The sequence below is a fragment of the Hylobates moloch genome, unplaced genomic scaffold (assembly GCF_009828535.3).
Source record: "Hylobates moloch isolate HMO894 unplaced genomic scaffold, HMol_V3 SCAFFOLD_1, whole genome shotgun sequence".
In the NCBI taxonomy this organism is placed as follows: Eukaryota; Metazoa; Chordata; class Mammalia; order Primates; family Hylobatidae; genus Hylobates; species Hylobates moloch.
In genome coordinates, this window is record NW_026652276.1 from 40,697,595 (window position 1) to 40,819,490 (window position 121,896).

At 38.5% G+C, this 121,896-nt stretch overlaps 2 protein-coding genes and 1 pseudogene across 5 annotated transcripts; 2 read left to right on the forward strand and 1 right to left on the reverse strand.

Annotated features, from left to right (window-relative positions):
• Positions 1–5,824: 5,824 nt before the first annotated feature.
• On the reverse strand, positions 5,825–34,656 carry STRADB (STE20 related adaptor beta). 3 transcript variants are annotated; one of them, XM_032754982.2, is made up of 12 exons: positions 34,437–34,656; positions 31,523–31,629; positions 26,911–26,991; positions 15,753–15,852; positions 13,887–14,008; positions 12,211–12,319; positions 11,220–11,343; positions 8,887–9,058; positions 8,486–8,590; positions 8,074–8,318; positions 7,145–7,187; positions 5,825–6,642 (listed from the first exon to the last, which is right to left on the reverse strand). In XM_032754982.2, exons 2-12 carry the CDS (start codon positions 31,532–31,534, stop codon positions 6,499–6,501), a joined length of 1,257 nt encoding a protein of 418 aa, XP_032610873.1. In that variant the 5' UTR covers positions 31,535–31,629; positions 34,437–34,656; the 3' UTR covers positions 5,825–6,498. The 3 variants fall into 3 exon arrangements, 2 of the variants coding, with proteins under 2 accessions (XP_032610873.1, XP_058295732.1); XR_009213724.1 differs by having other exon boundaries at positions 6,537–6,642; positions 7,145–7,954; XM_058439749.1 differs by lacking the exon at positions 7,145–7,187 and having other exon boundaries at positions 6,546–6,642.
• On the forward strand, positions 34,077–110,665 carry TRAK2 (trafficking kinesin protein 2). 2 transcript variants are annotated; one of them, XM_032754963.2, is made up of 16 exons: positions 34,077–34,117; positions 65,243–65,532; positions 78,581–78,775; positions 86,311–86,387; positions 87,980–88,096; positions 89,120–89,329; positions 89,857–89,935; positions 91,989–92,119; positions 92,550–92,624; positions 94,364–94,501; positions 97,417–97,496; positions 97,791–97,994; positions 99,276–99,574; positions 100,799–101,065; positions 103,082–103,187; positions 106,660–110,665. In XM_032754963.2, the coding sequence occupies exons 2-16, from the start codon at positions 65,442–65,444 to the stop codon at positions 107,333–107,335; spliced, it is 2,745 nt and encodes a 914-aa protein (XP_032610854.1). In that variant the 5' UTR covers positions 34,077–34,117; positions 65,243–65,441; the 3' UTR covers positions 107,336–110,665. The 2 variants fall into 2 exon arrangements, with proteins under 2 accessions (XP_032610854.1, XP_032610853.1); XM_032754962.2 differs by lacking the exon at positions 34,077–34,117 and adding an exon at positions 34,786–35,024.
• On the forward strand, positions 72,059–75,822 carry LOC116810453 (SCY1-like protein 2; annotated as a pseudogene).
• Positions 110,666–121,896: the final 11,231 nt, after the last annotated feature.

A 121,896-nucleotide genomic window follows, 5' to 3' on the forward strand; every position in this document is an offset into this window, starting at 1 on the left:
AGCAAAAAGGGATGTTGAAGCAACCCAGAGATTAGCAAGAGTGGGAAGTGCTACCACAACTCAGATGGAAAGGACAGCAGGAGGAACTGGTGCTACCAGAGTCTTGAAGCTAGAGACAAAGATGATACCGCCACTGCCAGGGACACTCGAAGCAGAAGGGGAGTGGGGCAAAGGGTGAGAAATACCATGTTTCTCCTCTCTCGTCCTGCTCTCTGATCTTCTGCTGCCTCCCTGGAAACCAGAGTTTGTGGGTACATGGGAAACGTAGATCCCAGTGAAGCAGAACAGAGAGAGAGTGGAGAAATGAACTTGAGAGCTAATAGGCAATTGGCCAACAGTACTTATGAGGGAAACCATTGATTTGGCTTGCAGTAAAGGATGAAATATTTACTAGGTAGAAATCCCAAATCTCTGCCTCATTAAATTTTTAATGGCAATATTGTGACAAGCAAAGAATTTAAAACTTCTTACCATGGAAATCTCTTACATTTTCTTTTCAAAAGTCTTTTTTTTCTAAATTCAAATACTTTAATTCAAGAAAGAATTCAATAAATATTAAACATCTACAAAATGCCAGACACTTTTACTACACAGCAATATACCAGTGAATAAGACAATATTCTCAGGAAGTCCACAGTCCTTCGGGAACATAAACACAGAAGTAATTAGAGTTGTGTAAGTGCTTTTTGGGGAAGGTACTATAGAAGCTCATAGGAGGGCATTTTAGCTAAAGTGACTGCTAGTTGGGTCCTTTGAAAAGCAGACACCAAGATGAAATTAGACGTGTGGTGGTCATGGCCCCTACTAATGTGTCCATGTCCTAATCCCAGGAACCTGTGAATGTTACCTTATGTGATGAGAGATTTTTGCAACTGTGATTAAACCAAAGGTGTTGAGATGGGGGGAATTATCCCAAATTATCTGGGTGGGCACAATATAATCACACAAGTCAGAGAAGGAGATGGGACCACAGAAGCAGAAGTTGGAGCAGTGCTGTGCCATGAAGGAAGGAAGTAGGAAGCCTCTAAAATCTGGGAAGGCGACAGATTCTCCCCTAGAGACTCCGGAAGGAGCGTAGCGCTGCCAATCCATTTTAAACTTCTGACCTCCAGAACTGTCAGATAATAAATGTGCGTTGTTTTAAGCCACTGAGTTTGTGGTAATTTGTCACAGCCGTGATAGGAAATTAATACTACCTGCAACAGATATTTTGAGGGGAAAAGTCTGGGAGGGAAAAATAGGGAGGTAGTAGAAGATAGCTGGGAGAGCTGTCCAAGATGTAAGTCTGACCAATGTGGAAGAGAGGGAGGAAGACAAGAAGGCAGAATAGGAAATGTCTTAGACTGCAGTGTCATTCTAAGTAAGTTTCAGTCGGGCTGATGGGGAGTGCTCCAGCTGAAGCCATTAATCACAGAAGGCCTTTGTCTCCCAGGAATGGGCCTGACTTGCAATCCCTGCTGCCAGGGGTAGGGATAGGATGAGGCAGGTATGGTAGGTAGGATAATGTTCCCCTAAAGATGCCTACATCCTAAGGCCCAGAACCTGTTAATATGTTAGGTTACATGGCTAAAGGGAACTACGATTGCAGACAGAATTAAGGTTGCTTATCAGCTGACTTTAGACAGGGAAGCTATCCCAGATTATCTCACTATGCCCAGTGTAATCACAGGGGTCTTTAAAAAGTAGAAGATAGAATCAAAGAGAGAACCAGAGAGATGGCAGAATGAGGATTCAGCCCCAAATTGCTGACTTTGAAGATGGACAAACAGGGCCATGAGCCAAGGAACGTGAATAGTCTCTAAAAAACTGGAAAGGCCAGGGAAACAGATTCCCATCTGGAGCCTCCAGAAGGAATGGAGCACTGCCAAAACCTTGGTTTTAGCTCAATAAGACTGATTTCAAACTTCTGGACCAGAACTTCAAAATAATAAATTTGTGTTGCTTAAGCCACTAAGTTTGTGGCAATTTGTTACAGCAGCCATTGGAAATACAGCAAGCAAGGAGCCTAAGGCACAAAGTTTAAGAAAGCACTCACAGGGTGAAGTCATCACTCATGGTGATACTCATGGTGATGGTTGATTTTGTGTGTCAACTCTACTGGGCAACAGGTGCCCAGATACTTGGTCAAACATTATTCTGAATGCCTGTAGTCCCAGCACTTTGGGAGTCCGAGGTCAGGAGTTCTAGACCAGCCTGACCAACATGGTGAAACCCCATCTCTACTAAAAATACAAAAATTAGCTGGGTGTGGTGATGGGAGCCTGTAATCCCAGCTACTTGGGAGGCTGAGGCAGGAGAATCACTTGAACCCGGGAGGTGGAGGTTACAGTGAGCTGAGATCCTGCCACTGCACTCCAGCCGGGGCGACAGAGCAAGACTCCACCTCAAACAAACAAAAAATAACATTATTCTGAGTGTCTCTGTGAGGATGTGTATTAGGGTTCTCCAGAGGGACAGAACTAATGAATATATGAAATGGAGTTTATTAGGGAGAATTGGCTCACACTATCACAAGGTGAAGTCCTGCAGTAGGCCATCTGCAAGCTGAGGAAGAAAGAAGCCAGCAGTTGCTCCGTCCAAGTCCAAAAGCCTCAAAAGCAGCAAAGCCAACAGTGCAACCCTCAGTCTGTGGCTGAAGGCCCAAAAGTCCCCAGGAGGCCCTTGTGCAACTCCCAGAGTCTGAAGGCCGAAGAACCTAGAGTCTGATGTCCAAGGGCAGGAGGAGTGGAAGGAAGCATCCAGCATGGAAGAAAGATGAAATCCACAAGGCTCAGCAAGGTTATCCCTCTTCTGGCCGCCATCTTCTAGCCGTTTGGCAGCTGACTGCATGGTGCCCACCCACATTGAGGGTGGGTCTTCCTCTCCCAGTCCACTGACTCAAACGTCAATCTCCTCTGGCAACACCCTCATAGACACACCCAGAAACAATACTTTACCACAAGGGTCCCCAAACCCCGCTGTAGACCCATACGGGTCAGTGGCCTGTTGGCAACCCAGCGTCACAGCAGATGAGCAGCCGGGTGGGTGAACGTTACCGCCTGAGCTCTGCCTCCTGTCAGATTGTGTCCGGAATTGGTGGGTTCTTGGTCTCACTGACTTCAAGAATGAAGCTGCAGACCCTCGCGGTAAGTGTTACAGTTCTAAAGGCAGCGTGTCCGGAGTTTGTTCCTTCTGATGTTCGGATATATTCAGAGTTTCTTCCTTCTGGTGGGTTCGTGGTCTTGCTGGCTTCAGGAGTGAAGCTGCAGACCTTTGCGGTGCGTGTTACAGCTCATAAAAGCAGTGTGGACCCAAAGAGTGAGCAGTAGCAAGATTTATTGCAAAGAGTGAAAGAACAAAGCTTCCACAGTGTGGAAGGGGACCCGAGCGGGTTGCCGCTGCTGGCTCGGGCAGCCTGCTTTTATTCTCTTACCTAGCCCCACCCACGTCCTGCTGATTGGTAGAGCCCAGTGGTCTGTTTTGACAGGGCGCTGATTGGTGTGTTCACACACCTTGAGCTAGATACAGAGTGCCGATTGGTGTGTTTACAATCCGTGAGCTAGACATAAAGGTTCCCCACATCTCCACCAGAGCAGCTAGATACAGAGTGTCGATTGGTGCACTCGAGCTAGACACAGGGTGCTGACTGGTGTGTTTACAATCTGTGAGCTAGACATAAAGGTTCCCCACATCTCCACCAGACTCAGGAGCCCAGCTGGCTTCACCCAGTGGAGCCTGCACCAGGGCTGCAGGCGGAGCTGCCTGCCAGTCCCTTGCCGTGCACTCGCACTCCTCAGCTCTTGGGTGGTCGATGGGACTGGGTGCCGTGGAGCAGGGGGCGGCGTTCGTCGGGGAGGCTCGAGCGGCACAGGAGCCCATGGAGGGGTGGGAGGCGCAGGCATGGTGGGCTGCAGGTCCCGAGCCCTGCCCCGCAGGAAGGCAGCCAAGGCCCGGCGAGAAATCCAGCACAGCGCCAGTGGGCTGGCACTGCTGGGGGACCCAGTACACCCTCCGCAGCCACGGGCCTGGGTGCTAAGTCCCTTATTGCCCGGGGCCGGCAGGGCCGGCCGGGTGCTCTGAGTGCAGGGCCCGCTGAGCCCACACCCACCCGGCACTCCAGCCGACCCGCAAGCGCCGCATGCAGCCCCGGCTCCCACTTGCGTCTCTCCCTCCACACATCCCCGCAAGCTGAGGGAGCCGGCTCCCGCCTTGGCCAGCCCAGAAAGGGGCCCCACAGTGCAGTGGTGGGCTGAAGGGCTCCCCAAGTGCTGCCAAAGTGGGAGCCCAGGCAGAGGAGGCACTGAGAGCAAGTGAGGGCTGTGAGGACTGCCAGCACGCTATCACCTCTCAAGATCAGTAGCCACATTAAATTCTCATAGGAGCACCAACCCTATTGTGAACTGCACACACAAGTGATCTAGGTTGTGCCGCTCCTTATGAGAATCTAATGCCTGATCTGAGATGGAACAGTTTCATCCTGAAACCATCCCCCACCCCATGGAAAAACTGTATACCACAAAACTGGTGCCAAAAAGTTGGCACCACTGCATTATCAGCTATCTAGACATCCTTCAATCCAATCAAGTTGACACTTAATATTAACCATCACAGGGTGTTTCTGGATCAGACTAACATTTAAATCGGTCAACTAAGTAAGCAGATTGCACTAATATGAGTGGACCTCATCCAATCAACTGAAGACCTGAATAGAAGAGAAAGGCTAAACTTCCCCAAAGTAAAAGAGAATTCCTCCTGCCTGAATGCATTTGAACTGGGACATCGGCTTTTTCCTGCCTTTGGACTCAAACTGAAACACTGACTCTTCCTGGGTCTTGAGTCTGACAGCCTTTGGATGAGAACTACACCATCAGCTCTTCTGGATATCCAGGTTGCTAACTGACCTGGCAGATCTTTGGACTTGTCAGCCTCCACAATCGCATGAACCAATTCCTTATAATAAATCTGTTTATATATGTATGTATATAAAATATAGATATATTATATATGCGCATTCATTCTATTAGCTATTTCTCTGGAGTACCCTAATACACCCCATAGTAGGAGATCTGAGAAGCACCATTTCATGCCCTCTATGGTCCAATTTTTAAACTACACACATTCAGGAGAACCTCCACACAGATTTGAAAGAACCTCTAAGGTCTCTGTGGGCCTCTCTTACGGAAGGAAAATTTAGAAGGGGGAGGTTAGTAGGATGAACTATAGCCCTTACCACTAGAGTTGCTCTTAGGGCCTCAGTGGTCTTCATCTTCTCCCTTTTCCACTGTCCATTTTAAATTCTTTCACTTTGGTGGGTCTTGGTGGCTTAACGGATGGAGTAACCCAAACCTTCATTCTTGAGGGGGTCCAGTCAATAAACATGAAGATAATTGTGCTTGAAATCGCCTATGGATTTGTATATTATTTGTCTTTTTAATTTTTTAGTCCTGAGGTAATCATTTTAAAATAACTTTTAATGTAATATAAATAAGACTGTATAAATTAAGAAAATCAGCTGAAGTAGGTCCCACTTTACCACACCTCCAAACTATGTATTCTTTATGAGACATGGCAGAGTCTCTTTTCTAATTAGGAAATATTAAGACCTCTATGCCCTCATATGTTGTATCTCCTACAGGAGCAATAACCATACAAAAGGCCAGAATGCCTTCTGCCTCCATTTAATCAAATACTCAGTTGATTATAGATTATGTAAATAAATCTGCTTGAGAAAGGGCTTTTCTTGGCAAAACAAATCAGAATCTGTATTTTAGCTCTGTCAAACCATGCAAGGAAAATAAATAAAAGCTCTGTCAAACCACGCAAGGAAAATAAATAAAAGCATAAACTCAATTCAGTAAATCTTTATTGAGCTCCCACGGGGTACATGAATTTAGGATCTATAATTTACATAAGTAGGAAAGTGTTACTTTAGCCTCCTTTTTAAAAAAAAGCAAATTACAATTTCTGTATATATTTCAAGTGAATCATTTAATGTGAGTGAGGCTCAGTTAGATGTTACCATAAGTATTAACAGAAGAAAAAGGGAAAGCACAAACATTTTCCCTCTACCAGAAAAGGGTCTGATGTAAGATAAACGAGCCTGTTGGTTTAACAATAGCTCATTAAAAAGGCCAGAGAATCTGGGAGAAGAAGACGTACTTGGAAGTACTGTCCTCTGGGGGCCCATTCCCAAAGGACAGCAAAATACTGAAAAAAATTAACTGGCTCAAAAATTATACTGAAAGATAAAAAGAGTTAGTCACAGCTTAGAAAAAAATTCCAGAATAAATGACACTAACTAGATTAGTAATTCTGATGTTTCCTTGTCATAGTACTCTGTGCGAAACAGAGGGACTACAAACTGGTGCCCCTTTGAACAGAGTGGTTTTAAATAATAGATTCTCCAGTGCACCAACTGTATTTTCAAGTATAATTCTGGTATTTGTACCTAGAAATACAGAAGAAAAAGCAGCAAGGAGAAAGTGTCAAGTATATAGGACATAAAATGATTTGGCAGCCCTAGAATTCCCAGTATGAGTCTTTTTCATCAGGAAAATCACATTCTGGCTCAGTCCAAGGTAACACTGGAGGCAATGATATTGATGGCTTGTTATAAGCAGGAGGCAACAGTGAAAGTATTGAATCCTGGCTTTCTTCTTTCATCTGTTAAAGAAACTCAAAATAAGGCTGTTGATATATCATTTCAATACATCAGCTTTGTTAGCAATAAATAACTTTTAAAGAATTTATGTTAAATGTGTTTAAAATTGTTTTCAGGTATTTCCCCTAAAACTGCCTTTGATTCTGGTCATCTGAAAACAGGAAGAAGAGCCAAATAAACTGACTTCTTATCAGAATTACTTTGCCCTTTCATCATTTCTAGCCAACATAGAAAATGTCTCTAAATTAATCAAAATATACACCAAGCATCAGTAACACGTGATGATAGTCCATTTTATTTTTACTCATTCTGTTTTGAAGAATGAAAGTATTTTAGAAAGTCTATAATTGAACTACCAAAAGTTTTCTTGTTTTTAACTTTATTTTGTAACAAAGTTATTAGTAAGAACCTTGGTAACCAAAGTATCTCATCAAGCCAACAAAATAAAGTGACTTTTTAATAGTAATTAAAAACATCGAGACAACAGATGATAGATCAGCTCACCTGTTTGAAGAAAACATGGGACAATAAACTGCTTGCTGATGGCCTGAAATTTTTAAGAAAGTTATAAAAAAAACCTTTATATTAGAATGTAGCTTTCAGGTGTAAAAATATGTTAGAAATTAGGTTTAGAGCTATAAAGCCCAATACGAAAAAAATTAAAAAGAATGTATGTCAGAAGCCCAATTCTTAGCTACAACCTTAACTAAAGGAAATAATTGTAGAAGTATCCTTCAATTAATCCATACTCAACATTTACTGGACACAGTATTTACTGACAGTAACTTAGTAGGGTAACAGCAATTTACATTTTATACTACTTAGAGTCTTAACGTAAATGTGCTAATTAATGTCTAGAAAGAGTAACTGATTTTTACTCTTGATTTTTCTTGTAAAAATCAGTTAGAAAATGGTACAGCTGAGACTGGAGCCCAACTCTTCTGATTTTTTTTTTTCTTTTGAGATGGAGTCTTGCTCTGTCACCTAGGTTACAGTGCAGTGATGTGATCTCGGCTCACTGCAACCTCTGCTTACTGGGTTCAAGTGATTCTCCTCCCTCAGCCTCCCGAGTAGCTGGGACTACAGGTGAATACCACCAAACCCGGCTAATTTTTGTATTTTTAGTAGAGACGGGGTTTCACCATGTTGGCCAGGCTGGTCTTGAACTCCTGACCTCAGGCGATCCACCCGCCTCAGCCTCCCAAAGTTCTGGGATTACAGGCGTGAGCCACTGCACCCAGCCTCTTCTGATTTTGAATCCAGTATTCTTCTCATTTGCTTGTTCCCACTAATTGTTCTTAGCATTGATATTTTCTAGAGTAGACAATATTTTGATCAAAAGATTAGTATTCTCCTGGAAGGGCAATGGTACAAAGCTTCTATAAAATGTAAAACATGTACATTTTGTGCTATTTAGAAGAGATCAATATTACCTTTTCTCAGGATCTTGTTGCAAACAGAGCTGTACCAAGCTAAAGAAGGCAGGAGAGAAGGTTTTTGAGGATGGTGTGTGTAATCGGTCACTATTTACTGTGTGAGTTCCACTGGAGACAAGCACACTTTCTCCAATCCCAGAGTCTACACCTGACCGGGAATTTTTCATTCTGGATTCTGATTGAGGGAAAATACTGATATCCAATGGGCTATAAGGAGGACCTTTCAGTTTCTGTAACAGCATCTAAAAGAAACAGAACTTTCCTTCAACACTTTTCAGGCAAAATATTAAAACAGTAACAACAATATAAAGTTCCTAAGAGTCTATAGCAAACATGTTTAACAGAAATTATCTAGAATGTAAGCAATCTTATGAAAGGCAAGTAGCTCAGGGATTTTAGCAGCACTTACCTGAGTTCGATGCATGTCCTGGAAAGGCACCTGCCCACTGGCTAATTCACATGCTGTAATCCCAACACTGTAAATATCTGATTTCACATTATACCCATGTAAATCCTGTAGGACACAATTAATTTGAAGTCTTTTAGTGCAAATAAATTAACCAAAAGTTATACACATGTGCTTTTTTGATAAAGAATGGTGAACAATAATGGAAAAGAAACCCATAAGTGACAAATCAAGACACACTTCATATATGGTATTTAATTTCCTAACATAATTTTGACAAGGAAGAGAAATAAAGTCTTGCAGAAGGCCATTCACCAATCCAAATATAAAGACACAGCTGTACTTTGGTCAAACTCTGAAGACACTTGAGACACAGACAACCCAATGCAACGGCCACACCTGACCTGTCTCAGTAGTTCTGGACTCAGCCACGGCTGCACTGATGTGCTGAACTGTGGGAAATCATACACAGCCCTATGCCTCTGTCCATGCTTAACCAAACTATGCAGATGGGACAGGCCAGAGAGGGTCACTAGGCCATCACCAGAAATGAGGATATGGCTGGCTTTAATACTCCTAGAACAAAAAGAAACAATCCTAAGTAATAGGAAACTGGCCAACGAAGAAAGAATAAAAATCTGGCAGGAACAAATCCATATATTCTCTTGGAAATTAAATATCCTTTATAAAACAGCAGTATAAACTGCAAAACTACTGCAAAACTGCTGTTTACAGAGGAAACGTTCAGGGAATAGGAATTCTTTCAGCTACTTACTACAGCACCAACACAAGTAAAGATATAATTGAAAGCTACGTGTTAAGAACTGATGGCCGGCCACGGTGGCTCACACCTGTAATCCCAGCACTTTGGGAGGCTGAAGCGGGCAGATCATGAGGTCAGGAGATCGAGGCCATCCTGGATAACATGGTGAAATCCCGTCTCTACTAAAAATACAAAAAATTAGCCAGGCGTGGTGGCAGGTGCCTGTAGTCCCAGCTACTTGGGAGGCCGAGGCAGGAGAATGGCATGAACCCAGGAGGTGGAGCTTGCAGTGAGCCGAGATCGCACCACTGCACGCCAGCCTGGGGGACAGAGCGAGACTCTGTCTCAAAAAAAAAACAAAAAAAACTGATAATATTTTTTCAAACAAGGAATGGAATCAAATAATTAATTTCACTTTTTTTTTTTTTTTTTGAGACAGAGTCTCACTCTGTGGCCCAGGCTGGAGTGCAGTGGCGTGATCTTGGCTCACTGCAACCTTCACCTCCTGGGTTCAAGTGATTCTCCTGCCTCAGCCTCCTGAGTAGCTGGGACTGCAGGTGTGTGCCACCATACCTGGCTAATTTTTTTTTTTTTTTGTATTTTTAGTAGAGACAGGGTTTCACCATCTTGGCCAGGCTAGTCTCAAACTCCTGACCTCAAGTGATCTGCCTGCCTCGGCCTCTCAAAGTGCTGGGATTACAGGCATGAGCCACCATGCTTGGCCAATTTCACTATTTTTGAATGCTGTTGCAAAACACCTAATAAGTTATCTAAAATCAGTATTTGAAATATAAGGTTATAAAGCTAAATGTAATACTATCCAATAAAAGTCTCTCATACATCATTTATAAAAATATATCTTATACATTTCCTTTAATTGTCAGATAAATTATAAGAGCCTTGTTTTTCGATCCCAAACACTGAATTTGGAAACTTAACAGAGGAGGATGGCCAGTCATCTGGTGACATATAATGAAACCTCAGTTAAACTGAATATAGTGTGTTGGAAATCCTTGGTTAACTAGAATTTTGCTAAAAAAAAAAGTAAGACAAAAAGCTTTAAGGAGATTGAAACAAGCAATAGGAAAGCAAGCTTATTTAAAAGTAACTTAATTAAAAAGTAAGACAAAATCACAGTATATCTTAGAATAGCACTGTTTTTAACATTCAGTCAATCACTTTTGCATATACACTTTGGTAACAAGAGAAGTGATATTTAGTACAATCTCAAGGTACGGCAAAATAAGAAATCAAAGAAAAGTTTAATTCCAATTTATGTATAAGAGGGAAAGCAGATAATGAAGCTCTTCATTTGCTTAAACAAAAACAAAACGAAAAACACCCAGCTAACTAGGATCCCATTTCCTACAGCCCATCTCCTGAACATCCTCATTAGATTGAGACTGTAAGCTCCATGAGGGCAGGCACTCCATCCCAGCCCCAAGAACTGCTTGGCACAGAGGATGTGGTCTGAACATGTTTGGTGAATGGACATAAAATGTAAGCAATCCACTGCACCTAATGGTCCCTTCCTCCCTCAATTTTCACTTACAAGTTTCCTATCCCCTTTTTCTTTTTTTTTTTTTGAGACAGAGTCTTGCTCTGTCGCCCAGGCTGGAGTGCAATGGCACTATCTTGGCTCACTGGAAGTTCTGCCTCCTGGGTTCATGCCATTCTCCTGCCTCAGCCTCCCGAGTAGCTGGGACTACAGGCGCCTGCCACCACGCCCAGCTAAATTTTTTTGTATTTTTAGTAGAGACAGAAGGTTTCACCGTGTTAGCCAGGATGGTCTCAATCTCCTGACCTCGTGATCCACCCGCCTCGGCCTCCCAAAGTGCTGGGATTACAGGCATGAGCCACCACGCCCAGCCCCATCCCCTTTTTCTAACATTCAACTGCTCCTTCCTAAAACCTCCTTCAAAGAGTTCTTCCATTAAAATTATTTCATTTAATAAAATACAAATAAGTAAATACCTGTGAATACAGCCATTTTGGTGCAGATAGTTCAACCCTCTCACTGCTCCAAAGAGAATGTTTCTTATTAAAGTTTCACTCATTCCTTCAGGAAAATAGGTCCTCAAGAGTTGACTTGCTGAACCTGAAAGAAACCCCTAAAATCCTTAGATGAACATTGAAAGTGGTTTTGCTTCCAGCTGTATTTTAATGTTCTTTTCAACCATAAACACAAACATATCTGTTACTTTTTGGAGTCTAACCCAAACAACACTTTCCCACACAAACATGATTTTCTTTCAAGAATCTTTAAACAATTTTTTGTAATGACACTCTAGAGATTAGGAAAGAGAACTGATTTGTCAATATGATTGAATAAAAATACATTCTGTGTGTGGAGATATATATATATATATATATTTTCTTAAATCCAGAAGCAATTCACAAAAGCTGTCCTAAAAATCAAAGCTCTAGAATCCATTCACTATTTATTCAACACAATTATTGAACACTACTTTGTGCTAAGTACTACGTGAGCACCTGGGGACACCACAAATAAAAAATATATAAATGATCCTGGCCCTCAAGAAGCACAAGTCCAGTGAGGGACATGGACACACACAAAGATGTTTCTAATACAGTGAAATAGTTTACAATGCAGTGAAACAGGGACAGGGATGGGGTGCAAAGGGGGAAAAACAACTTCTTCCTGCAGAATAACAGTAGGTCTCCATTAAAAGAGGGGAAGGAAGCTGAAGGGAAGACACAGCTTGTGCAAAGGCACGGAATTCTTGGAAAAGCAGTGGTGGTTCACTGATCATCATACCAATTCTTACTTTTTTCTGCAGACTAACATTCAACATGTACCAGATATAGAAATATAATATGAAATCTAAAATCAGTCATTAGACTTATAAATTAAATGTGGCAAATCATAAATCTAAAATCCCAACTTATCTGTATAATTATAACATCTAGGCTAAATTAATTGATTTAAAACCAGCATTCTTACCATAGGCCATAAATGGAGAAATAACCCAAAGCCAGCTGCCAACAGTGAAAACTGTCCAATAAGTTGTAATATTGGGATGCCGGAAAAAGTGGGATAGAATCACGGCTTTCTAGGATAAATACACAAGAGACAAGACATTTAAAAACAACCCTTTTTTCCTTACGATGAAAATGGCAGTCATGGCAGCTAATACTCAAGGGCGCTTATTAGTGAAAGCACTGTTCTTAGTGCTTTTATCTATTTAAATCTCACAACCACTCCATGAAGTATGTGATATTATGATTCCCATTTTTCAGAAGACAACACTTAAAAATGAGTTAGAAAACCTGTCCAAAAGCATGCAATTAATAAAAAGAAGTGGAAGTAGAATGTGAACTTAGTTTCCTTCTAGGGTCATACTCTTAATAACTGTACTATGTTCGTATTATAAAAACATTTAAAAATACATAAAAATCCCTCTATCGCTACCCCACAGAGAGCCACTGTTAACATTTTAGTATAGTTTCTCCTAGTCTTTTTTTGTTTGTGTAATATACATGTGCACATATAAATATTTTAAGAATTGGGGCCGGGCGCGGTGGCTCACACCTGTAATCCTAGCACTTTGGGAGGCCGAGGCGGGCAGATCACGAGGTCAGGAGATCAAGACCATCCTAGCTAACACGGTGAAACCCCATCTCTACTAAAAATACAAAAAGTTAGCAAGGCATGGTGGCGGGCGCCTGTATTTCCAGCTACTAGGGAGGCTGAAGCAGGACAATGGTGTGAACTCAGGAGGCGGAGCTTGCAGTGAGCCAAGATCGCGCCACTACACTCCAGCCTGGGTGACAGAGCGAGACTCGTCTCAAAAAAAAAAAAAAAAAGAATTGGAACAATATCCAAATAAAATCCTTTCCCCCTTTATATCAAAAATGATTAGTGACAATAAAAATGGTATTATAAGATACCTGAAATGCAATTCTGTCAAAATTTGTCATTCAGAAATTAATTTTGCTTAACTGATTGAAAAGGAAACTGTTTTTTATTTCTTCCATTTCCTTATGTGACTATTTAGGATGGGACTGACTAGCGGTATTGTAATACTCCAGACTAGCATTTTGAATATGATATTCATTTGAAGGAGCAGCAGTTACCAAAGTTTGAATATATTTGTTCTTTCATATAGTGAATCTGGCTTCCAAGTATTCTTTCCAATTCTGTAACTGCATGTTAATTAGAAGAAATCTGTATTTCCCTAACAGAAGAACTATTAGTTTGGGGGAGAAAATTCTTACAGATGTAATCTCCTCAAATAAACATTATATTAAATACAATCACCCCTTAGTATCCATGGAGCATTGGTTCCAGGACTGCATCCCCTGACCGCCTCCTACACACCACCCCACGAATGTACTAAAATCTAAGAATGCTCAAAGTCCTTTGTATAAAATGGCATAATATTCGCATATAAGCTATGCACATCCTCCTATATACTTTAAATCATTTCTAGGTTACTTATAATGCCTAATACAATGTAAATGCTATGTAAATAGTTATGCTGTGTTTTATTTGTACTATTTTTTATTGTATTATTTATTTTAAAATATATATTTTCTATTCACAATTGGTTGAATCTGCAGATGTGGAACCAGTGGATACAGAGGCCCAACTATGTATCATTTTCTTCATATTGTTACCTGTAAAGCTTTCAGGCGTTCTTCATTGCAGTTTTCCAGATTTGTAATTTTTATAGTTACCAGTGTTCCCGTGGGAGTATGCCGTGCAAGATGGACAGAAGTCAAGTTGTCAAATCCTCTTCCTGTAATCAGACATAAAACTCATGTTAGTAACCAAAGAAGAAAAAAAAATTGACAACTCAGACATCATCAAAATTGAAAAGTCTTGCTCTTCAAAAAGTACTGTTAAGAAAATGAAAAGGCACACTACTGATTCAAAGTATTAATAATACTTATCAAGCAATCCAATTAAAAAACAGGCAGAGGATTAAACAGGCAATCCACAAAATAAGATATAGGAACAGCCAATATGCATATGAAAAGATGCTCAAGATAGAGAAATGCAAATTAAAACAGTGACACAGCATTATATATCTATTATAATGACTAAAATTGTGACTTGATAAACCAATCACGATATACTCACACAATGGAATGCTACTCAGCAATCCCCTGTCCCCACTCCCAGTCCCTGGCAACCACCGATCTGATTTTTGTCACATAAATGGTATCAAAAAGAACACAGTCGTCAGCTTCTTTTGTGTTTAGCTTCTTTCACTTGGCATATGCTTCTGAGACTCATCCACGTTGTTGTATGTATCAGCAATTAATTTCTATTGCTGAGCAATAACAATTGTATGCTATACCACAATTTATCCACTTATAATGCTGATGGTTATTAGGGTGTTTTCAGTTTTTGGTGACTATAAAGCTGCCAAAAACATTCCCACACAGGTTTTTAAGTAGACATATGTTTTCATTTATCTTTGGCAAATATCTGCGAGTGAGATTGGTGGGTCATGTGGTAAATGTATGCTTAACATTATAAAAAGTTGCCAAATTGTTTTCAAAAGTGGCTGAATCATTTCATATTCCCACAAACAATGTATAGGAGCTGTCACTGCCTGACATACTCACCAGCATTTGGTATCGTCAGCTTTTTAAATGTAAAACACCTAAAGTGGCACCTGCTAGCAGCCACCTAATAAATGTCAGTTACCTCCCTCTCTCCATGGTCACCAAATTTTGTCAGTTTTATTTTTGAAATGAAGTTAATCTCAAATTCATCTCCTCCCCTCAGTGTCAGCATCACTGACTTAGTTTGAGCCCTGTCCTGTCGCCCTGGATGTATGCAGTGACTCCCTCATATGCCCTGCATTCTCAGCCAGGGCACACACCAGAATTACTGAGGGAACTACTGCAAAATGCCTCTGCCTTGGCCCCACTCCCCAGAATTTGTCTTCATCTTCCCAGAGATGATGTCAATTCCAAGTGTTCCACCATGCTTTGTTTCCCTAGAACCTAACACAATCACTGGTGTGTAGTGTTTAATAGATATTTCTAAATATTCAGAGCAAATGTTTCATGTATGTAAAGTTATAAACAATAACCCATCCTATTCCACACTTAACTGAAAAAGCTTTCTACTACAAATGATATTTTAGATAAATTTTTAAACTAAGAAGCAATTTAAAGGACTGTGACTGAAAAGATTTAGATGACTTGATTTTACTTAATACCCAGTAAAAATTATACCCATAAAATAGATGCTTCCCACAATAAACACACAAATAAAAAGTATTTAGTGTCTTCCTCATCTAAATGTACTTCAATGGAAAAGTAAATGTTCTAGATAGTAATCTTGAAAAAATCTGAGTCATTATTTTAAGATAGACATAAATTAACTGAATCCACTTGACTGACACAATTAGCATCTAGTTTTATGCTGGAGGTAACAACAGAAAAACACTTGCCTACAAAATAATCTTTTTGTCATCAATTTAATTTCTAGCACTGAAAGGTCAATTAGAAATTCAGGATTATTACCTATTTCTACTTGGAGCTCGTAGTGAGAAACGTTGGTGGAACATAGTACTTCACTGGCTCTAGTGGATGGAGGTGACCAGGAAAGGGTTGGCTCATTGACCTGCGTTTGTTTTTAAAGATAAAAACAAAATAGATGAAATTCTTGGTCCCCCTGCCCCAGTATAAAACACTGGTGTTATATTTTCAAACCCAGAGGTGCTCATTAGGAAGGTACTGCAAGGTGGCTTAAGACACTGTTTTAAGATCTAAAATGAATTTACCAGTTGCTCATTGATGTTAGTTAGAAAGCTGTTAGCCTATGGAGAGGGCAGGAAAAGCAGATTTACAGATAGCAAGGAATACTTCCCAGTGTAATTTCCAGTAAAATGTTTAGGAGTTGTGAAGAATGTTAATTCTTCAGGATAGCTGACAATTGTACCAAGCGAAGAGCTGCAGGGACCTGTGAGGGATATTCTATGCTTATGCTCTTGCTTCAAGCTAGAACCATATTTTGCACAAGATACATGCTCTGCTAGTGAAGATGTTAACAGTCAAGGAACAGTTTCCAGACTGCAGCCTATTAAAATTGCTGATGAAGTTTTTTGCAAGAGGAATCAGATGGGAGGTCAGAAAGAAAAATAAAAGGAGATAGACCTCCTAAGTGAATGACCAAGTACTGACAGGTCTCATGGTGTGCTTTGGAGTGAGAGGCAGGTTTGTACCTGAATACAGTGACAGTGAAATAACATGGATGTATGAAAAAGAAGCATAAACTACTGGCTTCATATGATAGCCATGAGGGTCTCCCAATGGATGTAAGTACTCCAAAGGACACTTAGGAGCCTCTACAGACAGGTGGCAGGGGAAGGAAGAAAGGGGAAAAATAACATTACTATGTGCTAGGAATTGTGTTAACTCCTTTTCACATTCTTGGCTCTTTTTAATGAAGAGACAGAGATGGAGTTTGAAACAGTGACAGGATTAAATGTTCCCTGAACTTTAAGAGAGCAGGAAAAAAGGAATTATAAACGCATGGCTAAAGATGAATAAGGGTGACTATTGTTCAAGAGGAATGAAAGAATGTAAAAAGAAATTCTACTATACGATTGGAAATAATCCTGATGAGAAAACAAATCAAAATAAAGCAATTTAGTTTCTCTTTTTTTCTGCCTCTTTACAATCTGATGGAAGCAATTCAGTTCCTTTAAAACAGGTAGTCTTCAGATAAACTCGGATTTAAAGACCACATAAAAGAGACAGAAAGAACATTTAACAGCTTTAAAATTTTTTAAGTGATATCAACCTGTAAGCCTGTCAGGAAGGCTAGAGACGTAATGAACTAAGGCTTATAGTTCACAGGCTTGGAAAAAACGGCATAATGTTACTGGGTGATGGACTAAAATCACAACTAATCGGCCTCTATTTTGCTTCCATCTATTCCATTAGGGAATTAGTCTTATTTAAACTAGAAGGGACACATGTTGTAAATAAGTATTCAAAGCTCTAAACAGGTTGTTTTAAGTAGGTTCAAACCTCCAGGCCCAGGGCAATTATACTACCAAGTTTGCAACTATGGTAGAACTCAGATGAAAAACCAGAATAAAAGTAGCAAACAATGACCCAATTTTCAAAAAGAGAGAAAACTACAAAGGGGCAAGCTTGATGCTGCTGCCCAGCAAAGTCAGAGATCAAATTATTCGGTAGGTGAATTATGGGCACTTTAAAAAGCCACATGGTCATCACAACAAGACAACTCAGATTTACTAAGAGTAAATCATCCCAAACTAACCTCACTTCTCTTTTTCATTTGACCAGTTAGATGATAGAAAGCAAAAATTATGGCAAAGTCCTTGCCTTTGCTCTGTTAAACTTTTTAATGACTTCCTGAAAATGAAAAAGGCTGGCTTGAAAAAAGAAAAAGTATGCATCATGCATTGCTGGGCATAGCTAATTACCAAAAAAAAAAAAGAAAGAAAAAAAAGAAAAATAAAAGGCAGGACTCACAATCATCCTGAACAGCTAGAAGAATGGGCCCAGATCAGGAAAATTTTACAAGGATAAATGCAAAACCTTACAATTAAGTTAAAAAAAAAAAAGCAATAGCCTAAATACAAAATTAAGGATACCAGGTTTATGACTTGGAGGTTTCAGTCAATAGCATAATAGAGAAGGTTAAATAAAAGCACAATATTGAGCTACATTTACAGAAGCAAAATTGAGCAGACTGGAAGAGACAAGAGTTTCACTGTATTCTGAAATGATTAGTTAGTATCTGGAGCACCATGGATAATTGAGACACCACAATTTAAGAGGGAATTATAAAATGGTGATTGTAAAATGGTGATGCCTAGAGAAGGCCAACCAAGTTGGTAAAGGTTCCAGCAACAATGAAGGAGTTGGAAATATTTAATCTGGAAAAGAAAACATTAAGAATATAGTTGCCATTTGCAAGTGACCAAACTAATATAGAAGGGTGAACAATTGTTCAGCGAGGAGAGCTGAGATCAACAGATGGAAGCTCCAGGAAGCAGATTTCAGTTCCGCATAAGAAATATGGAGTAACCGGTGCCATCCAAGTGTGGCTCAGGCATTAAGCTGCCTCTTTCCATTATCCTCTCTCCATTGATATATTTGGAGGTTGGACGACCACCATTGACAGTAGTTGAGCTACAAGGAGGTACAAGAACTGGAAGTGAAGAGGGAATGGTCAGCAATTGGAAGGCTAGAAAAAGAAAAGTTTTGATGCCCACAAATGTCTGCTTGCAGTGAAAGGAAGTACTGTGATAAGAATTTCAAGTACTTTGACAGCTGCCATTAGTTCTCCATTATACATTAAACTGCTTCTAATTATGATTTGGTTTCCCATGTAACTTTTCTATAAGAGTGGATTGATGATACAATGTAAGGGCACCATTTCCTCTAGCACTGGGAGACTGGGTTTATAATGAGCTTGATTAATGTGGATCTGATACTGAAATATGGATCCACTCTAGGTTTGCTGACTAAATCCAGTTTATGATCCTAAGAGGCTGAGGAACAGACCCTACAGCATAGTTCAATAATCAAGCCAATGAATAGCACTCCGAAGTGTTTTCAGAGAGATCCTGCCAGAATTTTACTTGTGGTGAAACATACCTTTCTGTATGTTTCTATTTTTCTATGATGACTATTTTTCTATGATGGAGCTCTTTTTATTTAAATTTCTACAATGAACTCTCGGAGATATTGTAGAGAACACTCCCTGCATAAGTTGAAAATTAGACTAGATGGCCTCTCATGAATCACCGTAATGCTAAAATTGCATTATTTTAAAAAGCAGCATCTCAGCTCAAACATTACTGCCTTTCATTTGCAAAGGTTAACTATAGAAAATGAATTTTCCTACAGATAGAGGGGTTTCCAAAGTTATAGGAGACATATATCACCTGGAAAACCAGACTGTCCTCCAAACATGATATTTTAACATAAAATTTAATCCTATCTATAAAGTCCAGGCCAATGGAGAACAAGTTGTCCAAAGAAAAGACAACAGATGGTGTTTTACAGCATGACTCAGAGAGTGCACAAGGAAGTTTTTCTAGTCATCAGGCACCAGTTTCCAGCTGGTGTCAACTTACATTGTACAACTTTTCCAATTCATTTTTCCATGAGAGACTTCAGATTATGCTTCTGCTTCTCTCACTGAAGATTTTAGTCTAACTCTACTAACAGAGAGAGATGTGACATTTCAATCCTTAAATTATAAAAAGGCTCCAACCTGAAGATTTGAAGGATTCAGGTGGCAGCTCTGAACGTTTGCTTAGTTCTAGGCCTCTCTCTCGGTAACAGCATGGAGACAAGAATCACTTTACTTTCTGCCTCACCCAAAGGGAATTACTTGAATTAAAACTCAGACTGGGAGGGAGGTGGATAAAGATGGCTGAATGCAACCCTCCAGCAATCTTCCCCCACCCTTCAGGAACACCAAATTGAACAACTATCCAAACAAGAAGGCACCTTCGTAAGAATAAAAAATCAGGTGAGCTATCACAGTACCTGGTTTTAACTTCCTATCACTGAAAGAGGCACTGAAAAGGGTAGGAAAGACAGTCTTGAATAGCTGATGCCTCCCCTCCCGCATTCCCCGGGGAGGGATAGTGCAGGGATTGTGGGACTTTGCACTGGAACTCAGTGTTGCCTGTCACAGCAGAGAGCAACACAGTAAAGAATTCAGCCAGCGCCCAAGGAGGGAGCATTTAGATCAGCCTTAGCCAGAAGGGAATCACCCATCCCAGCAGTTGGAACCTGAATTCCAGCAAGCCTTGTCTGCCACCATAGGCTGAAGCCCTCTGGGGTCCTAAATAAACTTGAAAGGTAGTCTAGGCCACAAGGACTTCAATTCCAGGGCAATTCCTGGTGCTGTGCTGGGCTTGGAGCCAGTGGACTTGGGGGGCCCATGACCTAGTGAGACACCAGCCAGGGCGGCCAAGGGAGTGCTTCTGTCACTCCTATTCCAACCCCAGACAGTGCAGCTTGTAGCTCCAGGAGATTATTTCCTTTCCCTTGAGAAGGGGAGAGGAAAGGGAAGAATAAAGACGACTTTGTCTTGCAACTTGGATACCAGCTCAGCCACAGTAGAACTGGACACCAGGCAGAGTCCTGAGGCCCCCATTCCAAGCCCTAGCTCCTGGACAACATTTCTAGACACACTCTGGGCCAGAAGGAAAACTGCTCCCATGAAGGGAAGGACCTAGTTCTGGCAGGATCGAACACCTGCTGACTAAGACCTTGCACCTTGAATAAACATCAACAGTACCCAGGCAGTACTTGCTGTGGGCCTTGGGTGAAACTCAGGGCCATGCTTGCTTCAGGTGTAAACCAGCACATTCCCAACTGTGGTGGCCACAGGTAGAGGCCCCTTCTGCTTGAGTAGAGGAGAGGGGACAGTAAAGGGGGCTTGGTCTTGCAGCTTGGGTACCAGCTCAGCCACAGTAGGCTAGAGCACCAAGCAGACTCCTGGGGTCCCTGATTCTAGGCCTTGGCTCCTGGATAGCACTTCTGGACTGGCCCTGGGCTAAAGGGTAGCCCACTGCCCTGAAGGGAGAAACCCAGACCTGGCAATATTCACCACAAGCTGACAAAGAGCCCTCGGGCCTTGAGTGAACGCTGGCAATAGCCAGGCAGGACTCTGCTATGGGCCTGGGACAATGGTGGCCATGAGGAGAGACTCCTTCTGCCTGAGGAAAGGAGAGGGAAGAATGGGAAGGACTTTGTCCTGTGGTTTGGGTGCCAGCTCAGCTGCAGTAGAATAGAGCACAAAGTAGATTCCTAAGGTTCCTGACCCATGGCCCTGGCTCCCAGAAGGCATTTCTGGACCCACCCAGGGCCAGGTGGGGAGCTCACTGCCCTGAAGAGAAGGACATAGCCTGGCTGGATTCAACACTTGGTGACTGAAGAGCCCTTGGTATCCTTGAGTGAACATCCAGCTGGGCAGTGGTGGCTGCAGGCCTGGGGCAAGACTCAGTGCTGTGCTGAGCTTCAGGTCTGACCCAGTGCAGTCCTAGTGGTGGTGGCAACAGGGGTAATTGTGTCACCCCTCGCCCAGCTCCAGGCAGCTCAGCATGGAGAGAGAAACTGTTTGGGGGAAAAGTAAGGGAAGAAAACGAGATTCCTTGCCTAGTAATCTAGGTAATTCTCTCAGACCTTACCCAAGACCACCAAGATGGTACCTCTGTGAGTCTGCAAGAGTCACAGTTTTGCTGGGCTTGAAGTCGTCCCTAATGCAGATAGAGTTACAGTGACCAAAGCCTTAGATCACAATACTCAATTCCCTGTAAATACTTGCAAGCCTTCCCAAGAAGGATGGGTACAAATAAGTTCAGCCTTCAAAGACTATGATAAATACCTAACTCTTCAATGCCCAGACATTAGTGAACATCCACAAGCATCAAGAACATCTAGGAAAATATGATTTCACCAAATGAGCAAAGTAAGGTACCAGTGACGAATCCCAAAGTGACAGAGATACGTGACCTTCCAGACAGAGAATTTGAAATAGCTGTTTTGAGGAAGTTCAACAAATTTCAAGATAACACAGAGAAGGAATTCAGAATCCCATCAGATAAATTTAACAGAGATAGAAATAATTTTTTAAAAATCAAGCAAATTCTAATTCAACTGACATACTGAAGAATGCATTAGTCTCTGAATAGCAAAATTGATCAAGCAGAAGAAAGAAGTAGTGAGACTGAAGACAGGCTATTTGAAAATACAGAGAAGACAAAAGAAAAAAGAATATGAAAGAATGAAGCACACCTATAAGATCTAGAAAACAGCCTCAAAAGGGCATATCTAAGAGTTATTGGCATTGAAGAGGAGGTAGAGAAAGAAATCAGAATAGAAAGTTTATTCAAAGGGATAATGAGAACTTTCCAAGCCTAGAGAAAGATATCAATATCCAAGTATCCAAGATATCAATATTCAGTATCCAAGAAGGTTATGGAACACGCAGCAGATTTAACCCAAAAAAGACATTTAACAATCAAACTTCCCAAGGTCAAGGATAAAGAAAGGATACTAAAAGAAGTAAGAAAAAAGAAAGAACATATAAAGGGGCTCCAATACATCTTGCAGCAGACTTATCAGTGGAAACCTTACAGGCCAGGAGAGAGTAGCATAACATATTTAAAGTGCTGAAGGAAAAACTTTTTTTTTTTTTTTTTTGAGACAGAGTCTCACTCTGTCACCCAGGCTGGAGTGCAATGGTGCAATCCTGGCTCACTGCAACCTCCACCTCCCAAGTTCAAGCAATTCTCCTGACTCAGCCTCCCAAGTAGGCGGGATTATATGCGTGTGCCACCACACCCAGCTAATTTTTTGTATTTTTAGTAGAGATGGAGTTTCACTATGTTAGCCAGGACGGTCTTAATCTCCTGACCTTGTGATCCGCCCACCCTGGCCTCCCAGAGTGCTGGGATTACAGGTGTGAGCCACCGCATCCAGTGAAAAACTTTCATAGTTTATCCAGTGAAAATATCCTTCAAACATGGAAGGAGAAATAAAGACTTTTCCAGACAAACAAAAGCTGAGGGATTTCATCAATGCCAGACCTCTCCTACAAGAAATGCTAAAGGGAGTTTTTCAATCTGAAAGAAAAGGATGTTAACAAGAAGTAAGAAATTATCTGAAGGTACAAAACTCACTGGTAATAATAAATACACAGATAAAAACAGACTATTATAACATTGTAATTGTGGTGTGTAAACTACTCATATCTTGAGTAGAAAGATTAAAAGATGAACAAATGATAACTACAATGCCTTTTCAAAATAGTATAAGAAGATATAAATAGAAACCACAAAAAGTTAAAAAACAGGAGGAATGAAGTTAAAGTGTACAGTTTTTATTAGTTCTCTTTGCCTGTTTGTTTTTGCAATCAGTGTCAAGTTGTCAGTTTAAAATAACATGTTATAAGATGTTATTTGCAAGCCTCATGGTAACCTCAAATCATAAAATCTACAACACATACACACACAAAAAAATTAAAAACAAGAAACTAAAACATACTGCCAGAGAAAATAAACTTCACAAAAAGGAAGAACACAGGAAGGAAGGAAGAGAATACAAAACAAATAACAAGAGCCAGCAGTTAAGTCCTTATTAATAATAACACTGAATGTCAATGGATTAAACTCTCCAATGAATAGACATAGAGTAGCTGAATCAATTAAAAAAAAGATTCAATTATCTGTTGCCTACAAGAACCACACTTCACCTATAAAGACACACACAGACTGAAAATAAATAGTGGAAGAAAAACATTCCATATAAATGGAAACTGAAAAAGAACAGAAGTTGATATACATGTATATCAGGCAAAATAAATTTCAAGGCAAAACTTGAAAAAAAAAAAAAGAGACATGGAAGGTCATTATATAATCCTAAGCAAAAAGAACAAAACTGAAGGAATCACATTACCTGACTTCAAAATTATACTACAGAGCTATTATAACCAAAACAGCATTGTACTTGTATACAAACAGACACACAGACCAATGGAACAGAACAGAGAACTCAGAAATAAATCCATACTACAGTGAACTCATTTTTGACAAAGATGCCAAGAACATTCACTGGGGAAAGGACAGTCTCTTCAATAAGTGGTGCTGGGAAAACTGGATATTTGTATGCAGAAGAATGAAAGTAGACCCCTATCTCTTGCTAGATTAAAAAATAAAATTGAAATGGATTAAAGACTTAAATCTAAGACCTCAAACTATGAAATTACTACAAGAAAACATGGAGGAAGCTGTCCAGGAAATTGGTCTGGACAAAGATTAATTGAGTAATACCCCCAAAGTAGAGGCAATCAAGCAAAAATGGACAAATGAGATCACAGCGAGTTAAAAAGCTTCTGCACAGCAAAAGAAAAGACAAAGTGAAGAGACAACCTACAGAATGGGAGAAAATATTTGCAAATTACCCATCTGATAAGGGATTAATAACCAGAATATATAAGGAGCTCAAACAATCCAATTTAAAAAAATCTAACAATCTGATTTAAAAATGGGCTAGATCTAGAAATAGACATTTCTCAAAAGAAGACATACAGTTCTGGGCACATTGGCTCACACCTGTAAGCCCAATACTTTGGGAGGCTGAGGTGGGAGGATCACTTGAGGCCAGAAGTTCAAGATCAGCCTGGTCAACATAGTGAGACCTCTTTTAATTAGCTGGGTGTGGTAATACATGCCTGTAGTCCTAGCCTATCAATAACCTGAGGTGAAAGGATTGCTTGAACCCAGGAGTTCAAGGCTGCTGTGAGCTATGATTACACCACTGCAGTGCAGCCTGGGTGGCAAAGCAAGATGCCATCTCTAAAAAAATAAAAATAAAAATAATTTTTTTTAAAAGATGACTTACAAATGGCAAACAGGTATATGAAAAAGTGCTCAACATCACTGATCATCAGAGAAATGCAAATCAAAACTACAAGGGAATATCATCTCACCCTAGTTAAAATGGCTTTTATCCAAAAGACAGGCAATAGCAAATGCTGGTGAGGATATGGAGAAAAGAGAACCCTCATATGCTGTTGGTGATAATGCAAATTAGTACAACCACTATGGAGAACAGTATGGAGGTTCCTCAAAAACCTAAAAAAAAAACAAAAAAACTACCATATGATTCAGCAATCCCACTGACAGGTATATATCCAAAAGAAAAGAAATCAGTATATTGAAGAGATATATACACATCCATGTTTATTGCAGCACTATTGACAATAGCTAAGATTTGGAAGAAACCTAAGTGTCCATCAACAGATGAATGGATAAAGAAAATGTGGTACATATGTAAAATGGAATACTATTTAGCCACAAAAAAGAATGAGATACTACCATTCGCAACAACACGGATGGAAGTGAAGGACATCATGTTAAGTGAAATATGGCAGGCCCAGAAAGACAAACTTCACATGTTCTCACTCACTTGTGGGAGCTAAAAATTAAAATAATTGAACTCATGGAGATAGAGAATAGAGGCCACTCTGCAGGGCAGAGTGGAGATGGTTAATGAGTACAAAAATATAGTTAGGTAGAATGAGTAAGATCTAGTATTTGATAACATGACAGAGTAACTACAATCAACAATAACTTATACATTTTAAAATAACTAAAAGTATAATTGGAATGTTTATAACACAAAGAAATGATTTATGCTTAAAATGATAGATAACCCATTTACCCTGATGTAATTATTACATATCACATGCCTGTATCAAAATATCTGTTACCCCATAAATTCATACATCTTCTATGTACTCCAAATTTTTTTTTAAAAAACCCTCAGATACTACGTCCTATTTTATGAAGAGATAGGTAACTAGAAGACTAGAGTATTAATGAATAAAAAGCCAAATAACAGAAATAAAGACAGCTGAAGATAGGACTGGGGGTTAAACTATAAGCAAAATTAACTGGGATTCACTAATTTTGTAGCGAATAAGGCATTTGCAAGGTAGGTTCCATTCTGTAGTAAAAAATGCAGTATAAAGTATGGAATAAGGAGAGGAAAAGATCCCAAAGAAATATCCTTAGATATATCTAAGATATACGGGAGCAGAGCCAAATAAAAAGTATAAGTGGAAAGCCTTCACAGATACAATATTTGAACCAATTCTTTATGGATGAGGAAGGATTTCAGAGGTAGAAAAGAAAGAAGAATATTTCAAGTAGAGAATGAAACTAAGACATATTCTACCCAGTAAGAGCCTTCATATTATGCTAATTTAGACTTTATCCCATAGGCTTTAGGAAGCCAATGGAAGTTTCAAAGCTGGAAAGCGATACAGCAGGCCTGTATGGGTAGCATTGCTGAACACTGAACAGATGTGAGTGGTGGGAGAAGACTATGTGTGTGTCTAGGAGACTAGAGGCAACGAGTCCACCTGCAAGAGCCCAGGTGAGAAACAATGAGATCTAAGCAGTAGCAGTGCTCATGTGAAGCAGGGGATAGACCCCAGGGCATTTCAGAGACAGATAATAAATACGGGGGCAGAGGTAGAGGCTGTGTGAGGATAACTCTAAAGTTTTTAGTTAAGATGACATAGTAGATGAGTTTTCATTAGACAAAGTAGGAAATACCATGAGTTGGTGGGTTTGAAAGAAGATTAAGGTTTTATTCAAACAGAGTAGAGATGCCTTAGAAAAATCCAATTGGAAGTATTCTAGAGACACGTCTGTTGCCCAGGAAAAAGTCTGGGGTTGCAGGTAAAAATCTGAGAAGCATCAGTTCTGCTTGATGCCAGGGTCCCCTCAGGAAACCTGTGGTAACTCCAGGACAATCTGAAATCTAAGCAACTGAAGTCATAGGAATAGGTGAAACTGCTTAGGAAGAGCCACTTTAGGAAGAAGAGAAATGGCCAGTTATAGACTCCCGGAAAATGGCAAGAGGAAGGAGAAATAGTAAATGACACTGTAAAGAAAAAGAAATAGAAGAGAAGTAGGAGTGAATAGTATTACAGAAGGCAAAGTTAGAGCATTAATTGTATTCAACCATTTTTTTTTTTAAAGATGAGATCTCACTATGTTGCCCAGGCTGGTCTCAAACTCCTAGGCTCAAGTGATTCTCCTGCCTTGGCCTCCCAGAGTGTTGGGATTACAGGTGTGAACCACTGCATCCAGCCTAACCGTTTTCTTACCAAGTATTGATGGATACTGCTTTCAGACTGTTTTTCAGGTCTGAGTGATTCAACTTGTGTTCTTGAAGTGCAGAAGCAATCCTGGAAGTCAGAAATGCATTATATAAGTGAAAAATAAGTTACAGGATAAGCAGGGGTGGTATGTAGATACAAAAAGGTCTAATGACTACAGTGGGGAGCAGAGAGGAGGGGCAACTTGCAGGAACCTGGAATTGAAGCCAGGATCCACATCATGGAGGAACTCAGCATGGGAGAGAAGGGAGAAGTGGCTGGGCATGCAGACAAACTTCATATATGTGAGAATTTTACTTGGTGCTATCACTGATCCTTGCCCTCTTTTCTTGATGTCATAATAATTCATTTTAACTGTTGGTGTTAATTTTTAACTCTGTCTGTCAACATCACTGAGGTTTTCTTCTGAATATTTAGCCAAAGATTATTCTGCTATATTCATTATAATTATTTTTATTTTGATCCTCAGCTATCTTCTTAAGTATAGAAACCATGTTTATTCACATTAAGCCACATATTGAGTGAAAAAATAATTGTTTTTAAAGGTAATAAACATCTCTAATTATAACTCAAAGCAAATTAAAAGAGACTTTTATTATCACAATTTACATTTTTCTGCATATTAACCCATGGTTCTATTATTATTTATTGCCAGTAAAGAAATGTAACACCTACATGTGATTTATCACATCATCAATCAGTGGAGTGAAGCTGACCTTATACTATTTAGGAAGAAAAAGTGTGTCAAAAGAAAAGTATAAACACATTGTGTGAGAGGCTTTTATAACAAGATATCTTCAATATTTGAAAAAATTTCTTTCTTTTTTTTTTTTGAGACGGAGTCTCACTCTATCACCCAGGCTAGAGTGCAGCAGCGCAATCTCGGCTTGATGCAACCTCTGCCTCCTGGGTTCAAGCAATTCTCCTGCCTCAACTTCCTGAGTAGCTGGGATTACAGGCACCTGCCACCACATCTGGCTAATTTTTGTATTTTTAGTAGAGATGGGGTTTCATCATGTTGGCCAGGCTGGTTTTGGACTCCTGACCTCAAGTGTTCCGCCCACCTCAGCCTCCCAAAGTGCTGGGATTACAGGCGTGAGCCACCACACCCATTTCAAAATTTTTCATTTCAAGCATCTTATTTTTATATAAACACTAAAGTACAATATCAAATGAGTCTCTTAAGATATGTCTACCTATGTCTACTTAACACTTTGTAGTCAATTACTTAAAGATAAATTTCCTTTTAAGATATGCCAGAATTTCTCACTAATCAAACTAGTCATTTTCCCAGTTAGCCTACATTACTGATTATTTTAACTTGAATTCCTACAGTCTGTATACTTTAAATATCTATTACAAAAATTTGGCATATATTCCCACTGTTTTATGTAAAACTCACCCTGAAGAATAGATGCTAACAGTGTCAAGATAGCTGTACAATTGATTCCTCTGCAGAGTTTCTAATGGCTTCCTAGGGTGAATAACATTTATAATAAAACAGTTTTTGAAGATACTTATTACTGTTGTTCATATTGAAAATATCCACCAGCTGGGCAAGACATTTATATATTGTTTGGTATTTATATATTTTTACAACACTTAGCTTGAATTTTTCACAACGACCATTAATAACCACTGTGCAAAAGAAGAATTAACAGCAGGCCTAAAACTGCTATTCTTAGAAAATAGCTGCTTATAAGGTTGACCCTTGGCTAGTATCTGGGAACTGGGATTTTGTGGAGGTTCCCTTCATAAGAATCGCTCACTGTGTTTAAACTGTTTGTGCAAATAATACAGTTTATGCTGAACACCTGGCTTTTTTTCTGGGAGACTGGAATTTTGTTACTTGCTAGCAGAGCATGCCTACGTGATAAGTCCCCAATAAAAACCTTAAGTCCAAGTCTCTAATGAGCTTCCCTAGTAGACAACATTTCACATGTCACAACTCTGGGGGAACTGTGCATATACTATGGGACTCCACTGAGAAAAGATTCTTGAAAGCTTTTGCCTGGTTTCCTCTGAACTTCACCCCACATACCTTTTCCCTTTGCTGATTTTGTTTTATACCTTTTTGCTAATAAATCTTAGCTGTGAGTATGACTATATAAGTTCTCTGAGTCCTCCTGGCAAATCACTAAACCTGGGGGTGGTTTGGAAGAACCCTGACACAGCCATCAAAATATACTCAAGCATTTAAAGAGCTGTTACCTCTAAAAAATGTGCATCACTTTATTGATGAAAGAGAATTTAAGACATATTGACCCCAATTTTTTTTTCAAAATAAGAGTTGTGATCTATGTTCTTAGTTTATAAAAATACAGGAAACATTTTATAAACTTACATGGCAGGCTTCTATTGCATCATCTTTATATAAAATTTCACAGCCTAAGAAAGTGATCACTATTAAATATGAAGACAGCTAAAACCAGCCAGTATAAGGAAGATATTTTTGCTCTCCCCACCTAAAAAATGTTAGCATATTCATTAGCTGCCCAGATTATAAAAATCACAAAATAGCCATATCTTATCCTTCAAAACATTTTTATATCCACACTGCATCAATCAAATGCTGGTGAACATAATAGCTCATGAAGAATCTACAGGCTAATTTCTTTCAGGCAGTATAATGATTTAAAATCATCTAGAAGAAAGCTCTCCCAGAATATTTTTGAATATAATTTCTTTATCCATTATCATAGTAGCCAAGTAAAAAGTAGTTAGACCTTACAAAGAAACTGAAAGAAGATATTTTACATATGCTGCTCCTTTGAAAACAGCATTTCTTAGTTCTCAAATAGAAGGTAAAACTTGAATGGGAAGGAATCCTTAAGTAAAAGTATCAACTTTATCCCAACTGCACAAATTTCTCATTTAGGAAAAAAAGTAAATATTTCGATTCAAAGAATTTAAAATATTTCACCATTGCAGAAAAATGTGATTTAAAGTTAAAATCATTAACAATATAAATCACCCATTATCACATTCTATTATTTTTCACAAAACCCATAATTATGGAATAATAGGCTAAGATATTCTTTTTCCAAAATTTGAAAGCCCTGGGCAACACACAGCCCTTTGAATCTCAGAATCCTCGCCTATCAAATGATGGGAATAGACTAAATGCCCTTTTACATCTTTTCCAACTTAAAAATTGATATAAAATTGTAAATCTTAAGTAATCCTTTAGAGCAGGGGTCGGCAAACTATGTTCCATGAGCCAAATCTGACCCACCACCTGTTTTTGTGAATAAAGTTTAACTGGAACACAGATACATTCATTCATTTATATGTTGCCTATGGCTGCTTTCATGCTAGTACTTCAGCAGAAAAGTAGCTGTAACAAAGACCAAAGGGTCTGTAAATACTATCTGGCCTTTACAGAAAAGCTTGCTGATCCCTCCTTTAGAGAATAAGACATTTCACCTCCGTGTATTTTCCACATATATATAGCTTCTCTTTCAAGTGGTAAAGCTTTACTTTAAACATGTAAGTAATTGTGTTATGTATTTTCCAGATTACTAACAATACAGTCTTCTAACTTCATAGTTCTGCCTCGCAGCCTTGGTAATTGATAGAATAGATTGGCAGGTATGAGTCCGGCTCCAATTTTTTGCAATCTTGGACAAACTGAAAATGAGGATAATGCCACCTGCCCTGCTAAACTTACACAATTTGAAACTATGAAAGAAACATATGAAAGTATTCGTAAACTATAATCATCATACAAATATACTCAGCCTTTTGTTTTCTGAGACAGGATCTCCCTCTATCACCCAAGCTGGAATGCATTGGCACGATCACAGTTCACTGCAGCCTTGATCCCTCGTTTGAGCAATCCTCCCACTTTAACCCTCTGAGTAGCTGAGACTACAAACATATGACACCACATCTGGCTAATATTTTATACAGACAGGGTCTCACTATGTTGCCTAGGCTGGTCTTGAACTCCTGGGTTCAACTGATTCTCTAGCTTTAGCCCCTAAAAATGCTGGGATTACAGGTGTGAGCCACTACACTTGGTCCACTCATTACTTTTTAAAAACCACATTTTAATATAAGTATTCCCTATTCAAATATTATTATTATGTATAAAACAGAATGAACGTCCTCAAGCTACTTAATCTAAAGTAGATACCATGGATGTAAATATAAATAGAAAACCAGTTGGCTATACCTCATATATACATTGATTCAAATGATTTTATTTCGGTTAAGTCAAAGGGGTTATTTTTAATACTATTTGGCTTGCTTTTGGTCAGATGGAAATTTGTAAAAGGAATTTCTGAAAGATTTAAAAGATAAGGCATAGCTAACTGGTGTGGGTGGCATATCGAAGTATAAAACCTATGAGAAAAAGTAGATATGGGACAAAGGATTAGAATAATGAGCATATTGAAGTATACGAGAAGTTCTTTATGAAAGAAAGAAAAACTCAATGAGAATGTAATTCATTTCTCAAGTCCAGAAGTCAATCAGGTCAAAACAATATCTCAGAGCATAAGAATATCCCATCAGAATATGCCTTTTATTATGGCTTGGCATTAACATCCAACTACTCTGACAGAACAAAATCAGATCTATATTTACAAAAACTTACCAAAAGAGACATTGAATCACTTTAGTTCACACAGAAAGTGACAAAAATCCATCTATTCCAAAGAAGGCTTTTGTTTTATCTTCCTTTCAAGATGCAGATATATCCTACTATAAAAAACAAAAGCAAAATAATTTAGATTCACATAAAAGTTCCTTAAAGAACTAGTTGCCTTAAACCCATCCAATATTTAGGCAGCTATTCCTTGATTTCCGATATTTAGGCAGCTAATCCTTGACACAAGGAGACATTCCTGAAAAGTATCTTTAAAGAGCATTTATTTTTTACTGAACATTATTTGTGATCTGACATCACAACCAAGAAGCAGAGTGAAAACAAAAAGAAGTCCTGAATATTTCCAAAGCCTCAATATATTTACATTTCTCCTTCCCTATCTTTTCTATACTGTTTTTTGTTTGTTTTTTAAAGAACACTGTGCAAATTTGAAAGCAATGTAGAAAACCAATTTTTGGCCTACTTTTGATATAAACAGTGCACTTACAATAAACCCCAAGAATTTTCAATGGTTCCACATATTATAACTAAACTTTGAGACTTTCCAAAGCCCTTTCTTATTGGATTAATTACCTACTAAATCATTTCGGGTCCCTGACCAGAAAATATGGGAAAGAATCAGAATAACAGACTAGGAAATTAATTCAAGGAGATACAAAAGCACCACCCACGGTTTCCAGACCTTTATTAATAGAAAGGGTGGCAATCTTGTAAGTTTGTGGGTTCAGAGCATTCCTTTACATCTAACCAACATCATCTCTTTCATCTAAATTGTGCTTCATTATTTCATTTTAAGTCCCCAAATTTGATGAACCCATCTACAAATATGTGAGCAGAATGAGAAAGGGAAGATTTTGTAAACCATAAAAACCATAAAGCAATATCCAATTTTACTGCTAAAGAAAGAGGTGAATTTATTCAGGATGTTTACTATGAATCAAAGGTAGAGATTGGGAGGAAGACGGACCTGAAAGGCTGTGATCATTTAGCCACCTACCATTCATTAGCCTCAATTTAAGGCACTGGAGTTTGCTGTGCTGCAAAAGGAGAAAAGCAATGCCTGCCCTGCCAACCTTCCAGGGTGAATGAAATCAAATGAGTTACATCTCAAAGTGCCCCTAATTAGCAAACACTGTATCAGCTTGAACTATGCTTTGAAAGGTACACTCAAAGGTACTGACGGCAGTACAAAACAATAAGGCTTATTTGGAAAGCAGGTTGTCAAATGTTTCAATAACCATGAAAATATTCACACCTTTTGACCCAGTAAAATTCCCCGGAGTGATCTATTCTAAGGAGATATCCAAGTAAATGAAGAAACTACACACCCATAGTCAATACACCGTTAATCTGTTAACAGCCAAGTAATCATTACACAAGTGTTTAATGAATGGTTACCATGGGTCAGGCACTGTGGACACCCGCTGGTAATCAGGGCAGACAAGGCCCTGGCCACTTGTAGCTGACCTTCTCACAAGCAGAAGGGTTATGGATGTCATGATTAACCAAATTTTCTGGTTATCATGATTTTGTATCCTGCTTTTTTCACTCAATGTCAGCAAGTTATTACTGATTTTGTCTTAATAATGTGAAACTCCATTACGTTGTCTATTTTTTTCTCTTTTTCAGAAAAGCTCAGAAGAAACAGACACAATCTGGTACGAACTGTTAGTAATAAAAGGGTTGTCCCTGTGGGGTGGTTTAATCTCAGAGATTTTTGCCTTAGATAACACCAGACTATTAAGAGATAATTTTACAAGACATTTTGAGGTCAAGGCAGCAGCTGCACCCAGCAAAGGGGTGGGGGTGGGGGATTTGCTGTTATTATAATTTTCTCCGGCATGCTCTTTCACGAGATATGAATATAAACCCTTTCTTAAAAAAAGTCATATTTAAGAGACCTATATTTCGTATTCACAAGTGCATCAGTGCAGTCCCTTGCACTTGTATCTAAAACGCTAATTACGATAAAGCTTTATAAGTAATTTCAATTTGTTCCATAATAGAATGGTTCATGTGAAGACTTTGATCTGAAAGATTAACACTTTCTGTAGAAACCAAAGGGCGCATCTTCTTACAGAACACGGGTTTTGAGTTAATTTAGGCATTCAACAGAGGCCACTGTTACAGGGAATGCAAAAATGACCCGATGTAACTCTCTTTGTTGAGCTTTAAAATTACTGTAATTTTCAAAGTGATCTTGGGAACCTATAAAATCTTAACAAAGATCATAGCGACGCACAGCTCGGGAGAATTTTCCAAGCTTAGTGACTCATGCGTTCAACAAATCTTTACTGATAGCCTACTGTGTGCCAGGCACCGTGCTAGGTAGGCGCCGTGTTACACATCCTTATCAAGTTTTGGGGAAAAGGTACTTGACAACAGACCCAGCAGGCAAAAACACAGCGTTGAATTGAAAAACCGAAGACAAAACGACCCTCGAGTATTTAATTTTGTGAAAGGTTCCTTCCTAGTCCTGCTTTGGGGGACTTTGCAGCGAACTTGCAGAAGGCAGCAGCTAGAGCTGGGGTCTGAGGGTGTCTTCGGTGTAGCAACTCGCCAAGCCCGAGAGCGCGGCCAAAGGTGAGGGGTGCGGGAAGAGGGCGCCCGGGCGGCCTGGGCCCCGCGCACCTGGCACGGCCAACCCGGCAGGCACCACTGGGCGGGCTGAGAACCCGCGGCCCGGGGCCCCGCTGAGCCCGAGCTGCACTGGCGCAGTGGCCGCTCGCCACTTCGGGCCGCATTCTTGCCACGGCTCCGCCAGCCGCCGGCGCTCGGGCTGGAGGTGGGCTAGCGCGTTCCGGCCTCGGGCTTCCCGGGCGTGCGCGGACCAAGGCTCACTCCCTCACGTCCCCCACCGGCCCCGACACCTTCCCTTCCCGGGCCTGCCTCCCGTCTTTACCCTAGCGGCGACCACGGCCAGCGACTCTCTTCAGGCTGCCAGCTGTGCGGGCAGGGGCGGGCGCCAGAGCCCTGCTCGCGGAGGGGCGAGGCGAGCGCTCTAGGCCCGCTCCCGGCGCGGGGCGCGGGAGGGCGGCGAGGCCGCGACCGGGGCTGTGGGCTTGGAACTCTGCCCCAGCCCCAGGCTACCCGCTAGGAACGCATTCGCCCCACCCGCGCCGGGGTCGCGGCCCCGCCTCCCTCCCCGGGGCTGGGCAGCGAGAAGGCGGGGCCTTCGAGCTTGGGGCGGGGCGGGCAGGAAACTACAATTCCCAGTAGGTCTTGCGCTGGGGCCGTGGAGGCCGCTGGGAGAGTGGGTCTCCTTTGGCTTCCCCAATTGTGTGGGGGCTGCCATTGACCCGGTGTTCGCCGCAGAACGGAGGTCGCCGAGTGATGATGTTGTGAAGTCGCCCGCCTGTCCCTGCCACGCCCGGGCGGTTGCTGGCAGTGGGAGCAGCGGCGGCAGCTTCGGCTGCTGCTTTCAGGCTGCGGCTGCATTAGGGGCTTCCTCAGGAAGCGCGGGCGGACGACAGAGGATGCCGAGCCACTCGTGAGTAAGCTGTCCGCGCACAACCCGAATTTGCCCTTGACATCTTCCCCGGAAAGCGGAGGGACCTCCTCGTCCCGAGCTCCTACAGTACCCGGAGGTCACGCGCGGACGTCGGAGCCGGAGGCTGGGTGCTGGAGGGCTGGGTCCGGGTCCCGCGGTGGGGAGTGGGTTGTTTCCTAAGTGTGGGTGCAAAGTAATGGGCGCTGGGCGCTGGCGTCGGGATTCAGCCCAGCTGCACTTCTGAGGCTTGGCAGCTTCTCATAGCGCCTTATACTCTGCCAGACAGCATCCATCTGGAGCCCCGTCTTTTAGGATGAGTGGCTTTAGGGTCGGGCATTAAACCTTAAGCCTCAGTCGCCATCTGTGATGTAAGTGGGAGGAGAGGGTATTGGAAAGAGCTCTTTCTGGGTCAAATAGAGTTGGGCTTTTCTTGCAATTGATTTTGAGCCAGATGCCACATATCTTGAAAAAGAAAAACGGCTGACTTTAGTTTGAAGCGTAAATAATAGATATTGGCACATGTCCTTTTTAGTAGCAACCCAAAAATTGCCTTTCAACTTAAAAAAAATCTGCGTCATAATAATAGGGATAAGTTCAGTTACTTGCTCTTGCTCTTGCTCATGCACCTTTTGCTTAGACCTGCTGTTTCTACGTCAGAAAAAAAAGTAACTTCACAGGAAATTCATCAAGTTGATGGAACGGACCATAGGAACAAAAGGAACACTTTCAGTTCTTGGTCTCCGTAAATCTTCCCGACCTTTAGATCTTTGCTGTTGACTTGGAAGTCTGAGGTACAGTAGTCTCCAAATAGCACGTTAATGGTGGTGACATGACACTTAAAAACAAATTGTGAAGGACATTTGGAGGTGAGAAAGGTCAGGGATGAAGACATTTGTATCATCCCAGAGTTATTCCAACTTTTCTTTCTTTCTTTCTTTCTTTCTTTTTTTCTTTCTTTCTTTTTTTTTTTTTTAAGACAGAGTCTCGCTGTGTCGCCCAGGCTTGAGTGCAGTGGTGCAATCTTGGCTCACTGCAACCTCTGCCTCCCGGATTCAAGCAATTCTCCTGCCTCAGCCTCCAGAGTAGCTGGGACTACAGGCGCGCACCACCACGCCCAGCTAATTTTTGTGTTTTTAGTAGAGATGGGGTTTCACCATGTTGGCCAGGATGGTCTCGATCTCTTGACCTCATGATCCACCCGCCTCAGCCTCCCAAAGTGCCGGGATTACAGGCGAGAGCCACCACACCCAACTCCAGTTTTCTGTTTTTAAAATTAAGTAATGTCCAGCAAGTCTCAGACATTTAGCAGGCACATACCATGTGAAAGACAGTGTTTTGTTATCTTACACACTTATTCATATGATGGAAGAGGTTTGTTAGAAAGAACCAACATTTGGCCGGGCACTGTGGCTCACGCCTGTAATCCCAGCACTTGGGGAGGCCAAGGAGGATGGATCTCCTGAGGTCGGGAGTTCAAGAACAGCCTGACCAACATGGAGAAACCCGTCTCTACTGAAAGGAAATACACCAGCCTGGCCAATATGGTGAAACCCCGTCTCTACTAAAAATACAGAAATTAGCCCGGCGTGGTGGCGCGCGCCTGTAGTCCCAGCTACTCGGAGGCTGAGGCAGAAGAATTGCTTGAACCCGGGAGGCAGAGGTTGCAGTGAGCCAAGATTGCACCCCTGCACTCCAGCCTGGGCGACAGAGTGAGACTCCATCTCAAAAAAAAATAAATAAATAGCCAGGCATGGTGGCACATGCCTGCAGTCCCAGCTACTGAGGAGGCAGAGGCAGGAGAATTGCTTGAACCCAGGAGGCAGAGGTTGCGGTGAGCCAAGATCGAGCCATTGCACTCCAGCCTGGGCAACAAGAGTGAAACTCTGTCTCAAAAAAAAAAGAACCAACATTTTAGTATTTGCAATCTGCTAGGCACCCCAGGTGGGAGCTCTTCATACTTTAGCTCACTTAATCACTTTAACAAACCTATCGCACTAATCTGAGGCTCAAAGACTTTGCTTATGTAACAAGGGGAGATTTAAATCTGGATCTGCCTTGCTTCCGAGTCACAGATCAAGTAACTAATACGTACTTCAGAAATTATAGACTTTAAAGGTTGAGTGGTTAAAGAGGATTGTCCAGTGTTATTGTCTAAGACTGGTTCCAACACACACCTTGGACATCTGGAATAAGTCCTGAACCCCTGCTTTAGTACTTTTGAACAAACTGATTCTCTCTGCCTACAATTCCCATTTCTTACTGAACTGCTCAGTAAGACCCTAAAAGCCCTTTCCAAATCCATCTCACTTATGTAAGAAATTATAAGACTGGACTTTTATCAAAAGGTTCTTTTCAGTTTACAGGTTTTGTGAGTCTGCAAATAAAAATATGACCCTGCTGGGTGTGGTGACTCACGCCTGTAATCTCAGCACTTTGAGAGCCCGAGGCAGGAGGATGGCTTGAGACCAGCCTGTTCAACATAGCAAAACCCCATGTCTACCAAAAATAAAAGTAAAAAATAGCTGGGTGTGGTTGTTTGTGCCTGTAGTCCCAGCTACCTAGGAAGCTGAGATCAAAGGATCCCTTGAGCGATGATGGCACCACTGCACTCCAGCTCGAGTGACAGAGTGAGATGCCATCTCTAAAAAAAATTAAAATACGAGCGGAGAAGTGTTATTCTCCACTGAAAGTTTCTTTGTTTTAGTGCCCCAAATATGTTAAATACCAATATAAGGAATGAGACAGATAATGTCTTATTTCATGTTTATTTTGAGCTCTGATTATATCATCTGTACTAGTTTTGAACCTCTTTAGTTACCATCCTGTTTAGTTGGTAAGAAATAGGACGCAAAGAGGTAATAGTCACATTTACATGACTTAGTAATTAAAGGAACTAAATTATTCATAGTTTAGTCATTATTTGTTCAGATCTGCAGTGTTCTTATAATGGAAACAGTTATATAATACTATGTGTTAGCTAATGTTTTACCTATATTAACTTATCCTCACAATAGCACTGAGGTGTTTTTATAGATAGGCAACTAAAGCAAAGAGAAGATAGTAAATATACCAAAGGTCATATAGCTACTAAATGGTAGTACTGAGTGTCAGAGCAGACAAGATCAAAATCTGTAGTCTAACATTTATTGAGCAGCTACTGTGTACCAACCCCACAGCTGGGTGCTTTCATTATGAGTAAGTCATTTATCTTTACAACTACCTTATTTAAAATGGAAGTTCAGCATGTAATGACTTGCCCAGAGTCACAGATAAGTAAACTGTGGAATGAGGATTTGAACTCATGCTTGTCGTACTTCAAGGTTCATGTTCTTTCTTTCATTTTCCTTCAATGATCAAATCTTTATTAAACACCTTCTGTGTGCCACACATTGTGCCAATGCTAGGAATTTAGTCTTTGCTCTTAAGGAATGTAGTTTGAAGAAGGAAAGAGACAATTAACATAGTGTGTTAAGCAATGGGATCACAGCTTGCCGAGGTACTTTGGGAGCACAGAGAAAGAACACTGAAGTTACCCTGGCGTGGGAAGGCTTGGACCCGTCTTGGGAAAACAAATGGGAATTATCCTGGGCGGAGAAAAGGGAAAGGGGTTGTTATGGGCTGAATTGTGTCCTCCCAAAATTATGTTGAAGCCCTAACACCCGTAACCTCAGAATGTGACTGTATTTGGAGACAGGGCTTTGGGGTGATTAAGTTCAGATGAAGCCGCTAGGGTGGGTTCTAATCCAGTCTGACAGTTTTCCTTATAAGAAGGAAATTTGAACACAAAAAGAGACACAGGAGTTGCACACACAAAGGAAAGACCATGTGAGGATTCATCAAGAAGAACAAGGAGAGAGGCCTCAGGAGAAACCAACCTGCCAACACCTTGATTTTGGACTTCCAGCCTCCAGAATTGTGAAAAAATAAATTTCTGTTGTTGAAGCCACCCAGTCTGTGGTAGTTTTTTATGGAACCCCTAGCAAACTAACAAATAGGTGTTCTAGGCAAAAGGAATGACCTACAAAAAGGCTTTAAGCTGTGGTTTGGTGATAGAGGTTGACATACAAAAAGGCTTTAAGCTGTGGTTAGGTGATTGAGGCTTTTTGGTGAGGAGTTAAATGTTGAGAGAAATGAAACTGGAGATTAGGCTGGGGCCAGATTAGGAAGATTTTACATGAGATGCCAAGGGGCTTAAACTTTATCCTAAGGAAGATGGGATGGAGGTGGTTTGTAGCACTGGAAAAGCATTAGATTTGCATTTTAGAAAGACTAAGACTTGTAAAGGATAAATGAAAGGTAATAAGACTGGAGACAAGGTAACCAAGGTAGCTAGTGCCACAGGACGCTGAACCAACAGTTTTCTCAGAATACTGAAATGTCTAACTAAAACAGAGCCACTGTTAATATAACATTATAAAGGGCACAGCTAACCCTTAGGGTGTACATAAGAAGATAGAGAAAGAATTTGTATATAGCTGTTTGTACCCAGAGGCAGTCTTTATTTTGACATTTTGCGTTTCCTTATATAGATCATAAAGCTTTATACAACTATCAGAATACTCAGATTTTTCTACCCTAAAAAGTGATCTTATGTGTTTAATAGACACTTTTATGGTGCTGACACAGATTTAAGCCAAATTCTTTGACAACGTTTTGAAATACCTACTATTCATTTTATACATAAACATACTGAAGCACAGAGAGATTAAGTAGCTTGTCCAAGATCACATAGCTAACAGGCAGCAGAGTTAAGATTCAAACTCAAGTCTGTCTTCAGAGTCTGTGTTCTTGGCTTTACACTGTGCTGTTGCTGTATGATATTTGTCTAGATCTTTATTTGTGAAAAGAGGGCAGAGTAATACAAAAATAAGTATGTTTGCTGTAAGAGGTATGCAGTTTATCAGAGGAGATAAGTAACATCTCTGAGGTTTTAAAAAGTGTTTTAGAGAAGAGCAGAAAGTGTTCGGAGGCAATACCTCCTTCAAGTTGGGGTTTCTGGGAAGGCCTGTTGGGAAAAGTGGCATTGAGCTGGTGTGGGAAGCATGGCTAGAATTTCAATATGTAGAATGGGGAGAGGACATTAAAATTTGAAGAAATAGCATGGACAAAGTTACAGGAATGAGAATTTCCTGGTGTGTCTAGGAAGCTAGAAATGCAGTTCTTTCTTTTGGCTGGAATATGTTGTGTGGTTGGGGAAGACGGAGAAGCTAGTTTGTAGGGAGGGGCAAATGTCTGGGGAAGAGAATTCTCAGGGAGTGAGGGGCAAGAGAAGTTGTAAGGTTTCAAGCCTGAATAATTGAGGCATATGCCAGATGTAGTTATCTTTTAGGAGAGGAAAAAGTTCATCTAGCCCCAACTCATCAGTTAACAGGTCCTGTTTTCACTATCTCACAAACCCGTAAATCCTTCTTACAATTTCCATTCACCTAGTTTATACCTTTATTAAAATAATCCATGCGTAAACGTGATAAAATTTTCTAATTATTTTTGTCTCTAATCTCTCCATTCCCAAAATTTATCCTGCATCCTGCGTTTACATTTATTTCTCTCAAATGTCACTTCTATTTAGAAATGTGTTCCCTGCAGGATCAAGTTCAGACTTCTTAATCTGAACTAGTCAAATTTAAATCTCCAAATACCTTCCTCATAATTCTTCCCACTCAAATTGGTCTGTATACTGCTGCCAACCTGGCTCTGTCTGCTGCTTCCTTTTGGATATTATCATTATTATTTTCTCCTAACAGATACTCTCCTCACCTATCCAAATCTTTTCCTCCTTAGAGAGTCCACTTAAATCTTACATCCGGTGTGAAGCCAGACCACTTCAGCTAGAAAAGAGCTCTCTCCCGACAATTATGTTGTAACACTCATCAAATATTTATTATCTGGTAGTATCTTATTTTCTTAGATTTCTTAGCTTACTGGATATTAGATCTAATCCAGATCATTAGAGCTCTCCCTTTTGGAGCTTAGACTTCTTACATCTTTAACTTCCCTTTGGGCAGAGGCTGTTGTATACTACTATTCATCTTTTTTTTGTACTTTTGGTTTAATTCAAGTAGCATTTGTTGAAAGCTGCTCAATGAACAGCTGTTTGACCAGTTGTTAATTGAGGTCATTGTATTGAAATTTTCTTTTTCAACTGGCTGCTTAATATTTACATATAAGTGATGTTCTAGCTTTATTCTTAGCTTTGCTACTGACTCACATAACCTCATGAAGATACCCTGTTTAACTACCCTGTATTGTGGTTTATTCATGCTAGAAAATGAGCGTACAAAGTCTGCTGGTGGTATAGCAGTGGAACTAATTCATTTTGTAAAGATCCTTGAGGTCTTTGGAGCTTATCTGTATTTATCTGTCAGTGTTTGCCAAACTTTGAGTTCTTTCTTTTTAGAAAGCTTTTTGACAAGTCACAAAAAAGGTAGGAATGATTAAATAGAGTCTAATTTAAGAGTGTTATACTCTATTGTGTAACAATGAAGTTGATGAATTATGCATGTTAATGGTGAAAGAATTCCCCCACCAGTTTAGCTAATAGTTCATTTCAACACCAATTATTTATGGAGTTGCTTGAGCTTCTGACATTTTATATTCCCCTTCTGATCAGCAAGGAGGAGAGAGAAGATGGCACCCTCTCTTTCCTTTCAAGAAAAAGTAAAGTAGCCTCCTCTGCCTACCTTTGTTCTCTAACTCGGCATCTAATTTGTTTCTTTCACACCTATATTATAATTTTGTATATTATTACAAATATATTATTACAATTTTTGTAATATAGGTGTGAAAGAAACAGATTGGATGCCGAGTTAGAGAACAAAGGTGGGCAGAGGAGGCTACTTTAGATCAAGTAGACTGGTAAGTTTTAAACTGAGACTTAAATGTGAGCAGTAGTTGGCATATAGAGAACAAGAGAGAAAGAGTATTCCAGGTACAGTGAACAACAGTTACAAAGGCCCAGAGTTAAGAGAGAGTGTGATGAGGAATTAAAAGAAGTAACAAAAGGTCTGTGTCTGTGTGACTGAGTATGAGCAAGGAGGAGAGTGGTACAAGATGAGGGAGGAGAAAGCATTATTTATTTATTTTTATTATTTATTTATTTTTTTGAGACAGAGTCTCACTCTGTCACCCAGGCTGGAGGGCAGTGGTGCGATCTTGGCTCACTGCAACCTCTGCTTCCCGGGTTCAAGCAATTCTTTTGCCTCAGGCTCCCAAGTAGCTGGGACTACAGGCACGTGCCACCATGCCGCTAATTTTTGTATGTTTTTGTAGAGATGGGGTTTTACCATGTTGTCCAGGCAGATCTCGAACTCCTGAACTCAAGTGATCTGCCCACCTTGGCCTCCCAAAGTGCTGGGATTACAGGCGTGAGCCACTGCAGCCGCCCTGGATTTTTTAAAGAAGGAGTTTAGCTTTAAAAACACTATTCTTGCTGCTTATAGAGAATAGAGAAGAACCCTGTTTAAGGCCATGATTAAGCATGGAGCCTTGTTAGGAGGTTTGTTGGTTCATAGTCTAAGAGATGATGATGGCTTGAACTAGGATGGTGGAAGAGAGGATGGAGAAAAGTGAGTAGATTTGAGGGATATATTGGTAGTAGGGTGTACAGGATTTGTTAATGGATTGGATGTGACAGGATGAGGGATGGAGGAATCTAATATTCAGTGAGTCATAGTCAGCCTGTGGGAAATTCGAGTGGAGTCAAGAAGTCTGTCTGAAAAGCCAGACTGGGAGTCACTAACACTAAAAAGATAATTTAATCTGTGGTGGTGGTTGGTTGGCAAAAAGGTAATGAAAAAGCAACTACAACAAGAACAATACAAAATGTGGTCACAGCTGGAACTCTGGAAAACACTAACATTTAAGGATCAAGGGGAGGGAATGGGATGATCCAGTGAGAAGTTTGAGAATGAGCATTGTAAGATCTCTCTCTATCCAGGAGAGCCAAGGAAGGGAAGTTGAAATAGGGAGTAGTCAACAGTATAAACCAGAGATGACATAAGATAACAATTAAGTCATGATTGGATTGATTAGCAGGGACTGTTGATGACCCAAGGAGGGTGGTTTCGGATGAAATCAGGTTGTAGTGGGGTTGAGGTATGAATGAGAGGTGGGAGAGACAAAATGAGAGTATTTGAAGAACCTTGGGTAAGGACAGAGGGTAGGTAGAGGGGAACTCAAAGACTTGGGAAAGGTGGGGGTTTTTTAAGGTAGTTTTTAATAAAATAAAAGAATTTGAGCATGTTTAATAAGCCAAAGAAGAAGGTGAAACTGATGGAGGATAGGGATAATTAATGGATCAAGGTTTAGAGAAGGCAGGAAGAGGACTGTTGAGTTATATTTAATTACTTTTTAACTGGGTATACATATACACATGGTAGAAAAATTGAAAGGTATGTAATAAAAAGTAAGTTTCTCTCTCCTTTCTGTCTTCCAGCCACCCAGTTCTTTCTCTAAGAGGAATACTAATTTACACTCTGATCAACAAGTGTGCAAGTGCATAACTGAGATTATGTTTGTCCATAATTCTCAGTTTGGAGCGAAAGCTAGCTATAGATTACGTGGATTTATCAGTGGGAGGAATGAGAATAAGAGAAATGGAGAACAGATAGAGAGTCAGAGATAAGTGAGAAAAGATGTGGTATGGAATTGTCTCAGAAAAGAAAAGATGTTTAAGAATGTAACGGGGGGTGGGGCGTGCCTGTGGAGTGAGGCCCACAGGTGATGACTGAATTTGCAGCATCCCTATTCCACATGGTGTGGCAACCTTTTCAGGAGAAGTTAACTGCCTCTTTATATTTAAAATGCAGGTCAATTTAGAAAATTGATTGCTTAAAAATTCATCATTTTTGTAAAGTAAATCATGTTTGGGGTCCAAGCATCAAATCTCTGCTCTCTGCTCTTTTTTTTTTTTTTTTTTTTTGAGACGGAGTCTCGCTGTTGCCCAGGCTGGAGTGCAGTGGTGCGAACTCGGCTCACTGCAGGCTCCGCCCCCCGGGTTCACGCCATTCTCCTGCTTCAGCCTCCCGCGTAGCTGAGACTACAGGCGCCCGCCACCTCGCCCAGCTAGTTTGTTGTATTTTTAGTAGAGACGGGGTTTGACCGTGTTAGCCAGGATGGTCTCGATCTCCTGACCTCATGATCCGCCCGCCTCGGCCTCCCAAAGTGCTGGGATTACAGGCGTGAGCCACCGCGCCCGGCCTGCTCTCTGCTCTTATCGCTTTCCACCATAGGCACCTCTCTTTGGGGTTATTCAGGCCAGTGGTGTAAGTTGAAACAAAAGGAAGTTTGTTGGTTTAGAAAGAGCACACCATCGGCCGGGCACGGTGGCTCACGCCTGTAATCCCAGCACTTTGGGAGGCCCAGGTGGGTGGATCACGAAGTCAGGAGTTCAAGACCAGCCCGGCCAACATGTGGTGAAACCCCATCTCTACTAAAAATACAAAAATTAGCTGGGCGTGGTGGCACACGCCTGTAATCCCAGCTACTCTGAAGGCTGAGGCAGGAGAATCGCTTAAACCCCGGAGACGGAGGTTGCAGTGAGCCGAGATCGCGCCTCTGCACTCCTGCCTGGTCGACAGAGCAAGACTCTGTCTCGGGGGAGAAAAGTAAAAAAAAGAAAGAAAGAGCACAGTCTGGAGGAAGAAAGGAGGAGGAGGAGGAGACTAGAAACCAACTAACATGCCTCTGAGATGCTACTACTATTCCCAAAGCATGTAATTTAACAACTAAAAAAACATTTCAACCATTCTTAACTTTCTCAGCAAGTACTAGGCCAAACCACTGAATTTGCCTTTGTTTTGTTTTTAGTTACAAAATTGAAAGACTACAAATGAAGCTTTTATTAGCAATTGTGAGTTTTTAGAAGAAGATATCTGACCATTTCTCATTTGATGTGGAGCTTATTTTAAATGCATTCATGATCAGCTGCAAATGCTTAGTGGAAATTGTGATAAAACTAAGCAATGAGCCAAATGAATGTTCAGTTTTGGCTTTCCTATGAGACTGACAACTAGTTCTTTTTAGTTATTACAGGAAAGTGTATAGTGTGCCATTGCTATAAAAATGATAAAGCACCCTTTTAACACCAAACTCTTTTATGCAGACTTTTTCATAAAGCACTTAAGTGTTTTTCTTTAGAATATTCAATCTTAGCTTAACTGTGTTTTTCAAGGCAATTCATTTAGTTGATGTTGTATTGAAAATGTATTAATATCAACTTTGTTCATAAAATTACTTCTGTAACTCAGTGTATTGATATTTTTAATGATTAAGCTTCTAGGTAGTAGGCATGTATTTTGCAAGTCTACTGTGTGTCAGTTGCTGTTAGGTTTGGACATACAAAAATAAGGTCCCTTCCTTTGAGGAACTTGCAGTGTAGTGAGGGAGAAATGACTAGTGGGCAGCCATCTTCTGGGATCATCCAAGAAAGGGAGTCAGTAAACACTGATTAACACATTTATGCCAGAGGTTGCAAATTTTTTGTGTGAAAAATCAGACTTTGGCGATGACCTTGAGCAGCAGGATGTGACTCCCACAAGCTTAGCATTCCAATAATAGAACAGTAGGCATAAATGGGTTAAAAGCAAAAATTACAGTGAGGAATGTTAAGATTTCCTAAACCTTTTTTCCGTATTTATAATCCACTTTATATTTCCCCTAGCAGTAAAATTAACAGTAAAATTCTCACAAAAGAATAGAGGAAGAGCTGTCTTTTCTTGGGAGACAGTTAAGAAAGGACAGAGTGTGTTCATGTTCATAGCTAGGCTAGGTAAAAGAACACCAGGTGAGAAAAGCACTTGCTGACAGTGCCAAAGGAGGAGGAGAAAGCCAGCTAAATCCCTGGTGCTGGAGGGATGAAAGAAAGAGGTATTTGGGAAACCAGCCAAGGGCAGAAAAACAGGTCCTGGAGTTTAGTCAACAGACACCTTATGGGTGTTCTGATAACCTGGTTATCTGGTTTCTCAGCCAACAGCGAGTTAGAAAGGGGAGAGGCAAGCTAGCAACAGTAAAGTGTAGTAGTTGATAGCCTCACAGTGTGGGAGGAAACAAAATTAGAAATGGGCTTAAAATCTTAAAAAAAAATAGCAATTTGGGATTATTTAGTATAGGGAGAAAGAGCTCTTTAACTGTGGATGGGTGCAGACTTGTTGGGGGCTAGATATGAGCGGGTTATTTTCTATTTTGCCATCTTGGCTACACTACCCAGAAAAAGCTCTTTAAAAGTTTATAATCCTGGAGGATATCGCTGTAGTCATTATATTATAATACAGTAATTGATCTTCTTAGTAATGATCCTGAGTCATGAAATTATTTTCTATCTGGCCTAAGGACTTTTTTTTTTCCTCCCATGGCAGTTTATTGGACTTTCCTTGTTATCATGTATTAACTTCAGGAGGAAAACATCTTACCATCAATGTTTTTTAAAATAAGAAAACTATGGAAAACCAAAAGAAAAAAGAAAAAAAGTGTTAAAGATTTTGTGGTATTTTTGCCACCACGTTGTCAATCCCATCTCTAGGGAATGTTTGCACCTTCAAAGTAACTGATGAGCTTAGTTGGTATAGCCCTGCACGTACACGTACTTTACTGAAACCCATGAGAGACCTATGTAGACTTTTGTAAATTAGGCTAAGAAAGCTTTCCATTTCCACATGTTCTAACAGTCTCATGTTCTTATGTAGTTCATTTTCCTCCCTACTATAGACTACAAGGACGTAATTTGACTACAGCCTGATTCATTCATTTAACAGATATTTATTGAATGCCTGTCATTTGCAAGATACTAAGATAGAGGTAGACTTAATTTATTGGAATAGAGATTTATTTTTTATCTATGTTCCATTTACTACTTTTAGCAGGTCAAAACAAGTAACAGAATGCCTCCCAATTTATGGTAATACATCTGTATTATTTTCTTGATATTGTAGAATTACCCACTTAAAAACAGAACCAAAGTCAGATTTGGAGTTGTCTCATTAAGAATCGTGTGATGTACATACAACACACACACAAATTATTCTGCCTCACTGTAAATACACCCAACTCTGGAACCAGATAAGTCATTTCTAAAAGCAAATATAAATTGCTCAAGAACAAATGGTTGGGGGGAGCAGATTACTTGGTTTTTTTCTTCTTCTTCTATATTTAGTAACCACTATGTGTTTTTAAAAAGTGGAGTAGAGACATAGGATTGTCGTAGAATTACCTGAGGCTTTTGCAGACTACACACACACTCCTATCCTCACACTCCAGTCCCTTGCTAGTAAAGCTCAGAGGATAGAGGCCTCAGCTTTGGAAAAACATAGTTGGGTTCGATTCCTGGCTCTTAATATGGACAAGTAATTAACCTCTAAGCCTTAATTTTCTTGTTTGTAAAATGATGACAGTAATAACATTCACCTCATGGAATTGTGAGGATTAAAGGAGGTGATCATACACAGAAAGCATTTAACATGATGCCTGGCACCTAGTAAGTACTCAATCGGCTATTATTACTAGGAAAGACTGATTTGCAACAGAATTGAGAACATATTTCTTTATCATACGCATTTCATTTGAAACACAGAAGGCTCTTGTGTCTTTATCATAAATTGTTTACCATAATTAGCTGGTCTTAGAAACCTTCTGAGTGCTAGTTTCATTTGTTTTATTGTTCAGTAAAGTCACGAATTTCACTAAAATGTTTTGATTTTTGCTTTCAGTGTCAAGGAGCTAGTTCCTTTTGCTCAGGAAAAGTTACAGATCAGTGGTGTCTCCTCTTCAATTGTGTAGGTCTGGAAACTGAAGTTTTCTCACTGTACTGAGTTGATAAGGCCCTAAGAAAATGATACACTAATCAAACACATTAAAGAATAATAAGCCAGGATGTGTGATCTTAATATACAGTACAACTGCCAAGTGCAGTACATATTTTGGTCCCCATAGAGTTAGTATATTTTTCCCTTATAAGAAAGTCTGCATGAAAAACCAAGTTGCTAGGTTTGTGTGTACATTTAGAGGTAGAGGACATTTGAAGCATAAGGACAGGTATGCTGAGAGTGGGGAGGGTGTGCAGAATAGCAGTATGCATTCTAAGAGCCACATCAGCTCAGAGTAGAGAGGGTTAAGACTAGAGGACACGGTAGGAAACTATAGCCAGGGACAGAGAAGGGTTAAACTAGGGCCATAGCAATAGGCTTGAAGAATAAATTGACAGAACTGGTGACTATATAGAAAGCAGGTATTTAGGAAAGGAAGAATGACTCTTAGATTTTTGGCTCTGCTGATCAGGTGAATTGGTGATATCAACTAGTTAGTGAAGGAGAAAAAAACATTTAATGGGAGGAGGAAAAATGAGTTCAGTTTAGAATATGGTGGATTTATGGTAATGATTATAAATTGATACCGAGATTTCCAGTATAAAGTCACAAAATGCCAATTTGGGTTGAAGATAGAGACTTGGAGAGTAACTATAGTGTAGTTGGAAACTGAGGCCTTTGAAGTAGATGAGATTCCAGAGGAGAGAAAGGAGAGAGAGAGGGCCCATGAGAGAATCCTGAAGAACTGGAGAGAATAGCCATTAAACGCAGGTAGAGGAAGAGAGTTCCCAGATTTCCACAGCCTCCTATTTACTATAGCCTTCAAGCTCTGAATCTAATAACCTCCTGGATTGCAGATAGCCGGTAGCCATATCTCAAAAAATTTACCTGTTCTTATTTGCCCTGAATTTCATGGGCAAACCAAAGGCGTCTACTGCATGTTAATTCTCCCTCAAAAAGTAACCTTATCTTCGAAGCCCTTGAGTTGTTTGTGACAACTGGTTTTGAAAAACGATGAGTCTTATGTCTAAACATACTGTAATTACAAAGTCTCTCGCCTAGTAGAATTACATTACTAAAATAGGTATGTCTTTAATATGTAGATAATTCTAGAATAAATCTAGAATTATATGTGTTTATAATATTCCTCCATCCTGACCATCACTCACCGCCATTTTAAGTTACCCTCTGTTCTGGTCGTATAAGATTGCATGTTCTGGTGCCACTGATTACTTCGTTGACTTGAAGAGCCATATTGCCTATAGTTTTCTTTTCGACACTGATCATATGGGGACTTCTGCTTCTGAAGGCCTTAAGGACTATAATTTTTAAAGAAGTGAAGGATTTAGAATCATCTTAAGCCACCAAAAGCAAATTTGTGTTTTATTGTTAGAGAGGACAAAGAGAAATGAGGACATAGATTTTCTACCTCTTCTTGATTTGTTGCTGTTTTTAAAATTTGTATTTTCCTTACTGCTATGTGAAAGCGCCATTTCAAGGGGTCTTCCTAGCTATTTGATTTGAGGATAAATTCTGAAGAGCAGATTATACAGAAATATTCTTAAATCTGTTAGCACAATTGTCATCTATTCAGTCTGTTTCTAATCTTCTGTGAAGTATTTCCAGGTTTTTGGCCAATGGTGTCCTTTTATTGAAACTAGTGCCTAAATTTTGCCAGCCATCATTGAAAGAAAATTCTTTCTGACTTGTTCAGGAAGGATTTATTTGGTTCTAGAAGTATAGTACATATTTTAGTATCCACAGATTCTATTGTATGAAATGCCTCTGCTTGAGATGTTTTCCCCCATTTTTGGTTAAGAGAACAGGAAATCCATGAATTCTATTATGCCATTTACTCTGCATTACTCATTTTTGAAGACCTATACTTGTTTTTTTCCTTTTTTAATTGTTACTTTAGTCAAAAGGACATAATTTTCTGTTGAAAAATAAAAAATATGGTAACTATGATATTTTATTAATATCCTGGAATATAAATTATTGACAGCAACTGCCCTTGTGAAGTAATATTTTAATATGTCTAACCCAAGTGTCAGCTGAGTGTCCAGACCTTTCAAGAGTGAAATAGTTGCCGTAAACCTTCAGTTGCATGTGAAGGTTTCATATGGGAAAGCCAAAACCCTCCCTATGATTTCTGCAGATTCCTGGTGTTCTCTCTGAGCTCCTGCCGTCTCCATGAGACCTCTCTCTTTTCCCTCTCCCTTTTAGGAGAAAGAAAAAACAGTTATTTCCCTGTCTCTTGCAGAGCAGTTTAGCCTTCTTTTTGATGCTATGAGGCCTTACCTTCTACCTTAAGAGTCTTTTCCCAAACAAAAAGTATTTCTTTCCTAAAAGAAGCACTATTGTCAGCTGTTAAGATAATAAAATGTGTACTTTGTTAGGTATGATTTGGTAATAATAACTGTTTTATTAACACTTATTTTCTCCATTAATCTAACTTTCAAATATTTAAATAATGCATACTAAACTCTCAGTCTCCATTCTTGAAAAGTTATAAGAAAATCTATCTTGAAAAGGCTTTTGCAATGTTAGATTTGAATATGATTATATAGCCTTGGGTAGCTTTTATGCCAAATGGCAGAGTGAAGATATTGCTCACTTAAGAGACTACAGAATTTCAGGTAGAGTTCATGTCAAGTTGCTCTTTCTTTTAAAGAAATAAATCAAGGCCAGGCATGGTAGCTCTTGCCTGTAAACCCAGCACTTTGGGAGGCCAAGGCAGGCAGATCACTTGAGTTCAGGAGTTCGAGATCAGCCTGGACAACATGGTATAACCATGTTGTAGAGACAAAGACATACAAAAATTAGCTGGGCATGGTGGCAGGTGCCCATAGTCCAGGCTACTTGGGAGGCTGAGGTGGGAGGATCGCTTGAGCCAGGAGGCGAAGGTTGCAGTGAGTAGAGATCATGCCACTGCACTCCAACCTGGGCAACAGAGTAAGACCCTGTCTCAAATTAAAAAAAAAAGAAAGAAAGAAATCAAGAATGCCTTATGAATGTGAGACTGAAGTAGACTTCAGGTAGACCTGTTTGAGGTTTACTTTTAGTATTATTGAGCTATCTTATTTCCTTTGACTAAACTACATATGACCATCACTAAATTATTTTTGACTGGCAAATAATAATTTGCTTTGTTATTCAGATTTCTAAGCCAATCATGACCTTTTATAGAAACAGTGAATTTGAAAACAAATGGATGATGGGACAAAGCCTAAAACTAGGGATGTATAAATATTAGCCAATGCTGTATTAAGCATTTTTATATATCTCCTATCTCCTTTGATACTGTCACTCTGGGACATCAAGCAAAAGATAGAATTCCTGTCCAGAAGTATAGTTTGAAAACATGTTGATATTGCTTATTCAGTTGCTTATGCAATTTCTTTAAGAGTTTGGTGTTCTTTTATTCTATAATCCAAAAATATCATGATTTTAGGGTATAAATCTGTAGGACAGAAAGTCTTTACATGGTATTATAAATCCTTTGAAACTCTTCTGCTTAAAACTTGTAACTTATGAACTTTATGGATAGGGACAAAGTATACTCCAGAGCAGGGGATTTAGCTGTGCTGATCACCAACAGATGAATATTTTAACTCGGCCATTATTATTATTTATAGCATGTTTGTTTTATATGTGCATAGTTTTGAGGTATTCTGTATTACAAATCCCATTTTTGTCCCTGAAAGCAGTGCTAGTGATAGATTACTGGGCACAAAAGTAGAAATTGTGTAAAAATTTGACAGTGAGAAACACCGATTTAGATATATCAATGGACGATAAGAATGATTATGGGCGGGGCGCAGTGGCTCACGCCTGTAATCCCAGCACTTTGGGAGGCTGAGGCGGGCGGATCACGAGGTCAGGAGATCGAGACCATCCTGGCTAACACGGTGAAACCCCGTCCCTACTAAAAATACAAAAAATTAGCCGAGCGCGGTGGCAGACGCCTGTAGTCCCAGCTACTCAGCAGGCTGAGGCAGGAGAATGGCGTGATCCCGGGAGGTGGAGGTTGCAGTGAGCCGAGATTGCGCCACTGCAGTTCATTTTGGGCGAAAGAGTGAGACTTGGTCTCAAAAAAAAAAAAAAAGAACGATTATGAAGGGCAGTCCCATGATGTGTGACAAAAGATGTACCCATGCAGCTGACAATCAGCCAGAGGTGAAGAAATGTGACTGACTGAAATGGTTTTGGCAGAGGATTGTTGTTAAAGTGGAATGCCTGTTTAGTCAAAGGTGAAGGTTAGGAGTTCAAGAACTTTAAGCATGGTGAATTAAAGTGCTGCTGTGGAAACTTATCAAAAACTGCCGTTGGCACCATGGGTTCAAGGCCTTTTCTAATCTGCAGGTGAAGCTCTGATAGGGATTCCTTAGCTGCCAGAGGTTACCACCCCTTTCCTGTTGGTGAAGATTGTGTCAGGGAGGGGTTGCCTGCCTCAGCAGATATTCATTATAAACAAACAGGGCAGTTTTTAAAATGCCCAAAATATTCAACTAGGAGGAAATACTGACCCCATAAACCTAAATCTCACGCATGGTTTTGGACGTTTAAATGAATGGATTTAACAGCCTTTTGGAATTCAGCCTGTTTGTAAGTAGAGCGACCTCCATATATTTCATATTCTGAACACCCTACTTATCTTTAAGTCAAATGGCAATTAAAAAGAGGGAAAAAATATTTGCTGGTCACAAATCCTATTTCCTCAGGGTCAACTTTACAATTGCTGATAGAACAGCTGTGCTGAATGTAGCCAGTGTAGCTTTCCCACAGCATCGGTGCAGCTGGATAGTGATATGTGGCCTCTGCGTTCCTGAGGTCTGCTGCTTACGGTCCAGGCTGGGTTTTGCTGGTGATGCTCCTCCTGCCTTTTTTTCAGCTCTTAGCACTGAAGCCATGATAGTCTTTAAGTGGTTTAATATCTGGTTTGTAAATTACCGTGGTTTTTTTGGTAAACTTTATCTGTAGCGTAGCCAGATACATTAAAATTAGTGAGTCTCTGTCTTTGTCAAAAATATATTATTTTATATAAGGACATGGTAAATTATCATTTTTTAAATTAGCTTATCTTTTGTCCTGATTAGGTTGCCACTGCCTAAGAGAGCTATTGCTGAATTGGTGATTGGCACTGTTCCTGCATGCATTTCAGCAGCCCACATGTGTTTTAAATTAATCCCCAAAGTATTGCTTATAAAATAAAAATTTTGAATATATTTCCAGTGTAAATGTTTCACTAAATAATTGCATTTTTTGCAATCCCAGGCTCCACGCCCAGCAGAGGTGAACTTTCCCAGAGTTGTTTTAGCCTTCTCAATAAGGCTGTTTTGGCCAGAGTATCCTGTTTTAAGGAAGTAGCAAGATATTTTTTAGGCACAGGGCCTATATTTAGGCATTCACTGTTGACCAATTAGTTCCATGGCTGGGCTAAACTATCTAAGTCATTAGCCATGTTGTGTCCTGCCAGCAATATTTATGTCAATGACGTGTTTTGGTTGTTCTTTTTAAGTCTCATGCTTCTTAAAATAAGTTACTTGGTTATTTTGCTTTATTTTCTTCTTAATGTGCATGCATTACAAAGGCTGGCTTCTTGTTAAATAATACATGCCTGATTGGTTGTTTTATAAAGAAAAGCAGTGAAGTTGTTCCTAAAAAGACTGAATAAAGATCCAGCAAAGAAAGTAGATGGCCCTGAAAAAAGTGCACAGAATATGTGTGCACAGACTAGGAAAGGCACTGAAAATGTGTCATTTGTGTTTGCCAAAGTTTAGTTTCTACTGCATTTAGGACTCTGTGTAAGCTTTTGGTTTATTCATGCATCCGAGAGACAGGAAGAGAATGATTAATCACACTAAGCTAACGTCACTCATCAGAAGGCAGGAAGTAAATTCTTTCTTAGTTTGAAAGAAGATGCTATCAAGCAATTGAGAGTAGGCTGTAGATTGTGCCCAACATTGTGTAAGGTACAATAATTATTATTATAAGGTACAATAATAATTATTATTATAAAATAGTACTTTGGTGATAGAAATACTAATAATAACCAGTACTTGCATAGCATTTACTATATTCTAAGACATTATTCTAAGACCTTTACATGTATTAACTCATGTTATTTCCCAATAACCCTCTGAGGTAGCTGCCACTATTATCCTCTCATAATTCACTTAATCCCCATAAAGTAGATCCTGTTATTAGGCCCACTTAACAGATGAAAAAATGAGGTCAAGTAATTTGTCCAAGATCACCCAACCAGTAAGTGGTGGGGCTGGAGTTCAAATTTAGGCACTCTAGTTCCAGAATCCACATTCTTAACCACTGAGGTAGGCTGAATACTGGCCCTCAAAGATATGCAGTTCTTGATCCCCTGGATCCTGTGAATATTACCTTATATACCAAAAGGGCTTTGCAGACATGGCTACATTAAGAATCTTGAGATGGAAGATTAGCTGGATTATCCAGTTTGACCTTAAATGTAATCACAGGTGTCCTTATAGGAGTGAGGCAAAGGAGACTTGACAGCAGAAGAAGGCAGTGTGACAGTAGAAGCAGAGAGAAACTTGAAGATGCTATGCTGCTGGCGTAGAAGATGGTGGAAGAGACCCTGAGCCAAGTAATACAACTCTAAAAGCTAGAAAAGGCAAGGGAATGATTTTTCCCTGGAGCCTCCAGAGGGAGGGGGCATAACCCTTCTAACACCTTGGTTTTGGTCCATTGAAACCTTTTCATTTTTCTGACCTCCAGAACTGTAAGATCATAAATTGGTGTTATTTTAAGCCACTAAGTTTGTGGTAATTTGTTGTAGCAGCAATAGGAAATGTATAGCCACACTGCTATGGAGAAAGATGCTAAGTATAGTTAAGACGTTTTTGTTATTAGCAAACCTTCCTCAGACCCATGAAGGAATGAGCTTTAGGAATCATCACTCTTGATAATCCCAGCTTTATGGCGCTTGAAACTTTATTAGCAGGAGCACGGTTTCTTAGTCCTTATGTCCTTCTATGTGAAGATTACTCAGAGGTAATCCTCAGACTGCATCTACTCCATACTTAAACGTGGTAGTCATTCTGGGTACACAGTTGGCTGTTGAGCCAGAAATTTAAGAAATACTAGACAGGGAGGGTTCCAAGATGGCCAAATAGGAACAACTCCAGTCTACAGCTCCCAGCGTGAGCAACGCAGAAGACAGGTGATTTCTGCATTTCCAACTGAGGTACCAGGTTCATCTCACTGGGGCTTGTTGGACAGTGGGTGCAGTCCACGGAGGGTGAGCCGAAGCAGGGCGGGGCATCGCTTCACCTGGGAAGCGCAAAGCGTCTAAGAATTCCCTTTCCTAGCCAAGGGAAGCCATGACAGACGGTACCTGGAAAATCGGGACACTCCCACCCTAGTACTGCGCTTTTCCAACTGTCTTAGCAAAGGGCACACCAGGACATTATATCCCACGCCTGGTTCGGAGGGTCCCACGCCCACAGAGCCTTGCTCACTGCTAGCACAGCAGTCCAAGATGGAACTGCAAGGTGGCAGCAAGCCTGGGGGCGGGGCGTCCACCATTGCTGAGGCTTGAGTAGGTAAACAAAGAAGCCGGGAAGCTCAAACTGAGTGGAGCCCACCGCAGCTCAAGGAGGCCTCCCTGCCTCTGTAGACTCTACCTCTGGGGGCAGGGCATAGCTGAACAAAAGGCAGCAGAAACTTCTGCAGACTTAAACGTCCCTGTCTGACAGCTTTGAAGAGAATAGTGGTTCTCCCAGCACAGAGTTTGAGATCTGAGAACAGACACACTGCCTCCTCAAGTGAGTCCCTGACCCCCAAGTAGCCTAACTGGGAGACACCTCCCAGTAGGGGCTGACTGACACCTCATACAGTCGGGTACCCCTCTGAGACAAAGCTTCCAGAGGAAGGATCAGGCAGCAACATTGGCTGTTCTGCAATATTTGCTGTTCTGCAGCCCCTGCTGGTGATACCCAGGCAAACAGGGTCTGGAGTGGACCTCCAGCAAACTCCAACAGACCTGCAACTGAGGCTCCTGACTGTTAGAAGGAAAACTAACAAACATAAAGATCATCTACACCAAAACCCCATCTCTAGGTCACCATGATCAAAGACCAAAGGTAGATAAAACCACAAAGATGGGGAGAAACCAGAGCAAAAAAGCTGAAAATTCCAAAAATCAGAGTGCCTCTTCTCTTCCAAAGGAGTGCAGCTCCTCGCCAGCAACAGAACAAAGCTGGATGGAGAATGACTTTGACAAGTTGACAGTAATAACAAACTTCTCCAAGCTAAAGGAAGATGTTTGAACCCATCGCAAAGAAGCTGAAAACCTTGAAAAAAAATTAGACAAATGGCTAACTAGAATAAACAGCACAGAGAAGACCTCAAATGACCTGAGGGAACTGAAAAGCATGGCACAAGAACTATGTGACGCGTGTGCAAGCTTCAGTAGCCAATTCGATCAAGTGGAAGAAAGGGTATCACTCATTGAAGATCAAATGAATGAAATTAAGCAAGAAGAGAAGTTTAGAGAAAAAAGAGTAAAAAGAAATGAACAAAGCTTCCAAGGAATATGGGACTATGTGAAAAGACCAAATATACGTCTGATTGGTGTACCTGAAAGTGACGGGGAGAATGGAACCAAGTTGGAAAACACTCTTCAGGATATTATCCAGGAGAACTTCCCCAACCTAGCAAGGCAGGCCAACATTCAAATTCAGGAAATACAGAAAACGCCACAGAGATACTCCTCGAGAAGAGCAACTCCAAGACACATAATTGTCAGATTCACCAAAGTTGAAATGAAGGAAAAAATGTTAAGGGCAGCCAGAGAGAAAGGTTGGGTTACCCACAAAGGGAAACTGGCACAAGACAGGGATGCCCTCTCTCACCACTGCTATTCAATATAGTGTTGGAAGTTCTGTCTAGGGCAATCAGGCAAGAGAAAGAAATAAAGGGTATTCAATTAGGAAAGAAGAAGTCAAACTGTCCCTGTTTGGAGATGACATGATTATATATTTAGAAGACCCCATCATCTCAGCCCAAAGTCTCCTTAAGCTGATAAGCAACCTCAGCAAAGTCTCAGGATGCAAAATCAATGTGCAAAAATCACAAGCATTCCTATACACCAACAACAGACAAACAGAGAGCCAAATCATGAGTGAACTCCCATTCACAATTACTTCAAAGAGAATAAAATACCTAGGAATCCAACTTACAAGGGATGTGAAGGACCTTCAAGGAGAACTACAAACCACTGCTCAACAAAATAAAAGAGGACACAAATAAATGGAAGAACATTCCATGTTCATGGATAGGAAGAATCAATATTGTGAAAATGGCCATACTGCCCAAGGTAATTTATAGATTCAATGCCATCCCCGTCAAGCTACCAATGACTTTCTTCACAGAATTGGAAAAACCTACTTTAAAGTTCATATGGAACCAAAAAAGAGCCCGCACTGCCAAGACAATCCTAAGCCAAAAGAATAAAGCTGGAGGCATCATGCCACCTGACTTCAAACTATATTACAAGTCTACAGTAACCAAAACAGCATGGTACGGATACCAAAACAGAGATATAGACCAATGGAACAGAACAGAGCCCTCAGAAATAATACCACACATCTACAACCATCTGATCTTTGACAAACCTGACAAAAACAAGAAATGGGCAAAGGATTCCCTATTTAATAAATGGTGCTGGGAAAACTGGCTAGCCATATGTAGAAAGCTGAAGTTGGATCCCTTCCTTACACCTTATACAAAAATTAATTCAAGATGGATTAAAGACTTAAATGTTAGACCTAAAACCATAAAAACCCTAGAAGAAAACCTAGGCAATACCATTCGGGACATAGGCATGGGCAAGGACTTCATGTCTAAAACACCAAAAGCAATGGCAACAGAAGCCAAAATAGACAAATGGGATCTCATTAAACTAAACAGCTTCTGCACAGCGAAAGAAACTACCATCAGAGTGAACAGGCAACCTACAGAATGGGAGAAAATTTTTGCAATCTACCCATCTGACAAAGGGCTAATATCCAGAATCTACAAAGAACTAAAACAAATTTACAAGAAAAAATCAAACAACCCCATCAAAAAGTGGGCGAAGGATACGAACAGACACTTCGCAAAAGAAGACATTTATGCAGCCAACAGACACATGAAAAAAATGCTCATCATCACTGGCCATCAGAGAAATGCAAACCATAATGAGATACCATCTCACACCAGTTAGAATGGCCATCATTAAAAAGTCAGGAAACAACAGGTGCTGGAGAGGATGTGGAGAAATAGGAACACTTTTACACTGTTGATGGGACTGTAAACTAGTTCAACCATTGTGGAAGACAGTGTGGTGATTCCTCAAGGATCTAGAACTAGAAATACCATTTGACCCAGCCATCCCATTACTGAGTATATATTCCAAAGGATTATAAATCATGCTGCTATACAGGCACATGCACACCTATGTTTGTTGCGGCACTATTCACAATAGCAAAGACTTGGAACCAACCCAAATGTCCATCAGTGATAGACTGGATTAAGAAAATGTGGCACATACGCACTATGGAATACTATGCAGCCATAAAAAAAGAATGAGTTCATGTCCTTTGTGGGGACAGGGATGAAGCTGGAAACCATCATTCTGAGCAAACTATCACAAGGACAGAAAACCAAACACTGCATGTTCTCACTCATAGTTAGGAATTGAACAATGAGAACACTTGGACACAGTGGGGAACATCACATACCGGGGCCTGTTGTGGGGTGGAGGGAGGGGGAGGGATAGCATTAGGAGAAATACCTAATGTAAATGATGTGTTAATGGGTGCAGCACACCAACATGGCACATGTATACATATGTAACAAGCCTACACATTGTGCACATGTACCCTAGAACTTAATAAAAAAGAAATATTAGACAGAAGACGTCATCTTTTTCTCAGGCCTGAGAGCTAGGAGGGAGCTGACAGGAGTGTGCATTTGAGTGTCTACTGTATGTTGGGTACCAAACTAGGAATTTGTCATTTTTATTTAGTTCTCATGTCTGACCCTTCTTATAAAGGGTAGTTATTAATATCCCCATCTTGAAAATGAGGAATGAGACTCACAAATGTTAAATAATGGGCCCAAGGTCAGAAAAGCAGTAAATAAGGTTAAAATTCAGACTTGTCTAATGTCAGGCCACATCCATGGTACTATGTTCAGTACTGCTACTCCAAACTGATCTTTCTGAGGAGCTCAGATTTAGACAGGGCATGTCCAAAGGGCTTATTTAGATCTAAAAAGTCCCCAGGAAGAGCATACCATTGCCAGATCACCCTTGACCTGGTGCACAGTCTGCAAGCTGAACAGGTTCCTGAATTGCCCTGGAAGTCAGCATTTTTCTGGTATGACTCCTTAGATGGACTTAGTTCTTAGTTCAACTTGGTTTTCTCTATTCTGGTATGCAAGAATTAAGACTAAACCATTAACAAAACCTCCAAAGTTAATTTAAAAAGCAGTTTTCTAGAACAGAGGTCCTCAACCTTTCTGCCATCGGGGACTGGTTTCGTGGAAGACAATTTTTCCACGGACCAGTGGAGACGGGGAGGGTGATTTGGGGATGATTCAAGCGCTTTACATTTATTGTGCACTTTATTGCCATTATTATTACACTGTAATATGCAATGAAATAATTATACAACTCACCATAATGTGGAATCAGTGGGAGCCCTAAGCTTATTTTCCAGCAACTAAACAGTCCCTTCTGGAGGTGATGGGAGACAGTGACAGATCATCAGGTGTTAGATTCTCATAAGAAGTGGGCAACCTAGATCCCTCGCATGCACAGTTCACAGTAAGTTTTGAGCTCCTGTGAGAATCTAATGCTGCCGCTGATCTGACAGGAGGCAGAGCTCAGGCAGTAATGCAAGTGATGGGGAGCGGCTGTAAATGCAGATGAAGCTTCGCTCACCCACCTCATGCTGTGCAGCCTGGTTCCTGACAGGCCACAGATGGGTACAGTTCTATGGCGCAGGGGCTGGGGACCCCTGCTATAGAACAAAGATGTAGAGTCCTTAGGTGAATCATATATAATTTTTGTGTTCCTGTGTGATGTATATAAAAACAAAAATAGAAACTAAAATAAATGGTAAATGTGTAATCAAATCAGCTAGTGCGTAGCAGAGTGGTGGGCATAAGTTCTCAAAATTATCATTAGATTTTCACAGTGGTCTTTGATTCAGATATGATTAAAAGAACCGCAGCTCTGTTTGAGAATCAGTGTGGACCAGTATGAGAGATACTTTGCTTTTATCCTATTCCTTTTCATCCTTCCCTCCTCACTATCTCTCTCTCTTTTTCTCTCTTCACAAACAAGTGTATAACTTATTACTTTAAAAAAACAAAACAAAACAATGCTTTCTGGAGTGGGGCATGGTGGCTCATGCCTGTAATCCCAGCACTTTGGGAGGCCGAGGCGGGTGGATCACCTGACGTCAGGAGTTTGAGACCAACTCGGCCAACATGGTGAAACCCCATCTCTACTAAAAATAAAAAAATTAGCCAGGCATGATGGCAGGCGCTGTAATCCAAGCTACTTGGGAGGCTGAGGTAGGAGAATTGCTTGAACCTGGGGGGCAGAGGTTGCAGTGAGCCGAGATCGCACCATTGCACTCCAACCTGGGCAGCAAGGGTGAAACTCCATCTCAAAAAATAAAAATTTAAAAAAATGCTTTCTTAGAAATTGAAAATAACATTTAAATGCACTTATGGATGTAGAAAGTAGAAGTCTGTTGTTTACCTAAATTCTGTGGAAATAGTGATCTAATTACAAGTATGTAAATATGGAAGGAGACCCTGTTTAAGAAGTTAATCTAGGAAATCTTTGATTTAGGTAGATGGTTATTTTATGACTGAACTATTTTTCTACTGTAGAACAGGTGTTGGTCAACTTTTTCTGTAAAGAGACACATTGTATTCTAGGCTCTGTAGACTAGGAAGTCCTTAAAATTACTAAGCTCTGCTGTTGTAGCATGAAAGTAACCAATTGACAATACTTAAATAAGTGTGGCTGTATTCCAATAAAACTTCCTTTGTGGACACTGGAAATTGAATTTCATAATTGTCACATGTTACATAATATTATGCTTTGCCTTCCAGCCATTTGAAAGTATAAAAATCATTCTTAACTCACAGGTTGTACAAAAACAGATGGCAGGCCGGGCGCGGTGGCTCACTCCTGTAATCCCAGCACTTTAGGAGGCCAAGGCGGGCGGATCACGAGGTCAGGAGATCGAGACTATCCTGGCTAACACAGTGAAACCCCGTCTCTACTAAAAAAAAATACAAAAAAAATTAGCCAGGCAAGGTGGCGGGTGCCTGTACTCCCATCTACTCGGGAGGCTGAGGCAGGAGGATGGCGTGAACCCGGGAGTCAGAGCTTGCAGTGAGCCAAGATAGTGCCACTGCAGTCCGGCCTGGGCGAAAGAGTGAGACTCCGTCTCAAAAAAAAAAAAAAAAACAAAAACAAACAAACAAAAAAACAGGTGGCAAGCCAAAGTTGGCTGTGGGCCAAATTTGCTGACCATGCACTAGATAGCCTGTTATACACTAGTGCATATTTATAAACTAGTGCACAGTTATAAACTAGTGCATGATTTGCTGATCATTCACTAGATAGCTGGTTATACATTAGCACATTTATTCTTAGATTTCCATTGCCATTCTGTTTTTGTAAAATGTATCACTAGGTTCCTCACTGGATTCCTAAACTATAAATCTAGGTCTTTGGAGTGTTAGAATTTAAAAGACCTTGATAAAAATTATATGTTACATAAAGACTTACATAGCAGGTGATATTTGGTTCCCTACCCAAAAATGATCATCTCCCCCTTCTTGGTTGGCAGAGGCCCTAGTTCAGATTTTGCTCAGGTAGCCAGTGATTGTGTACCTCAGGGAAGATTGCTTTCTTCTTCTTTCCAAGTTCAAAGTGTGATGCTTTATTGGTTTGACTCATTATAATTCTATTTCCTTTATAGTGACTGGTTTAGGGGTGACAATTCTGGACAATACGATATGTGGAAAAGAATTCAGTTGCATACAATGGACTTTTCCTGGAATATGAAAAATGAATTTTTGACAACTGGAATTAAAATTAAAGTATCTGAATTAATATATTAGAGTTTTACTTTATGTTGCACTGGCTAACACAGATTACTATACTGGCAAACATATTTCAAGAAAATAGTTATGTATATAAAATATAATCTTTTTTTTCTTTGCCAAGACTGATTTTATTTAAAATACACTTGGAAGAGATGACTATTGATCTAAGCATTTCCCTATCACTTTTAAAATTGTGTATTATATACTTTGTATTATATAGTACAGTACTTAGTTGCAGTAAAAGACATGTAAAATTTGCCATTTTAACCACCTTAAAGTGTATAATTCAGTGAAATTTATTATAGTATATTTACAGTGTTGTGCCACCATCACCACTAATTCATCAAATTTAAAAACAATTTTTTTTAAGCCAAATTTAGCAGTGAGGGACTATATACCAACTTTAATGACACTAATGTTAATAAGTTCTGATAACCCACTGCCATCGAACCAGCTGTAATTAATCAAATTTTCATCATCCTAAAAGGAATCCCCATACTTATTAAGCAGTCACTCCCTATTCTCCCCTCTCCCTAGTTCCTGATAACTACTAATTGGCTTTGTCATTGTGGATTTGCCTATTTTGGATATTTTATATAAATGGAATCATGTGGCTGGCTTCTTCCACTTAGCATGTTTTTAGGGTTCACTCACATTTATTCAGCATGTATCAGTACCAGAATCTTAAAGTATTTATTAAAATTTTCTGAGTTCAAATATAGAAAAATTAGGACTGGGTGCAGTGGCTCATGCCTGTAATCTCAGTGCTTTGGGAGTTGAGGCAGGAGGATCACTTGAGGCCAGGAGTTCAAGGCTATAGTGAGCTATGATTGCACCACTGCACACCAGCCTGGGTGACAGAGCAGCAGAGCAAGACCCTGTCTCATATGTGTGTGTGTGTGTGTGTGTGTGTGTGTGTGTGTGTGTGTGTGGTATTGTTGTTGTTGCTGTTATTATTCCAACATAAATAAACTCCTTTTTTGGGAAGGACTGCTATTTATTATGTCTCTTTTTTTTTTAGTAAAATGTTTTATCATTTACAAAGTAATAGAAATTAGTAAGAAATGGAAACCCCATACCAATAACCACAGAAGTGTTTTAGATTTTACCAGTCTGGAGATCTGAAAGTCTAGGTGTTGGGAAATCGTGGTCTGTACTCACTAAACTCCACTCTTAGCATCTCACTTAGCGACACCTTGCAGCCTGTCTTTGGATCCAATCTCTTGGCTGAACTGGTTTCTGGAAAGTTATCATTGATTTTATGGTCCCTTACACCTTTTTTAATAAACCAAATTTTCCCTTTGACTTTTGTATAATGTTTAATTCTGTTCACATTCTATCTCTGAAACTTTCCTCCCTAGGATTTGCTCAAAGTGCTTGTCTATTCTTCTGCCTCAGTAATCATTTTCAGTCTCCTTTATTTACTTTGTTCTTTTCTACTTCTTGAGGGTAACTCTCTTGTAAAACATTGAATATTTATGATGCCTGTGAAGAACAGACATGAGAATGAATTAACTTATAAGTAGAAGCCACAAGTTGCCAAGCAGAGACTGTCTTGATACAAACCAAATAAGTAGAATTGAACAGTTTTACTGATGACAGTTCCTGATTTTTTTAAGTATGCACATATATTTAGTACATTATATTCCTTTGTATGTTCCACTGTTATTAAACCATTTATTTATAGACATTTAGTTCCAGTTGTGTGGTATGTGCTTTTTTTTTTCCCCCAAACCAATACTGTATGGGCATCCTTATCCCTACATCTTGGCACACTTCATGAGTATATCCATTGTGTAAATTCCTGGTGGTAGAACTGTTAAGTTACAGCATGTGTGCATTTAAAAGTTTGGTAGACATTGCCAAATAGCCTTCTGAAAGCTTGTTCCAATTTGCACCTTTTTTTTTTTTTTTTTTTTTCAGACAGAGTCTTGCTCTGTCACCCAGGCTGGAGTGCAGTGGCACAGTCTTGGCTCACTGCAACCTCTGCCACCCAGGCTCAAGCGATTCTCCTGCTTGAGCCTCCCAAGTAGCTGGGATTACAAGCACCTACCACCACACCCAGCTAATTTTTGTATTTGTAGTAGAGACAGGGTTTCACCATGTTGGCCAGGCTGGTCTGGAACCCCTGACCTCAAGTGATCGGCCCACCTCAGCCTCCCAAGGTGCTGAGATTACAGGCGTGAGTCACCATGCCCAGCCCCAATTTGCACTTTTATCAACAGAGTATAAGAGTGCTTCTTTCTCCACACCATCTCCAGCAAAGAATATAATAAAACTTAATGTTTGCTAATCTAGTGGGTGAACTTTTTTTGTTTATATTTTTGTCTTAATTACGAGTGAAGTTGAGCATCTGTTTTATCAGTGGTTCTCAACCCCAGGGATGATTTTTGCCCCCACCAGGAGACATCTGGCAATGTCTGGAGACATTTTGGAAAAAACTGGAGAGGGTCTGGGGAAGCGATTCTACTGGCACTTAGTGGGTAAAAGATCCTGCAATGCACATGACGGAGCAATAACTGGCCCAAAATGTTAATTTTCCAAGATTAAAAAACCCTGTTTTGTATTATTCCATTTCGTCGTCTTCATTGGTTTATTATCTGTAATTCTTGAGTTTTTTAATTGGTTGGTTTCAGGTTTATGGTGTACTTCTGTAACTTATCACAGCCTATCTTCAAGCCATATGTTACTATTTCATGTGTAATATAAAAGCCTTACAACAGTATACCCATTTCCCCGCTCCTGGCCTTCATGCTACTGCAAAACATTCTACTTCTACATGTTATAGACTCAACAATATGTTATTAGTGTATTACTTTAAACAGTTATCTTTTTAAAAAATTAAGCACCTTTATTTAAATGTAATTAACATGCATCAAATTACACATTTCAAGTGTACAATTTAACCACTTTTGATATGCATTTGTAAAACCATCACCACAGTCAAAATAATAAACATATTCATCATTCCAAAAACTTTTCTCCTGCCCCTTAATAATTCCTCCCTTAACTCCAGGCAGCCACTGATCTGCTTTCTGTCACTATAGATAAGTGGACATTTTCCAGAATTTTATGTAAATGAAGTCGTAAACTGTGTACTCTTTTTTTGTCTGACTTCTTTCTTCCAGCATAATTATGAGATTTATCCATGTTGTATGTATCATTAGAAAAACATTTTTCATGACGGACATTTTGATTAATTAGATTCCTGTTGTTAAAGAGCATGCTGAGTTCTAGTCACTTGATATGTTTTTGTTTTAGGTCATGACTGTCCAAAGTATGATAATCACATGAGAGTGCTCATTGCTACGGATGTCATTTGACTCATCAGAGAAAATCTGTCTAAAAGAAAATATCCATGTGACCAAATCCATTTCATTATTGAATGGCTTGATGGATTTCCTTTACTCTGATTCATACCAAAGTTGTCCTTCTCAACCAAAGCAAGAAAGGATCCTGCATGAGTCAATCCCAGAATGCAATTTTTACATCACCAACAGGTGAAGAAAACCTCATGAATAGCAATCACAGAGACTCGGAGAGCATCACTGGTAAGTCCAGTTTAATAAATATTGAAGTGCTATTGCTTACTGGAGAAAATGTAAATGCCTCAGTCCAGCATATATGACCTATCATGATGAAACCCAAGCCTCCCTTTCTAGTCTGATGTCCTCAGGGAAAAACTGAATTAATCTCTCCATCCCCTGTGTCTCCTGACGCTTTAACAGAATCTGCCTTTCATGTTGTTTCTTGTCTATGTCGGACTCCCCTGCACCCTGTGAACCCCTGGTGAGTAGTAGCTGCATCATGTCCATCTGATCTCCACAGGGCAAGGACAGAGTTACCTGTGTTTGTATACCCTGCAGGTACCTAACAACAATGCCTGGCACACAAGATTCTTGGGGCGTACAGCATATAACAAACATACATACAGGCCCGTAACACCTTATCTGTAAGACTAAATCAAAAAACTCCAAGCACTCAAAGTTTTTTTCTACACTTTTATTCAAAAACTCATTTGCCCAGAAAACCAGACTTTGGCTGTTTCTAGACTTAACTCATTTAGTTTGAATACTCATATTTGCTGAAGATGTATTTATATATTTAAATATGAGGTGCTGCTGCAAAACTAGTTGGGGATGTTATATAACATACAGTTAATGTACAGTGCCACTTTTCTAAAAATCTGAAAAATTCTGAATTCTGAAACCCATGAAAACCCAAAGGTTTTTTTTAACTTATCATCATTGGAGGTATGTTTATTAAGATACAATAAAATACACTCATTTTAAGTGTACAGTTTGAGTTTTGACAAAAATATGCATTCAGTGTAACCACCAGTACAAGCAAGTTTGAGAAGTTTTTATCATCCCACAGAAAGTTCCCTTGTACACAAATCTCCCCACCCCTCACCTCTGATTCCAAACAACCACTAATCTGCTTTCTGCCACTTTAAATTAAATTTGCTTGTTCTAGAATTTCATGTAAATTGAATCTGTGTCTTTTGTGTCTGCCTTCTTTTGTACAGCAAAATGTTTTTGAGATTTATCCACTTACGAAAAGTATCAGAAGTTTATTCTTTGTATTGCTAAGCTGGAACTTACTCATCTCTGCTATTGTAGCAGAAAGGCAGCCATGGACAGGACATGAAAAAATGAATGTGACTGTGTTTCAATAAAACTTGATTTACAAAACCAGGCAGGGCAGCAAGCTGAAGTTGGCCTGTGGGCTGTCGTTTGCTGACCTCTGCTGTACATCAACACTTGGTAATGTCAGTGGTTTTGATTTTAGCCATTCTAGTAGGTATGTACTGGTATCTCTGTGATTTTAATTTATATCTTCCTGATGACTCATGATGTTGAGCACCTTTTCATGTGCTTATTGGCCATATCTAGATTTTATTTTGAGTTGTTTATTCAAATCATTTGCCCATTAAAAATGTATCTTACTATTGAAATGTAAGTGTTGAATTCTAAGTGTTCTTTACATGTTCTAGATGTAAGTCCTTTGTTAGATAAATGGACCGTATTTTCCCCCAGACTTTGGCTTGCCTTTTCATCTTCTTACTGGTGTCTTTTGAAGAGCGGTTTTAAATTTTGATGGAGTTTTATCAGTTTTTGCTACTATAATTCATATTTTTGTGTTGTTTCTAAGAAATCTTCACATAAAAAGTTTTATAGTTTTTACTTCTACTTTTAAGTCAGTAGTGTACTTTTTTGAGTATGGAATTAGGTTAAGGTCCAAGTTTTTGTTTTTTGCTTTCCAATTGGATATTTCATTGTTTCTTTACCATTTGTTAAAAACGGTCTCTTTACCCTTATTGAAATACCTTGATAATTTCATTGTCGTATATGTATGGTTCTATTTCTGAACTCTATCCTGTTCCTTTAATCCCTAAGTCTATCTTTACAGAAATACCACATTGTCTTATTTGCTGTAATTCTATAGTAAATCTTGAAATCAGATAATATAAATTCTCCATCTTTACTCTTTTTCAAAAATTATTTTGGCCATTTAAGATTTTTCACATTTGTATATAAATTGTATAATCTGCTTGTCAACACTTGAGCCCAGGAGTTCAAGACCAGTCTGGGCAACATAGTGAGACCCCATCTCTACAAAGAATAACAGCTGGGCGTGGTGGCATGCAGCTGTAGTCCCAGCTACTAGGGAAGCTGAGGCAGGAGGGTAACTTGAGCCCAGGAGATTAAGGCTGCAGTGAGCTATGATTATGCCATTGCACTCCAGCCTGAACAACAGAATGAGAGACCCTGTCCCTAATAATAACAACCAGCTTGTCATTTTCTCCCAAAAAAGAATGCTGGAATTTTTAAAGAAATTACATAGACTCTGTAGAGAATTGATAATTTAAGAATAGTGAGTCTCCTAATCCATAAACTTGATATATCTCTCCATTTACTTAGGTCCTCTTTAATTTCTCTTGACAGTATTTTATAGTTTTTATTGTATAAGTCTTGCACATATTTTGTTAAATTTAGTCTTAAGTATTTTTTAAATGGCACTATTTAATTTCATTCTTCTACTGTGTGTTACTACTATATAGAAATGAAATTGATTTTTTTAATGTTGACCATACATTCTACAACTTCGCTTAACCTACTAGTTTTAGTAACTTTTTGGTAGATTTCTTAGAGTTTTCTACATACAGTATAATGTCTGCAAATGGAGACAATTTTACATATTCCTTTTCAATCTGGATGCCTTTTATTTATTTTTCTTGCCTTACTGAATGAGACATGATCTCAGTATATTGTTGAATAAAAATGGTAAGAACAAACATCCTTGACATATTTCCAATCTGAGGAGAAAAGTTACAGTATTTGACCATTAAGTCTCTTGAGAATACCCTATATTAAATTGAGAAGATATCGTTCTCTTCCAAGTTGGATGAGAAGTTTTTAGCATGAATTTTGTCAAATGCCTATTTTGCTTCTGTTGAAATGTTCATATGGTTTTTCTTCCTTTGTCTATTAGTGTGGTGAATTCTGTTGGTTTAGTTTTGAATTTTAAACCAGACTTGCATTCCTGGAAAAAACTACTTGGTTATGATATATTATCTTTTTTCTATATGACCGGTTATATTTACTAGTGTTTTGTTAGGGAGTGTGTGTGTATGTGTGTGTGTGTCTGTGTCCTTCCTAGTCCCGTTAGTAAGGGTTATTGGTTTGTACTTCTTTCTTTTTTTCTTTTTTTTTTTTTTTTGCAATGTCTTCTTGCTTTATTTTGATATTGAGGTAATACTGACCTTGTAAAATGAGTTGTGAAGTATGCCTTCCTCTGTGTTTGGAAAAAGTTTGTGTGGAATTGGTATCATATTATTTTTCATGTTTTTACTTTTTAAACTCATCTGAATCTTTACATTTAAAGGGCATCTCCACAGATAACTTATAATGGGGTCTTTTCTAAAAAGAAAATCCAGTCTGATCATCTGTACTTTCTATTTGCAGTATTTGGACCATTTAATTTTAATGTAATTATCACTTTAGTTGAGTCTACTGTACTCCTATTTTCTATTTTTCTATTTGTTCCTTCTTCCGTTTTTTTCTCATTTTCTTTTTTTAAATTTATTTTATTTTATTTTAATTCTACTGTTGACATATTAGCTGTACCTCTTATTTTTCTCAGTGCTTGCTCTAGGTTGCAATACATACCTTTAACTTATCAAAGCCCATCTTCAAATAACATATTTAATAAAGTGACACTCTTAAAACAATATTCTTCCATTTCCCCCTACCATTCTACATATTATTATTACTATGCCTTTTACATCTACATATGTTATATACATAATACATTATGACTTTTGCTTTAAATTGCTAATTATGAATTGAATAAATTATGAAAATAAAAGGCTTATGTATTACCTACAGATTTAGCATTCTATTATTTCTTTTCTAGAATGAAGTTCCCATCCCATATCCTTTTTGCCTGAATAATGTTAACATTTCCTGGGATATGGGTTAGCTGGCAATGAATAGCCATAGTTTTCTGCTTGTGTGAAAAATAAAATTACTTTTTTTTTTTTTTGAGAAAGGGTCTCATTCTGTTCCCCAGGCTGGAGTACAGTGACACGATCATGGCTCACTGCAGCCTGAACTCCCATCTCAGCCTCCTGAGTAGTTGGACCGGATCGAAACCAGTAATTTTTTTTTTTTTTTTTTTTTTTTTTTTTTTAATGTGAGTCAGGTTTTTTATTTGCTAGTGGTTTTTTTTTTTTTTTTTTTGGGTCTCGTCTTTGCCAGGTGAGTGCAGTGGGCAATTCCCAGGTTCACGCCATTCTCCTGCCTCAGCCTCTCTGAGTAGCTGGGACTACAGGCGCCCGCCACCACGCCCGGCTAATTTTTTGTATTTTTAGTAGAGACGGGGTTTCACTGTGGTCTGGATCTCCTGACCTCGTGATCCGCCCGCCTTGGCCTCCCAAAGTGCTGGGATTACAAGCGTGAGCCACCGTGCCCGGCGCCAAGCTGGTCTTGAACTCCTGGGCTCAAGCAGTCCTTTCACTTTGACCTCCCAAAGTGCTGGGATTACAGGAGTGAGCTACCATGCCTGGCCTATTTCACCTTTTTTGAAAGATGTTTTTCACTGGCACGTGATTCTAAATTGGCTTTTTGTCCATGTGTTTTAATAATGCTGTTCCATTGTCATCTATCTTGAAATGAATAGTTTGCGTTCACTCTTTGTTCCCTTAAATGTAATGTTCTTTTTTTCCTATCTCTCTGCTTTTAGGATTTTCTTCTTTATCACTGGTTTTTAGCAATTTTGCTTTGATGTGGTTTTCTTTGTATTTACCCTGCATGGAGTTGAGATTCTTTGAACTATAGACTTACTGTTTTAATTAAACTTGGAAGACTTCGGCCACTGTTTTTTCAAATATTTTTTCTGTTCCTGCCTCTTTTTTCTTCTGGGACTGCAGACTGCTTGATATGACACAGCCACTGATGTTCTGTTCAGTTTTCTCCCCCCAATCTTTTTTTCTCTGTGCTTCATTTTAGATAATTTCTGTTGCTATACCTTCAAGTTTACTGTTCTTTTCTTCTGGAGAATATCTAATCTGTTTATCTTATCTAGTGAATCTTTCATTTTAGATACTGTACTCTAGTTCTATTTGGGTTTTTAAAATGCAGGCATGTCTTCTGTTTCTCTTTCTATTACGTTCATATTTTCCCTTTAAATCTTTGAGCATATTAAAAATAGCTGTGTTTAAATTGCTGCTTACTAATTCTGTTATTTCTGTCATTACAGGTCTGTTTCTGTTGACTCATTTCCCTCCTGGTTATGGATTACATTTTGTTTATTTTTGCATATCTACTAATTTTGTATGGACTGGTGAATATTATGAATGTTACATTCTTAGGTGTTTAGGTTTTGTTGTCTTCCTTGGAAAAGTGTTAAAATTTATTTTGGCAAGACTTTAAGTTATTTGCTGATAAGGTTAACCCTTTGAGGCTTGTTTTTCATCTTTGTTATGTAGGTCTATAGATCATACTATAGACCATGCTCTAGTATGCTTGATTCTAGCACTGATTTCATTCTCTTACTGGTAGGCTTGACTGGGAAAAAATGGACATATGGAAGAGACATTTGGAGGATAAAATGGTAAAGAAGGAGTTGTCAAGCCTGGGCAAGAGTAGTAAATGGAACATTATCAGAATGTGGAAGCAAGGTGGAAGAGCTAGTCTAAAGAATATTTAGCTTAATCTACTAAGCCTGGATTGTACAGTCATTTTTAATATTAAATTTTGGAAGCAATGAATTATTCTAGTCTAGAAGAGATACTACGGACTAGTATCTCTTGTAATGAATGTCACTTTTGTTCTTCATTTCCACTGTACCGTTGAATACCTAATAGTCTGTTTTTAGCTCTGCATTTATTTATTATAGTCAGCTTTTCTTCCTGAGCATTAAAATGACAATCTCTATGTAATATATGTGTGGCAGGAAAAATTTGGATAATCACATGGAACTTGTAATAATAGAATTTGGATATATGTTCAGGTCTCCTATTTAAGAGGTCTGTAAGGATTGAGAGCTTATTTAGAACCATATTTAAGGTTTTAAATCTGCCCCATCTCTATCTCATTGTGGTGATCAAGCCACTGCTTCTCCTTCTGGGTGAATAGGGATGTCTGATATTGCCGGCCTCCTTGTATTAAACTTATTAAGAATGTCATTGTGAAGTCAAGGTCAAATAGTAGGAATTTACTCTCTTAATGATTTGTTTTCTTAACCAGTACTTTGTTGTTCTTTGCCAGAGCTAGAGCATGTTTCATTATACTACCCACAAAGGAAATACCACATCTCTTTAAAAGTGAGAGGGTTGATATGACATCCTGTACTTTCTCTATTTTAAGCCCTAGTATTTTAAGCATGTTAACAGGAATAACTCTCCTTTTTTGTAAACAGCTAAGTTTGGGAGGTGTTAAATGATGGGCAGTACTGGGAACAGGAAGATAGTGGCAGATACATAAAAACACAAAAGCTGTTTGTTCAGAGATGGGGGAGGGGGTGTTGTAGTTTTGCAAGTGAGAGAGTAGTGAGGTAAATAGTATTCAGTGAGTACCTATGATCTGCCAGATACCCTGGGTGCCTTAATTGCTTATTTTAGTTACTTCTTACTACTGTTGTGTGTGATAAATGATCTTTATTTTACAAATGAGAGAAATTAAGGCTCTGAAAGGATAAACCATGTGTCTAACAATTAGTAGAGGAGTCAGATTCAGAAGCTACGTCTGATGCCAAAACCCATGATCTTTCTAATATTAAGAATGAAAAATAGAACAATAAGTAGATTAGACACCTGGAGGAATTAGGAGATATGTAGGACTAATACTGTATGTTGGAGACATGATGTGTAGGAACTTGCTTTCTAGGACAGGTTGTCAGCCTTTGTCCTGTAAATGGCAGATAGCAACAAGAATGGGTACGGTGCTGGATAGGAAGTCGAGACCCAAGTCTGGTGGTTCTAGTGTCCTCGGCAAGTTACCCAGCTTTAAGTCTCAGTTTCCTTATCTAGGAGGCAGGATTGGATGGTTTCTGAAAGTATCTTCTACTTTTAATACTCTGTAATTATTTAGATACTATAGCAACCTTATTTTAGCAGTCTTGATTTGATCTCTAGGTGTAAAAACTCAATAGTAATACAGTAATAAAAATAGCTGACAATAGGTCTTTCAGTCTTTTTCCCCCTCCCTTAGTCTTCGTCCCCAGTCCCTCCCCTCCCTATCCCTTTCTCTCCTCCAGCTCAGGCGGTGTTTGTGCCTGCGGGGGCGGTGGAGGCGATGGAGTAAGCAGGAGGCAGCTGCCAGGTGCGAAGGCAGAGCAGGAACAGCCTGTGTGTAGGGGGGCGGGGAAAAGAGGCCCAGTTCTGCCCCTCCTGGAAGGAGAGGGAAAACGTAACTATAACTACCCCATATTGCAGCCATGGAGTCCAGGCTTAATAAATTGAAGAGTACTGTTACAGAAGTAACAGCTGATGTCACTAGTGCTGTAATGGGAAATCCTGTCACTAGAGAATTTGATGTTGGTCGACACATTGCCAGTGGTGGCAATGGGCTAGCTTGGAAGATTTTTAATGGCACAAAAAAGTCAACAAAGCAGTGGCTGTTTTTGTCTTTGATAAAAAATGATTGACAAATATCAAAAATTTGAAAAGGATCAAATCATTGATTCTCTAAAATGAGGAGTCCAACACTTAACTCGACTTCAACACCCTCGACTTCTTACTGTCCAGCATCCTTTAGAAGAATTCAGGGATTGCTTGGCATTTTGTACAGAACCAGTTTTTTGCCAGTTTAGCCAGTGTTCTTGGTAACTGGGAAAATCTCCCTTTCCCTATATCTCCAGACATTAAGGATTATAAACTTTATGATGTAGAAACCAAATGTGATTTGCTTCAGGTTTCTAAAGGATTGGTATTCTTGCATAGCAGTGTGAAAATGGTACATGGAAATATTACTCCTGAAAATACAATTTTGAATAAAAGTGGAGCCTGGAAAATAATGGGTTTTGATTTTTGTGTATCATCAACCAATCCTTCTGAACAAGAGCCTAAATTTCCTTGTAAAGGATGGGACTCAAATTTACCTTCATTGTGTCTTCCAAATCCTGAATATTTGGCTCCTGAATACACACTTTATGTGGGCTGTGAAACAGCCAGTGATATGTATTCTTTAGGAACTGTTATGTATGCTATATTTAATAAAAGGAAACATATATTTGAAGTCAATAAGCAAGATATTTATAAGAGTTTCAGTAGGCAGTTGGATCAGTTGAGTTATTTAGGATCTAGTTCACTTCCAAATATACCTGAGGAAGTTCGTGAACATGTAAGGCTACTGTTAAATGTAACTGCGACTGTAAGACCAGATGCAGATCAAATGATAAGATTCCTTTCTTTGATGATGTTGATGCAGTAACACTGCAATATTTTGATACCTTATTCCAAAGAGATAATCTTCAGAAATCACAGTTTTTCAACGGACTGCCAAAGGTTCTACTGCCCAAGCATGTCATTGTGCAGAGAATTTTGACTTGACTTCAGAATTTGTAAACCCTGACATAGTGCCTTTTGTTTTGCCCAGTGTTCTACTGATCATTGAGGAATGCGCCAAAGAAGAATATGTCAAATTAATTCCACCTGAACTTGGCCCTGTGTTTAAGCAGCAGGAGCCAATCCAGATTTTGTTAATTTTCCTACAAAAAATGGATTTGCTACTAACCAAAACCCCTCCCGATGAGATGAAGAACAGTGTTCTACCCATGGTTTACAGAGCACTAGAAGCTCCTTCCATTCACTACCAGGAGCTGTCTTAACATCATTCCAACCTTTGCAAATCTTATAGACTACCCATCATGAAACATACTTTGATACCAAGAATTAAAAATGCCTGTCTACAAACGTCTTCCCTTGTTGTTCGTGTAAATTCATTAGTGTGCTTAGGAAAGATTTTGGAATACTTGGATAAGTGGTTTGTACTTGATGATATCCTACCCTTCTTACAACAAATTCCATCCAAAGAATCTGCAGTCCTCATGGGTATTTTAGGCATTTACAAATGTACTTTTACTCGTAAGTTGGGAATCACCAAAGAGCAGCTGACTGGAAAAGTATTGCCTCATCTTATTCCCCTGAGTATTGAAAACAATCTTAATCAGTTCAATTCTTTCATTTCCATCATAAAAGAGATGCTGAATAGATTGGAGTCTGAACGTAGAACAGCTTCATATAATGCAAGAACAACAGAAATCTTTGGTCATAGGAAATCAAATGAACGTTTCTGAGGAGGCAAAGTTACAAATATTGGGAATCAGCAAATTGACAAGGTTTTTAACCACATTGGAGCAGACCTTCTGACTGACAGTGATTCTGAAAATAAAGAGGATGGGTTTCAGAATAAACATAAAAGAGCATCACTTACACTTGAAGGAAGACAAAAATTAGCAAAAGAACAAGAGCAGGCACAGAAGTTGAAAAGCCAGCAGCCTCTTAAACCCCAAGTGTACACACCTTGTTGCTACTGTTAAACAGACTAAGGACTTGACAGACACATTGATGGATAATATGTCATCTTTGACTAGCCTTTCTGTTAGTACCCCTAAACCTTCTGCTTCAAGTACATTCACTTCTGTTCCTTCCATGGGCATTGGCATGATGTTTTCTACACCAGTTGATAATACAAAGAGAAATTTGACAAATGGCCTAAATGCCAATATGGGCTTTCAGACATCAGGATTCAACATGCCTGTTACTACAAACCAGAACTTCTACAGTAGTCCAAGCACAGTTGGAGTGACCAAAATGACTCTGGAACACCTCCCACTTTGCCAAACTTCAGTGTTTTGAATGTTCCTCCTGCTAGTGTGAAACCGACCCAACAAAGACCCACAGATATGTCTGCCCTTACAACAGAAACCAAATCAGTGGCTTAATCAGTTTGTACCTCCTCAAGGTTCTCCAGCTATGGGCAGTTCAGTAATGGGAACACAGATGAACATGATAGGACAATCTGCCTTTGGTACGCAGGGTAATCCTTTCTTCAACCCACAGAACTTTGCATAGCCACCAACTGCTATGACCAGTAGCAGTTCAGCTAGCAATGATTTAAAAGATCTTTTTGGGTGAGGTGTCTATTTTGAAGGATTATTTCAATTTCAATCATGGGTAAGCTGATTTACATCTTTATATAGTTGGCTTGGAGGAACTACTTCTATGGGACAGTGAATGGTTCTGTGACAGAAAACATCTGTGTCCATGCCAGCATAGTAGTTGTATGGACTTCTAACCAGTTGAGTTTTTTAAAAGCATTAAGGATTTTTTTCCTCTTACCAACTCCTCTTCAGGTTTTTTTTTCTTTTTTTTTTTGAGACGGAGTCTCGCTCTGTCGCCCAGGCTGAAGTGCAATGGCGCAATCTCAGCTCACTGCAATCTTCGCCTTCCGGGTTCACACCATTCTCCTGCCTCAGCCTCCGTAGTAACTAGGACTACAGGCGCCCGCCACCACGCCTGGCTAATTTTTTTTTTTTGTATTTTTCATAGAGACAGGGTTTCACTGTGTTAGCCAGGATGGTCTCTATTTCCTGACCTTGTGATCCACCCACCTTGACCTCCCAAAGTGCTGGGATTACCGGCGTGAGCCACCGCACCTGGCCCCTCTTCAGGTTTTTAAAGACCCAACCCTTCCCAATCTCAAAGAGAAAAAGGACAACTGAGTTATCTTGAATAGCTGAATTTTTTAATCAAATGTTTATTTTGGCTTGTGAATCTTGGTGTTATTTAAAAAATTGAGTTGATGGTCATTGCAAGCTCATCTATTAAGTACTACATGGTACACAGTCCACCTTCACAAGTCATTAGTGTTAATTTTAATATGTAAAAAATCTTGATGCTGTATTGATTTGCTTGCATTTAAGATGACAGTGAGAAAATGATAAGCATAAAGAGATCAGGTTATTTGCTTTTTCCAAACTTACTTTTCAGGTGAACTAATGTTTAGTACAAAGAGACTGAGCAAATACTACAACATTTAACTTAACCTACATTTCATTGGCTAACCATCTTAAATGCAAGCTAGTCATTGTAAATTATATTTTAGCATGGTCTGCCTCAAATGGTAATGTATTTTTCTGCATTCACTTGGATATATTTAGAGTCACTTTGGTATATGCTGATTTGTTTGGATATTTGACAAAGCACTCTGATGTGACTTCCCTGACTACTGACTTCATATTTTATTTCAAATTCAAACTTCTGAGGTTGCACCATATATGAATTGCGTTTTCAAAAGGAGATTTGTAAGAATTAAACTATATTTAATGAGTAAACTTTTGAGATTTCTGCTGTATTTTTTCAAATGTAATAAACTTTACTTCTCTCTCTTAAAAAAAAAAAAAAAGCTGACATTGATAGAGCGCCTCCACAGTGTGCAAGGCATTGTACTAAATACAAGTATTTTTCGTGCATTTGTCTCATTTAATTCATATAACCTAGGAGGTAAGTACCTTCTCCATTTTACAGATGAGGAAACCAAGGGTTAGAATTTAGGTAACTTACCCAGTGTCACATTGTGGTATATGCAGAGTTAGGACTCAGACCAGGACTATCACTATACCATAGTAAATTTATGTCATGTGAAAGATAGGGAAGTTTTTTTAGAGGAAACTTTTTTTCCCCCTCCCCTTTCCAATTTTCTTTACCTCACATGTTTTGGGATTTAGATGTACCACTTCTTTAAAATAAAAATGATAAAGTACTTATTTCAGTGCCAGTGCTCAGTAAAATTTAATGCAATTTTTAAAAAAATTTAGTGACTATGAGAATGTACTAAAATGTAATTTTTCCAGATTTTGAAGAATCCTCCACAGAATTCAAATTTTGTTATTACAGAGCATATCATTTTACCCCTTTGGAACTATTTTCTGCTGGTTGCTTTGTATTGCTTTTTCCCCCAAGCATATAAGTTGAGATCAGACCTCTTTCACTTTATTTTTAAAAAGTGTATATATCCAATTATTTTGTGTCAATTAAAAATACCTTTTAAAATTAAGCAGGCTGCTACTGCTTCAGAGACACAGACCTCTTAACAGTACTAAATAGATTGATAGGGAGAAGATATGAAATTTCTACAAATTAATTCTAAACTTTAAAAGTATAGTTATAAAGACAGGAACAACAGACGGGCGTATGTGAGGGATGAGCATGGGAAGAGAGAGAGGATCAGAAAAAATAACTATTGGGTTACTAGGCCTAGTACCTGGGTGATGAAATAATCTGTACATCAAACCCCTGTAACACAAGTTTACCTACATAACAAACCTGCACATGGACCCCTGAACCTAAAATAAAAACTTTTAAAAATTAAAAAATTAAAAATTTAAAAAAGCATAGTTATAGTCACCAAGCAATATATTTAGATAGTGTGTAATTCAGATTTGTGGTATCTGCATGTTCTCACTCATGTGGAAGCTGACAAAGTTGATCTCCTAGAAGTAGAGAGTAGAATAGTGGTTACTAGAAGCTAGGAAGGGTAGCGGGCAGGAGGGATCAGGAGATGTTAGTTAACAGATACAAAATTACAGCTGGATAGGCGGAATAAGTTCTGGTGTTCTTTAGCACCATGGGGTGGCTATAGTTGGCAATGATTTGTTGTATATTTTCAAATAGATAAAAGGTAGGATTTTGAATGTCCTCAGTGGAAAGAAATGATAAATGCTTGAGGTAAGGAATGTGCTAATTACCCTGATTTGATCATTATACATTGTATACAGATGTCAAAATATCACATGTACCCCATAAATATATCCAGTTATTCTGTGTCAATTAAAAATAGTTTTTAAAAATTACTGTCAAAAAAATGTATGCCATCATTTTTACTTTAGAAGTTCTCTTACTAAAAGAGAAAAAACCTGGAGAAAAAAAAACTATACTACTAGGATATACTAATAAAAATCAGTGGAGAAATGATCTTGTCTAATATTTCTTTGGTTGTCCCACTTTGGAAAAACTAATTTTCGTCAATTTTCTCTGTAGCCTAGTAAAAGTTGAAATATATTGGATTCATTTACATAGACTCTCCTCTTTAGATGTCTGCTCCAATGAGGATCTCCCTGAAGTTGAGCTGGTGAGTCTGCTGGAAGAACAACTACCACAATATAGGCTAAAAGTAGACACTCTCTTTCTATATGAAAATCAAGACTGGACTCAGTCTCCACACCAGCGGCAACATGCATCTGATGCCCTCTCTCCAGTCCTTGCTGAAGAGACTTTCCGTTATATGAGTGAGTATTTTTTTACTCTCTTAGTTTGTGCATTGAAGTAATGATCATGGGTATCTTGGTATTGATTTTTAAAGCATTGATGTTTAGCAGCCATTGTTCAGTGTATACCTACTTTAATTTGAACTGATTTCACAGGAAGAGATAATTCTGTGTTATGTCTGAATGCAGAAAGTTTGTCATCCTTATGACTCTCAGTGTCCAGTGTTGCAAACATACTTAGACATTTTCATTACTTGATATTTTCCTCAGACTGAGTAGAAAAGAGAACTTTCTAAAAAGTGAAGTGATTTAAAATTTTAATATTCCTTTATAACTGTCAACATTTATTATCCCAGTAGTTTGTTATCCTAAGCTATCAGCGTTTGACTTCTATCTTTATTAATATCTTTAGTAAACACAGTCACAAGAATTATGTCAGCATAACTAAGCATAGTTCTTACGTACATAAGTAGTTTTAATAATGCTAGGAGAAATAAATATATACTATATAGTAATCTTCATTATTTAAGGATTCCTAAGTGAGAGACTGAGCCAGATTTGTTCTGAAAATAGGTCTGTTTTACACCAAGCTGTTAGAAAAGACAAAGGAATTTTTAAACTTTGAAGTGTGGAGACCTTTTTGCATTTGATTTCATCCCAAAAATCTGCATTAAGACTGAAATTACTTTTCTAAAAATTCATTTGGTAAAAAATGTTGTGTGCACAGTAGCTGTTAGAATTTATAATAAAAGTGTATGAGTTCAATATTGATATGTTTGTGAAATTCCTTTAATTAGAATTAAGTAGGTGATTGCATCAGATCCTGGACATTTTCCCAGTGAGTGCTTTAGTGTTTTAATGCCAGGTTGTCGTTGGAGAATGACTATTGTGCAATACTCATTTTCATAGTAATCATTAACTTGTTTTCAGCACTAGTTTCCTAGAATTTTTTTCTAGTCGTTTCTTAGAACTTACTACTGCTCAAAAAAAATTATAAACATTGTTTCAGCTGAAACTGAAATATCAAGAAGTCCAGTGAGTGTTGTGGTGTTTTAATGCCAGATTGTTACTGGAGAATGTCTACTGTGAAATACTCATTTTCATGGTAATCATTAACTTGCTTTTAGCACTAGTTTCCTACAATTTATTTCTAGTAGTTTCTGAGAACTTAACTGCTCAAAAAAAGTATAAACATCATTTCAGAAACTGAAATATCAAGAAGTTCAAATACTATTGTGTTTTTGTCCTTAATATTTCTTTTAAATAGCTAAATTAAGTTAAATTAAGGTTCCAAAGGCTTTCTTGACATTTTAGTTTTAGAATTTACTTGCTTGAGATTTTTCTGGAAAATCATTTTTAGAAGGAACAGTATTTCTTATTTCTAGTTCCCTTTGTTCTTTGAGTGTTTAAATTTCCGAGAACTTTCTTTTCTTTTCTTTTTTTTTGAGACAGAGTCTCGCTCTGTCGCCCAGGCTGGAGTACAGTGGCACGATCTCGCCCCACTGCAACCTCTGCCCCCCCGGGTTCAAGCGATTCTCCTGCCTCTGCCTCCTGAGTAGCTGGGATTACAGGCGGGCACCACCATGCCGGCTAATTTTTGTATTTTTAGTAGAGACGGGGTTTCACCATGTTGGTTGGGCTGGTCTCGAACTCCTGACCTTGTGATCCGCTCGCCTCGGCCTCCCAGAGTGCTGGGATTACAGGCGTGAGCCATCGCGTCCGGCCTAAATTGCTGAGAACTTTCAAACTGAAATTTCACCTGGATAAATTTAGTTTGTCATTATTTTGACAAAACGTCACAGAAAGTGCCCTTTAGTTTATTTGTTCTTTGTCCTCTCGGCTACTGAGTGGCAAAACTATAGCTAGAAAGTGGTCTTAGATCATGATTTAATGGAGTTAACTTTTAGGATGAATTATAAGTAAAAAGCCTAGAAAATAAAAGGTAAATTCTAATATACTTTTCAAGACTTTTTACAAAACAATAGTGTCCAAGGGAGCAATTTAAAACGAGATTAATAGGATGATATTGATCCATACTTCAGGGTTCTGGAAAACTATCCTATTTCTTTAGTGTAATGGTACTATTTTCACTTCAACAGTTTGAAATTTGAACTATATATGATATACCTAAGATCATAAAGCAAATAAGCTAGGATTATACTGATAATTTACCTCTGCACTATACTTTAAATTCCACTGTTCTTTTAAAGGTGTTAATTCTTTGGGTTAATAGTTAAATCACATATAAACTTCATTATGAATTTGCATCTTATGAATGTAAAAGCCAAATGATTTGTTTTATTTAGGAAATTGACCAAGGTTTAAAAAGGAAGATACAAAACATTCTCTCACCCTTTCCCACAGTTTTCTATCCCTCTGAGATTTCAAGATTTGTGGTTTTGAATAATTACTGTGTACCCTGGCAGATTGTCCTAAAGCTCAGCTCCCTGGGTTACTTTGGGCATATCTCTACCTCTCACATGCCAGTGGATATTTGTGCTTGTTAAAATGAATTTTAACACCTAGTAAAAAGGTGACACAGGCAAAGGCACTTTCTTTCTTGTATAACACAAAGAAATTGAAAGAGCTATGAGAAGATAGTGATTTGGAAGGAGTCGTAGCCAGCATTTGAGCTTCGGAGCCTATCTCACAAGAAATGGGGGAGAGTGGGTAGTTCTCTGAAGTCACCCAATCCAGAAAGAGATTGTTTACTTTTAAGATAGAACAATGGGAGAGCAATGAGTGGGCAAAAAAAGCAATCAATCAATCAATCCCAGTCCCTGCCACACACATGTAAAGTTTAAGATGGTCAAAAAGTGTTTTACATGCAGAACAGGCCACCCCAGAGTTTTGTGGATTTTATTAAGACTGAGTCCCAGAGTGAGCTGTGGGGGAGCCATGCAATCAGAACACGTTACAGACTGTACCATTTGTTCATTTAAAGGCTGACGTTAGAAACCTGATTCTTTCAAGGGGTTTTATTTGGTAATAGAGGATCACCTTTATTTCCTAAGGCGTAAGAGGGGGAAAATGATTGATTATGTAAGTTTTATTTTAGGCAGTGGTTCTCAAAATGTGAACCCCTGCAATCAATGTCACTTGAGAAATTGTTAGAAATTCACATTCTTGGGCCCCCTACTCCACCTACAAAATTAGAAACTCTAGGGGTGAGACAGTCATAGCTGTCTGTGTTTTAAAGAGTCTTCCTGGTGATACTGATGCACACGCAAGTTTGAGAACCACTGATACAAAGCATTGCCAACCAAAGCAAATGGCCATTTCACAGTGGCATTAATTGGAGAATTAAGGAATTGGGGAGAGTGTATAATTTTGCAGATAAATATAGTCATAGAAATTATTACTTCTAATTGGTAGGTATACTTTTCCTCAGGCTCTGCCCTCAAAAATTATTAACCTGTACTGGCAGAAAAGGACATATGACTGATGAAGTTCAGGAAGCATTAACCATAAACCCAGTCATAGAGGTTAGCAGGTTTATTTTTCCCCTAGATAAGCTCTCTCCTTCGGTTCCACAAGAGAATTAAACTATATACCCTAAGACACTTAGCGTTTATACAGTGGATTACCTTATCACCCATGCATCATGTACTAGCTTTGTACAGTCCTTGGGAGAATTGAGAAAATTGTCATTCAAATGGTCTGTAGGGCCTGATTCTCCCCCTGGAATCCTGTTGAGAAAGACTGCCCTAGATGGTGTGTATCATCAGTTTCTCTCAGTCATTTTGAAGGCAGAAATGTTTGCTGTATCATAGCAGCAAGGGCTGTGGTCACTGCTTTAGGGTTAAAACCTCAAGACCTGCCTGTAGGTGTCAGGAGCTATTGTAGCTTTTACTATGCCATGTGGGCACTGTTTGTGTTTCATTTCTATTTTGTTGTTGTTTTTGTTGGTTTTGGTGTGAGAAAGTTGGAGAGTGCTGCAAGATTAGAATTCTTTTTGAAGTTCAATAGTTGTGGTAAAAACTTTAGATCTTGAGAAGGGACATAGGAGAGAACTATCAAGCACCATCTCATGTAAATGACAGATATTAGAATGGATTATCATTGATGTTTCCCATCCTGAAAATAATGTGAGATTGAGCTAGTTAATGTGAAATTATGCAGGGATAGAACATAAAGTAAGGATTAGTGAAGTGCTTATGTACGTTAAACTCCCACCCCATATTTTCAGGAACAGTAGATTTGCCTTCCAAACATTACACCAAAAATGTTGAACATTAATTAACAACCTCTGGAAACCAAGTTGCAAAATTGTTCTGTAAAAATATCTGTCATCTCCCTGATGTATAAATACTTTTTTAGAGAGTTAGGAAAGTCCATGTCTGGAAATAAGCAAGGATCATTGCTAATTTCTGTATCATTTAACATATTTTCAACAACTGAAAACTGACGGGAAAATAGGTTTTGATAGGATTGACTTTAACAAAGACAACCTGCTTGGCTATCTCTACATTCTTGGTTACAGAATTATGGTGAAGAACCAGTCTGTGGTTTTTGAAGCATTTAATTACAATGTCCAAATGCCAAGACATTAAACACTTAAGAGTTTTGCCCGGAGTACTTTGGAATCATTCCAAGCACCATGTCTTTATCAGGAGTATTATGTTAAGGAAGAGAAGACAGACAGAACTGATTCCACTGCAGAGAGAAAAATCCATTGTGTTCCTTTCTGTTTTGTGCCTGACATCTTTCTGTGCAATTGAAGAGGCCCAGCCTTTGTGGATTGGTAGTATCTAGGTTGCGCATTCGACATAAGAATTTGAAAATTCTGATTGCACTATCTAATTTCTTTGCCATAACAAATACTTAGGCATTTTAAAGTTCATTTTTGCTTTTTGAAACTTTTTAACAAGGGTTCTTGGGTTTTTGTGGGTTTTTTTTTTTTTTTCTGTTTGGAAAATAACATTTGTTCTTTATGGAAAATTGGCACAACACTGAAAACAGATCAGCCATAATCCTTACCCAGAGATAACCACTATTAACATTTTAATGTATATCCTTCCAGGCTCTGTTGAATATAGATATTTATAGATATGCTCACACTTTAAAAAGCAAAATTGGGATCTATGCTGTTTTATTATATAACATGCATTCACAGATGTATATGCTGGTATTTCATTAGACAAGGGCTTTTATGTTCTTAGTGGGGCTGCGGTAGAAACAGCAGCACAGTGGAAAGAGCTCATTACTGAACTCTTACATCATCTGAGTTTTTTCTAATGACCTTGTGAGATGAGCGTTATTATCATCTCCATGCTAAAATCCCAGCTTTGCCACTAATAGCTTTCTTCATGGTCTTGAACATGCCACATAATTTCTCTCAGAGAAGATTCCTCATACAAGAAAGTGAGATCATTAAACTAGATAACTTCTTAAGGTTCAGCTTTAAATTTTTATGCTGTGACAGATGGTAAACATTTATAGGAAATATATTTTCATTTCTCCTCACTAAAACATATTTTATTCTAAACATTTCTTTACTGTATTACTGTGTCCTTCATTTTTTTCTTCCCCTTTCATCATATATGACTTGTGGTTCACAGTTGTTTTTTATATCCTTAACTTACTGGTCTTACTCCAAGTTAAATCTGCCACTTCATCTTTAACTCTGCTCAGTCATGTCATGTGTTTGTTAAACTAGTTGTATAAAAACTGATTTTAACTGAGCCTATAGGATGCCTGATTTTTGCTTTGGGTGTTAACCCCAGATTGGTGATTTTAATTCCTGGCTCCATGTCATTTTCAACACCTGGGAATCTTCTACATACTACCAGCGCCATAGGGCTCCCTGAAATTAATTAAATCAGAATCTGAACTTAAGAGCCATTGCTCTATATTACATTTGGGTTTACAACCATTGTCTGGTTTTCTGTAATTAGTTTAGAGCATGGATATAATGATTTTATATTTTTCCCATAATTTTATTATTGAGACCAGAAGTAAAGGAGACCATTCACTGTAAGTATTTGCCTTAATTGTTTAATCCTTTGTTCCTGCTATGCTACCAAATTATACTGTGTCTATTCCTTAGGCCCAAAAGTCTGTTTCCCTTATCACTGTGGTTAAATCATTGTTAGTTTCTCTATTTGTAAATATATATTCTTTTGGAGTGCAAATGTTTATTTCTAGGTTTTAAGAAAAGTTTTTATATTTTCAGTTTAAATCTTTTTTAGTTATCTCCTCATACCATCAAGCCAGCACTTTGTTTTACTTTTAACTAGGAACAAGGCTATTATTAATAATTAAGCTATAGGTAATTCCCAGATTCATTTTAGTCAGTGGTGCTAGGGAGAAAATAAAAAGCTCAGATAAAAGTAAAACATATCTAATGATATCCCTTCATACTCAGTCGTGGGCACCCTAAAGTGTTAAGATGGGACTATGGAACTACTAATTACTGCCAATTCAGAGAATTTAAAGTCAGAATCATTTCATACCTACCAGTTCTGTTTAAGGAGTAGTAACTATCAACAGTTATATGATACGTAGCAGTTACCGAATACTTTATTGCTCAGTAGATTATCATGTTTGATCCTCTTAATAACCTCATGAGATGTGTTATCGCCTCCATATTTATTATCTGAATCTCAGAAGGGTTAAGTGACTTGTTCCAGCTCAGTAAAATTTATGAATTCAGCTTTTCTACTCCAAAGCCCCTGTCCTTTTCACACTTCAAGGCAAACTAGTTATAATAAAAGAGTCTAAGTCAAACACAAAATTATGTTCTGCAGTAACATATCATGTTCAAAGTCAAAAGAGCCCTCTTTTGTTATGCATTATTAACTTTAAGATACTATTTAGTGTGACTGGAATCATTGGAGTCATATATGCCCTTCTCTTTTGAACTAAATTATCCAGGTGCATTGACAATTCCTGAACTTGTGAAGTGCAGAAATACAGGGCTTGAATTATACAACTAATAATGTAGCATACAATTTATTTTATAGCTGAGACCTAGATGGGAGAAAGGTTTTTATACAGGTAAAGGGTTTTTAATTAAGCTTAAAGGAATTACGGTTCATAACAGAACCAGAAAAAGTCCTTCAAATCCTGTTCCTTGTTTACATTAGCTCACATGGTAGATGATCATAGATGGTTATGATAATCACAGCAGAATTCCAATTAAATTCCTTTATAACAGCATAACCCCTCACTAATACCCCTTAGTGACTTTAATTTAGATTAGACGGTAAAGCAGTCAGTAACTTAATCCATTCTCCCAGCCAAGATTCTCATAAGTGAGTGGCCCAAACTTCCTGTCTTACCAGGGGAGGAGGAGATAGTCAAGATGTGACTGCCTTGTGATAATTTGATACTTTCTTAATTATTGTATGATATACACTTTATGTGTAATGATTGGACTATTTCTTGAGTGTCTAATACATAAAACATTTCTTTTTTTTCACATGTATTTTTATTCTCCTGAATGACTTTTTGTAAAAGGCTGGGGTTTTTGTTGTTATCTCTCAATTCTTATTGATATTTGAACTTTAACATTATTGCTAAAGCCTATAAATAGTTGTTTTTAACTATATTAGTTCTAGGCACAGACAGGGTGGAGCAGATGACCAAAACTTACAATGACATCGACATGGTTACACATCTCCTGGCAGAGGTAGGAATATCTTTTCTTTCTCCAGTACAAAAAGGTAAAACTTGAGGATCATTTGGAATCTATCAAATTTGCACATCAAATGGAAAATGTTGTATGTGCTCTGGGTTAATTTGTATAAGGTTGTTGGAACAACTGACATTTCAAAGTAGAATGTTTCCTGAAGTTTATTATTGTAATGCTATAGAGGATTTATAGTTAATTATTTATTTAATGGTGTTGGCTTGCCTCCCCTTCCTAGAAAAGCATTAATCTTTAAAAAAAAAAATCATTTTAAAATAATGCCTGCTATTACTTACCCTACAGCAGAGCTGCCCATTGAGAAAGCAGTATCATTATCATTGCAAATCAATACCTGCAGTTTGGAGCATGTCCCCTTTTTTACTTTTAGTTTGGGCTATGATTTGAGCTTACTTTGTCTATGGCATTTTTAATATGTATAGTGTATCTCCTCTAGTTGGCAATCAGTAGAGGTCTCCCTTTGTACCTGTTTCAGTTGATCTTATGGAAGACAGTCTTTCTTTAACATACCCTTCTCTCCTCTCCCCCCCAGCTCCTCAGAATGATTTCTATGTATGCCACTTAGCGATTATTTAAAATGAGCCTTAAAAATGTGGAGATAGTCCCTCCATTTTCACATGCCTGTGGAGAGAAAGGATAGAAGCTTAATTTTATTTATATAATAATTACTATAAGCAGATCATATACAAGGCAGTGAGATATATATTGACAGTTTTCTATCCTACAGAATACATTCTTCACCACTACCACACAGATGGAATTCCTATGCCCTTGCCAAATATCACTATCTGCCCAGAAATAATAACTCTGGGTGGAAGCCTATTGCTTGACTTTTCTACAGACTTCCCTGCATCATTACCACCAGCTTCTTGAGACTTCTTTCTTCTCTGTACTCTAGGCAGAATCCTGTGGCCTCAGAATTTCCAGTCTTTTATCTCCTGTTTTATTTCGTATCATCATTCTTGAACCAGTTGACAACAGAGCTCTTGGCTGCACTTTCCTCTAAGCTGCTGAATGCACATAAGCTTTGCCCTAAATGGAACTCTTTTTTTACATACCTACCTGATCTATATCTTAAATACCTAATTCTGTATCATTACCGTACTTGATACACAATTGCATTCAACAAATATTTGTTGAGCTTTTACTGTACAGACCCTATCCTCATTTTTAAAGACTATGTTGATTTTCCAATTCCCCAAAATTGTAAGTTTAAAGTTTGGGTTGCTAGACTCTTAATTTACTAGGATGATCAATAAATCTCACTTGATATCAAGAAAAGAGATGTCCTCTTGCATTTAGAACAGTGGTGGTCATCCATTGGACCAACGTTTTAAAGCACTACCTGTGTGCCAGACCCTGTGTTTATTCATTTTAATGAATGAATGAATCTTGATGCTTTCTAGGACATTGCTTTTGATTTTACCAAAACTGACCACAAAATTTCTGAACTGCCATTTAATCTTGTTTATAGGACATTGCTTTTGATTTTACCAAAACTGACCACAAAATTTCTGAACTGCCATTTAATCTTGTTTATACTCAGAGAAAAGGTGTATTTGGTATTTTAACAGAGGGATCGTGATCTGGAACTTGCTGCTCGAATTGGACAAGCTCTCTTAAAGCGGAACCATGTCTTATCTGAGCAGAATGAATCCCTGGAGGAGCAATTGGGACAAGCCTTTGATCAAGTAAGCCTTTGATCAGATGTCTGCAGTATGAAATAATTAGGTTTTATGCAATTGAAAATTTATTTTCCTAGGTGTCCCTGAAATGATGGCAATAGATAAATAACACCAGTACTTGTTGACTTTGTTGGTGTCCATTAAACTAATCAGTAGAGAAATTAAATGTTAATTGTACGGAGGAGGACTCATGTTAACTACCTTGGTCAACTTAAAGTCTATATTAATTATCTGTAATACCTGTGGCACCCTGCTTAGATATTAAAACTATCCATACCCTTTTGTGCAGACTTTGTGTGTGATCTTATCTGAAATTTATTTTTAAAAAATAGGCACCCAAATATGTTGGTATCTTTATTCAAAAACCAAACAAAGGAAGAAAGTAAAAAGAAACTTTGAAAATATATTTATTCTATAGCAATAAACGTTTGTAGTGAGAACTGATTTATTATTAACTTGAATGGTTACATTTCAAATTTTCTGTAACTTGTTATTTTTATCTGGTTTCGTTTGTATTTTATGAATGCATTATGGATGATAACATTTGAGCCTTTAGGTTGAAACTATTTGTTCCTAGAACTAAAATCAGTACTCCTAGGAAGACATGCACAGTGATATACATCTTAAAATTACAAGCCCTTATGATAAGAATTTGAAGTAGGTATCTATTCTGATACTTTGAAGGTTCTTCAGTTTTGTCATGTTTTCAACTATGAATGTATTATTATCTTAGGTGAATTTTTCTCCTATATTCCTATCATATATATACAATAAGAAAATTAGCTTTTCTTCTCACCTAGGCGAGAAGAAAAGCTGTACTGTTGAATTAATGCTCTAAAATTGTAATTAGGAGGTATCTGGGGTTTGTTATTCTCTTTTTAGTACTTCTTGCGTTAGTCAGTAAAACCTAGCAGCTGATTTTGTGATTTTCTTTTATGATGAAAAATAATTGTTCCATGAATTAGAAGCTGTATTGCTATAAATAATGCAAAATAAAGAACATGAAAATCAAGCATTTTATATGGACAGGTTAATCAGCTGCAGCATGAGCTATCCAAGAAAGATGAGTTACTTCGAATCGTCTCCATTGCTTCTGAAGAAAGTGAAACTGATTCCAGCTGTTCTACACCTCTTCGGTTCAATGAGTCCTTTAGCTTATCTCAAGGGTTGCTGCAGTTGGAAATGCTGCAAGAAAAGCTCAAGGAACTGGAAGAAGAGAATATGGCTCTTCGATCCAAGGTACGTTCAACCCAATTGCCCATTTTTCTTTACTTTAAAGGCTATAAAGTTCAAGTCCAGGTACTATTGTAGTGAAATATGGCATAAGTAAGGATTTGCTATTGGCATTCCAATTAGAGAGTCGTGGACAAGGAGCTGTATTTGTCTTGCCTTCCATTGTTCTTAGATCCCACTGAAAAGTGGATAGTAGCAGGTTGACAGTACAATAGTGAAAGTCACAGGATAGAAAATGTATCTTGTGGAGTTTACACAAGTAACTAAGTAGTTCCAACTGTGATAAGAACTATCTCAGAAAATCACAATATTCTGTGAACTTGTATAGTATGGGCATCAAGGAAGTCTCACTTAAGCAAGGATCATTTTAGCCAAGGCCAAGGATGAGCCAGGTAGAGATGTATGAACAGGTTGTTGGGTTTTTTCCTTTGTAAGTGATGAAATTTAATCTTCAGATGAGAATTAAAGGTTTTTGTAGTTATTTCTATAAAATCACTAGAAGGTATTGTCACATATTGATTTTTTTCTTGAAGGCTTGTCACATAAAGACAGAAACTGTCACCTATGAAGAAAAGGAACAACAGCTTGTCAGCGACTGTGTTAAAGAACTTCGTGAGTATTAACATATTCTCTTTTGTACCTTTTGGACAATTCTTTGTTAGGGTATTTCCACCTCGGAAGTTAGATCACTGGTTTCAGTAGAAGCATCTCAAGAAACAATTTTAAATGGTTACTGAAAATCTTAGAATATCATATTGAGCCTACAACCCTAAATAAGATACCATATGTATTTTTAAGAAATATATTTGTTTCAAATTGCAATTATCATTACAGACCTATGTTTCATAAGTAAGTTATAGCATGTTAGAGTGAAAGCAACCAAAGCTCTCATATTGTTGACGAGGAAATAGTCCTATAGAGGAAGATGATTTGCCAAAGTCAGAAAACTGGTAAGTGGCAGAGCTAGGGCTTAAATGATGGCATAAAACCTAACAATCAATGAGTATAAAGTGCCAGTTATGTTTCTTTAAAGGAATATGTTTTAGTTTGAGGTAATGTTAACTAATTTTTTAAAACAAATCAGTTGGAAAAAGATTGGCTTCACTGGAGAAAGAGAAATTTAATTTCTCCATAAATACAACAGTCGTCCCTTACCTGCGGTTTCACTTCTCATCGTTTCTGTTAACCGTGGCCAACTGCAGTCTGAAAATATTAAATCAAACATTCCAGAAATAAACAATTCATGAGTTTTAAATCGTGAACCATTCTGAGTAGCATGATGAAATGTTGTTTTGTCCTGCTGCATACTTCCCAGGATATGAATCATCCGTTTGTCCAACATCTCCACGCAGTATATACTACCTGCCTTCAGTCACTTAGTAACCATATCAGTAGCCGTCAGTTACCAGGTCAACTATTGCAATATTGCAGTGCTTGTGTTCAGGTAACCCTTATTATACTTAGTAATGGCCCCAAAGTGTGCTGGTATATTGTTATAATTATTTTATTATTAGTTATTAATCTCTTACTGTGCCTAATTTATAAATTAAGCTTTATCATCGGTATTTATTTGTAGGAAAACACATAATATATACAGTATAGAGTCCAGTACTATCTGTGGTTTCAGGTATCCACTGCAGGTCATGGAATGTATCCCCCACAGATAAGAGGGGACTACTGTATATAGCCTTTTACGTTGAAAGCAATGATATGAAAATATCACATCAATTCATTTGGGCTATGGGCTGCAAAATGTGATATCTTAGAATAGCAGAATACTAGAGAACCAGAAGGAATGTAAATTGAATTTTCTCCTCCACCATGAATCCATTACCCACCTTTTACACTTTAAAATACAGGAAATGACTTGCCCAAGAGCTCTCAGATCCAGATCTCCTGCCTGTGTATCACCATCCTTTGAAATATTAGAGGCTGTCTGTCAATTTTAAAATAGCTTTACATGACACTGAGAAGTAGCTTTTCTGCTTGTATTTACATATCAAATTTTTCATATGAAATAGAGAGTGAATAAATTCCTAGTGGAATTCTAAAGGCTCTATTTTATGTGCATGTAAGAAGGCCAGGCTATAAGAATTGCTCTAGAGGCTTTACTCAGTTTGCCATGTATCCCTGAAAGGGGTATGCCAGAAAGTCTGTCTGCTACAGAAGCATTTCCATAGCTTTATCACATTCTGTTATAGACTGTGACTGTTCCATTCTGGAAATGTTCCTTTGTTAGATTTGTTAAGATTAATTTTCATTGCTTGTGGGATTTTATGTCCCTAAAGAGTTCTCAAAGAAATGAATGAGATTATCTCTGCATTTGCCCTCCTTTCAGCCTTCTTTCCTTCATGAAGAAAAAGATTGAGCAAATATCATTTTCATAAAGAAAACGATTGAAGCAAAACCTTTAGCCTGCTTGCCTTTATAAGTCATCTCTCTTTTTAACTTCATTGTCTCCTATTCTATTCCCAGCATTTGCCTATTTCAGAAGAACTTTTATTTTTCTCTATTGATTTCTCTGGATTTTTTTTTTATGTTAAAGAAAAATCTATTCAGGACAGTCCAGTGCTTGTTATAAAACAAGATTTAGCTCACAAGTCATAGTTTGCCAACTCCTTCTCTACATTTATATTAATTAAAAAAATTTTTTTTTGCTCCCAAGGTGAAACAAATGCTCAGATGTCCAGAATGACTGAAGAATTGTCAGGGAAGAGTGATGAGCTGATTCGATACCAAGAAGAGATTTCCTCTCTTTTGTCACAGATTGTAGACCTTCAGCATAAACTTAAAGAAGTAGGTTTATTCATTCATTCAACAGATATTTGTTAAGCACTGACATGGTAGCTTGCACCATGCTAAATGCTAGATATAATAAACATTGTCCCTGCCCTTTTAAAATGCCCTAATCTGATTGCTGTTTTAATCATCTTTATGTCATATAATATATCATGAATAAGTACTTTCAAGTCACTATTTCTCTTTGTAAAATGAGAATAGTGCTTCCTCAGAAAGTGGTATAAATTATTGACTCATGCCCATTATCCTCTGAACACCTTGATAGATTTTGTATTCGAATGCTCATCTTATTTAGCTTTTGAAAGGTTAGCTTTTTATAGGCTTTAAGATGATACCCCAGAGAGAAATTCTTCACGTCTTTATAAGAAAGAGAATAGCTATATTTTACTTGGAAAGGCTTCACATGTCTTTTTTAATATGTTGTTAGCATGTGATTGAGAAGGAAGAACTAAAACTTCACCTGCAAGCTTCCAAAGATGCCCAACGACAACTGACAATGGAGGTAATGAAATCTTTATCTTGTGTAATTCAGGAGGGGAAAGAGTGACTAGTTTCTTTCGTCTTCATGAATAAGAATTATTAAAGCGGAATTACCAGATTTAAAAAGCAACAACAAAATGTTAAGATGATATTATGAGATCTAAGAAGTAAAGCATTTTGGCTGGGTGTGGTGCTCACGCCTGTAATCCCAGCAGTTTGGGAGGCCAAGGTGGGTGGATCACCTGAGGTCAGGAGTTCAAGACCAGCCTGGCCAACATGGTGAAACCCCATCACTACTAAAAATACAAAAATTAGCTGGGCGTGGTGGCGGGCATCTGTAATCCCAGCTGCCCAGGAGGCTGAGGCAGGAGAATTACTGAATCCCGGGAGGTAGAGATTGCAGTGGGCCCAGATGTGCCACCGCACTCCAGCCTGGGCAACAAAGCAAGACTTCATCTCAAAAAAAAAAGAATAAAGCATTTTAAAAGTCCTGTCTCTAAAACTAGTAATGTGGTAATATCCTTCTTGATTAATAGGGAAAACCTCAACTTTATAAGATTCTTTAGGAGTATATCACTCTTTTACCAGTCGACCTAAACTAGCTCAACAGTTTTTAAAATAAGATAATTTCTAGTAGTAAATCTTTTTGCAGGTGTGTCAGGAGAAGAAGCAAAAAATCTCCTACTTTCTATCTACATAAGATTTTATTTATTAAATATAACTTCGTGATTCTTTAGCATGCATTAGTATCACCTGGGGCCAGGCACAGTAGCTCAGCCTGTAATCCCAGCACGTTGGGAGGCCAAGGTGGGAGGATGGCTTGAGCCCAGGAATTTGAGACCAGCCTGTACAACATAAGGAAACCTTCATCTCTACAAAACAATCAAAAACTTAGCTAGGTGTAGTGGTGCACACCTGTGGTCCCCGCTATTTGAGAGGCTGAGGTAGAAGGATCACGTAAGCCCAGAAGATTGAGGCTGCAGTGAGCCATAATCACACCACTGCACTCAACCCTGGGCAACTGAGTGATACCTTGTAGGAGGGAGGGGGAAAGAATCACCTGGGAGAGCAAGTTTTAAATGGCGATTTCCAGGCACCATCCCAAGAGCTTCTACTTCAAGTGGTCTGGAGTGAGAGCCTAGAATCTGCATTTTTAATAAGCATCTTCAACCCTGGTGATTCTGATGAGGTGGGGCATATACTGCACTTGAAGAAATTTTACAGTTAAAATATACTCTGAAAATTATGTACTCTTTTATCAGATATGTATATCTAGTTATAAAGAAGGTTCTGAAACAAGGGGCGAAAAACCACTTGTTTAGGAGGACTGAGCACCCTGACATTGTATATAACACTTTGTAGACTCTTGATCTTGTCACTTACAGATTTCAGAGTGATGTTGTGTAAAAAGACTAATATTATACTAAACCTAAGTTGACTATAGCTGTTATACTTCCTCTGTTAAGTATATGAAGCATTCAATATTAAATTGACAGTTCTGGTAGTCTAGCTACATTTCAGACTTTCAGGAAGTCACATTCGTGTATAATTTTGGCCAAGACACCCCTCCCTAATTCTGGTAGCTCAATATATATATACTCTTCTTGCTTAATTTGCTTTAGTCTTTGTATTGAAATGATATTCATAAAGTTAGCTAGCCCTCTGGATAAAATTAATACTTATTCCAAAAGGTTTCGGGTTTTTTTTCCCCTAATGTTGTTTTGGGAAGGCAATAAAGTACACTACCATCCTTTCTTTTAGCTGCATGAGTTACAAGACAGGAATATGGAGTGCCTAGGAATGTTACATGAATCCCAAGAAGAAATAAAGGAACTTCGTAGTAGATCTGGCCCTACTGCTCATCTCTACTTCTCCCAATCATATGGAGCTTTTACTGGGGTAAGCAACTAAGAAAGATGCTATGTATTTAAAGAAATTTGTTTAAGGTTAGTTTGTCCTGAAAGTTGTATGGTTTATGATGGTGTAAAGCATCTTGAGAAGAGATTATATGATTTTTCCTTGTTTCTGGACTCTAATTATTTATTTAGGCCCTAATTTGTATATTGACATCTTCCTTAATACTCTTATTTATTCTAACAGGCGACTTTCCAGATTTGTTGTATCAATAATACGTAAGATGAGCCCTAAGGAAATTCAGTTTAGGACTGTGTACCATAGAACTAGTTAAACTTGGGTCATCCTACCCTAGGCCCATGACCTGCCACTTACTTAAATGGTGCTTTGAATATCTAAAACCTCTTTCAATAAATCTTGAGTCTCCTGATATTTTTAACTTGTTAGAATGTAAGCTTCATGAGAACAAGATTCATCTTTGTTTGATTCATTTATAAATGGTATTTTTTGGATTAAAAAATTAATAAAAACTTTTGAGTTTGTATTAGAATTTGTACTGTTGGTTCAAAGAGTTGTTTTAACAATCTGATTCTTAAACTTCTGTGCAATCCTGTGAACTTTTTTAAAAGACTGAAACTATACATTTTAGTAGATTTTCTTAAAAATAGGCATAATTTTGTTTTTTACGTTTGAAATAATTTTAAACTTAGAATAAAGTTCCAAGAATAGTATAAAGAACTTTTGTATATCCCTCACATCGATTCTTCAGTTTTTAACATATTATTGCTTTTGCCATATCATTCAATCTCTCTTTCTCTTTCTTTTCCCCTTGGGCTATTCTAACAGTAAGTTGCTGATATACCTTATTACCCCATAGTATTTAAGTGTGTATTTACTAAAAACAAGGACATTTGGACACTCTTAAGGACACTGTCCTACATAAACACACCACAACCATCAGCATCAGGAAGTTGATGTTTATGCAGTATTATCATCTAATCCACAGAGCCCATTTAAATGTTTCCAGTTGTCTCACTAATGTCCTTCAAAGGATACATTGAATTTAGTTGTTTCCATCTGGGACAGTTCTGTCTTTATTTCTCTTTCATGACTTTTGTAGGATGTCCTGAGTTTAGGATTGTCTGATGCATCCTCATGATTAGATTCCGGTAATGCATTCTTGGCAGAAATCATGCCATATTCTCAGAGCATGGTTTCAAGAGGTGCATAATGTCTGTTTAGCCCATTGCAGGTGGTATTAATTAACTTTGATCTCTTGGTTAAGGTAATCTGCTGGTTTTTTCCACTGTAAAGTTAATGGTAATTAATAGTTAATTAAATTAACACTACTAATTCACTATGTAGTGATGAAAATCGGCAGATACTACCCCAACCAAGTGATCAAAGTAAACATTTTATGAGAGATACTTTGAGACTTAGTATCCTGTTCCTCATCAAACTATTACCCACTAGTTTTAGTAACCATTGATAGTTCTTATCTGGCAGAGTTATTACAGTGATGACTGCCAAATGGTGATTTTCAAATTTCATCATTTTTCAACATTTATTAATTGGCATTTTTCTTTTGTAAGTTAGTGCATTTCTGTCCCATTTATTTGTTCATTTGTTCACTTAGGTATGTCATGGACTCGTGGATTTCTATTTTATTCAATAGATTACAAGTCATGATTATTATTATCTATTTTGATATTCAGATTGTCCTAGATATGATCAGTAGGATCTCCTTTAAGCTCATCTTGTACTTTTTGTCCCAGCCCTGAAATCAGCCATTTCTCCAAAGAGCTCTGGTTACTTTTATTGAAGAATTGTATTTCGAATCCAAGATCTGGGTGCTAGGTGGGCCCATTGATTGCTACTAGAGTATTGTGGCTTCTAGGCCCTCTCAGCAGGTAGGACTAGGAAATATATGTATTTCATACCTATACCTATACTATATATGTGTATATATATATGTTTTCATCCATATATATATATATATATATATAAAATCATGAGTTCACACCATTGCCTCCAATTCCAGTCATCCTCAGCTCAGCCCCACTAAGCATGTCGTCACCCATATTAGCTGAGTCCTCATCCTTGACCAGAGGAAGAGGAAGCTTGCTTTTTTTTTTAATGATTTTTAATATTAAAAAAGCTATGCATGTTTATTATAGAAAAGTTGGAAATTACAGAAAAGCAAAAAGCAATTGTTAAATACCATTAAATCCCACCCTCCACAGAATCACTGTCAACACTAGATTTAGTCCTCATCCCTGACTGGGGGGAAGAGGAAGCTTGCTTATTCTTTTTTTTAAGTGATTTTTTAATATTATAAAAGCTATACATTTTTTTTTGTTGGTTTTTTTGTTTTTACTTTTTTTTTTTTTTTTTTAGACGGAGTTTCTTTCTTTCCCCCACTTGGGTGGGGCTGGGGGGCTTTTCCTTTTTTGGGGTTTTTTTTTGTTGTTTTTTGTTTTTGTATTTTATAGAGACAGGTTCCCCATGTTTCCAGGATGGTCTTTACTCTGACCCCCAAAGTGCTGGGATTACAGGCGTGAGCCACCGTGCCTGGCCAGCTATACATGATTATTATAGAAAAGCTAGAAATTACAGAAAAGCAAAAAAGAAAATTGTTAAATACCATTAAATCTCACCCTCCACAGAATCACTGTCAACACCAGGTTTATGACCTTTCAGACCTTTTGTTTTTGTGTGCCTGCACGTATATTTTCTATTTATCATATTAGCTTTTTCCACTACTTTCCTATTTGAAAAAATTATGAAAAGGTAGTTGGTTCTTATTTAAAAGTTATATTTCCAGAATGCCTTTTTTCCCCTGAATGTTAGCCTTGACTATTTCCTTGTATTTTATTATAACACCAAAAGTATAGGGTTGTAGAGACTCTGTTAATTTAAGGGCAACAATCACTTCCGAAATCTCAAACTCTTTTTCTTAGGAATCTTTGGCAGCTGAGATTGAGGGTACTATGCGTAAGAAGCTGAGTTTGGATGAGGAATCTTCTCTCTTTAAACAAAAGTAAGTACAGATCACATGTGTTGTTAATCATTGGTACAGAAATTAAAAAGAAGCCACAATCCAATGTGGCAAGTATTATGAGATTCAGTAGTAATTTGCTTACTATTCAGTGTTGTCCTCACAGTGTCCTTTTTTTGTGAGAGAGTTCTCTTGTTTGAAAGCTTATTTTCTCATGATTTCTCCTAAATAGCTCCTCAGGGTGGCTTTATTTCTGATGGACTGCACATACACGTCTCTTCTCTAGATGCTTTAGTGGCTAGCAGTGATAATAATGAACACTTCCTTTTTTGACAGAGCCCAACAGAAGCGGGTATTTGATACCGTCAGGATTGCCAATGACACACGGGGCCGCTCTATCTCATTCCCAGCTCTGTTACCCATTCCAGGCTCCAATCGTTCAAGTGTCATCATGACAGCAAAACCTTTTGAGTCTGGTCTTCAGCAAACAGAGGACAAATCACTCCTGAACCAGGGGAGCAGCTCAGAGGAGGTCGCAGGGTAGGAATCTGATGATAACAGTGATTCACATTGCCGCACCAGATTCACATACGCACATTCCAGCATTACTCTACTGTCCCAAGAAGGTTCTGGAACTGTCAGTTTTCCTTCACTTATGATGCCTTGTATCATTATTCATGAGACAGATCATGCCAAAGTCAAATTTTTTTTAATCTATTTGGTCACTAGCATGAATACATCGGATGACACCTTCTCATAATCCGTGCTCATAATCTCAACCACTTTGGTGATTTTTAGGATAAATGTAAGTTTGAATACATCTTGAGGACCATCGAGGTGCTGTCGATTTTCTGTTTATTTAAACTTGGATTTTTTTTCATTCTTTTTATTAATTCAGTACATTGAATTCTATATAACTAGAAGGTAAACAACTTTACTGAAAAGTGAGCTGAAAGCTTTGAAAGATAGATGTTTGGCACCAAAGGGAAATGTTTCCTAACATAAAAATTCATCACACTAGGTTTCAGTTGCATTGCCTGGTCTGTCCTGGGCAGTGTTCTGCACCCACAGTAGCTTTGTGTCCTACTGCCTCACTGTTACACAATTATCTTAGGAGAAGATCTGAAACACATTTATGTGGATTTATACCCAAGTATCCCAGAGTACCCACAACTCAGCTTGCTACTCTTCCATTTGATATCAATTATAAGATAGCTTCCAGTTTCAAAAGTGTTGAAGTCAAAAAATAGGCATCAGAGAACTATAAAAATGCAGTATTATGTACAAATTTTGTTGTTTTCTTTTAAATGTTCTGCAGTGTCGATGGGTGATTCTGTGGCCCAAAGCAAATTTTTTTCAGATTTTAATATTTTTTAAATTTTTGTTTTGTAACTGATAGTATGCCTTAGTTTAATGGGTAGCATTTTTTTCTTCTTTATGATACATAAAATAATGGTACCTCTTGCAATCTATGATACAGATTCAGCAAAATATAATATTTACTTTTGTGACCACCTAATATGAATTTATAGATGGTTGAATGTGTAGTTTCATAAATTAAATGAAATAGAAAATTCAGAAAACACAGAATATCAATAAAGTATTATCTTGCCTTTCAAGTCATTTGAAATGATCTGTAAAAATGATATATAGTGTTGTTGGTGATTTTGGTTTGTTCTTATTACTTCTATATTCTAGGTATCTAGGAAAATACCATGTTTTTAATATCAGTCTCTTGAATGCTTACCATTATAGAAAGGGGAGGTCTGGGTCATGCTGATGATCCTCAAGATCTAATCAGTGAACACGATTTTCCTATAGGAGCTCCCAGAAGATGGGCCAACCAGGACCCTTTGGAGATAGTGATTTGGCTACAGCACTGCATCGCCTTAGCTTACGTCAACAGAACTATTTAAGTGAGAAGCAGTTCTTTGCTGAAGAATGGCAGCGGAAGATCCAGGTTCTGGCAGACCAGAAGGAAGGGGTTAGTGGCTGTGTCACCCCTACAGAGAGCCTTGCCTCTCTCTGCACCAACCAGTCAGAGATCACAGACCTCAGCAGTGCCAGTTGCCTTCGAGGTTTTATGCCAGAAAAATTACAAATTGTCAAGCCCCTTGAAGGTAATAAATCAGTAAGAGCCCTTAATAAGCCACGTGACTTACTGGAAGTTCCTTTCCCTGGAAGTGAGATTTGTATCTTAATTATAGGAACATTATGTGCAGATGATCTTTTTTATCCCTTAATCTTGCTGTTTGGGTGGCAAGACTGTAGTACTTTGTGGAAAATTAATGAATGAAGAGAGTTGCATTCTCTGAATCATCAGCCAGCAGTTCTCTTCTGATGTTTTTTAATATAAACATGAGCAGGGAGGAGGAGTAATCTTTTTCTGTCCTTTGCTAAGGAATATCATTGACAGCAGTTTCCATGGTTAGATGAATAAGATGATAAATGATAATGATCTAGAGATAATAATTCATCTCCACCTTCCTTTTCAAAAGAGTTTTTTACCCAAAAGTATAATTGACTTAGAGGTGTGTGTGTACCTGTGTTTTTCCTTTTTTCAGTTCAATTTCTATTCTCTCCTAAGAAAGAACTTGAATTCAAAATAAATTCCTTCGTTTTCTGGAATAATGACAATCATTGAATGATTCTCTGATATTATCCTAAAAGAATTCTGCATTAAATAAAATTTTGAGTATGTAACTTATAAAGACCCCTCAAACTCAAAGATTTTATAACTTAGTTGTATTCATTAATGGTCAGTGCAGATATTTGTCAGAGTTGCCATTTTTAGGATGAAGTGACTACAGTGACATAATTAGACATTGCATCTAGTGCAGTTACTTGGGATGACCATTCACCAGGGTTCTGTAGCCTGGAACCAGTAGAACATATCCTCCTTTTCATTATCTTCTTCATTTTCCTGTTCTCCCTGGGAGCCTGGCTTTTGACTTTCAACTTCATAGGCATAGTTCCAGGCCAGAGAAGTATTGACTTTTTTGTCACCTGGGAAAATACAGCCCACCTCTTAGGCACGTATCTTCCATCACTGCCTCAGCAGCTAAGTTCCTTTCCTATTAAGGGTGTCTCCTTGGGGGTTTTTTCACCCCTTTAGGTGTCTTTCTCAAAGTTAACTATTAAAACAGATTATTACTCATACCTTCAACATCTTGTCATCTTCCACTGAAAACTTTAATTTGCAGCTTTTACCAAATTATTAACACCAAATAAATAGTTTTATTGCTGTCATTATTGTTATTACACATATAATTTTAGCTTATGTTTTAAGATTTGTGGGAAATGTAAAACATGCCTTTTCCCCCTCCTTTGTTTTGCATATTCAGGATCACAAACTCTGTATCACTGGCAGCAGCTTGCTCAACCAAACTTGGGAACCATCCTTGATCCACGACCAGGTGTCATTACTAAAGGCTTTACCCAGTTGCCCAGGGATGCCATTTATCACATCTCAGATTTAGAAGAGGATGAAGAGGAGGGTATTACTTTTCAGGTTCAGCAACCTCTTGAAGTGGAAGAGAAACTTTCAACATCCAAGCCAGTAACGGGGATCTTCCTTCCACCCATTACTTCAGCAGGTGGACCAGTTACAGGTGAGAAGAGTGTCTGGTTGAATATGGTATAATAACCAGAAGTACTTTGCATTCTGACTTATTAGACAGTCAGCTGGCTACCTCTGCTCACTGGAGGGTACTTAATCTTGGATATCAGATAATGAAAATCTATAGCATTAGTGGCATTCCTAATTCTCTCCACTTTATCTTAGCCAGCCTGCATTAGTAGATTGGGTAGAGAGCTGGATGAATTCAAGTCAGTGGTTCACAAACCTTTTGGGTTCAGGAACTCTTTCTACTCTTAAAGATCATTGAGAATTCCAGAGAGCCTACCTGTGCAGGTTATATCTATTGACATTTAATATATCATAAATCAAAACTGAGAAACTATAAAAATATGTATTAACTCATTTAAAATAATTGTGTTACACAAATATGTTTTATGAAAAATAGCTATTTTTTAACATAGTGAGAAAAACAGTTGTGCAAGTCTCTAATTTTTGACTTAATACAAAATAGCTTTATTCTCATTATCAGCGTCTGCCTTCAGTCAATTGCAATATGTTGTTTCGGTTGAACAATATGAAGGAAATGCAGCCAGGCACAAACATGCAGTTGGAAAAGGAAAGAGTGTTTTAATAGTCTTTTCAGATATTTGTAGCTATTTTTTGATATTACACTAAAACTAGGTAAGTAGTAGTTTCTTGAACATTTGTAGCAATGTGAGATCTGAAACCCTAACAATGAACTTTTCATTGCTTCGTTAACATTAAAATGCATTGGTCAGGCTGGGTGTGGTAGCTCACACCTGTAATCCCAGCACTTTGGGAGATCGAGGTGGGCAATCACCTGAGGTCAGGAGTTTGAGATCAGCCTGGCCAACATGGTGAAACCCTGTCTCTACTAAAAAAAAAAAAATTAAAATTAAAATAAAATAAAATGCATTGGTCATAGCCTACATTTTGAATATATCTTTGAGCCATGCTTGATTTTTAAGATCATGCGTTGATCATTTAGAAAATGTTGATTGGTTCATGGAGTTATGCAGATTTTCCAAATATTGGCACATTTTATTACATAAAAATATTAAAATCATATTAATATCACCACCTACTCATCAGAAAAGTCTTCAAGGATGTTCATGCTTTCAGTGCTGGATACAAGTTTTCCAAAACTAACTTTTTCTTGAAAGCTCACATTTTGTTAGCTGTTTTTCTTGAAGGACAGTCTCACTTCATTCATTTTTAACATGTCTGTCTTACACCCAAGTCTGAATTACTATAGTTTGTCTGTTAGTTCTTTCAAGTAAAAATGGTATTCCATGAGAAAATTTCAAATCAGTTGCACAAGTGTTTTCCTCTAGATAACCACTGTATCTCATTGTGCAGCAAGAGTGCTTAATACATCCTTCCCATTTCATCACACAGAACAGGAAAAAGACTCAAGGGCCAAGATTCAAAATTTAATAAGTAATTTTTACTGCACTTCAAGGACATTCTTAAGTGAATATGGCTTTTTAAAAAATACCAAGTGCATAACAGTAAAGAAGACTAGTACAACTTGGTGATATTGCCTTGTTTTGTGCTGAGGAGCCATCAGTTTTGCCTTCCATTGCTTTTGCACCAGCAGTGCAAATGTCAACCCAGTCAAAAAGAAAAGACCTCTGTCTTAACATTGCTATGAAAGTAGCTTTGACCTATAGACTCCCACGGAGTCTGCAGACCACACTTTGAGAACACTAGAGTAGATAAATTTGGCTGAATCATTTGGATACTAGATTTTGATTTTTTAATGTATTTTTTCAGTTTTCTTTTCTCATTTCTAATCTTTGTTTATGCCTTTTGCTTTACAGTTTTAAAGTATTGGATTCACCTATATACTAACCAGTTGATACTAGTACAATCTTTATGTATATTTATTTCATTTCCAGATTTGGGGATTTTTAGTACAAAAGGTACTTGATAAATGCTATATTATTAATAAATAATGATGAGCCTTTTACATTATTAATCTAGTCTTTCAATCTTGTATTTGCTCCCTAAAAATCTATTTCAGTTGCAACCGCCAACCCAGGAAAGTGCCTGTCATGCACAAACTCAACATTCACTTTCACCACCTGTAGAATATTACATCCCTCTGACATCACTCAGGTTACCCCCAGGTAAGAGTGCCTGGGAAATCTAGGGCCTCACTTCTTTCCTCAGCTATATTTTCATGAATTTCTTTTTAACATTACCTTCATTTTAATTTCCAGAATGTTAATTAATGTTCTGTGATAATGTGTCTTTAGAATATTTCCACATTGCATTTTCTCATTTGATTATTATAAAAGTAGGCAGGGCAAGTGAGTATGTACTGTGTAAAGTAAACTGAGGCATGGAAAGTTGAGGTGACTGGTCCTAGGGCAGACAACTAATAAATAACCCAGCCGGGGCTATATACCCAGAGTTAGCCAAACTGCAAGATTTACAGGGCCAGTCCTCTGCACAAGCTCACCTTCACTTCTGACAACACCTGCAAGTGCAGAGGGTTCCCAGAACGCTTTCAGGTTCAGTAATTTGCTAGAAGATCTCACAGAACTCACAGCAAGTTGTTATACTTGTGGCTACTGTATTACAAGGAAATAATACAGGTTAAAATTATCCAAAGGAAGAAAGGCATAGGGCAGAGTCTTGGAGGATTCTACATGTGTCCTTAGGATTCATTACTCTCCTGGTATTGATATGTGACTGTACACACAGAATATTACCAGCCAGGGAAGTTCACGCAAGTATTAGTGTTTACAGTCTGTCTGTATTGAGGCTTCATTGTGTAGGTATGATTGATTGAACTCAGTTCAACAGAGTTGAACTCATGTGGCCAACTGATACCACATGACTCAAAGGCCCTACCCTAAATCACGTGGTTGGTCTTTTTGGCATGGCCATTCCTCACCCTAAGACTATTGAGTGTGGCCTGTCCACCCTAAGATTTAGTGTGATCAGCCTCCACTCTAGCCAAAGACACTCCTATTAGTTGTGACATAGATTGCCTCCAAGGAGCGGAGGGCAAAGGCCAGACCTCTCTGGGCAAGGCCAAATTATTTACTACATAGGCTAGAACTTGAATATTCTAATATATAGTCCCTTATTGAGCCATATTGATGCCATTTCCATCCTAACAATTCCCAAAAGGATCTAAGGTAGCTTTTAAAGATATGTAGAACATGTAACAGTGTACAGTTACTGATGTGTTTGTTGCCTGTTCCTTTATGTTTACCAAGGATAACTACTTTAATTACTTTAAGTGCATTAAATAATAATGTTAACTAGAAGTAGAAAAGAAAGATGTTGCAAAGGGGAATCAAGAGTAAGGATATAAAATGGGTAAAAGAATAAAGCTAGTGTGCAAATTGTACCATAAAGTCTTATGTTAGCCATGTTAGCTTGCTAAGGTTAGCCATGTATTTGAGTCTTAACTTTCTAGCTGCTAGTGTGGAGGGAAATAAGATTATGATTCACCATGTCTATAAAATAGAAACAAATGGATTATTTAGGGAAGCATTTGGATGATATCCACTAAAGATCCCAATAAAGTCTGTAACAAAAAGAATCTGCATTTTTTTCTACATTGTTCTTATAGTCATCAAGATAACAAGTTTTACAAAATTGGTTCTTGAGGAGACTCTTAATACAGGTTGATGCCATTATATGAAGTGTACAGTTTGGGTAAGGTCAGGCAGTTCTAGAGTCTAGTAGAAATAGGGAGATTAGAGACTGGGAATACAATATATAGACTGTTCCATATCAGAGGCTTTTAGTTGGACTGGTTTGACCAGGGAGTCAAACTTATTTGAATTTTGCCGTTTCTATACAAGTTGGTACTTTAGAAAGTTTGTTAATTTTAAGCTTACATTTTGTTCATAATCTTTAAAATTTTTGATATCTTGATATTTAATATATTGAGTATTTTGTGTTGAAGTGAAAGTTGATCTATTAAATACTGGTAACATTTGTTTTGCCGGGAAATTGGCTAAAGAAGTACCATCTCTATTTCATCACCGTTTCCTCAAGTACATGATTTGTTAGTTTTTCTTTTCAACTAAGCATAGAATAAGAATTTTCGCATTTGATTATTATAAAAGTAGGCAAGGCAAGTATGTATTGTGTAAAGTAAACTGAGGCATGGAAGGTTGAGGTGACTGGTCCTAGGGCAGACAACTAATAACCCAGCTGGGGCTATATACCCAGAGTTAGCCAAACTGCAAGATTTACAGGGCCAGTCCTCTGCACAAGCTCACCTTCACTTCCGTATATTCAGTAGTATTACTGAATACTGAAGTAATACTGAAGAAGTATTACTGAATACTGAAGTAATACTGAAGAAGTATTACTGAATACTGAAGTAATACTGAAGAGGTGCTACTGAATACTGAAGTAATACTGAAGAGGTGCTACTGAATACTGAAGTAATACTGAAGAGGTGTTACTGAATACTGAAGTAATACTGAAGAGGTGTTACTGAATACTGAAGTAATACTGAAGAGGTGTTACTGAATACTGAAGTAATACTGAAGAGGTGTTACTGAATACTGAAGTAATACTGAAGAGGTGTTACTGAATAGTGAAGTAATACTGAAGAAGTGTTACTGAATAGCTGTCGAAGCTATTAGTTATTTTTAATTTCCTAAAAACACATGTTTCAGGTCAAGGTTGAGAAAAATTCATTCTATGGATATTTTTATACTATTATTGTTTGAAATTAACATTTCTTGAGAAAATGAAATTTAACAATTAGAAGTTTATTATTTCTCAATGAAATAAAAGATTAAAAAGAAAGAAACTTCTCCCAGAAGAGCTTTCATGTTTAATTGTGAAAGATTGTATTTCTTTAAAAGTTGGCAAACTGTTTACCCATGGATTATTGTCTCAATGTATCTCACTTTATGGAATGGATATATGAATAAACATTCTTTTTTTTTTTTTTTTTTTGGGGCGGGGGAGGCTCGGTCCGCCCAGGCTGGAGTGCAGTGGCGCAATCTCGGCTCACTGCAAGCTCCGCCTCCCGGGTTCACGCCATTCTCCTGCCTCAGCCTCTCCGAGTAGCTGGGACTACAGGCGCCCGCCACCACGCCTGGCTAATTTTTTGTATTTTTAGTAGAGACGGGGTTTCACCCTGGTCTCGATCTCCTGACCTCGTGATCCGCCCGCCTCGGCCTCCCAAAGTGCTGGGATTACAAGCGTGAGCCACCGCGCCCGGCCATGAATAAACATTCTAAAGATTACTTTCCTTAATCTTCAAATTTCTTTGCCTTCTATCATAAAATTCAATTGTATTTCTACAGATGTACGTTTTAGAGTTAAAATTTAAGAGTAAAGTTATCTAAGAGTATAGCAATACCTTTACATATCCCACTGAAAAGAAATATCTTTCAATAAGTTAATTACTAAGTTACAAATTACAAATAATTAATCGTTGAAGTATCGTCAAAATTTTCATTCCCCAGATCTGTTCCACAGCATACAGTTACGGATGTGTTTGTTGCCTTTTACTTGATGTTTACCAAGGATAACTACTAAAATTTCTTTAAATGCCAGCTTGGAGCTTGCTTTTTATTCTTAAACACTGTCTCCCACTTTTTTTTTTTTTTTAAGCTCTGGGTTCCCTTCATTATCCTGTGGAAGTAGTGGTAGCAGTTCATCCAACACGACTGTGAATTCTCCTGCCTTGTCCTATAGACTCAGCATTGGTGAGTCCATCACCAACCGACGAGATTCCACTACAACCTTCAGTAGCACCATGAGCTTGGCCAAACTTCTACAAGAGCGAGGCATCTCTGCCAAAGTGTACCACAGCCCAATTTCAGAGAACCCCCTCCAGCCTCTCCCTAAATCCCTGGCTATCCCTTCCACACCACCAAATTCACCATCTCACTCGCCTTGCCCTTCTCCTTTATCCTTTGAGCCTCGAGTGCATCTCTCTGAAAATTTTTTGGCCTCTCGACCAGCTGAGACATTCCTCCAGGAGATGTATGGCTTGAGACCCTCCCGGAACCCTCCTGATGTTGGCCAGTTGAAGATGAACTTAGTGGACAGGCTGAAGAGACTGGGGATAGCCAGAGTGGTCAAGAACCCTGGTGCCCAAGAGAATGGAAGATGCCAGGAGGCAGAAATTGGTCTTCAAAAACCAGATTCTGCTGTTTATTTAAATTCAGGTAGCAGTTTATTAGGTGGACTAAGGAGGAATCAGAGTCTTCCAGTCATAATGGGTAGCTTTGCTGCCCCAGTTTGCACATCCTCACCCAAAATGGGTGTCCTGAAGAAGGACTGAGGTTCAGCAGTTAACTGACCTCTTATACAAGTTAGCACATGAAGGATAGATATGCACTGAAACATGTGGTCTGGTCTGACTTGAGAGAAAAGGAATGTTGCACAAGGGTTGTGAATGTGAAAGGGGGAATGGAGGAATGGAAATAAATTGGGATGAGCTCTAATGGAGGAAGTCGGGCAAATTGAAAGTATAAATGAATGGGCCATGAGTGTTCAGAGGGAGAAAAGAAAGGTTTAATATACTCCTTCAGTTGAGTTTTCTTGTCTTGAACATAAAAAGTGAATACAAATAAATTCAGTAATACTAAAACATTCAGAGATACTGAACTTGCTGGCACATTTACTTCTGGTAAGCATAAAGCAGAGAGAACCCAGGTTAGAAGGATGGGAAGAGAAAAGGAGCAGTTTTATTGCTTATAGAAAGCCATTCTGAAGGGTTGGTGGAGTAAGCTCAGTCTATTACTGAGACAATAGTGAGATGGCTTATATGCTTCCCCTGTTAATATCTGGTTAAATTATGTATCCATCAAATGGTATGCTCGCAGCATTAGCAAAATTAGGAGTTTCATCTTTTTCATTGAATCACAGTTGGAGACTCCTATTTTCCTTTCTGTTTTCAGGCCTTTGAGCCCCTGGGAGCCCAAATAACACTCAATTATTTTGTATTTATGATTAATAAAAGTTCATTTTTTAAATTCGTATTTTTATACAACCTCCAAAAAAAAAAAACAACTGGGTAGAGGGTGGGAGGGATTTACTTTTAAGAAGCAAAATGTGAGTAAATTGGAACCAAGAAAACTTGTTTTTAGAATATTTCTTCTGAATAAGTACAGTAGCCAAGGAATGCAAACATAATTGCATGTTTTTAAAAATTCCTTGGAGGCTGGAAAGGGTTAAGCCAGAAGTGCAATCAATAGGAATTAGGGAATGTTGTATATTTATATATGTAAACTTTTTTTTGTAAGAAAAGTTGGTTACAACTAAACCAACTTTTTCCAAAGTGCGCTATGCATATTTTTAATGAAAGATGACATGTATTTGCACAAAAATCCTCAGGCACATTAAATTATTGTAAACTGAAGTAAAACCCAGGTGCTTGCTTTGAGATTGTGTTTTTTTTTTCCTAATGTAAAATAAAATAAAACACATCTGCCTTCTTGATATTTATAGAATTAGAGAATAAACTTTTTAATGGGGGAGTCAAAGCTTTTTCTTTTTCTCTAAGGTTCTTTTTTTTTATTCAAACTGTATGAAATGGCAAAGTGAGGCTCTGGGGTTAGATTTCAGCATTCAGCAGTTGACACGGGCTAAGAAATGGAAAGAAGTAGATCTGTTTTTTCTCAGCGTTACTGAGCAAAGTCTGCTTCTCATCAGATAAGATGGCTTTGTCTAGACAGCACGCAGTTCAGAAAGAAATGTCTTTATACAAAAGACATGATAGAGAAAAGATGAGAGAGGGGACTAATTATTTTGTTTATGAAAATGGCAAGTAAATTACTTGATCTTTTTGGTGCTTAATTTGCAATGTTTTGTTCCTTTGTCCTGACTTAAAGGCAGTTTTCTGAAGAACTCTTGACTCTTGCTCCTATGGTTCCCATAGGCACACCTATTCCCAGGCCAAGGAGAGTCCTTCCTTTCCCCTTTTGAGGCGTCCCTGCCATCCCCCCACTTAGAACTATGTGCTCAAAAAAGCCAACATGAATGCAGTGGTAAAAATGTGTTAGTTTCTTATACTTTTTAGAATCTCTTAATAAAATTTTTCTAAATAAATTCCACAAAAACAAAGGGTGAAGATGGTCTCTCCCTTTCATTCCTCTTCACTCAGTTGTGCTGAGGTCAATAGAGCGTACACATTCAGAAAGGATTCCAGCAGGTTTATATATGAATATAAGTGTCCCTGGATGGGGCAGGCATTAAATAGAAGAATCCCTGCTGTTTAAATTTCCCACATATTCCAATTCACTTTTAAAAAATACCGTTTGAATTTGTATTTCATAAAGTGACTCTGGGGTGCTTACTTTAGCCAATTCTTAAAATTTTTTATTTGTTCCCTAAGAAAGTAATTAATGTTTCTGTTGCCTGGACAGTTACAGTTACAAGAAACATCAGGAAGTAGGAAACTGTAGGGCCAGAGAGTAGTACAACGTTAAATTGTCAGATTTGTGTGTATTACATAAACCTATAAATTGAACTAGATCTTGCCGTGCTCTGTATTGAGTATAATTTGTATACTTTTTTATAATTAATGACTAAATGATCACTTTGGAGGCAGGGTGGTGGGGTGTGTTAGCAGCCAAATAAGCACATCTGATCAAAAAGAACCAGACTTAGATTTTTTGTAAGTACATTGATGTTGATGTTCCACCAGAAACACCTTAATTGTATACTGTTGGGTAATGTCTCTAGAAAGGAATCCTGTCTTAAAACTGGGTTTTGCTGTTTTTTGAAATTTCCACCTAAAATCATTTTTGGTATATCCTGATAATCTCTATAATACTAGAATTGTCTGCAAAATATAGTAAGAAGAATTGGAGCCTAATAGCTGGTTCCTCCCAATTTATCTGTTATGTTTTGGTCCTATTCACATTTTAGTTTTTTCTATGATAAAAATTGTATGTGTACTTTCATACCAGTATAGGAAACCTCAATCTTTTTTTTTCTCCTTTAAGAAAGTTTTCAGTGATTATACCTCAGGTATTTCTGAGTGTCCTGTTGTCTAGTAGGAGAAATATCTTCCTGAGCTCAGAATTAAAAGTTCTCCTAAATTATGAAGGTCCCAAATCTTGTGTAAATAACCTTAGGCATGAGTCCTTACGGAGAAGTTAATGACCATTGATAAAGTACTTTTTTAGAAAATGTTGTGCTGTATGTTCTTGATTTGACATAAATGAAGACTTTGGCAAGGGAGGAAATAAGTTAAAAGGCAGCTTACAAGAGCCTATTCCCTATAAAGGGTATAATTTTACACAGTACTCAAAGCTTGTTATCTTTTCTGACCATTTTAGTACAGAATTAGTACTTGGTGGTTACTAACATCAACTTGTGACATCTAGAACTAGGGCTCTTAGTGTTTAGTGGGCCACTTCTCTGATGTTAGATGCGTGTAGACCTGTACTCCACATGCAACCCAACAGTAGTGCAGTGTGATAACTGAGCAGTCGCATGGCAGAGGACATCCCCCTCAGAGTGGGCACAGGTGCCCTCTAGGGCAGCCAGGGGAATACTGTTGTTCGATACCTGGGATTTGACTTTGTCAAACAGCTCTTTGTGCACCTATCTTTGTTTTGTCAAATGTAGATCAGTTAATAAACATGAGTAGCTTGAATTTTCATTTGTCTCCCTGTGTCTTTGTCCCAGCTGTTTGCACAGGTAATCCTGTACTAAATCTTTTCTGTTATGTTTTTGGTTAGAAAACAACCTCTACTTGTCAAACCAACACATACACAAGAAACCACTAATAGTAATAATAAACAGATCTTAATGTATTTTCCTTGATATTTTTTAAAATAGAATAGACAGTATCTATGTATACCATAATACTTCCTTAGCAAAAGTAACAGCAACATAAAAATAAAAATCTAAAGTCATTGATATGCAGATACCAAGTTTGAGAAGATTCAGGAAGTATGAAGCAGTTCTTTTCCTGTAGTCCACAGTTTTCTGTTGATGCTCTTAGCTATTTAAAAGTTGTTTCCAAGAAGCTAAATTTGACAATTGTTAGACTCTAACAGAAAAGGTCTTTTGATACTCTGTCTTCTTCACAATTTAATTTCTTTTTTTTTATAATTTCCATTTTTATTTTAGATTCTGGGATATATGTGCAGGGTTGTTACCTGGATATATTCCATGAGGCTGAGGCTTAGAGTATGATTGATCCTGTTACCCAGATACAGAGTATAGCATCCAATACGTAGTTTTTCAACCCTTCCCCCCTCCATCCCTGCTGTAATAGCCCCCAGTTTCTATTGTTGCCATCTTTATGTCCTTGAGTAGCCAATGTTTACCTCCCATTTGTAAGTGAGAACATGCAGTATTTGGTTTTCTGTTTCTGGGTTAATTTGCTTAGGATAATGGCCTCTACCTACATGCATGTTGCCATGAAGGACATGATTTCAGGGTTTTTTATGGCTGCATACTATTCCGTGGTGTATATATGCCACATTTTCCTTATCCAGTCCACCATTGATGGACACTTAGGTTGATTCCATGTCTTTGCTATTGTGAATAATGCTGCGATGAACATGAATGCATGTATCTTTTTGTAGAATGATTTATTTTCTTTTGGTTGTATACCCAATAGTGGAATTACTGGGTTGAATGGTAGTTCTGATTTAATTTCTTTGAGAAATCTCCAAACTGCCTTCCAAAGTAGCTGAGCTAATTTACATTCCCACCAACGGTGTATGAGCATTCCCTTTTCTCCACAGCCTCGCTAGTATCTGTTTTTTTGTTTATTTGTTCATTATGAGACAGAGTCTCGCTCTGTCACCCAGGCTTGAGTGCAGTCGTGCAATCATGGCTCACTGCAACCTCAACCTCCTGTGCTCAATCGATCCTCCCACCTCAACTTCCCAAGTAGCTGGAACTGCAGGCGTGTGCCACAATGTCCAGTTAATTTTTGTATTTTTTGCAGGGACAGGGACTCACCATGCTGCCCAGGCTGATCTCAAATTCCTGAACTCAAGCAATTCTCCCGCCTTGGCCTCTGAAAGTGCTGGGATTACAGACATGAGCCACTGCATCTGGCACATATTATTATTATTATTATACTTTAAGTTCTGGGGTACATGTGCAAAACATGCAGGTTTGTTGCATAGGTATACACATGCCATGGTGGTTTGCTGCACCCATCAACCTGTCATCTACATTAGGTATTTCTCCTAATGCTATCCCTCCCCTAGGCTCCCACCTCCGACAGGCCCCGGTGTGTGATGGTCCCCTCCCTGTGTCCATGTGTTCTCATTGATCAACTCCCACTTATGAGTGAGAACATGCAGCGTTTGGTTTTCTGTTCTTGTGTTAGTTTGCCGAGAATGATGGTTTTTAGCTTCATCCATGTCCCTGCAAAGGAAACAAACTCATCCTTTTTTATAGCTGCATAGTATTCCATGGTGTATATGTGCCACATTTTCTTTATCCAGTCTATCATTGATGGGCATTTGGGTTGGTTCCAAGTTTTTGCTATTGTGAACAGTGCCGCAATAAACATACGTATGCATGTGTCTTTATAGTAGAATGATTTATAATCCTTTGGGTATATACCCAATAAAGGGATTGCTGGGTCAAATGGTATTTCTAGTTCTAGATCCTTGAGGAATTGCCACACTGTCTTCCACAGTGGTTGAACTAATTTATACTCCCACCAACAGTGTAAAAGCATTCCTATTTATCCACATTCTCTCCAGCACCTGTTGTTTCCTGACTTTTTAATGATTGCCATTCTAACTGGAGTGAGATGGTATCTCATTGTGGTTTTGATTTCCATTTCTCTAATGACCAGTGATGATGAGTTTTTTTTCATATGTTTGTTGGATGCATAAATGCCTTCTTTTGAGAAGTGTCTGTTCATATCCTTTGCCCACTTTTTGATGGGGTTGTTTTTTTCTTGTAAATTTTTTTAAGTTCTTTTTAGAGTCTGGATATCAGCCCTTTGTCAGATGGATAGATTGCAAAAATTTTCTCTCATTCTCTAGGTTGCCTATTCTCTCTGATGGTAGTTTCTTTGGCTGTGCAGAAGCTCTTTAGTTTAATTAGATCCCATTTGTCTATTTTGACTTTTGCTGCCATTGCTTTTGGTGTTTTAGTCATGAAGTCTTTGCCCATGCCTATGTTCTAAATGGTATTGCCTAGGTTTTCTTGTAGGGTTTCTATGGTTTTAGGTCTTACGTTTAAGTCTTTAATCCATCTTGAGTTAATTTTTGTATAAGGTGTAAGGAAGGGATACAGTTTCAGCTTTCTGCATGTGGCTAGCCAGTTTTCCCAGCACCATTTTATGAAATAGGGGATCCTTTCCCCATTGCTTGTTTTTGTCAGGTTTGTCAAAGATCAGATAGTTGTAGATGTGTGGTGTTATTTCTGAGGGCTCTGTTCTGTTCCCTTGGTCTATATATCTGTTTTGGTACCAGTACCATGCTGTTTTGGTTATTGTAGTCTTGTAGTATAGTTTGAAGTCAGGTAGCGTGATGCCTCCAGCTTTGTTCTTTTTGCTTAGGATTGTCTTGACTATGCAGGCTCTTTTTTGGTTCCATATGAAATTTAAAGTAGTTTTTTCCAATTCTGTGAAGAAAGTCAATGGTAGCTTCATGGGGATAGCATCAAATCTATAAATTACTTTGGGCAGTATGGCCATTTTCACGGTATTGATTCTTCCTATCCATGAGTGTGGAATGTTTTTCCACTTGTTTGTGTCCTCTTATTTCCTTGAGCAGTGGTTTGCAGTTCTCCCTGAAGAGGTCCTCATGTCCCTTCTAAGTTGGATTCCTAGGTATTTTATTCTCTTTGTAGCAACTGTGAATGGGAGTTCACTCATGATTTGGCTGTTTGTCTGTTATTGGTGTATAGGAATGCTTGTATTTTTGCACATTAATTTTGTATCCTGAGACTTTGCTGAAGTTGCTTATCAGCTTAAAGGAGATTTGGGGCTGAGACATGGGGTTTTCTAAATATACACTCATGTCACCTGCAAACAAAGACAATTTGACTTCCTCTTTTCCTAATTGAATACCCTGTATTTCTTTCTCTTGCCTGATTGCTCTGGCCAGAACTTCCAGTACTATGTTGAATAGGAGTGGTAGGAAAGGGCATCCTTGTCTTGTGCCAGTTTTCAAAGGGAATGCTTCCAGGTTTTGCCCAGTGTGATATTGGCTGTGGGTTTGTCATAAATAGCTCTTATTATTTTGAGAAATGTTCCATCAATACCTAGTTTATTGAGAGTTTTTAACATGAAGGGCTGCTGAATTTTGTTGAAGGCCTTTTCTGCATCCATTGAAATAATCATGTGGTTTTTGTCATTGGTTCTGTTTATGTGATGGATTATGTTTATTGATTTATGAATGTTGAACCAGCCTTGCATCCCAGGGATGAAGCCACTTATCATGGAGGATAAGCTTTTTGATGTGTTGCTGGATTCTGTTTGCCAGTATTTTGTTGAGGATTTTAGCGTCAATGTTCATAAGGGATATTGGCCTGAAATTTTCTTTTTTTTGTTGTGTCTCTGCCAGGTTTTGGTATCAGGATGATGCTGGCCTCATAAAATGAGTTAGGGAGGATTCCCTCTTTTTCTATTGTTTGGAATAGTTTCAGAAGGAATGGTATCAGCTCCTCTTTGTAACTCTGGTAGATTTCGGCTGTGAATCCATCTGGTCCTGGGCTTTTTTTAGTTGGTAGGCTATTAATTGCTGCCTCAATTTCAGAATCTCTTATCAGTCTATTCAGGGATTTGACTTCTTCCTGGTTTAGTCTTGGGAGGGTGTATGTGTGCAGGAATTTATCCATTTCTTCTAGATTTTCTAATTTATTTTCATAGAGGTGTTTATAGTATTCTCTGATGGTAGTTTGTATTTCTGTGGGATCAGTGTGATATCCCCTTTATCATTTTTTATTGCATCTATTTGATTCTTCTCTCTTTTCTTCTTTATTAGTCTTGCTAGCAGTCTATCTATTTTGTTGATCTTTTCAAAAAATCAGCTCCTGGATTCATTGATTTTTTGAAGGGTTTTTTTGTGTCTCTATCTCCTTCAGTTTTGCTCTGATCTTAGTTATTTCTTGCCTTCTGCTAGCTTTTGAATTTGCTCTTGCTTCTGTTATTCTGTGGGAGTCTAAGTCTTTTTGTAGGTCTCTAAGACTTGCTTTATGAATCTGGCTGCTCCTGTATTGGGTGCATATATATTTGGGATAGTTAGCTCTTCTTGTTGCATTGATTCTTTTACTGTAATTCCCTTGTCTCTTTTGATCTTTGTTGATTTAAAGTCTGTTTTATCAGAGACTAGGATTGCAACCCCTGCTTTTTTTTTTTTTTTTTTTTTTTGCTTTCCATTTGCTTGGTAAATATTCCTCCATCCCTTTATTTTGAGCCTATGTGTGTCTTTGCATGTGAGATGGGTCTCCTGAATACAGCACACCGATGGGTCTTGACTGTTTATGCAATTTGCCAGTCTGTGTCTTTTAATTGGGGCATTCAGTCCATTTATATTTAAGGTTAATATTGTTATGTGTCAATTTTATCCTGCTGTTATGATGCTAACTGGTTATTTTGCCTGTTAGTTGATGCAGTTTCTTCATAGTGATGATGGCATTTACAGTTTGGTATGTTTTTGCAGAGGCTGGTAGTGGTTTTTCCTTTCCATGTTTAGTATTTCCTTCAGGAGCTCTTGTAAGGCAGGCCTGGTGGTGACAGAATCTCTCAGCATTTGCTTGTCTGTAAAGGGTTTTATTTCTCCTTCACTAATGAAGCTTAGTTTGGCTGAATATGAAATTCTGGGTTGAAAATTCTTTTCTTTAAGAATGTTGAATATTGGCCCCCACTCTCTTCTGTCTTGTAGGGTTTCTGCTGAGAGATCCACTGTTAGTCTGATGGGCTTCCCTTTGTGGGTATCCCAAACTTTCTCTCTGGCTGCCCTTAACATTTTTTCCTTCATTTCAACCTTGGTGAATCTGACGATTATGTGTCTTGGGGTTGCTCTTCTCGAGGAGTATCTTTGTGGTGTTCTCTGTATTTCCTGAATTTGAATGTTGGCCTGCCTTGCTAGGTTGGGGAAGTTCTCCTGGATATTATGCTGAAGAGTGTTTCCAACTTGGTTCCATTTTCCCTGTCACTTTCAGGTACACCAATCAAATGTAGATTTGGTCTTTTCACATAGTCCCATATTTCTCGGAGGCTTTGTTCGTTTCTTTTCCGTCTTTTTTCTCTAATCTTGTCTTCTCACTTTATTTCATTGAGTTGATCTTCAATCTCTGATATCCTTTCTTCTGCTTGATCAATTCAGCTATTGATACTTGTGTATGCTTCTCGAAGTTCTTATGCTGTGTTTTTCACCTCTATCAGGTAATTTATGTTCTCCTCTGAACTGGTTATTCTAATTAGCAATTCATCTAACCTTTTTTCAAGGTTCTTAGCTTCCTTGCATTGGGTTAGAACATGCTCCTTTGGCTCAGAGGAGTTTGTTATTACCCACCTTCTGAAGCCTACTTCTGTCAATTCGTCAAACTCACCCTCCATCCAGTTTTGTTCCCTTGCTGGCAAGAAGTTGTGATCCTTTGTAGGAGAATAGGCATTCTATTTTTGGAGTTTTCAGCCTTTTTGCAGTGGTTTCTCCCCATCTTCGTGGATTTATCTACCTTTGATCTTTGAAGTCGGTGACCTTCGGAGGAGGTCTCTGAGTGGACATCTTTTTTGTTGATGTTGATACTATTCCTTTCTGTTTGTTAGTCTTCCTTATAACAGTCAGTCAGGCCCCTCTGCTTCAGGTCTACTGGAGTTTGTTGGAGGTCCACTCCAGACCCTGTTTGCCTGGGTATCACCAGCAGAGGCTGCAGAACAGCAAAGATTGCTGCCTGTTCCTTCCTCTGGAAGCTTTGTCCCAAAGGGGCACCTGCCAGATGCCAGCCAGAGCTCTCCTGTATGAGGTGATAGATGCATGGTCGGCCCCTACTGGGAGGTGTCTCCCAGTCAGGATACACGGGGTTCAGGGACCCACTTGAGGAGGCAGTCTGTCCCTTATCAGAGTTCGAACGCTATACTGGAAGATCCGCTGCTCTCTTCAGAGCTGCCAAGCAGGGACATTTATGTCTGCTGAAGCTGCGCCCCTAACCAACCCTTCCCCCACGTGCTGTGTCCCAGGAAGGTGGGGATTTTATCTGTAAGTCCCTGACGGGCTGCTGCCTTTTTTTCAGAGATGCCCTGCCCAGAGAGGAGGGAATCTAGAGAGGCAGTCTGGCTGCAGCGGCCTTGCTGAGCTGTGGTGGGCTCCACCCAGTTCAAACTTCCCAGCAGCTTTGTTTACACTGTGAGGGTAAAACCACCTACCAAAGCCTCAGCAATGGCGGGTGCCCCTCCCCCCACCAAGCTGGGCCGTCCCAGGTCGATCTCAAATTGCTGTGCTGGCAGCAAGAATTTCAAGCCTGTAGATCTTAGCTTGCAGGGCTCTTTGGGGATGGGACCCGCTGAGCCAGACCACTTGGCTCCCTGGCTTCAGCCCGCTTTCCAGAGGAGTGAGCTGTTCTGTCTCACTGGTGTTCCAGGTGCCACTGGGGTATTGAAAAAAAAAAACTCCTGCAGCTAGCTTTGTGTCTGCCCAAATGGCCACCCAGTTTTGTGCTGGAAACCCAGGGCCCTGGTGGCATAGGCACCAGAGGGAATCTCCTGATCTGTGGGAGCATGGGAAAAGCACGGTATCTGGGCTGGAGTGCACGGTACAGTCCCTAATGGCTTCCCTTGGCTAGGAGAGGGAGTTCCCCAACCCCTTGTGCTTCCCAGGTGAGTCAATGCCCTACCCTGCTTCAGCTCACCCTCATTGGCCTGCACCCACTGTCCAACCAGTCCCAATGAGATGAACCAGGTACCTCAGTTGGAAATACGGAAATCACCTGCCTTCTGCATTGATCTCACTGGGAGCTGTAGACCGGAGCTGTTCCTATTCAGCCATCTTGCCTAGGGCTTCCACATATCTTATTTTTTGACTTTTTAATGCTAGCCATTCTGACTGGTGTGAGATGTTACATTCACAGTGGTTTTGATTTGCATTTCTCTTATGATTAGTGATGTTGAGCATTTTTTCATGTTTGTTGTCCACTTGTATGTTTTCTTTTGAGAAGTGTTTGTTCATGTGTTTTGACCATTTTTAAATGGATTTATTAAGTTTTTGCCCATTCAGTTGTTTAAGTTCCTTGTAGATCCTGGATATTAGACCTTTGTCAGATGCATAGTTTGCAAATAATTTTCTCACATTATATAGGTTGTCTATTTACTATTGAGGGCTTAGTCATAAATTCTTTCCCAAGGCCCATGTCCAAAATAATGTTTCCTAGGTTTCTTCTAGGATTCTTACAGTTTGAGGTCTTATATTTAAATCATTAATCCATCTTTGATTTTTATATATGGTGAAAGGTAAGGGTCCAGTTTCATTCTTCTGCATATGGCTGGCCAGCTATCCCAACACCATTTTTTGAATAGGAAGTCCTTTTCCCACTGCTTATTTTTGTTGACTTTGTCAAAGATCAAATGGCTGTAGGTGTGTGGCTTTATTTCTGAATTCAGTATTCTGTTTCACTGATCTATGTTTTTGTACCAATACAATGCTCTTTTGGTTACTGTAGCTTTGTAGTGTAGTTTGAAGTCAGGTAATGAGATGCCTCCAGCTTTTCTCTTTTTGCTTAGGATTGCTTTGGCTATTTAGGCTCTTTTTGATTCCATATGAATTTTAGAATGCTTTTTTTCTAGTTCTGTGAAAAATGATATTGGTAGTTTGATAGGAATAGTGTTCACTCTGTACATTGTTTGGGGCAGTATGGCCATTGTAATGATATTGAGTATTCCTATCCGTTATTATAAAATATTTTTCCATTTGTGTCATCTGTGATTTATTTCAGCAGTGTTTTATAGTTCGTCTTGTAGCCATCTTTCACCTCCCTGATTAGATGTATTCCTAGGTATTGTGTGTATGTTTGTGTGGCTGTTGTAAGTGGAATTGTGTTCTTGATTCTGCTCTCAGCTTGATTGTTATTGCTGTATAGAAATGCTACTGATTTTTGTATCCTGAAACTTACTGAAGTCGTTTATCAGTTCCAGGAGGCTTTTGGCAGAGTCTAGGGTTTTCTAGGTATACAATCATATCATCAGCAAAGAGAAATAGTTTAGCTTATTTTCCTATTTGGATGCCTTTTGTTTCTTTCTCTTGCCTGATTGCTCTGGCAAAATCTTCCAGTACTGTTTTGAATAGGAGTGGTAAAAATGGGCATCTTTGTCTTGTTCCTGTTCTCAATGGAAATGCTTCCTATATTTGCCCGTTCACTATGATGTTGATTGTGGATTTGTCATAGATGGCTCTCATTATTTTGAGATAATTTCCTGTGATGCCTAGTATCTTGAGACATTTTATCAGGAAGGGATGTTGGATTTTATCAACAGCCTTTTCCGCATCTATTGAGATGATCATATGATTTTTTTTTTTTTTTTTTTGAGACAGAGTCTCACACTATCACCCAGGCTGGAGTGCAGTGGTGTAATCTCGGTTCACTGCAACCTCCACCTCTAGAGTTCAAACAATTTTCCTGCCTTAGCCTCCTGGGTAGCTGGGATTACAGGTGTGTGCCACCATGCCCAGCTAATTTTTGTAATTTTAGTAGAGACAGGGTTTCACCATGTTGCCCAAGCTGGTTTCAAACTCCTGACCTCAGGTGATCCACCTGCCTCAGCTTCCCAAAGTGCTGGGATTACAAGCATGAGCCACCCTACCCGACCTGATTTTTGTTTTTAATTCAATTCTGTTTATATGGTGAATCACATTTGTTGATTTGCATATGTTTAACCAACCTTGCATTCCAAGAATGAAGCCTACTTGATTATGGTGAATTAGCTTTTTGATGTGCTGTTGGATTCAGTTTATTAGTATTTTGTTCAGGACTTTTGTGTCTATGTTCATAGAGATTACTGGCCTTTAGTTTTCTTTTTTCATTGTGTCTTTGACCAGTTTTGGGATTAGAATGATACCAAAACTGGCTTCATATAATGAGTTAGGGAGAAGTCCTTCCTTCTCAGTTTTTTTGAATAGTTTCAGTAGAATTGGTACCAGCTCTTCTTTGTACATCTGGTAGAATTTGGCTGTGAATTCTTCTGGTCGGGGCCTTTTTTTGGTGGTTAAGTTTTTTATTACTGATTCAATTTTGGAACTCAATGTTAGTCTATTCAGGCTTTCGATTTCTTCTTGATTTAATCGTGGGAAGTTGTATGTTTCCGGGAATTCCAGAAGTTGTAGGTTTCTAGTTTTTGTGCATAGAGGTGTTCATAATAATCTCTGAGGATCTTTTGTATTTCTCTCAGTTATAATGTCACCTCTGTCCTTTCTGACCAGGCTTACTTGGATCTTCTTTTCTTTGTTAATTTAGCTAACAGTCTATCAGTCTTGTTTATTTTTTTCAAATAACCAACTTTTGGTTTCATTAATTCTTTGTATGGATTTTGGGGTCTCAATTTCATTCAGTGCTGCTCTGACTTATTTCTTTTCTTTGCTGGCTTTGGGATTAGTTTGTTCTTTTCCTGTTTCCTCTATGTGTGATGTTAGATCATTAATTTAAGATCTTTCTAACTTTTTGAGGTAGGTGTTTACTGCTATAAACTTTCCTCTTAAATACTGCTTTTGCTATATCCCAGAGATTTTTATATATTGTTTCTGTTTTCATTAATTTCAAAGAATTTTTTTATTTCTACCTTAATTCCATTGTTTACCCAAGTGATTGAGGAGCAAGTTGTTTATTTTCCATGTATTTATGTGGTTTTGAGCAATCTTCTTGATACTGATTTCTATTTTTATTCCACTGTGGTCTGAGAGTATGGTTGCTATGATTTTGATTTTTTTTTTAAATTTCTTAAAACTTACTTTATGACCAAGCATGTGGTCAATCCTGGAGTCCGTTCTGTGTGCAGATGAGAGGAATGTATATTCTGTGGTTGATGGGTGGAATATTCTGTAGATGTCTATTAGGCCAAATTGGTCAAGTGTTGAAGTTAAGTCTAGAATTTCTTTGTCGTTTTCTGCCTCAGTGATCTCTCTAATGCTGTCAATGTGGTGTTGAAGTCCCCCACTACTATTGTATGGATAAGTCTTTTTGTAGGTCTAGAAGTACCTGTTTTATGAATCTGGTTGCTCTATTGTTGGCTGTGTATATATTTAGGGTAGTTAAGTCTTCTTGTTGAATTAACTCTTTATCATTATGTAATGCCCTTCTTTGTCCTTTTTTTTTACTGTTGTTGGTTAAAAGTGTGTTTTATCTGATATATGAATAGCAACCCCTACCCATTTTTTGTTTTCTGTTTGCATGGTAAATCTTTTTCCAGCCCTTTACTTTGAGCCTATGGATGTCATTAATGTGTGACAATGGTCAGTTGAAGGTAGCAAATGGATGGCTCTTGTTTTTTTATTCAACTTGCCACCCTGTGCCTTTTAAGTGAGGTGTTTAGACCATTTATATTCAAGGTTAATATTTATATGCAAGGTTTTGATCTTATCATGAGATTGTTAGCTGGTTGTTTTGTAATTTCTGTGGTGTGGTTGCTTTATAGGATCTGTGGGCTCTGTTCTTAAAAGTGTGTTTTTGTGATAGCAGATATCATTCTATCGTTTCTGTATTTTGAACTCCTTTAAGAATCTTTTGTACAGCTGATCTGGTGGTAACATATTCCCTTAGCTCTTGCTTATCTAGAAAATATTTTCTTTCTCCTTTGCTTATGAAGCTTAATTTGGAGGTATATGACATTCTTGGTTGGAATTTCTTGTCTTTAAAAATGCCGAGAAAAGACTTCCAATCTCCCCTGGCACGTAAGGTTTCTGCTGAGAAGTCCATTGTTAG

Bases quoted from the DNA above. Each gene is read 5' to 3' on its own strand.
- STRADB (XM_032754982.2), bottom strand. The intron at 12,320-13,886 runs GTAACAATATGA...TATTTATCCTAG, and splicing joins AACGCCTGAAAGCTTTACAG to AAAGCCGTGATTCTATCCCA. The intron at 9,059-11,219 runs GTATTTACTTAT...TTTTTGTTCTAG, and splicing joins CAAAATGGCTGTATTCACAG to GAGTATTAAAGCCAGCCATA.
- TRAK2 (XM_032754963.2), top strand. From the start codon at position 65,442: ATGAGTCAATCCCAGAATGCAATTTTTACATCACCAACAGGTGAAGAA. The intron at 92,120-92,549 runs GTAGGTTTATTC...ATATGTTGTTAG, and splicing joins TTCAGCATAAACTTAAAGAA to CATGTGATTGAGAAGGAAGA. The intron at 97,497-97,790 runs GTAAGTACAGAT...CTTTTTTGACAG, and splicing joins TCTTCTCTCTTTAAACAAAA to AGCCCAACAGAAGCGGGTAT.